The sequence below is a fragment of the Anabrus simplex genome, chromosome X (assembly GCF_040414725.1).
Source record: "Anabrus simplex isolate iqAnaSimp1 chromosome X, ASM4041472v1, whole genome shotgun sequence".
Lineage (NCBI taxonomy): Eukaryota > Metazoa > Arthropoda > Insecta > Orthoptera > Tettigoniidae > Anabrus > Anabrus simplex.
Genome location: NC_090279.1, coordinates 158,861,742 through 159,005,920, shown reverse-complemented (window position 1 = coordinate 159,005,920; position 144,179 = coordinate 158,861,742). Strand labels below are relative to the sequence as shown.

General features: G+C 39.7%; 1 protein-coding gene across 1 annotated transcript; it reads right to left on the bottom strand.

Annotated features, from left to right (window-relative positions):
* Positions 1–44,899: 44,899 nt before the first annotated feature.
* LOC136885993 (zinc finger protein 93) lies at positions 44,900–130,550 on the bottom strand. The gene is made up of 9 exons (XM_067158703.2): positions 130,182–130,550; positions 117,917–117,979; positions 112,520–112,584; positions 112,278–112,430; positions 104,498–104,557; positions 104,338–104,417; positions 90,683–90,735; positions 65,841–66,492; positions 44,900–46,003 (listed from the first exon to the last, which is right to left on the bottom strand). Exons 1-9 carry the CDS (start codon positions 130,186–130,188, stop codon positions 45,088–45,090), a joined length of 2,049 nt encoding a protein of 682 aa, XP_067014804.2. The 5' UTR covers positions 130,189–130,550; the 3' UTR covers positions 44,900–45,087.
* Between the last annotated feature and the right edge of the window lie 13,629 nt (positions 130,551–144,179).

Sequence of the window (144,179 nt, the reverse complement as noted above, 5' to 3'; positions counted from 1 at the left end):
AAAAGTAATAGGAAATTTCAAGAAGGGAGTTGAATTTTCTACACCAGGTAAACGCCGAAAGCGTGAACATCCAGTGACCGGCATAGACAGTTTTTCTAAGGAAGCGATAGCAAGGTTTATTTATGATAAATTACATAAAGGTAAGGTGACTTCATAAGGAATCTATTGCAACATTATTTATAGAAATTGGCACGCAGGTGAGATAAGCTCCCAGAAATGTTTTGTGCATGTATTGTCATACAGCTCTTTTGAGTCCCTTGTAACTCTCTTTTTTCTTCCCACAGGAGAAGTCGTAACTGTAAGAAAGGTTTTCGACCACATGAAAGCAAATTATGACACTTATTTGTACAAGGGCTCCGAAACATCATTAAGAAGAATTTTGAAGGCCATGGGGTTTGTGTGGAGTAAAGGTGATCCCTATGCGTATGTTAGAGAAAATGAAGACATTTGTTTTAAGAGATCCTGTTTTCTGAGGGAATACATGCGTAATAAGGACAGTGAGAAACCAAAACCTGTTGTTTTCTTGGATGAGACTTGGATTTTTATGAATGGTGAATATATATGTTATATATTACATTTTATATTTAAAAAATCTTGGAATAATTTATCTTCATCAGGTGTCTTTGGTTTCAATTGTGCATTTGTCTTTCAGGGTCACCCACATACTCCTGGAATAAACCACACAAATCTGGACATGATGTTCAAGGAGTAATTCGTCGACCTGTGTCTGAGGGAGGAAGACTGGTTATTGTTCATGCTGGAACGAAGGATGGCTTTGTACCTGGTATGTTCTTAATTTATTTTACTTCATTTTATTGTAGTGAGGTGATCTCTCTTTACATAGTTATGAGGGTATTTAGGGTTTGTAGTACGGATGCAGGGGGGGGCACATAAGTCTCTGATAAGACCCCAACTTAAGTACAGTTCCTGTGTATGAGACCCTCACTGGGATTACTTGGTTTGAGAATTGGAAAAGTTCAAAAGACAGAAGCACGATTTGTTGTGGGTGATTTCTGACAAAAGAGTAGCGTTACAAAAATTTTGTCGGGTTTGGGCTGGGAAGACTTGGGTGAAAGGAGACAAGTTGCTGGACTAAGTGGTATATTCCGAGCTGTCGGTGGATAGGTGGTGTGGAATGACATTGGTAGACGAATACGTTTCAGTGGTATTTTAAAAGTAGGTAAGATCACAGTACAGTGCTAAAGTTGATGAAAAGTGGGGCAAATATTTGTTTTTTTTTAAGAAGGGAGTTAGGGATTGGAATAATTTACCAAGGGAGATGTTCAATAAATTTCCAAATTCTTTGCAATTATTGAAGAAAATACTAGGCCTATCCCTGAAACTACATCTTCTGTCCTAAGTGCAGATCAGTGGTGACTGATTGATTGAAATTGACTGGCACTAGGTCGGAAGTGGCATTATAACTTACCGCTCATTGAGCTCTGTACGTGGTTTTTGATTTTGACTTCTGCACTGTTATTAAAAAGACTTGCAGGTATTCACTTTAGGCCAATGATTAACCTTAGAGAGGTATTTCAATCAAAACTTACTCAGTGTATTTTCATATAATATTACTGGATATTTGTATCAGTAAATTACTTGTATTGTAGGCCTATTTATTATGTTTATTCTGCATTCGACAATCTCCACCTGAATCAGTGCTTGATACCTGACTGTTGAACACCTTCCAAGCTTCTTATTTCTTACTGCCTGATATAGGTTCAGTGTTCGCAGCAATTACATTTATTCTAAGGTATTGAAATGGGTGTTTATACTTATATCTTTTATGCAAGTGATCGTGGACTTCTAATCCAGATATAGGCCTACTAATGGAGATACATTCATGAGAGATGTTACGATAAAGTAGTGTAAGTAGTAATTAATTGACTTCATCATCAGGTGACTTTGCTACACAGTAGTTGGTTTTACTTAAAATCAGACAGCCTTTTGTATCATTCAACAGAAATCACATTTTTTATTAATAGGCCTATACTTTTTTTAGAACAAATAACTTCATACTAAAACTTAAAATTCTTACAGGTGCTGATTTGATATTTGCTACAAACTTGAAGAGAAATCAGGATTACCATGGTGCTATGAACAGCGAGAAATTTCAGATGTGGGTGAAGACGCAATTAATCGTAGGATTAAGAAATATAGGACCCTGTGTTATTGTAATGGATAATGCACCATATCACTGTAAGCTTGTTGAGCATCAACCAACAACGAAATGGAGGAAGGATCAATTAGTGGTAATTATACTTAATTGAATATTTCCTTCTACTGAATGATGTTTAATGATGTTACAGAAATTAATTTTTATTTTTCCTTTAATTTACAGTCATGGTTAAGGCAGAATGGAGTTTCTCCACAAGAAAATGCCACAAAAGATGAGCTGCAAAGGTTGTGTAATATGAATCGAAGTCACTTAAAGAGGTACAGAAGCACGTAAACATAAGTTTAGATAATGTTGTTTACACTCGTGTATTTGACTTTCATGTATGCATAACAATATTTCTCTGTTTCTTTAAAACCAGGTACATTGTTGACGAGATGCTGCACAGTGAAGGCCATACTGTCTTACGACTTCCTCCATACCACTCATTTTTCAATGCCATCGAATTTGTATGGTCTGTGGCAAAACAGTATTATAACAAAACAGTGGCTTCAAGACCTGGTCACGGATTGGACAGAGCTACAGCTGTGTGGAAAGAATCTCTTGATCAGGTAGGCCAAGTGGAAATGTTATTTATTGGATATATGCAAGTGGAGTTTATAATATACTTGTCAGGTTGTGATACTTCAATATATTCTATAGGCGACAGCAGAGATGTGGAGAAATGAAGTAAAACACACAATAATAGTGAAATGTTGATGAAGACGACATACACCCAGCCCCCGTGCCAGAGAAATTAACCAACGGTGGTTCAAATTCCCCACCCTGTCGAGAATCAAACTCACACCCTGTGACCAAAGGCCAGCACGCTAACCATTTAGCCATGGGGCCAGACAATAATAGTGAAAAAGCATGTTCACTGCAGCTATTGTTGACAGGATATTTCTTCTCTTTAAAGAACAATGAGTACCACGAATTAATATCCTGTTTTGTTGATTCCTGTAAACTTTGTATGTACGGTTTTGGTTCGCCAGTTCCTAGCGTATCTACTGAATGAAAACTTTGTAGACCAATGGATTCAGTTTTATGTTTATTGCCTTCAGTCGTCACGACAGTTTTTTCAATGACAACAGTCGCTCAATTACAAATCCTGTCAAACCTAACCTAACCCTGCGACAATCAGTGGTTTTCGATGGATCACTACCTAACCGGTCATTATAATTTGTTTTCGGTGGATCACAACCAAACCTGTCCCTATCAGTGGTTTTCGGAAGAATACAGTGGTTTTGTCACAAGTCAATACAGACTCTTGAATCAATGTGTGAAAATGGGAAAGTGTAGAAAACCCTCTTCAGGAATGCCAATCTCTAAGTCCATAGTCTTTTCAGCGTTGTCACACAGCTGAAATTCACTTTAGAAGTAATTGTAAAAAGTCGTATATAGGCTCTACAGATACATAGTACATTACCAATTCCATCTCGATTGCTATGATACGCACACTGCATAGCGGTTTTGCTCTATAGATAAATCATATTATAGTGAAAAAAAATTTGTTTAAAAAAAATCTGTCTGGCATGAAGGTCCAGAAGGAAAATACTTTCATTGAATTCTTATTTATGTGCTCACCACCCTAGTAGGTTTAAATAAACCTTATAAATACGTTGTAAGACCCATTCTCGAATATGGATCTGCATGTTGGTTTAATAAATTCCCTAGAGAAAGTTCAAAGAAGAGCGATGCGTTTCGTAACTGGGAATAGAAGGAATACCATTAATTGGGAAAGTCTTGAATCTAGAAGAACTAGAGCTCGCCTGTGTGGTCTTTATAAGAGCTATACGGGAAGGGCTGCTTGGAGTTGTATTAGGAATAGGTTATAACCTCCCTCATTGTATCACTATTTGCAGCGATAGCCAGGAAGCGTTAAAAGCACTATGTGCAGTTAAAACAACATCAAAAATGGTATGGGAATGCCAAAGGATGTTAGATCAGCTGTGTGAATTTAGCTCAGTTACCCTATTACGGGTCCCTGGGCACACAGGTATCAGTGGAAATGAAGAAGCTGACAAACTAGCGAAACAAGGCTCAAAAGGTCCTTTTATAGGACCAGAGCCCTTCCTGGGAGTGTCACTCCGAAGCGTGAAACTGGTAATATCCCAGTGGACAAACCAGTCTCACTTAAGACATTTGGAAGAGGTTAACTATAGCAAGGCAGGCACGTGAACTTATCAAAGGGCCTAGCCAAAGTTATAAAAAGGTCCTGATAAATTTGAATAGGACCAGAATGCGAATGCGAATGGTAGTTGGACTGTTGACAGGCCACAATACCTTACAGAGACACCTACACATCATGAAAATCAGTCAGGATCCGATGTGTAGAAGATGCGGTAGGGAGGAGGAGACCTCCGCGCATGTGTTATGTCAGTGTGAGGCTCTTGCAAGCACTAGACATCGATACCTTGGCTCACATTTCGTGAGCCTGGAAGACATCAGGAATGCCAACATCCGGGCACTGGTATCCTTTATAGGAGCACTAGGTCTGGACTAGGCAAACCCGTTTAAGGGACACAAAGGGTCTTCACAGACCTACGTGTGGAGCCCTGCGAAGGCAGGGTTCACCCATTCTTTATCTATCTATCTATCTATCTAACCTCCCTCATACTTATCGAGAAATTATCATAAGCATAAAATTAGGGCCAGAAACCAGCATACGGATGTATTGGAAATAATTAAATTGTGTATGAAACTGTACATGATGCTGGATTTAGAATGACTAGTAGTATTTCTTGTAATATTTTTTTCCATGGAATTCCTTTTTGTACTTGAGTTGTTGTAGTTGTTGGGTAGTATGATTTAACTTTATTATCACTTGTAGTGTTAAGCTAGTAGTAAGTTCAATCTATAGTATTGTAATTTGTAGTGTTAAGTACTGGAAATACTTAAGTTGTGTGTGAATATGTATATAATGACACTGGATTTAGAAAGTTTAATTAGTAGTATTTCTTGCTTGTTGTAATGTTGTTGTTGTTGTTGTTGTAGGGTAATTACGGTTTAACTTCACTTTATTATCACTTATAATGTTAAGCTAGTAGTAAGGTCAACCTATAATATTGTAAGCCAAATTGTTAAGCACTGTAAATACTTAAGTTGTGTGTGAATTTGTATATGATGTTGCTCGATTTAGAATATTAAACTAGCAGTAATTCTTGTTATATTTTCCTTCCATATATCTGCTTCTTGTACTCTTGTTGTTTGTTTGTTTGTTTGTTTCTTTGTTGTAGTTGGGTAATTATGTTAACTTTATTATCACATTACTGTAAGTGACCGTTGCCACCGGGGTATTTCCCATTTGCAATTTATTAATAATAATAATAATAATAATGAGTGACAGAGGTTTAACGTAATTTGGAAGGAATGTTTTGCGTATGATAAATGAGTACCAGTTAACTATTGGGGGCAAAGGCGGTCATGCGTTGAGCTAACCACTCCACCCCACCCCACCAAGTGCCAACGTCATGGATAGTGGAAGCCTTCACCTTCCCCCTTTCCAATGGCTTTCATGGTTTGTACGGAGATGACTTTGCTTTTTGCTTTTTAAATATTAGTATTCATGTTTATTTTGTTTATTCATACCCCTGCTTTGTAATTCAGTGACCATGGAATGGCTCTAAATGTTGTAAATTATATTTATATTTACTTGTATTTATTTCCTTTTTCCTTATTGCACACGTTTGTTGTTGTTATTGTTATTACTACTACATATCGCTTAACATGTAAATAAACTAATATTTAATGCAGTAAATAATGCTTATCTCTTCGGATTCATTTCTTCGTTGCGTATTCGTTTTGCTATGACAACATGACTTCTTTATGATATAAATAAATATAAAATAAAAGTATTTCTTCCCAAACATATTTGTTATACGTGCACCAATCAGAGAACCAACTAGGGAAGTACCTCTTACTAAGGTGCATAATGTTTTTGCATACATGTATAATTGAAGAATTGAAGATCCATATACAGGTAAGTGGGTCGCCCATGTGGTAGGCCTATTACGCGTCATAGGAAACTGAGTGAACTGGCTGTGCAGTTTGATCACATTGCTGTTAGCTTGGTTTCAGGAGATGGTGATGTATTCGAACCCCACAGTTGGCAGGTCTGAAGTTTTTTTTTGCCCGTCATTTTCATTTCAGGCTAGTGCTGTGTCTGTACGCTTATTTACATCTTAAATCCTAGCCCTCTTTCCTATCCAATTCTTGCATCACAACCTGTCTTCATGTGATTTAAGCCAATATATATGTAAAAATCTGGTAATGTTGTAAGCTTGAGATACACCAACTTGTAAGCTGAAAATATGTTTAAAATGCCAAATGCCGAAAACCGTAAAAGTTCTTAGTGGGATGTAAAGCTGTTAGCATTATTATTAAAAGGAAGGACATATGTCTTATGTGGTAAGTCCTTGAACTTGCAGAAACCGCAATGAATTATTCAATCTATATTCCCTCCCCCCTTTCTTTAAGAATGCAGTTATAGTAATGCATACATCAGAATCAGAATAAAGGCAGGAAATGTTTAACATTATTTTAAGCGAGTGAAGGAGAGAATGTATGACTAGCTCATGTTGGCGGATTCGAGTTCGGCGGTATTTGAAAGTGCTCAAATACTCCAGCCTCATGTCTAGATCTACTGGTACATAAAGAACTCTTGCGGGACGAAATACTGGCACCTCGGTGTATGTGAAAACGATAGAAGTAGATAGTAGAACTAATATTCAATTGTGCAGTGAGCTTGAAGCTGACCTAATTTCCGTTCACGTAGCTTGGCACATTAGTATTCCTATATGTTTCCTGATAACCGTGAAGATATAACCAGCCTGCAGGCTGAAAATATGCCCAATCTCTCTCCTTAGGCTACGGGTTACCGGTATTGAAGAGAGAAGGAAATGTTCGCGCAAAAGAAAGGGAAGTCATTGGACTTTCGAAAATCACACTGCAAAGACTTATTAAACAAATTGCATCGTTTAACACGCCCCTATTTTCAAGAATATGGTTATAGTACGCCTACTGCATATCAAAATAAAGACAGATATATGTAACATTAATTTGAGTGAGAAAGGGTGTTTATTTCCTAAATTTCTCATTGAGCGTGGAAACCGACTTAATTATGAATATCTTGATTTATTTCATCTTAACTTTTATCATTTACTAGGGTAGGGAAACATTTATTATCGGTGTTTACATTGAGGTTAGTTTGTTTGGTTATGTCTGGTGATTTTAATATGTAACCAGGCAGGTTGGCAGCAGTGATCAGCCATTACAAAATAGAGAAAAGAAGAGCATCGGGCGGCGATATTTACTTTCTGGGGTATTTCGTTACGTGGCTATTACTATAAGTATGAAGTTAGTAGATGTAAAGTGACACCACTGACACCATATTCTTCTAGTTTCTTTAACAATAGATCGTGGACTACACTATCAAAGCTTTGGATAAGTTTGAAAGTACTGAACTAACAAAATTATTGTGCTCAAGATTATTTAAAACATTATTAATAAAAGCTTGCTAGAGCAGTAACAGTTGACAAACCTTTCCTGAAATAATGATGAAAATTCCTAAGAAGAGAATGCTTCCCAAAAAATGAAAGAAGGTGATTTAAAATGATTTTCTCAAGGAGTTAACCTAAAGCAGAATTGGCCTGTAGTTGTTTATATCATCGGTTGTTTCTTTCTTATGAACAGGTCTCAAAATATGTTTCATTATATAATATGTATATAGTAGTGAACTCTTGTCCTCACCCGAAGTAGTGCAGCTCTTTTGTCAGGCATTCACCCAATGGAGGTGAGCTGCGTGTATCATTTCAACCACATATCAGCACTCCGGCCATTCTTATATTTCTGGCAGTGCCGGGAATCGAATTCGGGCCTCAAGGGCAGAAGCTAACGCTAACATTTAAGCTACGGAGGTGAACGCTCTATTGTAATGTATCGCAGGTTTCTTATGTTTGCATGTTTTCCTGTTACTAGGAATGTAGCTTAAATTGCTGGCCGTAATATTTATTGTAATAATGATTTTTAGACCTTAATCTATATGTAATTATTTACTTTTAACCGCCCACTCTTCTTTGATCAATGTATTTATTCCGGGCATTTTCCGTAGTCCAAAGAGGGAAAGAAGCGTGAGGGTTGAATGGCTGGACAATGCATAAAACAAGGTTTAAATTTTGATTTAAACTATCTACTGAAAATGCATTTATTTGTTCTTCTTATGGGATGACCTTTTCAAAAACAAATACAAACAAATAAACAAGAAGTAAAAGGAAGCTTAGTCATTTCACAGTAAGTGGAGCAGAACTCCCCTTTACATGCGAGACTTAGTGTAATAAAATAGTTTAAGTCATTGGCATTAAAGAGGATAGAGGGGCACTAGTCTTTACAACCTGAGTCCCCCAGCAGAGGGAATGTAGAACCTTATATAATTAAAAAAGCCGTTGCTTCTAATAAATCCATCGAGAGAAATCGAACCCTCAATTTAAGTTAAATGTCATACCAAGATAGGTCTTGAACCCTGACACGAATTTACAATTTTTCAAATTCCCTTAATGGGGCAGGAAATTTACATTAATATTTAGTGTTAAACACCTCTAACACTTAAAGCAGACATTATTTTTGCTCTTAAGAACTTGAGCAGCAATGACACTCGCTACCATTGTATAATACGGGAGCCACATCCGAAGAAACGATCGAAAGTTATAGAAAGTTTTACAGCAGCTGAAGCTCATACTACATGGTTATGAAAAGAGAAAAATAATACAAAGGTAGATTAGAAAGGCGCAGAACAAAATGAAACCGGAGATTGAAACTCACAAGCACTCCTAGGTTAAGACCAAAGAAAAAACCTAAGGGGCATAAGGCCCGATGACGCAGTGGATAAGCCATATTACTCGGTGACTAAGAAAGACGAAATTAAAGTCCGAAAGGAGGGAGAGAAATTTCGAAAAATGGAAACTTAGTCACCAGAAAATAAAGTGTAGGAGGGGAACGTGGCTACACACTGGTGTCCTTAAATTTTACAAAATCCCCATTAAAGATGGTTATATTACTTCAGACTACTGCCTAGAAAACTTGCATTTTAAACGAAGAGAAATCCCTACATTAAATTAAAATAAACGCTGGTCGACCTAATCGTGACTTGTTAAAAGGGGGCCACTGGAATCTTCTCTTTTGTCATATGTAGATCATTTTCACATTTCTAGATGAAAATTCTGCCTTTACCTCATGATGCCACCTTCTCACGTCTTCCCCCTAGCCTCAGCATCTCCCAAGGGAGACCTGCATAGTTACGTAGAACCCACAAAAATACGATGCACTTAGACACTTTTACTACAAATACTGTTACTGAAAGTTTTCATTCCGTCCCTGAAGGGGACGGTGGGCCTCCTAAGCGGTAACGCTGTCTCTAAGGTCAGGGAGGTGTGAAGGGGTGAAGGAGATGTTCGGAGAAGGTGAGAATGTTGGCGGTCGTGGCCTACACTAGGCCCAGTATTCGTCTTAGCGCAGGAGAATGGAAAATTACGGAAAACAATTCTCAGGACGGCCGACGGTGGGGACCAGCCGCTTTCCGTCTCCTGAAAGCAGAGCCGTCTAACCACGGACCAGCCGTGGCCACCTATAGGACGAAGCCCATACTGCACCCGCCGATGCCCTTAGCTCGTTTGAACATATTTTCATTCCCCACTTTGATGGGGTGGGGCGGGCCACCTAGAGGGTTACGCCCTCTCTCTGGCCAGGAGAGGTGACGGGGATAAGGAGAAGCGTTAGATGAAGGAGAGGGGTAAAGCTGGGGTGAAAAAGGGTGAAGCGGAGAATGGACCTTTGGCTAAGTAGTGCAGCGGAGATGAAACTTTATTCATAAGAGAGATAGCACAGAATATTAACAATACACAGTATAAGTATAAATAGAAGGATTTATAGGAGAGCTAAGGAGAAGATGGGAGGCTAGGATACGGTAGAATGAGAAGTGGACAAGGGAAGTAAGAAGAAGGTGAAGGAGGTCATGGAAAGGTGGAGGTATGGGAAAGTAAGGTAGCAGGGGTGAAACAGTAGATGATCGAAAGCGTAGACGAGGTGAAATAGGAGGAGGGTCAGGCCGGGGTCGACTGCGAGGTGTGTTAGGCCAGTGCAAAGGTTGTGGAGGAGAATGCGAAGGTTCCACACGATGATGGCGACCATAGATGTGAATTCCTCGATCGATGAGGCGCTGGACGTCGGCAGGAGTGGGCGGTTGTATCCGCACCAGGATGGTAGGGCCGTCAGAGTTGTAGATGCGGAAGGCGCGCTGTACAGGGAGACCTGCCTGGCGAAGGTTGTGCACAATGACGGCAGGCGCTACGCTGGGGTCTACACCTCGGATGACACACCTACAGGCAGATGGTGATGATGGCGAAGGTTGACGTACCATGTTCCCTGAAGAAGCGGTGGAAAGTCCCTCGGCATATGGCGGTGAAGATGTAGTGGGAATTGATGGAGCAGTGGTGGAAGGGATGGGGAGAGAAGTCATCGAGGGTGGAAAAGGATGGGATATATTCGGAGTAGTAATAGGAAAGGTAGCAAAGGTATGAGCGACAGTAGTGGTTGTGGTAGTAGTGGAAACAGATGTTGTACAAGGAGTGGTAATAGAGGTGGGAGCCGATACGGTGGTGTTGATAGTAGGAGTGGGAGGGCAGGAAGACGCATGTAATGGGGTGAGGAATACGGAGCGTGCGTTCTGACAGCACTCGCTGCAATTTCTTCATCTGCTTCTGTCTCAGCTTGGATGTGAGGCGGCGTAGGAACCACGGTGTGGAGGGAACGATTGATGAGAGCTCCAGTGTCCTGGACGGAGAGACAGGAGACGCTGATTTGTAATAGAGCAGGACCTCTGGTACTGGAGCAGTGCCATGGTAAAGGCGTTGAACAAAATAAACACCGGTCGTGCGAAGGTCATGGGCAATGTCTTCTTCCGGGATGGTGGGATCAACTTCACAGGCGACACAGGAAAACAACATTGCTATGGAAGGCCGTCCACCAACTTGGGGCCAGACTATTTCGTTGGACCCGGCGATGTGCGAAATTAAATTCAGGAGAGGTGATGGGAGAGCGTAGTCCACGTAAATAGAGACTTCAACAAAAAGCCCCCTTAGCTCAATAACTTTCGGTATACATAGAGTTTCTGGCTGATAGTTCTATAACAAAGATGCAATGAGCAGTTTGATTGGTGGACACTAGCATTAGAAAACTGAATCTAATTGGTTTATAAACCTTGGAACAACAGTGATAACTCCAAGATAAGAAATAAACAATTGAAGTGTGATCTGTTATCAAATCTCCAAACATAAATATCCTCGATACGTTAGTAACAGCACACTACAAAATCAATAGGGGAGATTTCTTTTGAAAATAGTTAAAATCCCTGGATCTGGTAGCTGATCTGTCTCTGGTAGATTACACTACAGTCACAAGAAATAGCGAGAATTCAACCTCAAAATCAGCTTAACTATTGTTACAATATGCATTTTTCTTTCTTAGGTACCCTAAATTAAGCCTGCTGGCTGTAAAATATATTATGATAATTTTATCATATAGTATGTTTTTGATTCTCTTGCAACTGTTCATAATATATGAAACCCGAGTTCTTATAGATGACAAAATAGATACCTTATCGCTATTTCACAATTCGAAGGTTATAGGAACACTGTTAATTACATGTAATCCAATGCAAATGAAACCGATTTTGACAGCTTTGGGGAACGTCCACGTTTAGTCCCAAAATGGCGGCTCCGTGCTACTCAACATTCGTGTCCTGACCTATGTATATAGACCAACGAGCTAGAATAACATAGAGAGGCGGAAGCGCTGCCTGGGTGAACCTAATAGAACGAACGTCCGCCATGTTTCCTGTTGTCACACAACCAAGGGGGCATGGCCTTTAAATGACGAAAAGTGTAGAAAATGCGCATTTTAGAATCGCTGGGGGAGAATTAAAGTCCGTTGCCGAAAGCTTGAAGCATGAAAGCGAATACCGCCACTTCATCATATTTCAGGACGAGGCCAACATCACGATCAGTCGATTGTAGGGTAGTTCGAAATCATCGCACAGTGACATACGAATAGGCCTCGAAATCGGAACAAGAGCGTTACCCTGCCTGGCTGTTGTGGTTAAGCGTAGATTAGAATAAAAACGATGGACATAAATATTTATGACAGGAAACCTTAAAATCATAGGGACCTATAATATGTTACAACCTCATTCTGTTAATATTTTTAAAATTATTGCATCCTCATGAGTACTGTGTTCCTTTCTTAATCTGTTTACCCTCCCGGGTTGGTTTTTCCCACGGACTCAGCGACGGATCCCACCTCTACCACCTCAAGGACAGTGTTCTGGAGCGTGAGACATTGGGTCGGGGGATACAACTGTGAGGGAGGGCTGCACCTGCTATGCTGAACAGGGGCCTTGTGGGGGGGAGAAGGAAGCGGCCGTAGCCTTAAGTTAGGTACCATCCCGGCATTTGCCTGGAGGAGAAGTGGGAAACCACGGAAAATCACTTCGAGGATGGCTGAGGTGGGAGTCGAACCCACTTCTACTCAGTTGACCTCCCCAGGCTGATAGAATCCCGTTACAGCCATCGTGCCCCTTTTCAAATTTCGTGGCGGAGCTGGGAATCGAACCTGGGCTTCCAGGGGTGGCAGCTGCTCACTTCCATTATGAAGTGTGGCGTAGTTTTAAAAACCAAGGCAACAGACATCTACAATAAAGGCTGTATACATTTCAAAAAAGCAGTAAAATGCTGTATTTATCATACTTGGTGTACGTTTGAACGAAATAAGTAATTGTTTGTGGTTACGTTTTCTTGGTGGTGGGCGTTCCATTTCCTTTATTTGTAAATGTGAATGAACATTAAATAGGGCTAGAAATATACAGAGCATAAGCAACTGAATTGAGTGGGATACCATTTATCTCTTTTCGCCCTCACAACGCATTGTTCAGTTAATTCCTTGTTCTTTAAACGAAATCTGAAACAAAATTCGACAAATAGTTACCGTGGCTATCCGTACTTTCGCTAAGTAAACAATAAAATGGATTTAATTACAAACAAAAATTACAAAAAGGAATCTCGGCTATCATTCAGTAATACTTACTTAAAGTACGATATATCCTTGGTTTTATTACTCCGATTAGTACAACCATACGCTGAGCTTACGGCTGGCATTCTTGAAAGCGAGAATCTATCTTTTCACTTCTTAAAACTTAGGGAATTAAATTGGCAAGCACGATCGCCCTGTCACCTCAACATATGCTCTCGCGCCAATTCGCTTTGTTTTGACAACCGTTAACATGGCTGCACCTTATCAACTTGCTTCAAGCAGGGAGCGCTGATGTCAGGTATACAGCCCCTCTATGTTATTCTAGCTCGTTGATATAGACCTTGACTGCCTTAGAACATGGCATCCGCCATCTGGTGACGGGACATAAAACTAGTCTATTTTCAATCCTCTTTGGCGCGTGCACGCACTAACTCATCACACATATACACGCAGGCACTCCGAGACCCAGTGGATGCAGGCACTTGCGAACCCATAGTTAGGTGAAAACCTGCCTATAACGTGCCGAAACGTAGTAAATGACAGTGTCTGTATTGTGATATTTTGTAAATATTAATGCAGGAAAAAAGTACCTTATAGAACGAAGTGATCTCTTGCATAAACCTGCCTAACGCGGAATGTTGTTTTCTTCGTGTCATGTTTATTAACATAACCTGAGTTACGCGGAGAGCGCAGTTGAATTTGCTTACGAATTTTTTAAATGGAGTTTTGTATGAAAACACTAGTGAAAAGCAAGATCAACAATCAAATAAAAATCTTGCTAACTATATAGGCCTACGATATTATTCACTTATTCACGTACATTACAAAACATTTATTGGAACTATGCAGTGAAAATTAAATCTGTATCAGTACTTTATATGGTATCCAAACTTGTGATCGTTTGAATTTTCAAGTCTCGAGTGTTATATTCGGCATGCCTTTCAAGCGCAACAGTCGAAATAGAACTCTCACACTGAAGCAGAGAATCCAAGTGATCGAAGAGCACGAGAAGAATAAACTGTCAGCCAAACAACTAACTCAAAAATTCAATGTGGGAAAGACCCAAATTTATAATATTTTAAATAACCGTGATAATATTAGAAATGAATGGTACAAGGGAACATGTGGACATCTCAAGCGCTTACGAAGATCGACGGAAAATGATGAGATAAATCGCACGGTATACGAGTGGTTCCTTCGTGCGAGTGCAGTGGGAATGCCCATCTCAGGTCCAATCATTCAGGCGGAAGCATTAGAGGTAGCGAAAGCTTTAGGTAAGACCGACTTTAAGGCTTCTAATGGATGGCTAGAAAGTTTCCGATCTCGCCATAACGTTTCTTTCAATCGTGTTGGTGGACACGATAATGCCGGAACCGGTACCAGTCATTTGCGGGCTGTGACGATATGGAAAAACGAAATAGATGTTCCATGTGAAGATTTGTCGACCGAGGCTGAAAACATTACTATTGACACGGAACTGGCTACAGCAGACGATGCCGGAGAAGATGCAGATGGACTACAAATGACTGAAAGGGATGAAGATCATATAATCGTGAGAAAGTTTGAAATAGTCGAGGAAGGGGAAGAAGAAAAACCAAAAGAATTGAAAATCTCTAGCTACAGTATGGCATTGTCAGTGATTAATGATTTGCAAGAATTTGCTGCTTCACAAAATCACTCTGAACTGTTGAATGTATTGCAGGATGCAAAGGATCTTGTAATACAAACTGTTGTCAAAAGTCCATGTTAGCAAATACCAGTACTGAAAACTTATGGGCACATATGTACTACCTTTGATTCACTTGTATAATATACTCCAAGTCTGACATTTTCTAAATATAATTTTGATGTCCTTTGTGCAAGACAAAAGGAGTAAAACATTTTCTCCAGAATGAAGTGTTCAAGCTTAAGTAGGCTTGCTTTCATATTTCTGGCAAGATTTCTAGTCGTGTCCCACAGTGAGTCCCATGTTTAGTAGGTTTTTGTTGCAGTTTTAATTCGGGACTAACAGCAGGAACGAGGAACACTCAGCCTCACGAATGAGACCAACTGAATGAGAAGCAGCAGTCTTTTTATAACGAAATCTAAACTTTACAGCCAAGGATGTTGATTCTTTTTTTTTTGTTTTCCTATTTGCTTTACGTCGCATCGACACAGATAAGTCTTATGGTGATGATGGGATAGGAAAGGCCTGGGAATTGGAAGGAAGTGGCCGTGGCCTTAATTAAGGTACAGCCCCAGCATTTGCCTGGTGCGAAAATGGGAAACCACGGAAAACCATCTTCAGGGCTGCCGACAGTGGGGCTCGAACCCACTATCTCCCGATTACTGGATACTGGCCGCATTTTAGCAACTGCAGCTATCGAGCTCGGTAAAGGATGTTGTCAAACTTTATTAGTTTATCCATGTCCGAAACATTAAACTAATTAAAAGAATGTTATTATTCATATCGTATGTGACAAAAGAACCGTCACTGAAATGTTATTTAATTGCCTTGGTACAGAATGTAATGTGTACACCACATAATGCACATTGTTCATAATGTTAATGAAGATTAGTGAATTTCTTGATGAACAAAGGTTGCTGTAAATACACAAAAAATTACATTACCTTCTCTCATAAGTCAGGAATATTTGTAGGTGAATAATCTCTCTTGAAAACTTATTCTTCTAACATGTCCCATATATAGGCATCTGGATCCATGAGATCTGGGGAGTAGGAAGTATACAGGCATGGAATTCCACAAGAAATTACGTATAATTTCCAAAGTGCCGTTGCAGAAGGTTAAGAGACTACCCCGCTGTGTTGGCTGTGCTGCACCCATTGTTGTTGGAGGAGTTAGTTTCTGGGATGACAGAAACAATACAACACAAGTAATTAAAAACAATCAAAGGTATTTACATTGACAATTGGTCTACAGTGAGAACTGATGGTAAAATGTGTTCCTGGCTCAAGGTATTTACAGGGGTGAGACAAGGCTGTAATCTTTCATCTTTGGTGTTCATGGTTTTCATCAGGGGTGCCCAAGATACGGCCCTTTGGCCGGACTCAGCCCGCGAGGGCATTTTATGTGGCTCCCTGGCTGAGTTTTTATAATATGCTTAAGTTTCAGTTTATGGTTCTCATAGATACTGAAAAGCATAGTTAGTAAGAACTTTTTTGCGATTTACGGAGAAAAGTCTCTGAATTATTCGTAGTTTTCTTCTTGAAGTGATGTTTCTTTCACTGGGGTGTCAAAGTTCTAAGGTGCATAATTATTCCCACATTAAAATTAGGTAAGTATTATACTTTATCCGTTCGTTTCTTGGAATGACAGCTGCAGACTTCCCCATAGAGTGAAAGACCTACTGCATTCCACGGGGGATTATATAGGTACAGTTATCTTGGGACATCCACAGGAAATGGCCAGTTTACAGCCAGAAATACTTTGGGAGGTTCATTGTGATTTACTACTTCAGTATGAAATAACATTCTTATGAAATACTGATATTTAAAGCCGTTTTAATAATTTATTTGTGAATGAAAATGTCCCTTTCCAAATGTAGAAAAGTGGACAGTGTACTGTGTCGTGAGGCGCAGACCTGTCATTATTTGGTAAGATTATTCCAAGTTACCGAGTATTGTTTACTTTTCTCAATTTCTTTTGTATTGCGTGTCAAGTTATTTTTTTATATTGTCGAATAGCCGTGTGAGAGGTTGGGTAATTGGTTGGTGGTTGAAGAATGGGTCACCTGTATTTGTGTGTGAGGGAAGGACGGGTGTTAAATAATAATGTGGCCCGGTTCATTTAGGAATCTGCCATTCGGCCTGCCTGCAAATTAAGTTGAGCACCACTGGTTTACATGGATCATCTACTGAAAGGTATAAAGTGGCAGGGAGGAATCAGTGAGGTGAAAGTGTAGTAAGCAGTTTGGCCTATGCAAAAGAATCACACTAGCCTAACACACTGAAGGTTTTTAGCAAAGTAAGAATGGGAAAGGGCTAGGATTGGGACGGAAGCGGCCATGGCCTTAATTAAGGTACAGCCCCAGCATTTGCCTGCTGCAAAAATGGGAAACTACTGAAAACCATGTTAAGGGCAGTCAATGGTGGGAATCAATCCCACCATCTCCTCAATGTAATCTCACAGTTACATGATCCTAACCGCATGGCCAACTCGGTCAGTAACCTGCAATTTAATAACTTGAAAATTGAAAAGAGGTGCAGCAAGTATAATATGAAAATTACATCTCCAAGACTGAAGTGATGTCAACAGGGAAGAAATGAAAATCCACAGCCTATTTCCAGTCATTCGACTGGGTCAGGAATGGAATGAATCAAGCCACCATCTAGCGGCGAGGATAGGAAATGTGCCGGCTGCCGAAGCCTGTCGCACTCCTCTGGAGCAATGAGAAATGACTGATAGAAATGTTAATGGAGAGTGTTTCTCGAATGAAATATGAGAGGGAAAACTGGAATACCCGGAGGAAAACCTGTCCTGCCTCTGCTTTGTCCAGCACAAATCTCACATGGAGTGACTGGGATTTGAACCATGGTATCCAGCGATGAAAGGCCAGCGCGCTGCTGCCTGAGCCATGGAGGCTTTCAACAGGGAAGAAACGTAAGAAAAATTAATATCAGGTTGCAACACAAAACTGGAACAGATAGATCATTTCAAGTATTTAGGATGTGTATTCTCCCAAGATGGTAGTACAGTAAGCAAAATTGAAGCAAGGGGCAGCAACGTTTATGCAGTAAGCTAGCAGTTGCAATAAGCAGTATTTTCTAAGAAAGAAGACGGTTGCCGGTCAAAACTATCTTTACACTGGTCTGCTTTCAGACCGAATTTGCTTTGCAGGAGTGAAAGCTGGGTGGATTATGGATATATTATTCATAAGTTAGAATTAACAGACATAAAAGTAGCAAAAATGATCATTGGTACAAATTGGTGGGAACAATGGCAGAAGGGTACTTGTAATGAGGAGATAAAGGCAAATTAGAAATTAAGTTGATGGATTAAGCAGAACACATAAACCAGCTTTGGTGATTGAGTTACATGTCATTTAATTAATAAGTCAATTAATATAGCATAGAAAAATTTTTGTTTCCTTTACGTTGCACCGACACAGATAGGTCTTATGGCAACGATCATAGAAACATCAACTTAATTGAATTGAATAGGTGGACCTTCCCTACCTTTGATTGTAATCAGTTTGTCAATGTGGATCTAGATTGAAACTTGTTGTTTACGATTGGTTTACATGACGTTTTTGTAATTTCATGCCAATTGGCTGCTTGCTCGTCAATTTTGACAGTTCCGTTTTACTGTAGGCCTACTAGATGGCAGAGTAAACCGCATCTCTCTTGGGCGTCTATGGCTGAGTTTTAATTAATTTTGTCTGATGAACACCAAATTTGTCACCATAGATCTTTTACATGCCGACATCATGCGCCAAGAAGTATCGAATCGACTAATGATGATGTGATTGTAATCTCATGTACTATTATTAGGTGATGTCCAACGCTTGAAAAAAAAAACAAAGGTAAAGGTAAAAGATGAAGAAGGCTCATAAATGGTGCAAAAGTGAAAGACCTCAAAAAACGAATACCATCAGGGTTAGAGGAGAACAAGAGATATAATGGAAACCTTGCCTTACTTGGCTAGTGACCCTTTGATCTTCACTTAATGCTCATTATTTGAGAGGCGACTTGTGGGGGAAAAAAGGAAAGATGTTTAAATTTCATGACGACAAACCTTCTTTGCCATGACTATGGGGCCTGTTCAAAAAGTAACCAAACTTTGAAAACAACCCTTTAGAGAGTTTACCTAGAGTGGTGGTGGTGATTATTGTTTAAACAGGAAGCACAACTAGGCAACCATCCTCTACATAACACTAATGAGAGAGGAAAAAATGGAAGAGATCCAACAATTCAAAAAATGAAGGTATCGGCCAAAGGAGACCAAGGCCACAAAAGGCGTGAAAATGAAAGACTCCCTAAGCTTCGAGTGCTCTAATACCGCCAGTTGAAAAAGAACAAGAGTTGACCAAGGAAGGTCAGATAGGATAGATCAAAGTGAGGAGCCTGGCACAAGTAAGTGGAAGCAATACCAGGACTCAGCTGAGGGCCCTGTGGTCGCCAAACCACGCTCCCAAGTTAAGAGCCCCTGGGACCTCATTTAGTCGCCTCTTACAACAGGCAGGGGATACTTTGGGTGTTATTTTACCGCCCCCACCCACAGGAGGGGGAGGGGCGGCTTACCTACAGCATAGTTAACTTTCTCTCCTTCAAGGAATCCCCTGTTTTTTTGAATACAACACTCCTAACATCATTTCCAGTAATGGGAGCGGTTCTAGTAGCTAGTTTGGGTGATGGTCTGCAGTTCTGCCCGTGATTTTATTTTGATCTCTTCAATTGACTGAAATTGTCATTCTTTTAGTGTGAAATTGAGTTTGGGGAATAGAAAGAAGTCTTTTTGGAGAAATCAGGTGAGTAGAGTGGATGCGTAAGCACAGTTGTCTTCGTGTTAAAAAAAAATTCAAGAGGGGGTGAATTAGGCTTCAGCATAAATTCAAGCCTGAAGATTTGTAAGGACACATGATTCATTGATTCTGGAGTCATATGATGAATAACAATAACAAATTTTTCAACCCATTGGTCATGTCAATGAAATGAAAATCCACAGCCTGTTACGTCATTGGACCGGGTCAGGAATGGAATGAATGAAGCCCCCATCTAGCGGCGAGGACAGGAAAAGTGCCGGCTGCTGAAGCCTGTCGCACTCCTCTGGGGCAACGATAAATTACTGATAGATGAAATGTTAATGGAGTGTTGCTGGAATGAAAGATGACAAAAACTTTTCCTTCCTCTGCTTTGTACAGCACAAATCTCACATGGAGTGACCAGAATTTGAACCACGGTATCCAGCGGTGAGAGGCCGGTGCACTGCCGCCTGAGCCACGGAGGCTACGGTTATGTCAATAAAGATAGATATTTGTTTAGCCAATGAGAATAGGGACAGCTATGTTGACAAGTGTTAATGGTAAAAGAATTCAGGTTAAATCATACCTATATTGCAGAACAGTTTACCTTCAGTCAAAAGGTTTAAAAAAAAAAAAAAAAAAAATACAGGTTAAATTTGAAGGCAAGTATTACAAAATTATGAAAAGTAATGATACTACAGTCATTGTGGATGAATGTTTGTACTTGTATAAACTTCATTTCATGGAACAATCCTTCACGGTGTCCCGAGATCATACCAAAAATTGTCAACAGACATTTTGGACACCGTGACCATGAAGAAGTAAAATTATTGTAAAATGATGACCTTGTGACTGGTATCAAAATTTTAGACTGGAGAATTAGGAGCACTTGTGATGTCTGCATGAAAGGAAATGAAAATGGAAATCCACAGCCTGTTCCCAGTCATTCGACCAGGTCAGGAATGGAAAGAATCTAGCCGTGAGGATAGGAAATGTGCCGGCTGCCGAAGCCTGTCACACTCCTCTGGGGCAATGAAATGAAATTATATTGGAGAGTGTTGTTGGAATGAAAGATGACAGGGAAAACTGAAGTACCCGGAGAAAAACCTGTCCCGCCTCCGCTTTGTTCAGCACGAATCTCACATGGAGTGACTGGGATTTGAACCACGCGACCCAGTTGTGAGAGGCCGGCATACAGCCGCCTGAGCCACAGAAGATGATGCAAGAAGTTTTACCAAAGAAGTCTGAAAGCAGAACAAAATCACCGCTGGATTCGATACAAACGGTCTTGTGTGGACTACTGCAGACATATACACCAAGCAGAAACAGGTGTATTATAAAAATGATTGAAGATTACACTCGTCACACAGACATTTTTCTTTTAGAGCACAAAAGAGAGTGCTATATAGAAAAGAATAAGACATATTATGGTATAAAATTGAAGATTTTGAGGTGATACTGAGGAAGAGTGTACACAGATTCAGCATTGCAGGAATGCTTCAAACAAGAAGGAATTCATGACCACATACTCATCATAGCTAAATGGGGTAGCTAAGAGAAAAAATAGATCACTAATGGAAATGGCACAACACTTGCTATTCAGCATCATCATCGTTGACCGTCTTCAGTTGCCCGGGTATGGTGTACGAGCCCCCTCCATCTTTGTCTATGAACCACTGTTCTCTCATAATCTTCTCCCAATCTTGTCCTCTCTCCTCAACACCTTTCTTCACCAGATCTGTCCCTTTTTCTCTGGGTCTGCCCACTGGTCTTTACCTTTTACTTCTCTTTCATATTCTCTTCTTGCAGTCCTGCTTGCACTCATCCTTCTTACATGGCCAAACCTCTTCAGTCTTGCTTTATGAATCCTCTGTAGCAGGGAGTCCCCTATTACCACCTCCTCTCGGATTTTTTCATTCCTGAACTTGTCCTTCCTGGTCTTCTGTATCTTCATTTCTGCAGCTTGGAGTTTTGAGTTGTCTCGTTAACGTGGTAGTCAATACCAAATAAACATCGGGGAGAAGCTGTACACACCGCAAATTTCTTACAGAATTGTCTGCCAAACAATCCAGTTGAAAAGATACCATTTGATCTGTGGTTTTCAAAAAACTAGACCTAAGTCGCTTAGCGATTTTTGGTAGTACAGAAATTCCAAAGGAACCAAGAAGAAAACTGGGCTGGAAGGCTCAGGAACTCAAGTTTGTAAGATATGAAAGTGATTTGAAGGGTTACTGATTCCTGAATCAGAAAACTGACGGAATCATCATAAGCAGGGATGCAATTTTTCGCCAAAAAATATAGCAGTACGGTATATAATAATTCGCTAGGAGATATGGACAGTAAGGAAGAAAGTTTTGACATTTCTCAAAATGCAAATAAAGTTAACCTCAAGAGTAAAGACAACTTACACGAAAAATTTGAGGACGCGAAGGACTTCGAAGTTTAGGTATTATTTTAACCATAATCATTGGATTTCCTTGGGCCCATATTGACTTCAAACTAATCTATGAGTGATAACTTTAAACTTTAGTACACCTAGTCAATACTTATTACAATTTTTTATTGTTGGCTAAATGCTGTACAAGTTTTGGGAACTTATTTGTTTTCTTCCTCAGCAGCTGTATAATCTACCAAGCATTTCTACGACTTGTAAATATCACTATTTGCCTTACAAGTAAATTACAAATTATTTTTCATTCTAAATGAAATATTATAAACTAAGTCTAAGAAACAAAATTATTATGTCAATTTAAATAAAAATTATTGCAAGTTGTTATATGGCCTTGTGTTTCTACTTTTAGTCTCAATAAAATAACAAATCTATCATTTATCTACTTCAAAAAATTGTTGTCTAAAAACAAGTGGTCTTGTAAAATTGAGGCATCCAGTCTTATTGATGTGTCTGTAAATGTTTATCTCTGCAATACCAATACCAAATAAACATCGGGGAGAGATCTTTTACAAACTTTCTTGACTTGAGTATGTTGTTTGTCTCTTATGTATAACTGTATTTGACCTTGACCTCTGACTGAAACCCTTGGAGCCATGCGAGCCAACTGAATGTAAACCTTGTCTTTTGAACATTATGGCTCTCACAGTTGCTATTTAATAGTGTATTATATACTGTGTCTTTGTCTGCTTGCCTATCAATTCAAAACATAATGTAATCAAATTTTAAGCTGACTTATGTTTCATAATGACATAGACTAGCAGTAAAAAACAAGTATTGGAAGGCAGGATTTTCCATTCAACCTAACCTTAGTTGAGACAAGGTTTACGCTCAGCTGGCTCACATGACTCAAGAGTTTCATTTTTTGCTAGTGGCTTTACGTTGCACCAACACAGATAGGTCTTACGGCGATGATGGGATAGGAAAGGCCTAGGAGTTGCAAGGAAGCAGCCGTGGCCTTAATTAAGGCACAGCCCCAGCATTTGCCAGGTGTGAAAATGGGAAACCATGGAAAACCATCTTCAGGGCTGCCGACAGTGAGATTCAAACCCACTATCTCCCGGATGCAAGCTCACAGCCACGTGCCCCTAACCGCACGACTAAAACTCAATACAAATTAGGGACAATGGAGTCACCTTTCTCTTTATATAACACTTTGAGTGATGCGTTCTCCATCTTTCTGGTATGGTGCCTAGAGCAAGTCACTGATTCAGCAGACTGGTTGTCACATCTTTCAGAATGTACCTACAATATCATTATTATTATTATTATTACTATTATTGCAGGAAGCTAGGAAGGAGAATATTCACATGCACACCCACCCACCCACACACTGTCTCTCTCTTCAATTGTCTTCTTCTTTCGTTATAGCCTCCATAGGACCACGGATAGCCCTTTCCTCCCAGAACCTCTTTGTTCTCCCTTTGAGATATTCAGTACCTCCCGTCTCCCCTACTGATGTTTCTCTATCCTGTCTTCGTACCCTCTCCTGCCATTAAGCTCCGGCATATTAGTGTGGTACTTATTTCCCCAGTTCTCCTTGCTTTCTACCTTTATCCCCATCTCAGTCTAGTCCTTTCAGAATTTGACAACTTGCGTGGTTCAAGTCTTTCCTCTCATTTTGCCCGTGTCTCCCCTAATCTCATGGTCTTTCTGTCTGTGCCCATTCTAATCACCTGTCCAGTAAACATTGCCCTTTTGAGTTTGATTTCTTCTGAGATAGTTCTCATGTTTCGCTCCCATCGTTCACCTTCTCCTTTTTGGTTCCAGTATCTTCTGCAAGATTTTTCTCTCTTCTTTCCTCAGTTGTTCTGCCCCATATCTTCCTAGCATTGTAATGTAAAATGAAACTTAAAGGTTTCCATACTATTTATTGTAACCTTAAAAAAGTTACATATATTTGATGAAACTAGTTTCGGTCTTGCTAGAGACCATCACTTAAAATCAATAAAGTTAAGGCAAGATATGAATTATAGATAAAATTTATGAAGCAAGCACGTGTTGTTGAAATTGAGTGCAAGACAAGTAAGGATTTGGATGTTAAAGACTCATCACAATCACACGTCTTGTGTAAGTTCTCAGTTTTCTTCCAATCTGAAGAATGCACTTCATAGAAGACCAGGTGAAACACTTAAATTACTAGCACTGGAAGATTCTTCTTGAATTCAGTTTAACTGAACCAAGTGTGAACAGAATAATTATTCTTTTTTTAAGGTTACAATAAATACTGCAGTATTGAATAGGTGGAAATGGAAACCTTTAGCTTTTGTTTTACATTATATTGCTCTCAATACGGAATAATATGAAATTTATTACGTATGATTCCTAGCATTGTCTCGGCTGCATATAGAAACATGTTTCTCATTGTTGCCTCGCAGTGTGTGATCTTTGCGTCTGTTGATATGCTCTTATTGTACATGTCTCTGGTTGCAATGCAGGCCATCCTCATCCACTTCAGGCTCTCTTTTATCATCTTGTTGCTCCTGTTCCTTCCTGTTAAGTATACTTAAAACTTGTCTCCCTTTTACACGATGCTCTCCGGTATTGCCCAGATCCAGGGGAGTTCAGTGTCTTTGTCTTGTAGGCGATCTTTTGTCCTATCCTTTGGGCTATCTTGGTCAGGTAAACTGTACAATTATAAATAAGGAAAAATAATATTGCTAAATGTGTCGGTGAGTAGGTAAGAGAACGGGGGAAAGAAAGACTGCTGGAAGTATCTGAGCACATGAATGAGTGATAGAATGTCTTCTTCTGGTGGTGCCATCTCCCAATGAAGGGGAGGAATTTTTCCTAATTTGTGTTCCTCGTATCAAAGTTGCTGTATTGTGGATATCAAACCACTGTCAGAGGTTCCATACCCAGAATAATATTTCCCATGTATGTTTCCCTTCTATCTTTTCTTGTATGATAGGTTGTGTTGGGCTGTATTTGTAATTTCAGAAGATGTGGCCAATAGGGCCGGATTTTTATGTGATATTAAAGAGCGAAATATGTACATAAAAATGTAATAAATATCAGTGAAATATGTAATATTCATAAAATATTTACAAAAATGTTCATATATACATTTTATTATATGGCTATGATTATATATATATAATGAGAGTTTTGTCTCTACATTTCTCAGAATTTAAAAAGAATGGTATTTCTGTATGGGCCTTGTCTACAGTAACAAGGAAATACACTTTTAAATTTTCCATCCTCTCTGTCGTCTGTCTGTATCTACGCACATCACGAGAAAATGGCTGAAGAGAATTTAATGAAAATTATTATCTAAAGTCGAGGAATGAGGCACTACACTCTAGTCTATAAATATTTTATTCACACTGAGTGAAATAGTAGTTTTAGGGAAAGGTCTAAAATTTAATTCTCAAATATCTATGATATTTGCGGGTCCTATCAATAAATACTACATATTGCAAGTAAAGAACTTCATTCCAGTTCCATTATTGACTTTAAATGTCTAAGATAAAATTCCAAAAGAATTTAATTGCATTACGCCCTTCCCCGCGTCCAGGATGGGTTACATAAAATCAACTTCATGGTCCGTATCACACTTTAACATTCACAATTTTTTTTCTTTTTTTTTTTTTTTTTTTTTTTTTTTTTTTTAAGGACACTTTCTCTCGAAGCATTGATAATTTGTCAATATATGAATTTTTCATCTAAACAGTGTTAAGTTTCCAGTTATTCAGCAAAATCTTGCTTTAAATCAGTTGAAATTATCTATTCATTCAAATTCATATCTCAAAATAACCTTCCTATTCACATTAAAGTAATCATTAAATCTAGGGGCTGATTGACCTTCGATGTTAGGCCCCTTAAAACAACATGCATCATCATCATCATCATCACCATCACCAACTCTAGCATAGTATTTATAACCTATACTGGGTCTCAAGATGGCTTGACGACATAAAGCTGTTAGCTGGAACACGCTGGTTCCAAGTGGCTCAACACCGAAGACGATGGAAGCATATATCATTGATGGGATAGGAAGAGAGTAGACATGGGAAGGAAGCAAGCGTGGCCTTAAGTTAGGTACCATTCCGGCATTTACCTGAAGAAGTGAGAAACCATGGAAAACCACTTCAAGGATAGCTGAGTTGGAATCGAACCCCCTCTACTCAGTTGTCAACCCGAGGCCGAGTGGACCCCATTCCAGTCCTCATACCACTTTTCAAATTTCGTGGCAGAACCAGGAATCGAACCCGGGCCTTCAGGGGTGGCAGCTAATCACTACACCACAGAGGCAGACTAATACTTTTTTTTTTGCTTTACGTCGCACTGACACAGATAGGTCTTATGGCGACAATGGGATAGGAAAGGGCTAGGAAGTGGAAGGAAGCAGCCGTGACCTTAATTAAGGTATAGCCCCGGCATTTGCCTGGTGTGAAAATAGGAAACCACAGAAAACCATCTTCAGGGCTACCATACCGGCTATGATAACCAGGGGCGATTTCTCCGAGCATGCTACGCTTGCTGCGCAAGCGCAATAGTTTTCTAAAGCAGGCGAGTTAAAAAAATTACAATATGTACCGTATCTGTAATAGATCTGCATTATACAAATCGCATGTTGCATTTATCTTGGCGAGTTCAGCGAGGCTTGCTCGTATCTTAGGAGCTTCAGCGGAGCTGTCGACACAGCGAGAAATGTATGCGCGCGCAGGTTTCTTCTCTCCAAGGCCGGTTGCAAGCTGTCACGTTTGTAATGTGTAGTTGGAAGCTCTGGTCTGAGAGCTACAGATCTAGTGTGTTGTGTCAGTGAGTAGTGTACTGTAAGTTCCTGATCATCTATTCTGAATGATTTGACGTGCTGCAATGGGTTCCGAACCGTGCATTATTGACAGCTTGTTATCAAATCTATTTTCTCGGAGGACTATCCAAGAGAAAACGGACATTAATAAGAATGGTAGGCCCTGTCCGGCGCATAGTTTTGTAAAGAGAAGCCGCAGAGTAGAGTTTGTTTTCAAGTAGGAAGAACTAATAAATAGTTGCAGTTTTTCTGTGTACATAGTTTGACGTTTACTTCTTTAAATTTTATAATCACTGGCTTGTCATGATTTGTTAATAATTATAAAATTTGTCTGATTGTTATTCTTTTGGCCATTCTTGAAGGTGTGACGTAACCAGTTTGAATGCATGATTAAAATGTTCATGTGATTTAACGATTTTTGGGTTTATGAATTTTATTCATTCAGAACTATGCATGTCCCACCCCACCAACTTTCACGAATGGAAGAGCAAGCCTGACTTTCATGACCAGCATTCGCCCCTGATGATAACAGAGATATTAATGAATTATTTTTTTTGTTGCTAAGTCCATATCAACACCGAACCACAAGAAAATTAGTTAACAGAATTTAATGAAAATCAGTATGTGTGTGTGTTGTGTGTATGTTGGGTATTCAGCCCGAAGGCTGGTTTGGTCCTCAACAGGTTCACCATTAGCTGTCATAGATGGCCTAGGTGTCACTGAAGAAGCGTAATGGGAAAATGAGGAGTGAGGTAGTTTCCCGTTGCTTTCCTCACTGAAGCAGAATTTGCTATTGCACATCAGTCTGCCAAGCCCATTGAAATGCGTACACCAACCGACCCTATGAGCGACATTTTCACACCATTCATAGCAGGGACTGGCTGCATAAGGAATGGCATTACTAGCGTCACTCATACCTCAGCCACTTTCATATTGTCAAAGCAAACTATAAGACTGAGACAGGTCAATGAAAGTAATAATTTTATTCTAGTCCATACCAGAAGGCATAGTGCACTGTAAACACTACATCTTGCCAGCAAAGGCCTAATTAGTATATAAAGTCAGGGAATTAGGCACTGCCGCCTAGGCTATAAATAATTTTATTCATACTGGACGAAATGGTAGTTTAGGGGGAAGGTGCCTAAACTTTAATTTTTCAATACCTTTATTACTGGTCCTATCGAAAAGTACAACATAACCAAAGTTATAGAGAATACAATTTCTTATCATTTAAGTCTGATACATTTTTACCATTCTGATTTAGAATTCATGAATTTAGACTTTTGTTTTGTCCATATCAGAACCAAGCATTCTTAACATGTAAATATTGTTCAATCGTGTTAACTGTTGCAGGTTTTTGTCACGATTGTCTTAAGGTGTAAAACTGCGTAGTCATCTGTCCATATCGATAAGGATAACTGTGAAGATTATAATAAATAAGAAAAAATAGTAAAGGAACAATCGCTTGAAAAGGGAAACATGAAAGAAGGAAGGACTCCCTTTATATTATATGCCCTAATATCACAGATTTGAAAAAAAAAACTAAATGGGCAGGCCTACAACATCGAAAGCCCATAAAAATGATTAAAAAACCAAATATGAAATAGATCACTGTTGTGATGTGATTTGTCTCTTCTGCTGCCACTCATCTCCGATAGATGGAATTACTGTTGTGTCCAAAGTAAAATAGTACTCCTGAAGATTGGCCTCCGTGCTGGTGATATTGTAGGGAGCTATGGTCTTGGTGAACGAAACGCAAGGGGAGACAGATTGGTGCAGTTTTGCACAGAACATGAAGTTTTCGTTTCTAATACCTTTTTCAAACTTCACCCTAGGAGGCTATACACATGGACTTCACCTGCAGATAATGAAGAAAAGACTGTCAGAAATCAGATCGATTTTATTTTAGTGAAACAAGAGCTGAAGAAATTCGTGAAATCAGTAAAAACCTATCCTGGTGCCGACATTAACAGTGACTACAACCCAGTAATAATGGACTTTAAAATGAAACGCTTTAGAAACGCTACAGGGTGTGCTAAAATATTAAGACACATAGACATCAGAAAATTGGCCAGTTCTGATGTCAGAACTAGTGTTGGTGCTGCTCTGGAAGAAAAGATGGAAGCAATAAAAGAGTCTTAACATATAGAAGTAGAATCCACATGGAACTCTATAAGAGATAGCATAACTCAAGTCCAGGAAAATAACACAGGATACGTCAACAGCAGCAAAAAGCAAAACTGGATGACTGATGAAATCCTGGAGCTTATGAATGAAAGGAGGAAATATAAAGATAAAGACCCCGTTAAATACAAAAATCTACACAAAGAGATACGTAGAAAATGCAGAGAAGCAAAGGAATCCTGGATGTCTGACAAATGCAAGGAAATCGAGAAACTTCAGGAGAAGCATGATCACTTTAACCTATATAAAAAGGTGAAAGAGCTGAGTGGTCTACAAAAGAAGCGATGCGGACAAATATTAAGGAACACAAACAATGAGATTATTTTAGGAGTTGAAGAAAAACTTAAAAGATGGAAGGAATGCGTCGAATCTCTCTTCAATGATGACAGAGATGATCCTCCCCCACTTGACGAAAGAATCAATGAAGCCAGTCCTGAAATAACAAAGAGTGAAGTATTGAATGCCATTAAACTTCAGAAGAATGGTAAAGCCACTGGTTCAGACAGAATTTACGCCGAAGTTGTTAAAGTTATAGCTGAACAGGACTCAACCAGCCTCAGTCTACTAACATCGTTGTTCAACATCATCTATACATCAGGAAAGATATCTTCTGACTGGCTGAGATCAACTTTGATACCAATACCGAAGAAGCAGAACTCCTTCCAGTGTGATGATTACCGTATGATTAGTTTGATGTCCCATGTCCTCAAAATATTTCTGCGAATCATACACACCCGGATTTATAAGAAATGTGAATCTTATATGGATCAGACCCAGTTTGGCTTCTGAAATGGGGTTGGCACATGTGAAGCACTCTTCTCCTTAAATGTACTAGTACAGAGGTGCAGGGACATGAATGTCAATGTATATACTTGTTTTATTGACTACAAAAAAGCCTTCGACTGTGTGAAACATGAAAAGATGATAGAGATATTAAGATCGACTGGTATTGACCAATGCGATTTACGCATTATCAGCACACTGTACTGGAATCAAACCGCAGATGTCAAAATCGACCAAAGAACATCAGAAGCGACTACAATCAGAAAAGGTGTTCATCAGGGTTGTGTGCTGTCACCTCTCTTATTCAACATTTATTCTGAGGCAATATTTAAGGAGGTGTTGTTGGAGGAAAACAGCGGGATAGTTATAAATGGACAGGCAATTAACAATATCAGGTACGCAGATGATACTGTTGTCATAGCAAATAAATTACCTGTGCTCCAACGCATGATAGACAAATTAGTCCAGCCAGTGAAGAGTTTGGCCTGTTTGTCAACGCTTCCAAGACCAAAGTTGTAGTCTTCTCTAAAAGAAAAATTCCAGCAACCCTGTCAATAAACGGCAGTAAGATTGAACAAGTATCCTCCTTCAAATACTTGGGTACTGTGCTAGATGAGGAATGTGATTCCAAGAGAGAGATAAAATCTAGAATAGAACAGGCCAGGAGGCAATTTTTTAGCATGAAACAGCTATTTACAAAATCAGACCTAAGTGTGCAATTAAGAATGCGAATGATTCGGTGCTATGTATTCTCCATTTTTCTCTTTGGATGTGAAAGCTGGACCCTTGACTAAAATCTAGAAAAAAGAATTGATGCTTTTGAAATGTATCTATATTGCCGCCTACTCCAAATACCATGGGTGCTGAAAATTTCAAATGATGAAGTCCTTCATCACATGAAGAAACAGAAAGAACTCTTACTTACTGTTAAAAAAAAAAAAAAAAACCAATATCTAGGGCACATTATGAGAGGCGAGAAGGTAAAATACAGGGGAAAAGGTCTGTTGGCAGGAGGAAGAATTCATGGCTGAAGGACATCCGAAGATGGCACAACTGCACTTCAGAAGATGCTTTCCATGCTGCAACATCACGTCCAGAGCTGGCTATGTGGACCGCCAACCTCCGCTAGGAGAAGGCGCCTCAAGAAGAAAAAGAATATTGGCAGAAAGTAGCTGGGGAGTTACATAACTTTGCACATGCTATGTGGTTGTCCCGTGAACGACGGGACAATAAAATTGTTTTAAATACCTCCATATTTTATGCAAATTCATCGTAGTTGCTTTAGATAACAATTTACATAGTCTACTGTTTTCTAATTTGGACCATATTAATCAAATTAAAGGCATAATCAAAATACTCAGATATTAAAAATAATAATATGCAGTGTAAATCCTGGAGTATATTACACAATGTAGCTAATTTCCTGTTTTCCTCATGTCCTGAAAATGAAACAAATATATGTTACTGTTTGTTTGTCCAACCCTTGTCCTTGTCCCGTTTCTGTACAGTGGCGGGTTTTTATAACCGGATGCCCTTCCTGATGTCAACCCCATCACAGGAGTTAAATGAGATGAAATGAATGACATGATATACGATAGTAGGAAGGGAGAGCGTGAAACCTGGTGCCAGCACATAGCCTACTCCTGTCGAATAGCACCAAGGGGTCTGCTCAAGGCTTAACGTCGCCATCCGACGGACGAATCACTATCAACAACATCATATGCCCTCACTCCATATGAGCATTGTTGAGGGTTTGGAATTTAATCCAGACTTTTGGCACGCAATCTAGTGATTAGAAATTGTACACCACCACCTTCTCCTACCCTGTCTGGTTCCATGGCTAAATGGTTAGCACGCTGGCCTTTGGTTGCAGGGGTCCTGGGTTCGACTCCCTGCAGGGTCGGGAATTTTAACTATAATTGGTTAACATTGTTGGCACTGGGGCTGCGTGTATGTGTCATTTTCATCATCATTTCATCCTCATCACGACACACAGGTTGCCTACGGGCGACAAATCAAAAGACCTGCATCTGGCGAGCCGAACTTGTCCTCGGACACTCCTGTCACTAAAAGCCATACGCCATTTCCATTTCATTTCCCCTACCCTGCCAGCCAACATTCTAATGGTGAATTTTTTTTTTTTTGACCAACGGGACTCGAACCCACTACCACAGTGTCAGACCGTTTAGACTTCAACGCTTTAACGGTCATGGCCACCAAGCAGACAAATAAATGTTACTAAATAAAGTTAATCTATCTTTGAACCCCTATTAATTAACACAAATAGTAAGGTTACTTTTTTATCGTGATATGCAGTGTGTCACTGAATACTTCTCCATGTTTTCCTTTGTGATTCTTTGGCGTTGATCCGATAAAATTCTCTTGTAGGCTGTGAAGGACCATTCAACATTGCAGAAAGTCACTGGTGCATATTTCAAAAGAGAAAACTAGCCGGGTGAAATATCTTTTGGGGACTCTTGTTCTTTGCCAGTAATGATCTTGCGAGCAGATTATGAGAAAGGATTAGTGCTGTTGTAAGAAAATAAGGCACTCGCACCCACTGTATTTCACAGACAAAGGGTTATACATCCCAATTCTTAAAGAATTTTAAAGCCAACTTTAGGAATTGAAATTTATTCTACACGAGATGAAATTTGCCAATTAGTTTACCTTTTTTTTTTTTTAAATGCTATTTGTTCGGGGCATTGACCTAGAAAGATATTTTGCCCCTACTTGCACCATATGTGAGGAACCTGTGTGTATTTCGTAAATGGCGGAAGTGTAAAGTGTTGAATGTGAGGAAAGGAACATTAAGGACGACGCAAATACCCAGTCCCCAGGCCAGGGATATTAATCATTTACAATCAAAAAACCCTGACCCGGCTGGGAATCGAACCCAGGGCCGTCGGGTGACAGGTGGACGTGTTGCCAGACAATTTGTTTACTACAGTCTGAAAATTAAACGAGCTGACACAATTTTTAATTTTTTGCTGTAATTACTTGGATATGTACAAAAATGTTACATTTTTAACATATGTAAAAATATGCATTATTACTAAGAATAAGTGAAATGAAACACAGGTATAACCATATCAGAACCACAATTTTCCAATATTTTCAGTTGTCTACAAGTAACTTATGATGAAAATAGGCTTCTTTCCTGGGTTTTAAAGGATTAAGTGAGTGGAACTGGTTGAGAGAATGAAGGAGTAGTGAAAAATTATGCACACACATTTTTTAAAAAACTTTTTTTATTAAACAATGTAAATACTATATATATCATCTCATTTTACTGATACTAATGATAAACACAGTGACAAGCTAGTGTGGGTAGGAAGAGTAACAGAAAAGAAAGACAAGGACCAACATGAAAATGCAGGACTGGGACAATCTCAAATCTTTACACAATGCTGTTAGCATAAACAGCACTCCCTTCCACTCCTCTCAATCAGAGTTATTCTACAGAAGCGATGGCCAAGATCTGTGCCCCAGGAATGCCATCACATCTGTCCAGTGTTTGGACTATCCTGATGAAATGTGCAAGAGGGAAGACTGTTTGTGGGTAAATCAGACTGAGGAAGCAAAGTCCAAAAGCCTCTTGCAATCAAACATAATACACACCTAAAATAACATTATGTATTTTATTTAATAAAAACGCTTAGGAAACAGGCATATTCATTCTTTTCACAAAAAAAAATAACTCTGAGAGCTGAGATGGGACGTGCGTTGGTTTATTTATATTTGTGTAAGGCTTCAACTGCGCATACTCAAAAGGTACGTCCGAAATCCAATGGCGCAACTCAGATAACATTGGAATTCAGTAAACAGGGCAGTCGATGTTCACAAATTAACATAAATAGCAGAAACATTGCACAGCACCACAAGTGAACAGAGATTGAATTGCATGTGGATGGCAAGCAGCCTTGACAAGACAATGACACCCCCAGGTTAGAACTCCCTAGTATCCCCTGGACAATAGCAACAATACAGATCTGTTCATCCTGCTCCTTGACAGAATTGTCAGCATAATCACCTTCAGTTCAGAGGGTCCTGATTAGATTCCCAGTTGGGTCGGAGATTTTAACCTTAAATGGTTAATTCACCTGGCTTGGGGGCTGGGTGTTTATACTGTCCCCAGCATCCCTGCAACTCAAACACTACAATAACACACAGATTCCCATACACAAAAAAAGCCACCCACCCTCAACAAGGGCTGCACCAGGCTAACAACAGCCACAATAAATTACCAAAATGAGTTGCCATTTCATACAATGTCCCTGGTTTTTGTGAATGTTTTAAGAGGAAGTACAACTAGGCAACCATCCTCTATATAAAACACTAATCAGAGAGGAAAAAATGGAAGGGATCCGACACTTCAAAAAATGAAGGTATCGACCAAAGAAAGATAAAGGCCACTAAGGGCATGAAAAGGAAAGACTCCGTAGGCCTTGATACCTAATACCGTCGGGGTTAGAAAAGAACAAGAGTTGACCGAGGGAGGTCGGATAGGATAGGTGAAAGTGAGGAGCCTGGCACAAGTGGAAGCAATGCCAGGACTCAGCTAAGGACCCCGTGGTCACCAACCCACGTTCAGAACCCCTTTTAGTTACCTCTTACAACAGGCAGGGTATACCATGGGAGTTATTGGTTTCTGTGAACATAGCATCCTTCACACCACAAAGTGTGCTGGAAATGGTGTTCATCTGCGCAGTGAAAGCGTAGGTTAGCTTGCAGTTTGGTTGCACAAAACATATCCTTGGGTATGCCTGCTACTTCTCTTGATATGCATCTCTTCAGATCAGCGCATGTACGAACGTTTCCCTGATAAACCTGTCTTTCAGAAACAGTTTTATGATATCAATAAAAAGTTCCATCTTTGCAATAATCAAAAAGTTTAATCTTTAGAACAAAGTTAAAGGAACATGTTTTGTCCCTCTTGGGGACATCTTCAGCCTTGCAAAGAACAAAAGTTAAATGGTAAAGATAAAAGCATATTTGAAATGTTATTACAATACATATGTCTTCAATAAACTTAAATCTGTAAGGTCTATTCAATGTTGAATCTTTGTGTGCCATTTAACAACAAAGTGGCAACATGCAATCGAAAATCCATTTGAAGAGCTTAGTCATTAATCAAGGTATAAAAAGGCTTATGATTGTCAATGCAAATAAGTTATAATGAGACAATAACTTTGTACAATCTTGATTTTCCTGCTACTAGTAGAATACACTCCATTGATAGGTTGATAAAATTAAAAATGGTGTACGGTGGAACTATTCTACTATAAATAGTACCAGGAAAATGATCCACGTCACTCCCCCGCCCCCTTTACGGCCATTAAATGCAGCCCATTAAACTCGGGTCAAGGAAGAATATTTTAAGAACAACCATACCACTAGTTGATGCGTCAGAAAAACGAAAGCATGAACTGTGGCAACAGCAAGTACATAATCCATCCCTCAGTTTAAAGGAAGAACCTTCTGCAGGTTTTCGCCTTCCGCATCCTGTCTGGAAGACCCTCAATCGACTGCGGACAGTTGCTTCAAAGTGCAAGTCTAACCTAGTTAAGTGGGGTTACGTACAAGGAGACATGACCTGTGATTGTGGACTACTACAGGATGAAGAATACCTTCTGGTTTCTCAGCATTTACCATCACTCTGCACAAAGGAAGATGTTTTGCTGGCCAATGATAAAGCTGTCCTTGTAGCCGAATATTGGAAAAACATTATTTAGCAGTGTGTCTGGATTCGGAAAAAAGTAAATACCAAGAAAATCATAACTCTACAAGAAGTTATTGTCTCCTTATAACCTATTTGCATCAACAATCAGAAGCACAAAGATTCAACATCGAATAGGCCTTACAGATTTAAGTTTATTGTTGAAGACATATGTATTGTAATAACATTTCAAATATGCTTTTATCTTTGCCATTTAACTTTTGTTCTTTACAAGGCTGAAGATGTCCCCAAAAAGAACAAAACATATTCTTTTGAATTTGTTTCAAAGATTAAACTTCTTGAGAATTGTGAAGGTGGAACTTTTTATTAATAATATCATAAAACTGTTCAAAGTTGACAATACAGGCTAAATACGATTTATATTACATGTAATTGTCTTTCAGGTACGGTGAACCATACAAAGTTTAATTGTAACCACCCAATTTATAGAAAGAATAGAATAGAACAGAATAAACACAGCGAGAGGTGAATAGCTCCCTTTGTGGATCCCAAGATCGTGTGTTCAAACCCAGCAGAGGCAGTCAGGTTTTTTGAAGGGCAATTCATGTCATATGTTAGCACATGAAAGATAGCTCGTTGACACATTTGGTCTTATCCGACAAAAACCCTTCCCAGCATCAACTGCTTATAAGTGTCATCCAAGTTCGTGTGTTCATTACAGATTGCGTCAACCACTTATAAGCGTCAGAAGTTTACAGGTACTTGTCACATCTATTGGCCTTATTTTGCAATAAAGTACTACATTTTTATTTCCATGGAATATCGTATTCCATGTAGAATTCATGTGACTGTGCACACATTTTCCGTGTCTTGTGTTCGGCAGTTGAAGCAATAAAGCTTCCGCGCTAAAAGCCCCGAGTGTAAACAAACAAAGTAATTTAGCAATGATATTAAGCAAATGCTCTTGCTTTGCGATGGAAGTAAAGACGAAAGTGAGAATTATTCTTCTGAATCGAGTGACGAATTCCACGATGACAGACACGAATGTGAAGAAATTGAAGACATTCAGACTGACTGGGTTACATTTGGAGGGCTGTGCAACAGATTCAATTTTACCGAAGGTAGTGGGATTCAAACTAACTTTAGGGATAATGCTAAACCATTGACAATATTTGAACATTTTCTTAGCGCTGAAAAATTTTCTGAAAAAAAAAAAAAAAAAAAGAGCAACATGTAGAAAATTAATGCTCAGTTAAGGGGTTAATCAAACCTCAGCTATAGATTGCCCAACAGATCTGTTCATCTGCTGTCTGGTAGAGTTCAACAGACGTCAATATTGATACACAGGTAACCTAAATGGTAGCATATCGAAGTGCCTACAAATGGTAGCCAAGGCCATAACATGATGATGATGATGATGATGATGATGATGATAATAATAATCATCATCAGTTTTCCACTCCAGTTGCCCGGGTGTGGTTTACGAGCACTCTCCACTTCTGTCTGTCCATGTACCACTCATCTCTCAAGATGACATCCCAGCTGATTCCTCTTGTTCCTATGTCCTCTTTCATTTGGTCCAGCCACCTCTTCCTAGGTCTTCCTACCGGTCGTTTTCCGGCCACGACTGTGCGTAGCCATTGTTTTGCTGTCCTTCCATCGTCCATTCGTTTGACATGGCCAAACCATTTCAAACGGGCCCTTATCACTTTTTCATTCAGGGATGGGTACACACCAGCTTCCTCCCTTATTCTTTCATTCCTTACCCTGTCCCTTTTTGTCTTCTGTAACCATAGTTCGTAGGAACTTCATTTCTGCGGCTTGTAGTTTGCTTGTTGTTGTGCAGGTTTCTAGGCCATATGTTATTATGGGGGTGAAGTATGATTGGAATAGACTCTGCTTTGATCTTAAGGGAACTTGTTCGTTCCAGAGGAGGTTCCGAACTTGATGGTAAAACTGAGCTGATTTTTGAATGCGGTTGTTAATCTCATGCTGTATTCTGTTATCACTTGAAATGATGCACCCAAGATATTTATATTGGTCTACTGCTTCCAGCTGTGTACCTTCCAGCATTATTTTTCCTTTCTTCTTCTGCCTGTTGACAGACACAGTAACAGTTTTCGATTTATTTATTGTTAATCCGTGTGCTTTCAAATGTTCATTCCAGGTGTTCAGCCTCTCTTGGACTTCCTTCTCTGTATTTCCCCAAATTACTACATCATCTGCAAATGCAAATGCATTGATGTTCATATTGTTCTTCTGCTTAATTTCTTTCATGACTTCATCCATGACAGTGATAAAAAGTAATGGTGAAAGGGTACTGCCTTGTTGCACATGTGGCCTCTGGAGAGGCCTCGTGTAGGGCTTTTGCGTTGACGCCATATAGGTGACCTGCGCATCTATGACAATGGGGTCCTACTCATGATCAATTGTAATGAAGACGGCTCCAGCAACCAGCCCACGAGCCATTGGAATTAAACAACGAAGGTTAAAATCCCCGACCCGACCTGGAATCAAAACCATTTAGCCATAGAGCTGGCCTAAACTCGTGTCCTCATCCCAAGGTAGTGCAGCTCTTTTCAGGCACATCCCCAATGGAGATGAGCTGCATGTACCATTTTAAACATATACCAGCCCTCCTTGCCATCTTAAATTTCTGGCATTTCCAGGAATCGAACCAGAATCCCCAAGGACAGCAGCTATGGGAGGCCGACCATAGCACGATGATGGTGATTATTATTATCAATACGTTAATTAAACCTTTCTTCTTATAATATTCTTCCTACACCAAGACACAAGATCTGTTAAGATGGCAAATCAATGAGTGTCAATGCCTGTCCTCATAAAGCTGGGAGGTAGGATCAATTGATTGATCAATCAGTCAATCACCGCTGATCTGCATTTAGGGCAGTCGTCCAGGTGGTAGATTCCCTATCTGTTGTTTACCTAGGCTTTTCTTAAAATAAATGCAAAGAATTTGGAAATTTATTCAATGTCTCCTTTGGTAAATCATTCCAATCCCTGACTTTTCTTCCTATTAACAGATGGAATGAAAACCTACAACCTGCTTTCCAGTCTCTGACCGGGTCACGGATGTAATGAATGAATCACATATAGGCTATTAGTACAATGGGGTCGCCATTTCCAAAGTGATTTATTAATTACTGATAAATGCTATGAAATGATAATGGAGAGTGTTGCTGGAATGAATGATGACAGGGAAAGCCGGAGTACCCGGAGAAAAATCTGTCCTGCCTCCGCTTTGTCCAGCACAAATCTCACATGGAGTGATGAGAATTTGAACCACGGCATCCAGCGGTGAGAGGCTGACGCGGTGCCGTCTGAGCCACAGAGGCTCTACCTATTAACAGATATTTGTCCCAATTTGTTCTCTTGAATTCCAACTTTATCTTCATATTGTGATCTTTCCTACTTTTAGAAACACCAAACCAAACCCCATGGCACAACAGCCCTGAAAGGCCATGGCCTACCAAGCGACCGCTGCTCAGTACGAAGGCCTGCAGATTACGAGGTATCGTGTAGTCAACATGACAAATCCTCTTAACCAGTATCCTTGGCTTTCTAGACTGGGGCGGCCATCCCTCCGCCAGACAGCTTCTCAATAGGATCAAAAATATTTTTTTTGAAAAGGATTTCAGCACCAACATAAACATATAGGTAGCATTATAGTACTAGTCCGCCTCCGTGGTGTAGTGGTTAATGTGATTAGCTGCCACTCCCGGAGGCCTGGTTTTGATTCCCGGCTCTGCCATGAAAGTTGAAAACAAATAGTACGAGGGCTGGAACGGGGTCTACTCAGCCTCGGGAGGTCAACTGAGTAGAGGGGTTTCGAATCCCACCTCAGCCATCCTCGAAGTGGTTTTTCGTATTTTCCCACTTCTCCTCCAGGCACCTAAGGCCACAGCCGTTTCCTTCCCTCTTCCTTGTCTATCCCTTCCGATCCTCCCATCCTCCAACAAAGCCCCTGTTGAGCATAGCAGGTGAGGCCGCCTGGGCGAGGTAATGGCCCTCCTCACCAGTTGGATCACCATACCCAATGTCTCACGTTCCAGGACACTGCCCTTAAAGCTGTAGAGGTAAAATCCCTCGCTGAGTCCGAGAGAAAACCAACCCTGAAGGATAAACTGATTAAGAAAGAAAGAAAGAAGGAAGGAAAGAAAGAAAGAAAGATCATAGTACTATAGGGCTATAATCTATCATTCCCAAATATATATATATATATATTTATGTTTGGGACAGCTGGCCTACCCACTTCTGGGGCCCATGAAAGAGAAACATTAAATATCTCTGTGGAGGGAAAAGTTAAACATGATAAAGATAAATATGACTTCATCTAATTTTCACAAGTCGGGCTGAGTGGTTCAGACGGTTGAGGTGCTGGCCTTCTGACCCCAACTTGGCAGATTCGATCCTGATTCAGTCCAGTGGTAGTTGAAGGTGCTCAAATAAGTCAGCCTCGTGTCGGCAGATTTACTGGCACGCAAAAGAACTCCTGCAGGACTAAATTCCTGCACATCGGCGTCTCCGAAAACCGTAGAAGTAGTTAGCAGGGCGTAAAGCCAATAAATTACATTTGGCTTTTAACAAGCTGAGCATATTAGGCGAGAAAAGTGTCCTGATGACATTTTAGTCGTTCAATACAGGAATGTCTTTGGGTGCTGTGACTTTTACTTTTTTTTTGCTATTTGCTTTACGTCACACCGTCACATATAGGTCTTGTGGCGACGATGGGACAGGAAAGGCCTAGGAATGGGAACGAAGTGGCCAAGGCCTTAGGTACAGCCTCAGCATTTGCCTGGTGTGAAAATGGTAAACCATGGAAAACCACCTTCAGGGCTGCCGGCAGTGGGGTTCGAAACCCACTACCTCCCGGATGCGAGCTCACAGCTGCGCACTCCTAACCGCACGGCCAACTCGCCCGGTATTTTTACCCTTCGGTTTATTGACTTGGCTTGTATACCCTAAAACTTAGGCTAAGTTGGATAATATTTTAAACACCAACATCACTATTTTCACCTGTGTGCAATTATGTTATTTACCGTATTTCATTAATATTATGATAATTATTATAATTGAGCATTGTTAACTTATAAGACCCCAACAGACAAGCAATGGTTTTGTGTAGAGTTATACATTTGTTAAATTCATGTTGTTTCCTTTCATGATGTACATGCCTATTCTTTGTTATATTATAGAGTATTTAGATATAGCCTAAATTTCTTTACAATTAAGCTCTTCAATAAAGACATAAATAACTGTCGCATGCCAAGATAAATTGGTAGAATTAGAGCTGTCAAAATGGTTCATAACCCCTTTGATTTATCATCTTGACATGGATCACCCAAAACATAGGTTAGGTTTGGAGAATACTTTAATAATCAGCATTAAGTAATGCACTGTTTATTACTTTCATATTCCAAGATGTAATTGAAGCATTTAAATAAAGCATCATACATTAAAATTTAAAGTTTACCACCAGAACAGCTGACATGGAAAAGTGATTGAAAATTCAAACAAATTCATCTTATGTTAAAATCTTCAAATAATAAAATGTAGACTTTTCTGATATATCACCAGCATTTCTCCGGCTCGCCAAAATCCATTTCTCCCTAGTTTTAGCGTCTTTGGAACATTTATAAACAATTTGTTTGGGATGGTATACGATGTGCTATTGCACATCGGAACTCTACACCATTTATAAGTTTTCTGCCTCATTGTCTGCGCAGGATTCATTTCAAGTCTAAAATATACCACTAAGATTATTATCCAATGTATAGACCTCGAATTTAACTATACCAGACACTAACATAAAGTAGAAATACGCGAAGTGTATCCTGCTTCTCACAGCACACTACTGTGTGTTATTTCGTCTGCTAATTCAGTCAACCTGTACAATGACGTCAGACCAAAGAGATCGCGTACTTGCGTCACGTGACAGTTTCGTACATTGATTTAGATTTTTATCATGTTTGGAGTTATTATTTGTACATTCTGATCACATTTTTTAATTCTGCATGAAATTTTGAATCAGATTAGCATATTTTTAATTAAAACTCCAGATCATGCATGTTCCCTACTGGAATCACGCAGGTTGAGTGGACCTCGAACCAGCTCTCAGATACAGGTAAATATCCCTGACCTGACTGGGAATCGAACCTGGGGTCTCCAGGTAAGGGTCAGGCACATAACCACTACACCATGGGGCTGGCTTTAAAAACACCACTCAAACTTATTCGTCTACTAATGTCATTCCACGCAATCTCTCCACTGACAGCTCAGAACATGCCACTTAGTCGAGCATCTTGTCTCCTTGCTCCCAAGTCTTCCCAGCCCAAACTTTGTAACATTTTCGTAACTCTAGTCTTTTATTACAAGTAATATGCGACATGTGTAGCCCGTATTGTCAACTTTGAACAGTTTGAAAATATTAACATTAAAAGTTCCACTGCCGTGCGGTTAGGGGCGCAGCTGTGAGTTTGCATCCGGGAGATACTTGGTTCGAACCCCACTGTCAGCAGCCCTGAAGATAGTTTTCCGTGGTTTCCCATTTTCACACCAGGCAAATGCTGGGGCTGTACCTTAATTAAGGCCACGGCTGCTTCTTTCCCATTCCTAGGCCCTTCCTATCCCATCATCGCCATATGACCTATCTGTGTCGGTGCGACATAAAGCATATAGAAAAAAAAATTCCATCTTGACAATACTTGCAAAAGTTTTAATTATTAAAGCGAAGTTATATTTATATGTTTCGTCCCTCTTGGGGACCTCCTCACCCTAGTGAAAAACGAAGGTTAAATAGATGTAATTGGTCTGTTACTGGAAATTATAAATTTTCCAGCTAACTCATTTTTATTTGCCTGCGCTTCATCTGGTGTGCCAATTTGGGGTCATCAGTTGGTGGCCTCCACTACATGCACTAGCCATGCGTCTTGGTAGGTGTGCTAGTTATCAACTGATGGGCCCAAACTGGCACAAAACTGGGGCGAAACACAGGCAACCAAGAATGAGTTAGCTGGAAAATTTATAATCTCCAACAACAGATCAATTACAAGGGTAAGCCCAAAAATAAGGTCTCCTATTTTTTTATAAATACAGAACTCCCACCCTATAGTCCCGACTTGGCACCCAGTGACTATCACTTGTTCCCTAAGATGAAAGAACATTTGGCTGGAAAGTGATTCAGCACTGACGACGAGGTGAAAGATGAGGTTCACAACTTCCTGAACAGCATGGCAGTGAGCTGGTATGACATGGGCATACAAAAACTGTCACAGCGTCTACACAAATGCATCAACCAAAATTGTGATTATGTAGAAAAATAGCTAAATGTTCAAACTCTAAAATGATCCAAAACATTGTAGAAATAAACAGGTCTTTGTATTTATAAAAAAAATAGGAGTCCTAATTTTTGGGATTACCTTTGTATATTGGAATTATGAATTTAACCATTCGGGACAAATATTTCAAGTTCACTATGGGAATTGAAATCTATATTAATTGTATGAAGATGCTGAGATTATCTCTGTCCTTTTATATTTTCATGTTTGTCCATCTCTCTTCTTTCTATTGCTCCCTCTTCCCACACTGACCTGTAATTGTGCTTATCATATTACATACTCCTTATTGTCAGCCTTTTGTTCCTTTCCATTCCCTATATTAATCCATTCAATTCCTTTTCTGCTTTTGTGCTTGTCCTGGGTTCCTAGTCGTTTACCGCCAGCATTTATCTTTTCATTCGACTCATTGGCTGAATGGTCAGCATTGAGGCATCTGGTTCAGAGGGTCCCGGGTTCGATTCTCGGCTGGGTTGGGGATTTTAAACACATCGGATTAATTCTTTTGTCTTGGGGACTGGATGTTTGTCCCAACACTTTCCTCTTTATATTCAGACAACACGCCACACTACCAACCACCACAGAAACACGCATTAGTGATCACATCCTTCCATATAGGGTTAGCGCCAAGAAGGGCATCTGGCCACAAAAGAGGGACAAATCCACATGTGCAATGCAGTACACACCCACGACCCCACCGATGTGGGAAATGTGGTACAAGAAGAAGATTTATATTTTCCCATGTTTTCTTCTTATCCTACACTTGCCCCATTAAGACTGATTATATAGTGGGTTTGTCTCATCGCTTGGCCGGCAGGTGTACCCAGCTTGTCTGCCTCCCGTTGCCTCATCACTTCCCATTACACAGTGCAGCGACAGCACGGGACTGCCCGAACTTCGCAGTTCAGGTCCATGCTTAGAACGTGTATTAAGCGTTGATCTGTCCCTGCAACTGTTCTTGAGTTGTGAAGTGTTACTTTGGGGTATAATTCTCATAATGCTTCCGCACGTGTACACGGTAGAGGGAAGGTATTTATGTACGATAATTACGTGAAAACAGAGTCTTGCAGGGAAGTCGTCAGACGATTTGTAACACAATTTCCAGGTGTACGCCCTGCACATAGAGAGACCGTGAGGAAACACGTAAACTGAGAGAAACTGGTTCTTTACTCGATAAGAAGCTAAGTGTTAAAGAATGTATACTCAATGAGGATAAAGTCAATGAAATCGCAGAAAGATTAGAACGTACGCCTACAAAATCCCTAAGACGATTTGGACAAGAAGCCAGAGTTTCGAAGAGCTCAACATGGCGGGCTACGAAAATGTTAAAATTGAAACTGACGAACTGAAAGAACGTATCCGGAGAGAAATAGCCTCAAATACGGAAGACAAACTTATGCGTGCGAATCGGAGTTTCCTAAGACAATGCCAGAAATGTGTGGATGCAGGAGAAGAACATTTCCAACATCTCCTGTCATGAGGTACGAGCTTATTTTCTTAATTACTAATTTCCTTAATTCTTATTTTCTTAATTTTAATTGTTATCTCATGTCAAGCAAGGATAAAATGAGTTAAGTGCTGTTCTTGTTGCAGACCAGGGAGTGATGAGTTAACAGGAGGCAGATAAGCTGGGCGCGCCTCTCGGCCAACAGATGAGAGAAACTCACTGTATGTCTTGATGGCCTGTGGTTTGAATCCCGCCCTCCTGATGAAGCTGGGAACCAGAAATGAGCTTGTCAGAGGCTGGGAATTGGAACCGATGAAGAGCAGTGAAGATAGCAATTTGGAATTTCATATTTGTCCTTGCCTTATATTTCTCTCCCACCAGGCTGAGTGGCTCAAACGGTTGAGGAGCTGGCCTCCTGACCCTAACTTGGCAGGTTCAATCCTGGCTCAGTCCGGTGGTATATGAAGGTGCTCAAATACGCCAGCCTCGTGTCGGTAGATTTACTGGCACGTAAAAGAACTACTGTGGGACTAAATTCCAGCACCTCGGTTTCTCCGAAAACTGTAAAAGCAGTTAGTGGGACGTAAAGCAAATAACATTATTATTATTTTTCTTCCCACACTGATCTATCATTTTATCTGTTTATCCTATAGTATGTTCATGTTCTTCTATACATACCTTGAGTTTTCACTCATTCCTTCCTTCCTTCCCATTACTTACAGTAAGAATTAATTTGATTCAGGAAGTGTTATTAGCCAGACACTCTTGCCAGTGCACTAACTTAGTATGCCTTATTAACTGACTTTCTTCCACAAAGCTCTTGTCGCAAATTGTACAACTAAATGGTCTCTCCGAAACATGTGATCTACTGTGCACTTTCAACATACTGCTGGTAGGATACTTCTTGAAGCAGACTTCACACTTGTACGGCCTGGCTTTGCTGTGTTTGTTCTTGGTGTGGGACGTGAGGGCTCCATTGGTGGAAAACTGCAGGTTGCAAATCGAGCAGCTGTACGGCTTCTCTCCCGAGTGCGAACGGAGGTGGATGATGAGGGCGTACTTGGTCATGAAGGCCTTGGAACACGACGAGCAGGCAAAAGGACGTTCCCCGGTGTGCGATCGAATGTGTTTCACGAGCGTCGGCTGGCGTTTGAAGGTCATACCGCACCAATCGCAGCTGTGAGGACGCTCACCCGTGTGTATGCGCGTGTGCAGAGTGAGGGCAGAGTTGTTCCTGAAGCGTTTATCACAGACGAGGCAGTGAAATGGCAGTTCTTCGCTGTGAGTCTTCACGTGTTTATTGAGTCCGTATTTAGATCGGAACGAGCTGCCGCAGATCGTGCACTTGTGAGGTCGTTCTCCTGTGTGCGAGAATGTGTGTTTGTCCAGTGTTGCCTTCATCTTGAAGGAAAGTCCGCACACGGAACAAGAGAACGGCCGTTCCGAAGTGTGAGTCTGAAGATGTGTCCTGAGGGTGCCGCTCATTTTAAAACACTTCCCGCAGACTGTGCACTGAAAGGGTCTGCTGGATTCGTGGACCAGTAAGTGCGACTTGAGTACCGTAGAGGATATGAACTGTCGGTCGCATTTGGGACATGCATACGGGGTTTCTCCAGTGTGTGTCCTCATGTGCAGCTTCAAACTGCGCCTAAACCTGCAACATATAATTATGTACATTACTTTCAATATCTCAATGAATATTCATAATTACAAAGAATGGGTACCTTCCACCTAATCAATACTTTATTATATCTTGTTACAATACAATACCGGTTTCGACCTTCACAGAGGTCATCCTCAGCTGGTCATTAGATCTAAAGTTAACTTAACATATAATTTAAAAACATTACTAAATCTAATGAAGAATGTCACATGTGTGAGTGATGATATTAAAATATACGATGATATTACGTGTCCTCTGGTTTAAAAAACAAGCGTCGATGTTTATGTGGCATGTATTTGCTATTTAAAATTCTGGTGTACTGTTCATGGGTAACACATAATTTGTTAAAATACAATTTCTGCAACTTAAAATGTTCATAGTACTCTTGAGGTACACTTTGGAGTTTAATTAATGTTGATAAATCGTTGCATACATTCACAGATATGTTTGTAGCAAGCATTCTAGAATATTCAATGATGTGAATTGTTCATCTTGTGCATTCATACATTCATTCAACATCTCAACTGTATGAAAGCACAAGATGAACAATTCACATCAATGAATATTCTAGAATGCTTGGTACAAACATATCTGTGAACATATGCAATGCTTTACCAACATTATATGACTCCAAAGTGTACCTCAAGAATACTGTGAACATTTAAGTTATAGAATATTGTATTTTAACGTATTGTGTGTTACTAGCTTTCATCACATCCATTTCTTTGAATATTCTAGAATGCTTGGTACAAACATACCCATGAACGTATGCAACGATTTATCAACATTAATTAAACTCCAAAGTGTACCTCAAGAATACTATGAAATTTTTTAAGTTGTAGAAATTGTATTTTAACAAATTATGTATTACTCACGAGCAGTACACCAGAATTTTAAGTAGCATATACATGTCACATAAACATCGACGCTTGTTTTTTTAAACTAGAGGACACGTAATATCACTGTATATTTTAATATCATCACTCACATCATATGACATTCTTCATTAGATTTAGTAATGTTTTTAAATTATGTGTTAAGTTAACTTTAGATCTAATGACCAGCTGAGGATGACTCTGTGAAGGTCGAAACCGGTACTGTATAGTAACAAGATGTAATAAAGTATTGATTAGGTGGAAGGTACCCATTCTTTGTAATTGTGAATACCAAGTATAAATACGGACATGAAACTGATAGATTATAATCTCAATGAATACTCAAAAGTAAAAGAATATAACCTTGGGTGAGAATTTTATTGAAAGTATTATCATTTATATGAGGGACAGTCAATAAGTATTTGCAATTTTGCTCTAATTGCCTTCAGGTTGGCTCTATGACATTGTGTGCTCACCAGCCACTAGATGGCACCGTTGTATATGTCTGTGGTAGGTTTCAGCATTATCAGATCAGTACAGCTTGCGCTATTGCAATGTAAAGATGGGTGCACCCCTCTCTGTTTGCATCAAGGAAGAACAGCGTTCCGTAACTCGTTTTTTGTGGTCTGAGGATGTACCAGGAGCGGAAATTCATAGAAGACTTTCAGCACAATACGGGGACAATGTTTTACCACAGCGGACTATTCTATTCCATGCTCTAATGTTTGGTCTCTGACTTGAACCCATGTTTCATCTCCAGTGATGATCTCTATCAGAAACGTTTCACCTTCACTAGCATGATGGTCCAGTAGGTGCTGACAGATTCTCACACGACTGTGCTTTTGGTCTTCATTTAGTTGTTTTGGAACTCATCTCAAACAGATTTGTGAAAGTTAAGCCTATTATGCATGATTTTATATGAAGAACCATGGCGCATATGGTTTGCCACGTCATCAACAGTCACTCGTCTGTTATTCAGGATCATATCACGCACTTGTTCAATATTAGCATCAGTTACGGCTACAGATGGACGTCCGGATCTTTCCTTATCCTTCACACTCATGCAACCCCTTTTGAACTGTTCAATCCACTGGTAAACACTTCGCTGTGGCAAAACATTGTCCCCGTATTGTGTTGAAAGTCTTCTATGAATTTCTGCTCATGGTGCACCCTCAGACCAAAAATACCAGATTACGGAACGCTGTTTTCCCTTGGTGCAAACAGAGAGTTGTGCGGCCATCTTTACGTTGCAACAGTGCAAGCTGTACTGATCTGATAACATTGAAATTTACCACAGATGTAGACAACGGTGACATCTGTACTGATCTGATAACGTTGAAATTTACCACAGATGTAGACAACGGTGACATCTAGTGGCTGGCGAGCACATAGAGCCAACCTAAAGACAATTAGAGCAAAATTGAAGATACTTATGGACTTGCCTACATACCTTATGACAATCCTGAAAAAGCACAAGAGCTGATTGGTGGGATAGAAGGCTGATCAAGGATTTATACTTAAATCAGAGAAGAATAGGAAGCAGGATGAGTGAAGAGATTGGATTGGGAAGAGGTGTTTAGACAATGGCTGCTGTTTGTCTCCAGTTCATCTCAACATGTGGGAAGTAAACAGTGGGTTGGTGGTGGCAGATAGTACATCCCAAAACAACGCAAAAAGTCTCTATGATCATATGGCCCACAGTCGACTGTTTATGAGTTATAGACTTTCCAACTTTGTACAGGAAGTATGTGCTATGATTGATTCTTGAGAAAGCTGGATGTCCAGGGAAGTTTTGTTAACTTCCTATCCCAGTTCCACGATGGCATGAAGGTCCGAGTTCAACATGATAGCAGCTTCACAGACCAGTTCTAAGTTATAAGGCGTGATCAAAATGTTTCTAGCAGACATGCAACGTAGCGCGACTCTGATGCGGATACATAAGCATGGACGTATAGGCAAAGGGACTAGTGTGGTAGTCGTGTCGTGCTGAGGTGCGTGCATTAAATGCGGCAACGTGAACTATGGCGATGTTATTGCCAAATGCGACCAAACAGGACCAATGTGCTGTTACTGTTCTTGGCTGCTGAAGGACAAACACCTGTCGACATCCATCAGAGAATGAAGACTGTGTATGGGGCAGCATGTCTGTCGATCACCACTGTGGAATGCTGCATCAAGTTCTGTGCGGGTCGTGTTTCAACACAGGACGCCGGTCGATCTGGGAGGCCAGCCTCATCAATTATGGAGCACAAACAGTGGGCGCTGAGTCCTGACGTCTTCCCATGCAATTATAACACCTTTGGTCCCCTAAAAAATGCCTCGAAGGGTCGATGCTTCCTGTCAGGCGAGGATGTGCAGCGGGCAGTTACGGACACGGTGTTTTATGATACGGGGATTTTCAACCTGGTGCATTGGTGGAATGAGCGCCTCAAAGCTCACGGCCATTTTGCCTGACTGGCATTCTGATTCAGGGCTGTATGGCCATCAAACGGAAACATTCTGATCGCACCTTATACTAGTGGTGTCAAGCAGGGATGAGATGAGATGGTTCTGAATATTAGGTCTGACAAAATCATCTTTGAGATCTCCCCCCTTAAAGCAAAGTATAAAGTCCGCCAAGTATGTATACTCAAGGTTCTCTATGCCGGCGATGTATGCCTCATGGCTGTTAAAATGGAATATTTACAGTAATATCTTGACGAACTAGACATTTCATGTCGTAGTCCGGCTCCATGGCTAAATGGTTGGTGTGCTGGCCTTTGGTCACAGAGGTCCTGGATTTGATTCCCGGCAGAGTTGGGAATTTTAACCATCATTGGTTAATTTCGCTGGCATGGGGTATGGGAGTATGTGTTGTTTTCATCATCTTTTCATCCTCATCTAACGCACAGGTCACCTATGGCCGTCAAATCAAAAGACCCGCACCTGGCGAGCCGAACATGTCCTCGGACACTCACGGCACTAAAAGCCATACGACATTTCATTTTCATGTCGTAAATTTGGCTCAGTGGTCAGTATGCCTAAGATCCAGGTATTGAAACAACCCTGCTAGAGGAACACGACACTCCTCTACAACTAGATGGAAAGCAACTTGAAGAGGTGCCATATTGTTGTTACCTGGAAAGTATAATTCGCAGTGATAACTGGCTCGAAACTAAGATTGCTGCACTCAAAAGGTTACGCTACGAAGGAAAAAGGTAGAGAGGCAAAAAATATATATTTTTACATATGATGAAAGGAGTGACAGTGATGTCCCCATATAAAAAAAGTCTTTAAAAATAACTCTGGAAACAGGCTGTGCAGTCTAATGAAACCATACCATAAGTTGCAATGGGAATTTAACATTGGCGACTTAAGTATAGATTCTTAAATGAAGTTCCTGCATTGTCTTCCTGTATCAAAATATGAAATAACCAGCTTGTGCATTACAGACACAATTACAGACATTTACTGGGCTGGGTATTATTATTATTATTATTTTGCCAGTGGCTTTACTTCACACCGACACAGATAGGTCTTATGGCGACGATGGGATAGGAAAGGCCTTGGAGTTGGAAGGAAGCGGCTGTGGCCTTAATTATGGTACAGCCCCAGCATTTGCCTGGTGTGAAAATGAGAAACCACAGAAAACCATCTTCAGGGCTGCCGACAGTGGGGTTCGAACCCACTATCTTCCGAATGCAAGCTCACAGCTGCGCGCCCTGAACAGCACGGCCAACTCGCCCAGTGGCTGGGTATTTTATAATAGGCAATTTTAACTATGGAGCCTGGTCATAGTGCTGTGATTGTTTTTCTTCATTCATGTGGAGAGTTATATCAGGTTTAAATGATGAAGAAATATCGATTTCTTTTCTGCCAGTGGGTCATACAAAAAAATTTCAGACTGGACTTTTGGTCTCGTGAAAAGGACGTACCTCTTCTCTGACAGATATTGCCTCAGTTATTGAAGATAGTACTCCTCAGTCAAAACTTAACAAAGCTGTGATCATCGGAAAAGAAACTGGTGAGCTGTTAGTAAATACAAGTAGGAATAAACAGTTTCACCTATTCAATACTTTTATTACATAAGAATTACATTAATTCAGTTTGGGACTAGATTCAGTCTCTGAAAATTATCCTCAGCTGAATATTATAATTAGACAAGTCTATAAACATTGCTAAAAATGTGTGTACAAATTAAAATTAACAATGCTAGAATGTATTGTCAGATATTAACATATAAAACATCTTTGGGTTGAAACATTTAAAAAATGACACTCCTGAACATATGGTACAAAATCACATAATAAAAATTAAGCCTAAAACATGTTCATATTATTCAAGTGGAGTGAAAAGTTCATTTCAAATCTAATGAGATGTCAAAAGTTATACTTCTTGAGGTTATCACTTAACAATTTTTTTTTTTTTTTTTTGCTTTACATCGCACCGACACAGATAGATCTTATGGTGACAATGGGATAGGAAAGGCCTAGGAATGGGAAGGAAGTTTTATGCCATTTGCTTTACGTCGCACCGACACAGATAGGTCTCATGGCGATGATGGGACAGGAAAAGGCTAGGAGTGGGAAGGAAGCGGCCGTGGCCTTAATTAAGGTACAGCCCCGGCATTTGCCTGGTGTGAAAATGGGAAACCACGGAAAAGCATCTTCAGGGCTGCCGACAGTGGGGTTCGAACCCACTATCTCCCGGATCCAAGCTCACAGCTGCGCACCCCTAACCACACGGCCAACTTGCTCGGTCACTTAATAATTAACAATACCAAAGAACATCATCAGAAAGATTGACTTGTATAGGAGATTTGATGTGAAGCATTTGAAATGACATTTCTGAACATACGATACAGGTTCACGTAACAAATATTGAATCTTGATGCATGTTCATGTTGTCCAATGGAGTGAAAAGTTTGTCGCAGTTTTATCAAAATAATAAAGGTTGTGCTTCCTGGAGCTTTCAGTTATAAGATTAAAATAACGGCACACACATGGTTCGTCTTAAAAGTGAAAGAGATAAGTTGTGCATGATAAAAAAAATTAATCGCATATATACTCCTATAATGACACAGTGGACAACTGTACTGTGTAGAGCGCAAATGAATATGACCGTTAGTCGTGGTGCTTCCCAAATGCCCCCCGCTAATGACCCCACATGGTTTCTGTTAGTGATTAGTTAGCTTCTGGTTTACCAGAAAGCACCGTTAGCGAGAGGGTTAGGTTATCAAAGCTGATTAGTTTCATGTTCAGTATTGGTGACAGACGACTATAGCACATGTTTTGATTCCACTTAATCAATACGAATTAATTATACAAACTATTGTATTATACAACACTAGTACCTACATCAAAAAATTATCTAACCCTCACAATTCAAACCCAACCCCTCCACACGCCACACATAGCTTCAGGCGCGTTAGATAGCATACAGTAGGACTCCAATGCTGTACTAAGACCCACAAGTACAAGAGATAGCAAGTTAAATGCTTGATCCTTCTCACCATTACACACATTCATTACTAATTTATTTCTCTATATATCCACAGACACCTGCAGTTTCACCGTTACCACTTGACAGACCTTGTGTCGGATCCACATTGCTACATGTTCCCTCTGATCTTCACGATCTAGCATCAGATAGAGATTCCCTTAGCACTCATATTGCACATAATATACAACAAACTAAGACATTATCTACAACAGACTAGCTGAACCTAGGATCACTGGCAACCGGCACATCAAAACCTATTTGTTCTACAAATCACAACATAACAATATGTCATTTACGATCTTATAAGAATGACTTCAAATATTTTAAAATTTAAGTTTGTTTCATGCAAGTTCATTTTATCTTACGCTAGTGTGTAATCATTCTGATTCTCAGATAATATGTTAGGAAGACCTATAAAACAATGTGCTATCTTTAAAATTTTGATCATTAGAAAATGTTTTAGTACGTACACGGCTGGTGTTTTAGCAATTTGAATCTCAGATATGTTTTGGATATGTTACTATGATTACAGTTGGCCAACAGAAATGTTTTAGAATGTATATAACATCATGTTATATGTATTTTTATATTGGATTTAAGTTTATGTTAAATGGCTGATAACAACTCAACTGTCAGGTCGAAACTAGTTCTATGTGTATAATAAAATAGATTGCAAAATAAATTGGTACTGATAGGTGGAACCAAAAGGGGCTTCTGGGACATTTTCAACCTTTGTAAGTGTAATTTGTACTCAGTTGTATTTCTTTTAGTAAATACATTGATCAGTACTGAAAAGGTGGACTCCCATCAATTTTTTAATTATTTTAAGATAATAAAGGCTTTTGGAGATGTAATGATGGGAAAGTGATACGACGGGGAAGGTAGCGGCTGTGGCCTTAATTAACGTACAGCCCCAGCATTTGCCTGGTGTGAAAATGGGAAACTACGGGAAAACCATCTTCAGGGCTGACGGCATTGGGATTCGAATCCACCATCTCCCGAATGCAAGTTCACAGATAGGCAACACTAACCACACGGCCAACTTGCTCAGTTAATACTAGAGTAGAATGCAGCCGGGAAGGCGGTTTGAAGAGGGTTGCGCAATAACATTTGCGCGCTTTGTAGTATGATGTGTTTTCTGCTGAGCCAATAGAATCATTTCAGTAAGAGGTGCCTGTTTGTTCGGGTCACGAGTGAATGTTTCGATCTTTATTTGTAAATTTCATAATCAACAAATTTAGGGAATTATTTGTGTGTGTAAGATGGATCCAGGAATAGCAAAAAGACAAGTATTGCATCGACAGGCGAGGGAAATAGTATTTAGAGTGTATTAGTATTCTGTAAGCATGCAGCAGCAAGTGTTCAGAGGCAGGGAAGGTGAGAAATGCGATGTTACCACGCCTCAAAAGAAGACAGCACTCGCATGTGGTATTGGCCTGCGAAGAGTACAGAGGATAAAACAAGCTACGGAAATAAAAACAAGAATAATGCACTGTTCAGGTCGCCAGGGAAGAACCCTAAGAGGAAGAAGCCAGTGACGGACCTCAATGATTTCAATAAAAATGTTCTGTGTACAACAATATTTGACATGTATTAAAATGGCGAATATCCTATGGCATTGAAACTGGCCTAGAAAATGAAGGCAGCAGTGGGATTTAAAGGCAGTAAAGATCCTATACTGTGGATTCTGAAAACATGGGTTTCTTCTTTAAGAAATGCAATGATGGGAGGAAATTCCAGATGGAAAGGATTGACATTGTTGCAGCTAGAATAACCTTCTTGAGAACAATTCATAAAACAAGAGAAGCCGGGAAGTCTTTAATATTCTATCTAGACAAGACGTGGGCGAATAAGAATCACACCAAAAGTACCTGTTGGAAAATGAGTGATGTTTCTGGAGGATTGAGGGTACCCATTGGTAAGGGGGGAAGCCTCATTGTGTGCTATGCCGGTTCATCTGCTACTGGATTCATCCCGCAGTGAAAATCAGCATTCCACTCAAAATCCAAGACAACAAATTAAGACTACCATAAAGATATGAACTATTCACTGTTCAAGAAATGGTTTGTGGAAAAATTGTTGCCTAACATATCACTCAATTCCACAATAGTAATGGACAATGCCAGTATTCATTCTTTTCAACTCGACCGAACTCCATGCACCAATACCCGGAAAGCTGATATACTGTCTTAGCTTTCAAGGTGCAATATTCCTCACACTTCTTCCCAGACAAGAGAAGAATTACACGCTGTGGTAAAATTATTTAAATCAAAGACAGTATCATATGAAAGAGACAGCATTGCCGAACAATATGGCCATCAAGTAGTTCGCCTCCCCGCTACCACTTCCATTATAATACAATTGAGCTAATTTGGGCCCAAATGAAATCATAATTTGCCGACAAAAAACAGCACTTTTAAAATTGCCGATGTTGAGAGACTGACCGACACATGAGGCTACTGCAAGCATATCAATTGAGGCATGGGAAAAATATGTACGGCACGCAGAGGAATTACAAGAGGAAGATCATGTACGAGAGATTCCTAGGGATGATGTAATGGACCCCTTCATTATCAATCTCCAAGATAGTGACGAAGAGAGCGGAAGTGAAGACGATGACGGAGATGACGATCTCTGATTTTAATTAAATGCTCAGGTAATTTTGTATTTATTAATTTAATTTGTTATGTTTTAATATTTACTGTTGTTTTCATTCTGTGTTTATTGTTAGCTTTTTTTCATATTTTCATATTATAAAATTAGGACTTTAAAGCTTCTCAATTTCAACATGGTAGATAAAGTTGTGTAGTTCACGCAAGTGTATTTAGTACATTAGTTTCGTAATTGCATATTCATTCATTTCTACACGGCTTGCGAACTTACCCGTGTTTTGCTTCTGATCCCCAAATTTGAACCCCCCCAATTCGGCCTGGTCAGTGATTTTGGGGAGTTTTCTATTTTTCCAGAAATCCTGGACGTATCATTTTCTCAACTTCCATTTACCTTCCTTAATATTTCAAAAATTTCCCTCAACACTTTCTCAGGGTTTGATGCTAAAAATTAATTTGGACTTACAGGAAACTTTTAAGCCCCCGAAAAATATACATCATCACTTTGGATTCCAATATATAAGTGAATGAAAAAATGTTTACACTTTCGTGCTGTTATGCCTCAATATTGCATGTACTGTATCTATATACATTTCTGCACTTGCCTTTCATTTCTCTCAACGTCTATTTACCTTCCTTAATATCTCGATAATTTCCCTCAACATTTTTTTTCTTTTTTTTGCTATTTGCTTTACGTCACTTTTTTTTTGCTAGGGGCTTTATGTCGCACCGACACAGATAGGTCTTATGGCGACGATGGGATAGGAAAGGCCTAGGAGTTGGAAGGAAGCGGCCGTGGCCTTAATTAAGGTACAGCCCCAGCATTTGCCTGGTGTGAAAATGGGAAACCACGGAAAACCATCTTCAGGGCTGCCGATAGTGGGATACGAACCTACTATCTCCCGGATGCAAGCTCACAGCCACGTGCCTCTACGCGCACGGCCAACTCACCCGGTGCTTTACGTCACACCGACACCGATAGGTCTTATGGCGACGATGGGACAGAAAAGGCCTAGGGATAGGAAGGAAGCGGCCGTGGTCTCTTAATTAAGGTACAGCCCCAGCATTTGCTTGGTGTGAAAATGGGAAACCACGGAAAACCATCTTCAGGGTTGCCGACAGTGGGATTCGAACCCACTATCTCCCGGATGCGAGCTCACAGCTGCGCAAACCTAACTGCATGGCCAACTCGCCCGGTCCTCAACACTTTCTCGGGGTTTGATGTTAAAAATTAATTTGGACTTTCAGGAAACTTTTAAGCCCACAAAAATATAGGTCATTGCTTTGGAATTAAAGACATAACTGGATGAAAAAATGTTTACACTTTTGTGCTGTTATGAGTAGCCAAATTGGCATCACCGCACCTCATACTTCTGTCTCTCTTTGCACAGTCGAAGATACAAAACCACTTTCCTGGCTGCATTCTCTTCTAATTATTTCGAGTCCAGATTTTTATATATTCGTTTTCTTCTTTCAGTATTTCAGACTAATGACTGGTTTTACCCTGCGATGAGTCTTCTCCAACTGGGTCGTACGTTTTGCGTCTGCATCCTGAGTTCACAAGAAATGTCATCATGAATGTCTTTCTTAGTCTTCTCTGAGGAGGTTTCCCCTGGTATTTTGCCTTTCAAAATTTCCATCAACACATTACGATGACAAAGCCTATGTCCTATCCAACAAAGTTGTCTCTTCCTAATCTGATTCTACAGCTGTCTCTTCTCTTGGACAATGTTCAATACCTCAATGCTGGTCTTCTTCGCCACCCAACTTATCCACTGCAATTGACACCAACACCACATCTCAAAGGCTTCTAGCCTCTTAATATCAATCTTAGTTAACATCCAGGTCTCAGCACAATAGAGCACAACAGACCAAACACAAGATTTCATTATTCTTTAACATAAGGAGGTACATTATTAACATATGAAATATGCATATAAATATGTAACAAAAAGCCTCAAAATACGAACAAAATATGTAGGTACACAAGAACCTTGTTTATCCGGCCCTCATTAATCCAGATCTCCGGTTCATCTGGATCGAAAATAATAAAAATTTTATTTTTACTTGTACTGTATTTCTTTTACGGGGTCGATCTTCTAGAATGTTTTTTCCACCAAGGATAGTTAAGGACAGGAATTGGAAGTAAGTCGGTCGTGATCTATCAAATGTACCGTCCCGGCATTCATCTGGAATTAAGAATGGGAAACCGTGGTATCTTCTGAGTTCCTTGACACATTTGTACACATTCCCGGATGCTTGGACGTAGATGTGAACGACGTAAATGACTCGTTGAAAAATGACTCTAATTCAGGTTACGGCATAATGACAGATGAATAAATTATTGAATCTTGTTCCTCGGCAGGTAATGACGAGAGTGATGGTGAATTTGAAAATGAAACCGGCGCTCTATCAGAAGAAACAATGACTCATGGAGAGGCAACAAAGCAGCTGGACAAACTGATGCCCATTTAGAATCTCAGATTGAAAGAACACTGGCAGAACTGATGTTAGTAAAACGTCGTGATCGTGCTGTGCGCAAACGCTAAACATATGTAAAACAGAAAAGGATCCCATATTACTGTAGTACATAAAACAGAGTCGTAAATGTAAGAAAAATGTTCTTATATTTTTTGTACAATTGAAAAAAAGGTATTACTGTACAACTTATGTTAATGTATTATATAACATGCACCGTATTTGTTTTTTTAGTTTTTCCGGATTGTCTGGATTTTCGGTCCCACTTAATCCGGATAAACAAGGTTCATGCTTTTTACTGAACATGAAAGGTTAAAAAAAAAAGGCTAATTTTAAACAAGTTATAATATAATTGTGTCACATTCGATACTGGTGCAAAAGCTAATCAAGGTGCGAAGCACAGTTTGTTACAAGGTATTTCTCCATCAATATTTTCAGGAATCCAGCTGAAGTTAGATTTGATGTACGCTACATCACACGCAATGTTAGGATTCGTAATTTATAAGCTGTGTTAACAAGTTATAACTTGTACTGATTGGGAGGAACATCCACCAATCTTCTTTTTATTTACGTTAGGATTCTGTAAGTATTTTTGTGCATCCCTCACCAATATGGCTGGCTCAGGAGGGAAAGGGTCAACAACAGTCTTAACATCATGAGGGTGTTCATTGTAGAAATTAACTGCCTGTATCCAAGTTCCCCATTGTGTTAACATGGTCTTTGGGGAAGTGTCGCTTTTGATACTTGCTCCTGGTAAGTGCACACCCGTAGGGTTGCCTTCGCAAACACCTTCTTGATTGAAAGAACTCTGCGGTTCTGAAGCATTATCTGTGGCAAGATCTCCTCACCCCATCTTGAAATATTATAATTTGAAGCAACTGTTTTCCACGTGTTCTTATGTTATTCACCAGTACTTACTCATAAATATGCCACGAATTCCACAAGTTGTTCAAACCGAAAATGAAACTGAGCATACCATAAGAGAAGTTATTATGCTTATTTTGCAGATTTTATTTTCAATCAAATTTAACAAAATATAGATATTAATAGACATAATATAGGCTTTGGACTTGTGCCGTGTCAAGAAATTAAGGTGAAATTCTTTACGTTTCGCAGAGAACTTTGCTCTGTATCTTCAGAAAAAAATCTTGACTGTTCATGAGAAAGGCTTTCCTCAGCAATTGCCCTTGCTGGAGCCTCTGTAGATTTAGCAATATTTTCACTCCACTTAGCAGAAGTTCCTTCTATTTTAGGGGCTGTTAATTTTATTACCAGAACTATTAATATAGCCTACTTAAATCTAGAAGAACTAGAGCTCACCTGTGTGGCCTTTATAAGAGCTATACACGAAGGGCTGCCTGGAGTATTATTAGGAATAGGTTAGAACTTCCCTCATACTTATCGAGAAATGACCATAAGCATAAAATTAGGGCCAAAAACCAGTATACAGACGTGGGCAAGTTTTCCTTCGTAAACAGGACCATAAGAACGAGAAATACTATTAGTTTAACTTGCATCATCGTATAAAATTTCAAACACAACTTCCAGTACTTAACACTATGGCTTACAATACTATAGGTTGTAGTTGTAGGGAAAACTAGTAGTTAAGTTCAACCTATAGTACTGTAAGCTGTAGTGTTAAGTACTGGAAATACAACTTTCTCGTGAACAGTTAAGATTTTCCTCTGAAGACGCAGAGCAAAATTCTCTGCGAAACGTAAAGAATTTCACCTTATTTTCATAACACGGCATAAGCCCAAAAGCCTATATTATGTCTATAAGCACAGGTCGTGAAAGTATCAATGGCAACATATAAATATTAATGTCGCTACTTTATTCTTACCTTCCAAAACATCCTTAATCCTCGTTTTTTCAGAATATAGTAACGCTTTTTTAAGATGTTCATAAAAAGTAGTGTACTGGTACAAAATGATTTGAAATAGTTCTAAAAAGCCTGAGATTTTGGACACAATGTGTATCGTACATGAAGCGATGTTAACTGATAGTGTGAAGACAAATTGTAAAGCCTGTTGAACACCATCAAATTTTTTTCAAATACAAGACTTAATAGGAATTTGTAATACTTCACAAGTTTACTTGTCAAATTGCTTGCAATACTTGAGAAATCTTCAAAAGTTGCCAAGTCTTTGAGGGAATGACCAAAAAAACTAAAAACCAAACCCCATGGCACTACAGCCCTTAAAGGGCCTTGGCCTCCCAAGCAACTGCTGCCCAGCCCGAAGACCTGCAGATTACGAAGTGTCGTGTGGTCAGACTGGGGCCACGATCTCAGTGTCAGATAGCTCCTAATTCTAATCATGTAGGCTGAGTGGACCTTGAACCAGCCCTCAGGTCCAGATAAAAATCCCTGACCTGGCCGGGAATCGAACCCGAGGCCTCTGGGTAAGAGGCAGGCACGCTACCCCTACACCACGGGGCCGGCTGAGGGAATGACCAATGGAATTAAAGTATTAACAGTGCACGCTAAGCCAATAGGCACCCAGGGATTGCTGGGAACCATAACCTACACGTGTAAGAGATCTTTTCCAGTTGTTTCTTCATATCTGATAATATGCTGGTTCAGCAGAAAGATTTTTCTAGAAGAGCTCTAGGATAGGCTAGAATAAGGAAGTTTCTTACTGGTGAATGTAAGAGCCGCGAGTTTAAATCCCGTGCCCTAATTGGTTATCTCCTGATTGCCCTATTTTCGGCTTCTGGCGACTTGGCCAGAGCCAAGCTTGTTTCCATCGTCTTTGATTTGTGACCAGCGAAGGGAGCAGAAGTCCCCTCCGTCTGTCTTGTGATGGAACTACCGACCCTCCGAGGTGAGCACTGTTTGGTTCATGTTTTGGATTTTAACTTTGAAATGTAAATTCTTAATTTAATTATTTTTTGTGCACTGGAGTTTGTCCGGAGTGTGTTCCATTTGCCAATTTTTAACTTCAAATGACTTAGCCCTCGCAGCCAGTCATACCCCCCCTTGTTTTCAGAGGTAATCGCCTATTCTTGTTTTGAACATTCTTATCTAATGTAATGACACTTTGTTCTCACGTCTTTTAAGTAGTTTGTAACGTGTTTTTTCCCTGGGGATGCCTCCAGTAATTCTGTATAAATTTAACGTACATCAGTTTGAAGCTATGCTGCTGCTGCTAGAGGCTTTACGTCGCACCGACACAGATAGGTCTTATGGCGACGATGGGATAGGAAAGGCCTAGGAGTTGGAAGGATGCGGCCGTGGCCTTAATTAAGGTACAGCCCCAGCATTTGCCTGGTGTGAAAATGGGAAACCACGGAAAACCATTTTCAGGGCTGCCGATAGTGGGATTCGAACCTACTATCTCCCGGATGCAAGCTCACAGCCGCGCGCCTCTACACGCACGGCCAACTCGCCCGGTCTTGAAGCTATGCGCCTTTTACTGAAGTGTTTTAGGAAAGGCTGCAACCTAACTGGCCTCTGCGTTAAATTTTATTATTTTGCTGCTTTCTGTCATTAGTAAATGTTTCAACAGGACCCTTCCTTAATTTCATATTATAATTTTCACATTGATTTCAATTTTTTTAAATGTAAATACCCTGCCATCGTCTATAATTCAATAACTGGTTGTCACCATTTTTGGTAAACATTGTTTCAAGAAGAAATAAGGTACAAATGTTTTTCGTAACGGATGTGTGCCAGAACATACATTGTTATATGTTATTCAATTTGTTTTGTGCCTTAACTTGAACTAATGATCAGTAAATTGGAGTGTTCAGAAAGGGATCACCGTTAATCTTGTTTTCCTTGCAACAAACTACCTTTCACAGACCTTGAATGGTTCCCAGCCCGCTTCCCATCTCCTTTCTTTTAGTTGTCATGTTGGTTAAACTGGTATTTATTTCTCGACATTGTTTTTGATGTATTTATCGTGTGTGTGTGTTTTTTAACTTTATCAAAGCTCATGAAGTTTAAATTTTCTTTATTTTTATTATTATTACTATTATTTTTGATGTTGTGTAATCCGTTATGGTTACAATAACAACAAAAACTGCTTTGCCTTCATGGCGAGGGATGTTGCTAAGTATGACGATGATGATGATGCTTGTTATTTAAAGGGGCCTAACATCTAAGGTCAACGGCCCCTATTGCTAAATATAAGGCACATCACTGCCTATATTCAGTGGGATCCGTAGAGTACTACAATAAAATGAAGAAAACAGCAGCATATGAGGAGATTGCAAGAAAAATATCTCGCGGAAGTGGACAGCTTTTATGTTTATTACCGTATGGTAATCTATCGTCATCACTGACCGCTGCTCATTTCCAAGAATGAGTTTTTCTCCTAAATTCTTCTTAAACTCTGTTGACTCTGTGGAGATGTTGCTGACTGATTAAGCCAATCTTCACATGAAACGTGCGACCACACAGGCCACATCTAAAGATGAGTGGAGGATGTGGTTGGATCTGACATAGTTTCCGCTTTTTATAGGTTTCAATTTCTTGTCTGCGAAGTGCCTACTCAAACAGTGAGACACCTTCTGCAGCAGCTTTGCGCCAAAGAACATGGTTTTGTGCAGTTATTGCCCAAATGTTAGCATTTATGTTGGCGCTATTCATAGTCTTCTTAAGCTGGTCTTTATAACGTTTCAAAGGAGCACCTTGAGGTCTTTTGCCACGACCAATCTCACCGTAGAGAAGTTGTTTAGGCAGTCTGCTATCATTCATATGCTGGATGTGACCAACTAATTTGGAGTCTGTGGCAGTCCGTTGCAGGTTTGGAGCTTGCTACTGCCTGTCTCATACTACATGTGCTGCAGTGAAAGGCTCTGAAATCAGGCCTCCACCCTGAAAGTTGAGGTCCACCATAAAAAGTCATGCTTGTGCATTTTCTCCTGCTACTCCTACAAAGTCCAACGGCGATGGGATAACGATGGTGGAAGCAGATTTAGAGTATCCTATATGTAAACCCTAATCAGAAATGTTTGATTTATGAAGACTACTGCATATTGTCGTTGTTGTTGTTATTATTATTATTATTACCAAAGGTAAAGCAAGTGGAAAAGACGAATACAATGCTGATATAATTAAGGCAGCAGGAAGCATTGGACTACAGTGGCTATACAGAGCCCTCAATGCCATATGGAAGGATGAAAGGATACCTGAAGATTGGCAACAAGGAAGCATTGTACCACTGTTCAAAAAAGGAAATAAGAAGAAATGTGAATATTATAGAGGTATAACCCTATTATCACATGGGCTAAAAATAATGGAGAAAGTCATAGACAAAAGACTGAGGGGTATAATGGAGGAAGAACAATATGGCTTTAGACTGAATACATCAACAATAGACTTGATATTTACAGTGCGAACGATAATGGAAAAACATCTCGAAAGGAACAAGGAAATCATCTTCATATTTTTGGATTTGGAAAAAGGTTATGATACAGTTAAGAGAAAACATGTATGGGAATGCCTACTGAAAAGGAATGTACCAAAATCATAAATTAATAAGATAAAAATGTTGTATCATGAGAGTGTACAAGTGGGGAGTGGTGACACTGAAACATTTTATACAAAAAAAAGGTCTCAAGCAAGGAAGTGCACTGTCGCCATTATTGTTTATTATACTGATGGATGAAATCATAAAACGTGTAAAACAGAGTATCAATAGTGATGAAGTGAATGCTTTGGTATTTGCAGATGATGTGGTGATTTGGGGAAAGGGAGAAAAGGAAGTACAAAGGAGACTAGACATTTGGAATGAAAATCTGAAGGAGTTTGTAATGGTAATTAGTAAAAAGAAAACTGTAGTCATGCACTGTGGAAAAGAGAAGTCAAGTGAACATAGACGGAGAACGGTTAGAGAATGTAGAACAGTTTACATATCAGGGTAGCATTATTAATAAAGAAATGAAATCAACCCTGAAATTAATAACAGACTTCGTAAAGGCACAACATTTTATGAATCAAGTCAGAGAACTTTTATGGGATGACTAAAAACCCAAGAGAACATAATTAACATTATATAAAGAGTATTTCAACCAATTGTAACATACGGACTAGAAATGCTGGCAACTAACAAGTGACAAGATAGTAAGATCCAAGCAGTGGAAATGACATTTTTAAGAACACTGATTAAAAAGATAAGAAGAGATAGAATTCAAAATATTAAAATCAGAGAAGAGCTAAATATAGAACCATTTGTACAGAAGATACAGAAAGCAAGACTGAGATGGTTTGGACATGTAAAAAGAATGGGAAAGGAACGGGTAGCAAGAAAATTGGAAAGAGAAGTTAGGGAAGGAGATCAGTTGGAAGACCAAGAAGAAGGTGGATGGATCAGATTTGGAATGACATTAGAGAAGCTGGATTGGATGTGGCGGAAGTAATGGAGCAGGAAAAGTGGAAGGACAGAAAGGAGTGGAGGAGGCTTGTTAACCACACCCGAGTGACTGGAGTGGGACATTGATGATGATGATGATGATGATGATGATGATGATGATGATAATTATTATTATTATGAAATTCCTAACATGTTTTCATGTAATACAGATATGAATAACTGTTACACTGCTATTCAATTCATGTGAGTAAAGACAATATACATAACATAACATATGCAAATGATGTTATGGCAGTAAATACATTGCAAAAATCATGTTGATGGTAACCACATTAATCTTTTCTCCATGCAAATTATGCTTTATGGCAAGTTTCCCACTGCTAGTCCAAGAACCACAACTGCTGCTTACCTTTCCTCCATTTTAAAACAAAATGTTACAAAACCTTATCAAATCTTTTCAAAACTTGTCAAACCTTCAGCAATACTGAACAATTTTTGATGAGAATTGACAATTTTTCTTGTGAAGTATTGAATAAGAAAAATCTAATGGTGTACAACAGACATAAGGGTAATTCTTTTCTTGATAATGAGTAGCGTAACAATTAATGTAGCACACTGCTTCATTAATATCTATTTCACATCACGTGTCGATTATCCACGGTTTCTCTACCTCCAATTACCGCAGATGATCAAGAGTTTAAGTGTCCAACAAGGGAGCGCACTCTCACCACTGCCATTCATTACTGTCGTGGACAATATTCTTAAAAACCTGAAAAGAGAACGAGATGGATAACTACACACACACACACTGGTATTTGCTGACGATGTAGCAACCTGGGGAGAAACAGAGGTAAGAAGTACAAACTAGGCTAGTTGAATGGGTAGCAAATTTCAAACAGTATCAGATGAAAGTTAGAACAACAACTGTTGGACCGAAAATGAGTAGGAAAGATACTGGCTGCCACATAAAGCTTAAGGGTGAAAACATTGAACGTGTACAGGTATCCAAATACCACGGGAGTATGATTTCCAGCAAGGGTACTGCAGATAGAGACAGAGTGGCTAGCAAGTCCAACTTTTACAACCCTGTACGTTATATTTTCTTTTCTATTTTTTTTTTTTAATTTGCTTTACATCGCATCGACACATATAGATCTTATGGCAATGCTGGGATAGGAAAGGCCTGGGAATGGGAAGGAAGTGGCCATGGCCTTAATTAAGGTACAGCCCCAAACATTTGCTTGGTGTGAAAATGGGAAACCACAGAAAACCATCTTCAGGCTTGCCAACAGTGGGCTTCAAACCTACTATCTCCCGGATGCAAACTCACAGCTCAGCACCCGTAACTGCACAGCCAACTCATCCGGTGTAAGATATCTATTTTGGGATAATAAAGTGCCCATAAGAACCAAGATGACTCTGTATAAGTCATACTTTGTGCCCATTCTCACACACAGTTTAGAAACATGAACGCTGGAAGAGAGAGAAGTTAGTAAATTGCAAGCATGTGAAATGAAGTTTCTACGAACTACCCTTCAAAATACATGCAAGGACCATGTAAGGAATGATGACATCAGTATGGAACTGGACTCGATGGAAGACAAACTAAGGACTTTGAGACTAACATGGTATGGTTATGTAAAGCAAATGCCTAGCACAAGAACACCACGTGCACGCCTAGAAAGAAGGGCTGAAGGAAGAAAACCAGTGAGAAGACCTAAGAAGAGATGGCTGCACCAGCTGAGAGATGATGTGAAGAGAAGAGGAGGAAATTGGGAGTCAGTGGTGAGAGAGAAGGCACTTCTGGACAGACGACGACAGTGAAGACTCATCCAATACCACCCTACGCTGGAGGGGTTCTATGATGATGATGATGATGATGATGATGATGAATCAAGTGTCTACTGTATGTTTGTAAATTAAGATTTGGACAGAATCGTCATAAACTGCATGTTGGTACTACAAAGTGAGACAACCCTGATAGAAACTAGTTAAACACAATCCTATCAACATGCTGCAAGAGTCGCATGATACTGTTGATGATAAAAGAGTGAGGCAGACTTACCTATAGGTCTTGGTGCAAACCAAACACTTGTGCGGTCTCTCCCCAGTGTGAATAACGCTGTGGGACACCAGACCCTCTCGGTTGCGGAAGCTCTTGCCGCAGGTAGAGCAAAGGTACCGGCGATCGTTGCTGTGCAGGCGGAGATGTCTAGAACGCAGTTTTGAAGAACGGAAACGAAGTCCACACTGTTTACATGCATACGGACGGTCACCCGAGTGGATACGTACATGATCGGACAGGGTCCAGTTGGTCTTGAAGGACATCCCACAGGTTGCACAAAGGAACGGTCTCTCATTTGAGTGTGAACGCTCGTGCTGTGCCAATAATTGGGGAGTCCGAAAGTTTCGACTACACACCTTGCAAGGGTAAGAAACTCCATCCACATGAAACTTAAGATGTGTTTTGAGAACATAATTTGTCTTGAAGCACATGCCACAGAAGTTGCACGAGAAGGGTCGGATGGTCGAGTGAACAACCTTGTGACGATCCCGGTTTCTGGCAGTTCTGAAAGTTTTGTCACATTTCTTACAGGGGAACGGTCTCTCTGTTTTGTGCGTTCCCAGGTGAATCCGTAGGTACGTCTTGTTTGTAAATGTCTTTGGACATAGGACACACTTCAAAACTGGTGGAGGCTTAGTATATACAACGGCAACTGGAACAAGAAACAATGTTAACATACATGCTTTCCCTCTCACACAAAAATAAGATTTAAGATAATGTTTTTAACCCTAGAACTGCTTGATGTTTATCTGTTAAATGCTGGAGTATTTTTCCACAATGCACAGAATAAAAGTAAGGAGTGTCAGAATGCACATCGTAATCACAACTTAACCTTATCACACATCTATATAAAGCTGAAAGACTGATTTATACGTGGGTGGGTCAAATATAAACGAGCCTATTTTATTGTGTACTTGTAGAATGCCTGAGGGGTTTGATACTTTTAAGACGCATGTGGTGTAGGTTCGGGGAGGGGAGGGTAGCCTTGGGAGCTCGCCTTATTCACATGGTCAGTTGCCATCACGATGAGCGAGAGAGAGGTGCACCCTGCCGATGCACAATGTGTTGTAATAAAGATGTACGTCAATGCAGCTGAAATTCACTGTTGTTCGCTCACACAGTTTGGGGAAAGAACAAGTTCATGGACTCGAAAGAAACACTGGGGCAGCGAGTTCAGGAAAGGATGAGAAACGATGGCCAACCCACGCCCCTGCACCAGCATCACGCTCCAGAACATCTGAGCTATTAGTGAACTCACTGAAGCTGATTTCACAGTGCTTGGAATTTCTCAAGAAATTCTCATAAGCTACACGAGTGTCCAATCAATCATCCGGCAGGAGTTGAGCATGTGAAAAGTGTCGGCTCGTTGGATTCCACGGTTACTGAATATAGAACAGAAAACTGTCCGAGTCAAAGTTTCTCAAACACTTCTCACACGGTATGAAGAAGGTGATGCATTTTTTTGGAAAAAATCATCATATGTGATGAGACTCGGGTGCACCATTATAATCCCCCAATCAAAGAGAGCCAGTATGGACTGGACGAGGAGCGGCGAGCGGGCACCGGTGAAAGCCAGGACAAGATTGTCTGCAGAATTCTGGGACTCAAAAGGTGTCTTATTGGTTGATTTCCTTCAGACTATTAATGCTGCCTACTACTGCAACCTCCTCAGTCAAGTTCGAAGTGCCTTCCGGGCAAAAAGGCACTGTACCTCAATAAGAGGTGTGCTGATTATCCGCAACAATGCACGACCCCATATCGCAGCAGCAACACAACAAAAATTGGCCGAAATGGATTGGAAGGCCCTTCCACATGTGATTTTCACATGTTCGGCTGGCTTAAGGAAGATCTTGGTGAACGGCGCTTCACAATTAATGAGGAGGTATAAGATTTTACGTGCAAATGGCTGAACACCCGGTCTCAAACATTTTTTGAGAGTGGCATCATAAAACTGCCTAACCGTTGGAAGAAGTGCATACCGTATATAAGATGGGTGAATATGTAGAAAAATAAGAAAAATGTGTTTTTGAATTAATTTGTTTATTAAAAAAGGCCCGCTTATATTTGATCCACCTAAGTATAATTTTGATAATAATAAAGAAATCAGTGTCTTTATTTTCAACTAATCAATAAAAGGATTTTTATAAAACCTTTTAATAACAAAGTATTGACTTCCCTGCACTAAAAAAGGATAATTTCACAATTTGTCTCAAAAACATGATACTCGCGAAGTTCAAAGTGCCTTTTTTTTTTATCACTCAACAACAAGTTTTCAATTATTTCTGTTCAATTTTTGTTAGTTACAGAAAAAATAACATGCGTTGCCTACCATTTTGCTCAATGCAATCTCAATGTCAGCATGAAAGTACTTCCACTTCTGCAGCCAAATATTGGCCTATGGTCATCATTAGTTTCTCAAAGGCTTTGAAACCAAAAAGACAAAACTATCCGGAACCAGCATGACTTGACATTAATGTCATCTAGTGATTTACAATAAACCTAAGTCTCTACCCGAGAAACAATCCGCAGTTCTAGGGTTAATTCCAGTTTCTACTACTTAGGAAATGAAACATCTAGTGTTTGAATGATCTAACAGAATGGCACAGAACTGTTAATCATTTATTTATTTGTTTATTTATTCAATGACTTATTTTATATGGCGTGGATCAGGCTATGAAGCCTGCTGTTCTGCCAAACCATCTTATATGTGCTACATTGTACAAACTACAGAGCCATAAGGTTTTTAATTACATATAATTAATTATGAAATTAAACTTAAATAATAGTTATAAAAGGTAAATTTTTTCGAGTTACTATAAAGAAACATTATATACTAATTTCTTAAGACTATCTACCATTTACAACATCTCGTTTTAAATGCATTTCTATTTAATACACGTTCTAAGTATGGACCTGTACCACGAAGTGCGGGCATTCCCGTGCTGTCGCTGTGCTGTGTAATGGGAAGTGACGAGTCAATGGGAGGCAGATAAGCTGGGTGCACCTGCCAGCCAACCGATGAGAGAAACTAAATATAGTGTGCCATTTCACCGTTCTATAGTTGCAGTATTAGGAATAAAAATGGCGTTCCAGCTATTAATGGATCAATATAAAAGCAATTAACAGCGGTACGAGCCAAAAAGATAATAATTTCAACCGGCAATCACGGAAAGAACCACTCTTAGAAGGCGGTGAGAAAGAATGACAAGAGCAGATTATTTAAACTGATTATTGAAAAAAGACTTCCATTAGAACAAAAACTCAATCCAGCACTGCATCGAAGAAAGGACGGAGTCGTGTAAAGAAACGAGTTTCTTATCAGATTCTATAATCAATTATTGAAGAAGAGATTAAATCCGCGACAGCCCGCTCAACGTCAGCTGTAGGCTGACATATATACGTGAAATTATAGACCAGCTATAAGGAAACGTCAAGTTGGTTCAGTACTACGTCACGGTTGGGCTCGGAAACATTATATTTTTTGCCCGATACTGCATAACGTGGAGAGAGCAGTATTCAACTGGATATAAAGTGCAATTCTAAAAGTACATAAAATTTACATCTGTTCGGCGAGCAAAGCAGTTGACAATAAGAGGACATTTAGAGCTGTTATAATCAAATTAGACGGCCCAGAACACATATATTCTTTCATCATTAGTACTACGAAACAGATTACAGCATGTATAAATCAACTAATGCCTTGTGTTATTCTGTCCCTGACGTAATGAAGACCACTATGATGTTCTAAGAGGCTGAGGCAGAGACTACTCCGGCTATGGTGGCGCTTCACGAGATTGATGACCCAGGAGGGTGGTAATCAGCTGAGAGGACGAGATGGACCCGATTACCTAAGCCGAACCATGGAGCGAGGCCTACCATTCCCGATGAACAACAGCGAGATGGGAGTCACTACCCAATAAGCAAAGTTAAGTCCCCTATGAGTCGTTTCGTAAGTAGAAACCTTTATTTCTTTTGGCTAAATGTGATAAGCTTTATGACATTGTGTGTGCGTAGTTAATATTCAAGTGTAGTTACAAGGAAGTAGGTATTCATCTGACGTTACCGTTAATCCCATACATAGGTGTAAAGTACCAGTAAATGCCGTTCGCAAGTTTATCAATATGGTGTTAGAGAAGTGATTGATATTTTTTTAAATCGTTGTCAGTGAAGTGTTAGAGTAGTAAGTGGAGGTTAATATACATGCATGATGGCTTTAACAAAATAGCAACCGTGGAGATCGTATTTAGGGAATGTTTACAACAAAATATAGTAGCACAGTTTAATGTTGTGATGTGCTGTTCTTTGATACTATGACAGTAATGATAATGGTTTTATATGTGTAGGTTATGGCACATATGCTGCGTATTTGATGAAACGAGTGCCTTGAGATGCACTAATATGAATGCTACGTGTTAATTGAAGTGATAAATGGTGAATGAAATAATGATATGAGTTGATAGTAGATTATGATGGTGATAGTTATTGTTATTTAGGAAGTTGGTCATAGTATTCTTCAAGAGATGATAGTATGTGTAAATTGCACATGCTAAGGTATATATTGAAACGTAATGTTTTCAATTGCTATTTTTTATTTCCTAATATATATAATATAGATTAGGATACGATCTCAATGCCATCGATATAGAATTAATTGAGTATGTAGGATCATCAGAAGAGCCGAGAGGCCAATAACGTCAATATTTAGGCCTTCACTGACATATCTATGATCGTTTTCATGTATTCTCACATACGGCAACTTAATTTATGGTTTTATGGGAGCAGTTTGACACATCACTGGTAACTTAGTCTTTCATATATGGACTTTAGATGAAGGTAGAGTCTTCTAATGTGTCAATTTTTCCACGTATGGTATTATTTGTTGGAGAGTTAGTTAAATACATTTGGCAATGCTATATTCAGTCAGATACGCACTTTAATTGAATTTCAACCATGAATTAAAATAATAATTAAATGATTTAGCCACATAAGCCTTACGATAGAATTAATTTGAGATTACTTACGACTTAAAGTGGACTTGAATTTGTTTATATGGAGGACAGTCAACATGAAATATGAAACATTATGAAAATTTGCAAACTTGAACTAGTGGAAATCCCTAAAGAACAAACATTATTTTCTCACACGATTTTCCTACTGTGCATGGACATTGATGTGAAGTTTTCAGCCAAGTGATATGCATTTCTCTAGTCACATGTGAATTTAAGTTCAAATGATAGAATTTTTGGTAATTTTGAGGAGCAATCCAGCTCAATAAGGAAAGATTCCAGATCTTAATTAATTAATTGACTAATTATTGGCTATCTTCACTGCGTTTTCATATTCTTAATTGAAACCACAATTTGAAATACTGTATATAGTAGGGAGTATAGTTTTGTTTTCACTTAAACCAATTGGATGCATCTGATTGTTACAACTATATTGAATAATTTTTCACTTGATTATATATAATTTAATTTTTTTTCTTTTCATTTAATTTTCACGGATATTACTTAATTACAATATAATTTTTCGACAGGCCAGGATTAGCTTATCGTTGAATGAGGCCTGATTTCCATTTATTTGTTAAAGGTTTTCCAAACCTGTTTTCTTTCAATGCAACATAATTACGGCACTTAGAGATGCTGATTGCGTTATGAAAACATCTACATTTGTATAAGATAATTTCTCACGATACTCTACGTGATTTTCAAATCATACTTAGACTAATTTGTCAATAAATGCTGAGTAGTGAAAATATGAAAATTCTTTTAATGCCTACTTAGAATAAGAGCTAGATATAAGCCTAGAATGACTCTATTTCTGATTGCGATTTCGATGATAACATGCACGAATTTCTTGAAATGCCATAACAACTTGGATCTTGCGATAAATTTCGGCAACATGCGAGTATGGTATCCGACTGATAGCATGTTGGAGACGTCCTTCTACGTAGGTTGAGATTTACCATAGGCCATCGGTGTACTTTCTCACACGGAACTCACAACCCAGTAATATCAGATAGATGGAATCGTCATTAAGAGCTAGTCTGGAACTCATGTATCCCCACCTGGACGCGGGAGCGGTGCAATAGGGATTTATATCTTCTGTAAGTACTGAATGGTGGAAAATATAAAACATTCTATTTAAAGGAATAATTATTTTCGCACTTAGCCTATACGCAGGAAGTTGCTCGAAGGAGCTCAAACTAATTTCTGTGATTTTCCAACCAAATTACAAAAAATCAACACGTAAACAGTTTAACACACATTCAAATTAAATAAATCACACTAATACAGGAAACTATGAGCATTTTAGAAATGAATATACCTTGTACATATTATTATTGGTAAAGCCAAAAAATTACTAAACTCTGAAAATAAATTTTTAAAAATAAATGATGGTTTTCAAAGACAGAAAGATCAGACATTATTGCGTCTTTCTACTTCACTCTTAGACCTGAAAGAAAGAACGTTTAATTCTGAGGGAAGGGCTGGGAACCTACCAAAGGCATGGACATGGCTTAGATAGCGGATTCCAAAATGAATCACCGTGATCCTTAGTTTTAAAAATATTATTTACAAGATAATTCTACATATACATTCCAAGTTATGACCTATAAGTTCAGTGATATACATAGGTTGTTCGTAGCAGTGTAAATTCAAATTACAAATCAGCTGTACATCTAGTTACCAGTGCAGTAGTACAATGCAATTTACAGGTTATCCAAAATCTAGCGTACCGTACCTAAAGTGATACAAAACTATGAGAGGCAAACCCCAAGGGAAATACTATTAAACTACAATATACATATTTTAGTGAAACAAACGGGAATGCCTCGGAAAACGAACAGGTAAGTCTAGCAGAAAAACTAAAGCATCATAAGTAACTAATTTGGTGAATCTAGGCGAGGTTAGGGCAGACTCCTGTATGAAAACCAAATCGGAACATTACGGAATTTTTAACAGGAACGGAATGCAAGAGTGCTTACCCGGGGAGTGTGCCATCCCGAAAACCGGAGGGACGTCATCCAGATAGGCTGCTCGCAGACAGATAACCGAGACCAACAGAATTCAGGATACAGAATACCTTTGAACACTACCTTGCTCACTATATATAGGAATTACTGGCCTTGGAGGCAACCAATCAGCGTGCACGTCTTCCCTATCGCCACCTAGACTCACCAATCACAACCTTACTTTAGATCGAGAACTCAGACTAACATTCTAGAATACGCATGATCGCGAAAGTCGTATTTTTCCAGAATAAACAGAACACACTTTCTAGAACACATACCAACAAAGTAACACACTCAGTACAAAAGTTATGCAACTTTCTAGATCTTTCCAGGAACTATAGACAGAATTCTACTATTTACAAATGCCTATGTTACAACATTATACAGTACAGGTTAGGTCATTAAATTATCTTATGCTCTACAAATAACAGTACAGGTTAGGTCATGATAAATGAAACAGTATATGGTACTTCGCCAATAAAGTCTTTAAAAAAATTACATTCCACTCATCCTACATAGTTCACTTGTAACAGTTTTCAAAGACAGAAAGATCAGACATTATTGCGTCTTTCTACTTCACTCTTAGACCTGAAAGAAAGAACGTTTAATTCTGAATAATTTGATATCAATATGATGTGTGTGTTGCAATTCACTCTTGAAGTATGGCGCAAAGTTATTCACTGTACATGTAACTGTCATTGATGTCAGGCCCTCGCAGTCTGATACACGGTGTGCAGCTGTGACTGGGTTACTTCCCACATAGCGGGAATAACTTTTGGCAAAAGAAGGTCATTATTACTGTCTGAATCATCTGAAAATTCAAGGATATCGGCCTCGTTCGGCCTTGAATATGGCCTAGCCATTACGATAAAAAGATGACGCAAGCATGTGCAACAACGGAGTAATGAAAAAGGAGTAAATTATAGTTTGCGAAGTACAGCATACCAGAGAAACGAAATAAACTCTAAACTAAACTGATAGCAAGATGAAATTGTTGTATTCATAAGCTAACCAAAACAGATCCATGCAATAACAACTTTGAATAACCACAACATAAACATTCACGGTCAACAGATTTCATTTGTCGAAATTAAAAATATTTTGTAGGGCTGATGGATATATCTGTAGAGTAAAACACAAATGCAATGCTTTAAGTTACTGTCACGATCAACTGTTACCATTTAACAGCCACGCGAATGACCAAAGTCCCTAAATAGGACAGAGCTGATGTATTGGCGCCGTAAGCTTTCTCGCCATAACATCTCACACCGATAGATCGGCACGCTGAGTACAAAAGGGTTAAAGTCAATATGGAAACAAACAAGATATACATCAATTGCATCCTTAACTGCCAGGTTTTAATGAAGCCCCTAACCTGGGGAAGAGATGCTGCCAGCTGGATTTCAATGGCATTTCTGTTTATATACAGTCAAATCGTCTAGAGTCAACTGCTTTTTTGGCATCCTTTTGTTGCTACTTCACAGAGAAACCGAACTACATTAAGAATAAAAATATTGTATGATTGCCCATACCTTGTGACATGTTTCCTGTAACTTTCATATTCTGAACTTTTGTGGTGACCAAGAAAAAAAAACCATTGTAAGATCATAAATATCAACTGTAATCCCTCAAGTGGGGCACCAAGATGACAGTATCACAATGGTTGTTCTACTAAACCTATAATCTGTCATTCTTCATACTTGCACTACTAAACCTAGGAACAAAGTTATGTGGGGGTAAAATATGTGCAAATTTCTTAATTTGCTTCATATCAACTTCCAAATATAAATTCCGACCCATTAGACAGAATCTTATGCCCCAAATAATGACATAATTGTGGTGGACTTACGACGATTAGGGCAGCAGCTGCATAGTGTAAGAAAATGTTTTGAAACATTACCGTATTTGGTATCATTACCATCGACTTAACATTCATTCAACAACTGTCGCCAGAAACATTTTGCACCAAAAGCACTGCACACTGCTGCTATGCAGGTGGTCAACTTTGTATTCGAATACAGTTTGACCAAGTGACATTTTTCAATATTAACAAAAGGAAAAATAAATAAATTTTTTAAAAAAATCTAAGATAACTGAACGTCAGGTTGGGAATAAAAAGCTGAAACAGGTAGATAATTTCAAGTATTTAGGATGTGTGTTCACCCGGGATGGTAGTATAGTACAAAGGTGCAGAAATTTTCTCTGAATCGAGGAGAAAGCCCCAAAGTTTTGCAGTCAGCAAGAATCCCACAAACCTGATAAGTTGTGCTGCATAGCGTTAACAGTGATATTACTTGTTTCTAAATATAAAATTTAAACTGTCCAGAAATTTTAATTTTTGAGCTATAGTAAGACTGTTAACTGTAAATGCTTGTGTCAGCTTTGTTTTATAAAACTCATATGATACCAATCATAGACAGTGATCTAATTCTTGCATGGTCGTTTGTCTCGGATGGCAGTATTTTGACTACACATGACTATGAAGTAGGCCAATTCCAGGTGTTGCGTGTATACGTTTGTACATTTTGTTTTAACGTATATATGAAACTTACCACCTAAACAAATTGAGATTTATGCATAATAACGTCTAGATGATACTTAATAACCACCACAAATTTCATTGTTATAAACCTGATGTATGCGATTTTATAAAATTTTAAACGTAGCAATTCGTGTTTACATGGGACAGACTTTTAACTTCAAATACCTTTACGTTTTTTCTCAATTCTGCGAATTTGGTAACTTATTAGTAGAGCTGGGATTTTTATGTAGTATCAAGTGGCATAATATGTACATAAATATGTAACAAAAATCACCAAAATATGTAGCAAAATAAGTAGAATGGGCAAAATATGTAATACCATATAATTAATATAAACTTACCATTTTGTCAGTTACAACACACTAAACAATGCTTTATATTACATTTTGTAGCACAGTGAACAATTAAGTTTTCTTCAATGTTCTTTGGAGTCATATGAATATATCACACACATACTCAGTAGAAACGTACTATTTTCAACATTCAAAGCATGCTTATTCCTTAAATTTTGTAGCACAGTGAACTGTTAAGTACTTTTGGATGTTCTCTGGGGTCATGGAAAGGCGTTTGTCACTTAGGATGTTCTTATATGCAGAGAAAGATCTTTTGATATCACATGATGTAACTGGGGAAAATTTTATGAGAGGAATTTTTGCTGGAGAAATGTCCTTGGGAGGATCAACGTCATCTCCATTTAGAATTCGGCACACACACTGTGAAATGTTGAATAACCAGGATTTCTCTTCAACACTTTTTGCAATTTACTCAACACACTTGCACCAGTTTCCCTATGCACAGCACTTAGTTTTTCAATAGCATCCTCTATGATGGCAATAGAATCTTGTAGTGGCAGTCCTGATGTTTCTAGATGTTTGATGCTTTCTGGAAGCCAGCATAAATTGCCCCTGATGTACATGATTGAGAAGACCACTTTGGAGTCACTAAAGGCAGTTTGTGATTCAGTAATAGATACAGCATTTTAAGGATCAAAAGAATCTACCACAGTCTTTATAGCATCTAGATGCTCACCAAAGAAGTTAACTGCTTTATCCATGTCCCCCACCTCGTTAACACTGGTTCCGGTGGCAGTGGTATCTCTGGCAATTGCTGTTTGTAAGATAGCACTCGTTGTGGAGCTTTTAGAAAAACCTTTTTTGTTGCTGAAATAAATCTATTCATTTGTGGAAGCTTAGCTCTAATAACTTCGGCAACACATTGCAGTCCATGAGCCAAGCATGTGAAATGGAGCATATTGGGATAAAACACCTTCAAACCAGTTGCAGCCTAGCATATATGCTGCGGCATCAGAATACATCACTAATACCTTTTCCTCCTTCATCTCGGTCGGCCACAGAGCTCTTAATCCATCATTCACAAATCTCTTAATAGTTGAGTGATTTGTATAGTCTAGCTCTTTACAGTAGATCAAACACGGTTTTGAGGCGATGTCAGGTTGTAGCTTCCCCACCACAAGATTTGCAATAAATCTACCCTTAGCATCTGTTCTTTCGTCAACAGCAATCCATATGAAAGAATTTCCTATATGCAGTCTTATGTTGTGCATTACCTCATCGTAGACTTGAAGATAATTCTTGCCTAGTGTTGATTGGTTAGGAACATGTTGCTTGCTGTATTTTTCCAGAAAAGATGTGAATTCAGACACTTCAAGTTTATACCATGGAATATTGGCTGCAATTATTACACTGCATAACTCTTTATAAAAAGGGTTACTTGAATATGAAGGCTACATCTGTATTAAAAGGATTTGTTTCTTTTGTAGACCTAACTGTTGGTTTTATCTATGCAGAGCAGTTCTTGCATATTGCTCAAGCTGGGATTTTATGAAACATGCAATATATTTGTTGCATGCTTCGAAAATCACTACTTTGCCAACAGTTGCAAGGGACTCGTCAACTGCAATCCATGATTTTAACTTTGAAGCCAGCGATGACGCTACTGGTGCCATATTGACTCCAGAGGAAACTGATGTTCATGAACTATGTTCTTCAGCTGTTCAAAAGAAACTAAAACCTAATTGAGATATTTAAAAGGAAGACAGCTCTAAGAATAGATTTGGAAATTCCTAAGTACATAACAAAGAGGTCACAGAAATGTGTTTAGAAAAACATTCCTGAAAACTCCAACATGAAAGTGCCCAATTGAGTGTGAAACTTCAATTCAGCAAATTATTTCATATCTGGACATTCAACGCGTACCGGTACGTAATATACAGTTTGAATGAAAGCTTGATCAGAAAAAAGTATAAAATAAAAAAACAATTTATGTTCATTCTGCTTCTGGTATAGACTCATCAAAATACCATTTCCCACGAGTAAAACGAGGCACTGGTAATTTTCTTTCAATTTCACTTTCATTCAAAAAACACTCGTCTTTCGTCGGTGGTTCACAAAACAGTTTAACTTCATCATTGCACTTGCGAAAATTGGTTACAAAATAAACATCACTTTCAGTTATGGTACAAACATAATACTTGGAATATTTCTAATTAAATGAAATAAGTTTCATAATGATAGATCCATATTGAACTGTGATTACAATAGAGTAAATTAATGTATTATTTGGGTCCACCTTTTCAATACAAAATGTAGATAATTTCAAGTATTTTGTATTGAAAAGGTGGACCCAAATAATACATTAATTTACTCTATTGGAATGTTTCTTTCCGCGGTATTTTCCAAGGACGAAGTCTCTCACTTCAAAAGTCGTATCACGGGGTGGATTTTCGTCATCTACTTCGATCCTGCAGTCTGGATGTGGAAAGTGTGTGGTAGTCATTTCTGAATAAATATTTTCTTGCCTGAACTATGTTATTTTTTTAATGGCTCCACATACTGAATATCATGTGTTCCTGGTACTGCACAAACATTGGGGAAGTGGATTTTCAGAAGGGGTTTATTCCTTTCAACATCTTCAGAAGGAACAAATATAACATTTGTGCTTGCTGAATTTCTTTTCGCTACTTCCACGACATCATGCACGCTTATAAGGTCTCTTTTTTGCAGGTAGAGCAACAGTCAAATTACGTTTTAGTGTTCCGCCAACACCACGTTTCCCATGACCAGACGCAAAAAAAATTCCAAGTTACATTCATTCCAAAAGTTTCCTTAAAAAAAACGTTAGGTTTGCGAACATGAACCTTTGCATGAACTGCCTCGCCACCCCGTCCAAGAAGATAAACACTATGGTGATTTCTGGTTGTTTTTCCTTGGCGTCTGTTAATACTGTGCTTAAAAATGAGTGCGTGGCATATTTGTCATGCACCATACAGTCAGACATAATCGCATATGAAGCAGGATTTCCTCCCGCAAACCACGCAACAGCAGTAAATATCATAATTTGTCGGCGATGCCAATAACAACTCTGAATTTCATCTTGAGGAAGAATAGTGAACTTCTCCGCGAAATCCACTTGCAAAACCATTGAATTTTCAGTCGTTTGTTTTTTCTGCGCTTCGAACATTTTGCTTTGCATTCTTTTAATAAATGTGTCTTTCGTAAACAAGGGACACGATTTTACTAGTTTATCAAAGCACTCTTGAACTGTGCCAGATTCTTGAATTCGAGATACGTGATTTTCATCATCACTATGCTACTGGTACCACTCTATTTCGTCTCCAGCATTCTCCTCTGTCAGTGAATATTTTAAAATATATTTAGAGCATTACGTTCACTATTCATACGATGTTCATCAGAGTCATCACACGCCGCAGAAAAAGTAAATTTACTAAATTTGCTAGGAATATTAAGTCCTTTAGAATCAATCAACAAATGGAAATTTTCATGTTGCTTGCCCAGGCATATATTTCTTAGAGTTTGATGTTGCAGAGAAATATACTTTGGTTGAAGTTCACAAAAAGCAGACCGACCGATTGCATGATGTGGGTATTCTTCTTTAAAAAGTTCATATGCCTCTTGCATTGTGGCGCACATGAATTGCTTCTGTTGTTTTAATTTTTGTCCAGAACTATCCTTTACGGAGATAAAATCTCTTGCTCGAGGAAATGGCCAAGTGATTGAGGAATTCAAGGACTTCTTGATTTGGAAGTAAAGACTTATTGCACTTGCTGGGGGTAGATGAACTTACACAAAATTTTACACTCAGATCAGAAACAACTTCCCATTTCTTCCGCGGACTCACTGGTAAAGCCTGCTTCAAACGCTTTACAGCTTTCCCCAATGTTTGTTTGCATTTATAAGCAGATGTTGGCGTACTCGGCTCTGCCATCAATGTAGATGGTTGTGTTGTTGGACTTGTAGTACAGGAAGTAACTGTTGATAAGCCGTGAAGTTTCTTCTGAACTCTGAATTTCTCGACCGATTCTCGTACCTGTTGACGGCGTACGCGTAACTGGGTAGGTGTCATCTTCCTTCCTCTCCTTGCATGCCTTTCCCTTTCCTTTCTTTTAAAATCCTCATCATTCTTCCTCTTCTCACAATATCATTTATAACGTTCCTTGTGAGTAAGTGGCATTACTATAAATAACCTCAGTTTGAACACCAACTGCTATTCTAAAACACGTCCTTTACATTTAACATAAGACATTTCATTTAATTTAACCGTATTGAACTGAGTTTACCAAAATTTATAAAATCTGAAAGGTTCCACCTATTCAATACAAAAACAATGTTGTCTGATTGTATTACATCAGAATCACTTTATTAGCAGTACTAGTTTTGATGTTTTGACAACACCATCATCAGCTGCGTTAAAGTAAAGAGAAACCGGCATTTAATATAAAATACATCTCAACATTATTTACACAACCTGCTCCTTTAGACATTATATTAAATTATAAATAAATAAATAAATAAATAAATAAATAAATAAATAAATAAATAAATAAATAAATAAATAAATAAATAAATAAATAAATAAAATTTACTTGTATTACTACCAGTTAACAAATTTATAGGTCAAAAACAGTTAAAAAACAAACAACATTATAAAGTTTTCCATCTTAGGGTACTGAGTTCGATCACATTTTTCAATTGGTGTTGCTAAATTACTATTTTACACCTTGTGCGTCATTTCAATGTCTCTGATCTTCAAGGTCAGAAATAACCATTAAGTTGAAAGGTATAGATCTATATTCAATTTTGTTGCTATTGAAATTAATGTTAAACTGTTTTTACATTAAAAACATATTACACCAATGAAAATTCGTTGTGTTGACATTCGTTTATGATAATACAATAAAATATGCCATCTTCTAAAACCAGGTGCCAGAGGCCGAATTGTTTTCTTATTATGCTTAGCTGTGTTGTAACCTCCTGTAATCTGATATGGTACACTGTAACAAGTATGTCATAAAGACTATGCTTCTCACTTCAATACTGGACACCTGCAAATGATGAAAACCCAAATTCAACAAAGGGAGACATATTACAAACACTGTCAAACTGTTGAGCTTACTTTTTGTAGAACTCACCTCAAACTCAGCGGCTGTTACACAACGAGTGGGGCCTGTTCTGTCATGTGCTTGACGCCGAGAAGCGTTGAGGAGGGGTAGTAGGGGTAGTAGGGGTAGCAGAAAGAGTCGCCTGTGGAGTGATAGCGAAGGAGGGGCCCGGAGGACATTGCGGACAAAAACAATAAAATGAAAAACTATTACGTAATGCACGAAGAACAGTAGTATTTCTTGGCAATTTTATATTTGTCAACAACTTAATCAAGAAATCAAATAAAACCCTAGGTTTTTCTGAAATTTCATTTAGATTAAGACTGGCATTGTAATATTGATCTAAGTGTATGAAACACGCCTCTGTAACGTCAAGCACAGGCTCCTTGTTAAGCGTCTCCATAATCTCAAGATCATGTTCTATGCCTTGTGTTTAAGGTCATGGACAGCTGAAAATCTGTTGTATTTCATAGCATTAAAATGTTCATTATATCTAATACTGAAACTACGTCCGGTTTGCCCTACATATCCGCAGCCACAATCATTGCATCTTAACTGATATACTCTTGACTTGGAGTAAGGATTAATACCATTAATTGCTGTTGCATTATGTAATACCTCTGTGCTTCTAATTATCCATTCTGAATGAGATCCTAATGTTACGCTTCTTAACGATATTAGTGATCTTAAAACATCTTTATTAAATTTCGAAACACCTTTTATTTCTGGTTTATCTTTGATCAAACTGGTGCAAGGGCGATGTTTAGACTTATTAATTATGCGTTCCTTGAAGTCCTCTTTAAATCCATTAGCCTTGGCCATTAACCGGATGATATTCAGTTCTTTGTTTAAATTGTGCTTAGACATTCGTACTTAAACGAACAATCTACCAGGCTATTGTAAGTCGCATATTTACGCAATTTTGGGTGCGATGAATCTTGCCCGATTGTGACAGCTGTCTGTGTACGCTTTCTATAATTGCCAAAAGAAAATGAGGAAGAGTGCCTATTAATCTTGAGGTCCAAATAATTAATTGACTTTTCTTTTTCGGATTCCAGAGTGAACTTTATATGTGTGTCTATTGTATTAAGATTATCGAGAGTGGTTACAGCGTCACTTACCCGCTCATCTAGTATCACGAACGTGTCATCCACATACCTAGACCAAAATAGTATATTCTTGAATTTGTCGTCATTAATTATTAATGTATCCTCTAAAAAAATCTAAATAGATTTCTGCCAGAATCCCTGAGGCCGGTGACCCCATTGCTAGGCCATCTTGTTTATAGATGATTCGGTCAAATACGAAATAGTTGTTTTTAATAAGCAATTTTAGGATACCCATAAACTCTTCAATTTCCAGAATACTCAAATGACTATATGTCTTCAGCTTCTTCTTGATAATGGGAAGTCATTTATTAGTCTTTATATTAGGAAACACATTAACAATATCGAAAGAATATATGGTGTGATGTGCTTGTAATCCAAATTTAACTCAATCAGTTCTAAGGAATTCTTTATAGATTTGTTAGCAGTAAATCTGTAATGCTGTTTAAGAAATTTCTGGATGTACTATGCCAATTTATAAAGAAGGCTGGGCCTATAATTTTAAATGGGCCTAATGGGGACACCGGCCTTGTGGATTTTTGACCGCACCATTGCGGTTGGAAGACCAGGACTCATATTAATTCATTTCTGTTTCTCAAGTTTAATAAAGAGAAATGAAGAATCCTTTAAAGTCTGTTTTAAATTTCTTTGAAGTGACTGCGTCGGGTCTTTCTTCATAACCGAAAAGGCGCCATATTAAAAAACTCTTGGTTTTTTAATGTAATCCGATTTTTGCATGACCACTGTTGCGGTGCCCTTGTCAGCCTTAGTAACAATAAGTTCTTCGTCTTTAATCTTCTTTTTTAGTTTCAATATATGCTTCCTGACCATAAGGGAATCCTTAGGGATGACAGAAGTTGTTTTATTATTATTAATGAAAATTTTATTAAGTTGTCTTTTTATGTCCATTCTAACTTCGTCTTGCATGTCATTTGGTAATTTCCCTCCTGCAACTTCTGCTTCTATGGCAAATTTAGTGGCTACTTTGGCTTGATTGAAATTCGGCCAGTTATGTTTACATCCTTTTTCTAGAATAAGTCTTTCGGTCTTGCCTCCTTTACAAGCGAGTGAGATGCAGAAACTGAATCCTCAGAGCAGCATATTATGTCACACAGTGATATAATGCATTCCTGTACACATGGCTCCATGCGACGGGGATCTCCCCTGCCGCCCACTCGCAAGAACGTCGTAAACACGCAATGTACTTTACTATCAGCTTCGTATGAATCCATTTGAAATTTTAAATGAATGACATAGCAGTTTGAAAGGGTGTACAGTATTGGCTTTGCATACCAAATTTTATTAAAATTGAGCCACACACTTTTCGTCTACAGAAACTTATATACCTTTTCCGTCGTGTGTTTACATGGCCTGCAGCAATAAATTTGTTGCCTTATTATACCTTATATAAACTGTTAATAACCTAAATAAGTACTTTACTACAAAGAGAGAGTGCATTAGAATTAACATTTACCATAATTATTTTGATACTTTTTCATCATAATAAACAGTAATTCCTAAAACATTGAGAAATATCAAATGAATTTAGACTGCACATAAAGGTTCAATTAACCACATAATTAAAAATTGAAAGACATCAATAAATGAATACATATCATAAAATTAATAAAATTTAATGTTTTATCTATCATAAAAACCAATTGTTGAGTTTTATTTTAAACTTTACTTTTTTTCCTTCTTGGGTTAACTATTCTCTGGAATCAGCCAGTAATTAGTTCTCATTTCTTCCACCAAAGGCTCTGCTGCTGTAACAGATGAGGGCCAAATGCGTTACGCACATCAACTATCCATTATCGTTAGAGCCAAGTCTCTCCTTCAACAATTCATCGATATATATCGATGGTCCTGTGCAGAGAAAAATAATTATCTTTGGTCTTGCATTTATCTTATTTTTGAGATGATCGTAGCATTTGTTCAGTGACATGACATCATATGTCACAGGGGTTTCGCTGCAGATTCACGAGTAGGAGAAGAAAAAAGTACTGAAAACAGGCTTTTCCAGGGGAGGGGGCGAAACTTAGGTGTCAGTAGCAAAAACTGAACCTCTGGTATAATATGTGAGACTGAATCAAGGTGCAGTACAGCTAATGCAGTGAGCTCGCAGTTACGATCAACAGTATTCTGTAAGAAAGAATTCAGTTCCCGGACGAAATTATCTTTACAACAGTCTATATTCAGACCAACTTTGCTTCATGGGAGTAAAAGCTGGGTGGACTCAGGATATCTTATTCGTAAGCTAGAAGTAACAGAAGTAGCGAGAATGATTGCTGGTACAAACAGGTGAGAACAATAGGAATGAACTCTATGGATGAAGCTGTGCCCACAAACTAGCTTCGGTGGTGGGGTCATGTGAGGCGAATGGAGGAGAATAGGTTACCTAGGAGAAAAATGGACTCTGTTATGGAGGGTAAGAGGGAGACCAAGTTAATGATGGTTAGACTCAAGTTTCTAATGGTTTAAAAGGTTTAGAACTAAACGAGGCCACATAACTAGTAACAAACAATAATAATGTTATTTGCTTTACGTCCCACTAACTACTCTTTTACGGTTTTCGGAGACGCTGAGGTGCCGGAACTTAGTCCCACAGGAGTTCTTTTACGTGCCAGTAAATCTGCCGACAGGAGGCTGACGTATTTGAGCACCTTCAAATAACACCGGACTGAGCCAGGATCGAACCTGCCAAGTTGGGGTCAGAAGGCCAACGCCTTAACCGTCTGAGGATTGTGGTTGAAAATAGTAAATTCACAGAGGCTTGCAGACTGAATGCTGAAAGGGGTAACAGTCTATAATGAAGATGTATGTAGTATTTATGTATACTGCCAGCCAAAAGTTTCGGGAGAAAACATATGTACCCGTACGAATATGTTTAATGATTGTTTAATGACAGATTATATTACTGTAACCAAGTTTCAAAAGTTGGCAGAAGTGTAACATGTCTCTAAGTAAGTTGGCACTGGGGATCGCACAGAAGGCCGTTCGAGGTCATGTGTTTGGTACTTGTCCCGCCACTCGTAGCTTGCTGTCTGTTGCGTCGACAAGTTATTGCTCAGTCAGTGCGCTCTGTGTGGTTTAATTAAGTGTTCTGTTACAACAGCTTGGTTTTTTATTGGAAGGGGAGTTGGTTCAGATCTGATCTTCAAAGAAACCATAAGTATTAAGTTATATTATAATGTAGTTATTATATTATTGCAGTCGGAAGTTGCATTAAGATTGTGACATTATCAGTATCAAATATAGCAAGATTTTTATATTTTCTTTGTAGATAATGGGCTGTGGAAAGACACCCAGCATAGAGTTATGCTCAGCAATTAATATTCTTCGAGGAGAAAAGTATACAACACGGGAAATCTAAAAAGCTCAAAATCCCCTGTTCAACGATTAGAGATACCATTTCACGCATGGATAAAACAGGGTCTAACGAAGACAGACATCGATCTGGAAAGCCTCCAGTGACTTCAAAAGCTGATGACAAGTATTGTTGTAGTCAGCAAACAGAATAGGAAAATGACGGCGCCTGAAATCCAAAATCAATTAAACACGCAGCTTGGGAGTCAAGTATCAGCGACCACAGTTAAGCGTTGCCTAAGAGCTGCTAATCTTTGTGGGTGAATTGCAACTTCTATGACATGGGAATATATATTTTTTTTTGCTATTTGCTTTACATCGCACCGACACAGATAGGTCTTATGGCGATGATGGGACAGGAAAGACCTAGGAATGGGAAGGAAGCAGCCGTGGCCTTATTTAATGTACAGCCCCAGCATTTGCCTGGTTTGAAAATGGGAAACCACGGAAAACTCTCTTCAGGGCTACCGGCAGTGGGGTTCTAACCCACTATCTCCCGGATGCGAGCTCACAGCTGTGCGCTCCTAACTGCCCGGCCAACTCGCCCGGTGACGTGGGAATAAACAGAAGAGATTGAAGTGTGCTAAAGTCCACAAAAACTGGACAACTGAGGACTGGAAAATGGTGCTGTAGACAGACGAGTCCAAGTTTGAAGTTTTGGGCAATGACGATGAGTTTATGTTCGTTGTTCACCATCAGGAAAAAGTGCATCCTGATTGTATAACACGTACAGTGAAACATGGAAGGAGCTCTGTGATAGTTTGGGCTTGTTTCACATTCAGTGGAGTTGGTACACTGCACCACATTCAACGAACACAGGATAAAAACGGCTAACATTCCATCTTATCTTGTTATGCTCTTCTGTCCAGACAGCAACCTACTGGACATGGGTTTATCCTTTAACAAGACAATCACCCCAAACCCACATCTTGTTATCGCACTAATTATCTGCAAAGCAAGTAAAACTCTGGGGAATTGTCTTTAATGGAATGGTCCCCCCAATCCCCAGACTGAAATCCAATTGAGCTGCTGTGGGAGGAGATGGATCGCCAAATCCGAGAAGAGTGTCCTTCCTCATCAGAAAAGGCGCGGTACATTCTGCAGAATGCCTGGTGAAGTACCATGTTTTCTCGCGTAATTAACGCACTCTTTTGACAAAAAATACAGGCGAAAACTTTGGATGCGTAAATTATTCGAGGAATTCTGATATTAAAAAAATTATTTATAATTATTTACATTTAAAAGATACATGAAATTTAATATACACGCAATTGGTTAAACTCATCTGCAGTTAATCGCCATTTGGCGTAAAATTCCGGCGTGAGATTCTTTCTGAAAAGTCAAATAGGGTACATCAGGTAAGTTGGACACATGGGTTTGAAGTACTGACACTGGAAAATATCCTTCCCGTTATGAGCTGACAATACGGCCCTAAGTAAAATGAACATGTACTAATAAAAGTACAATTCATGTAAGTATATAATAATGATATACTGCCAAAAACAGAAAACTGTCCAACACGAGAAGGGCCGGGCATCGAAGGAGGGACCCCTGCTACATTTCCCCAAACTGTTCGTATCCAATCTTGTACGAGTGAAGTGTCCATCCACCCCTTTTCTTGGATAAGAACCTGGATCCTTCGCGGAAAGTTTACTTTAAGCATGGTTTTTCATTTTAGAACAACGTAAGGTGCAAGCTTTCTGCCATCAACTGTTACAGCAAGCATTGCAGTACATCGTTCTTTTTCGCTTCTGGTAGCACGTGCGATAACACTCGATATCCCTTTATCAATTGTTCGACTTTGTGGCATACAGAAACTGATTGGCGTCTGACCTGTGATTCCTATTTGGGAGAGCAAATGTTCCTTCACTTTACGCTTCTCAATCACAAAGCGATGAAAATCAATTAGTTGAAATCATTCGGCATTTTGTGGCATAAAGTTGTTCTTCGTTGAAGAGAAAGTCCATTTTTCTTCATAAAAATTAATGAAGCCTCAGCTAACCTTCAAATTCGAGACATTGATTCCATGTGCAGCATCTATTTCTCGTCCTTTAAAATACAGCAGTTCGTGAGAAACAGCATATCCAGTGTTGCGTAACGAAATCGAAAATTTAAGCAGATCCTCCCTTACTTTCAGAAACTTGCCACTCTTTGGTCCGTGAAATGCTTTGTGAGACTTGTTGGTCGCTTGAAGTGCACTTCTCTGTAACCACGGTAACCGCAGTAGCGCACGTTGCATTCGGACAATGAATACTTGCGGCCCACTGCCCTATTCCCGTATGTTTCAGCGTAACTGATCACCACGAGTTTATATGATGCACTATTACTCGAATACTTGCTCACTGTGGACTAACAAACAATTCTGAAATCACAGAAAACACATGTCCCATACCCGAAACACTCGTAAAATACGTCTGTAAAAGACTGGAATAGAGCTGCGCTGATTCTCTCACTGAATTAGTGCAGTGGTATTTCCTACCAGCTGATAACAGCACACTGCCCGGTATTTGGAATGCCCGGTTTTGCAATAGGTAGGCTGCTACCTGAATACTTGACATCTTTATTTCGAAACACATCTGGAGCTGTTCGAAGAAGTGGGTGCATCAAATACGTGAACATTTCTTTTTCTCCACATTGGACCCAAAAAATTGGGATGCGTAAATTATGCAAGGGCATTAATTATGTGAGAAAATATGGTATAACTGCATCAGTGTTAGAAAAACTTGTTTCGAGAATGCCAAGAATAGTTAAAAGTGTACTAGCAGCAAAGAGGGGTTTCTCTGACGATAAGAGAGTTTGATATGTATATCATTTTCTTGTAAAATATTAGTTTTAGAATATATGTTTGTCAATTCCTTGCATAGGTATGATGTTTTCTTTTAATCTCAGTCCATTCTTTAACATTTCAATGCTTGTCCGGAAACTTTTGGCTGGCAGTGTATGTATGTATGTACGTTAAAAATGATTTTTGTTATAAGATGGTGTTAATCATAAAATTCTGGAAGTTTTTGTGTTGCAGTCAAGTTTAGCAAGGCCAAATTGGTAAAGTTAGAAACTACATTTTTATTGTCCTGATGAGCAAACGGACTGCTGCATCATCAAACTCACACGATGTGCTCAGTACTTCCATGGCAAATGGTAAGAGGAAGCCGTGTTAGATGACAGCGGCAGTTCACAAACAGTTGGATAACAATAACATGTGCAATAACAAAGTCTACATTGGGTCAACTCTAGGTGCTTTGACGTTACTTGTAATATTCAATGACCAACACTTGATCATGGATTTTTCTACACTAAACGTTTGATCATCTCAGAGCAGAGACACAAGTAAATATGATCTCTCTCATTTACTTTCTTCGAGGCACCCTTTATTTATTTTCCATCAACAGAATGTTCTCGGTATTGACAGGCCGAGTTCTGGCTGTAAAAACTCAAAGTCTCCCTCACACACAAAATATAGCGATGACTGAACTTGGACCAGAAATGAATAAAAATCTAATCTAATCCACCCCAGTTGTAATGCGCTCGACTGGCGAATGCCAAGGAACATAGCATTTAAACACGTAAAAGCATAATTTCTTGGAACATCATTAACCCATTCAAGTCACAATAAATGGCCACATTGTTGACTGTGGAATCAGATTTAATTTGCCCACCCGTAGTCGCCTTAAGATAATCTACAGAAAAACATGCATAAAATACAAACTAATGAAGATAATTCACTCAAATTTTGCGTTCATGCCATTGAAAGTTATGACTTACCCAAACTTCATTCCTTGAACGACTGCTGGCTGTGGTACAAATGTTTCATTTGAAATAATTTTAAAAAGAACAGATCCGTGTAATCGAAAAACATCACAAGTTCGGACGGTGGATGGACTCTAAATTTTTCGTATTTCTGAAACAACACTGTATCCACGAACTGGATATTTATATGAAATGAAAATCCACAGCCTGTTTCCAGTCATTCGACCGGGTCAGGAAAGGAATGAACAAAGCCCCCATCTAGCGGCAAGGATAGGAATTGTGCCAGCTGCCGAAGCCAGTCCTCTGGGGCAATGACTAATGAATGACAGATGAAATGAAATGATATTGGAGTGTGTTGCTGGAATGAAATATGACAGGGAAAACTGGAGTACCAAGAGAAAAACCTGCCCCACCTTCGCTTTGTCCAGCACAAATCTCACGTGGAGTGATCGGGATTTGAACCACGGAACCCAGCGGTGAGAGGCCGGTGCGCTGCCGCCTGAGCCATGGAGGCTCTTGGATATATATATCAGGATTATTGTCTTTATTCTCCAATTTCCACTCACTACAGCTCTTTTGTATCACCAGCTGCACACATTTAGAAGGACCTGCTGTGGTATTTTCATCCTCACTTTCTTCGACGCTCTTTGCACTTGAATAACTTTTACTGTTGGTATCACTACCCTCAAACTCCGATTCATTGTCCAAAATATCATTATTGCCATAAAAAACACTGTCTACAAGCGCTTTCAAACTCTCATCATCCTTACCGCAATGCAGGATCCTACTGCATAATGAGGGGGCGATGACCTTCGATGTTAGGCCCCTTTAAACAACGCGCATCATCATCATCATCATCATCACTGCATAATGAATACGGAATACCAATGAAAATAAACTGTTGTTCAACAATCCCATTGTCACACAGAAATGCAGACAGCATTGTTTACCAAGATGGTCCTGAGGTTCATTCAGCCTACACCAAAAATGAGTACCAGGTTAATTCCTGGGGGCAAAGGCAGCCGGGCGTAGAGCCAACCTCTCTACCCCATCAAGTGCCAAGGTTACAGATAGTGGAAGTTCTTACCTTCCACCCCTCCAAGGGCCTTTATGGCCTGTATGGAGATGACTTTTTTTTTACTTGTTTACCAAGAGTACATGCTTTTAGTTCCTACCAGTATTTATTGTGACAATTTTATTGCAAAAGGGAATCTAACATCATATGAAGATAAGCGAGACACTGCATCATTGCGAGCTGCCAAAACACCACATGCGACCACAGCTCGTCAAATGACGCAAATGGTTTAAAGTTATAAGAGAATTTATATGACCTCATTTGGTGTGAAATTTAATTCGAAGAAAGCATGCCGAGCTTCATTCTGTGGTAAGAATAACTATTTACTCACTATTTTGATATTTAGCAGATAAATGTTCCAATTTAGTACATACCAACACATAAGGACCACCATCATGTAACTGGCCTAGGCAATGAAATTAAAAATAGGCCTACATGTTCACCGAAAGTACCAGCTATAGGGTTGCCAGATTTGAGCCCAATCGGTCAAGTACCTTTCACATGAAAGATAAACAAACCAACATTCAGATTTATATATTAGTAAAGATTAGCTTAGTTCCAAAGTGTCTTACCTAGTCTTGAAATATCCCCTTGAACCTGAGTGCAGATTTCTGGACACTCTCTCCTAGAAAAACAAATAAAAGAAGAAAGTGATTTGTGAGTTTTGTTTTTCCCTGTGAGAATAAAATATTTACAACAAACTGGAAATTGTACCAAATGTATCAACAGAGAAATATTTATAATATTCTTCCTTAACAAATAAAAGAGATAAAGATCACCTGTGTGGCATACTCAGTTAGGTGCTAATTTTCTACACTCAAAGTTGTGGGATAAAATCCTGGCTGGCACAGTCAAATGGCATTTAACACTTCAACCACCATGTTCATCACATATACATGATGGGCAAAATAAAACTGGCCGGGAAAATATTTATAAGACTGGCGCAGAATTGACCCTTGTTAATGAACAGGAGAACTCCCCATCACAGGAAACGCTGGAAACTGTGACTTCGATGCACCAATTGGTTGCTGTCACATGTCTGCGCGATGGTCGCTTCCTTCCCTCTGCTAGCCCTTTCCTATCCCATCGTTGCCATAAGACCTATCAGCGCCGGTGCGACTTAAAGCAACTTGTAAAAAACGGAACACTTTATCGTTCCCGCCATGTGATGATAAGATTTTGAAAATGTAACATAGTTTCAATCTTTTATTGCATATCAGTCTACCAAGTAGCTATGTTAAGTTGCCATGCTGAGTGATTGGGTATAGCAAAATTCAAAATTGACACTTAAAATTAAGATACAGTGGCATGGAGAGTGGATGAAACAACGAACTGGAGGAGTAACGTACTGTAAGGTATTCCTAATACAAGTGTCACTCCCAGCCATAGTGTAGCAGGTATGGTTAAATTAAGGGAATGTGAAACTGATAGTTTGAATCGTATAAGGTAATTTTTTTTTTTTACATCGATATGAAGCTTCAGTGCTTATACACAGGCCAGTGTGCGCCACAAGCAAGCAGTAAAACACCACTGTTATTATTCTTGTGTGTTGCGCACACTGCACTGCCATACAGTCGGAATGAAGTAACTAGGTAACATACAGTGCGCTAGCCTTCCGAGTGAGAGGTGGCGACATCATCTTAGCTCCGATTAAGATGTTCCTTGTTCCATCATATGTGCATAAACATAAACAGCAAGGTCATTAAACGAACGAGAGTACCACTTACTATACGAGCAACAGTAAACCATTCTTAAATTCAAACCCTCATTCCTTTCACTATTAGAGAAGTCTTGCTCGTGAACAGACAAGATTTTCTTCTGAAGATGCGCGGAGCAAAGTTCTCTGTGAAACGTAAAGAATTTCACCTTGTTTTCTGACATGGCAAAAGCCCAAAAGCTTATTATTCCGTATACAATTACAGGCCGTGAAAATATCAGTCTACAACGATTAACAATGTGATCAAAAATAAGAAAGCATATCCCCGCCCCAGACTCGAACCTAGCACTGTAAGACTTGTGCACCACAGCACAAAACATGTTGATTACAGCTCGTGTCATAGTTTTAACACAGTTGTTTCATTTACATATCAGCACATTTAGAGAGCGCACTTGTGGTTACTATTATTTAACACCTTCGCTCCCATAGAGGAGTAAAGTCGTTTGACGCTCGTTTGGTGTAGCGTGCTCTGATATGCTTGTGTTTTCAGAGACCAGAGGAGTTCTACCTAGAAGTTTCCTTTCCTTCTGGAAGATGACACGAATGTCCTCTATCCTCGACACATTACAACTCTTTGCGTTCTTTTACTAATTATTTACAAGCCAAATTTTGGTGCTTCTCAAACTCATTGCAATTGCAAGCAACAAAGGTTGCAACGAGTAAATTTTGTAGTAAGAAAAACGATTCCAGAAGAATTATTTAATATTTTGCACAATAATGAAAGGTGATGATCTGGTAGCTTCAGATAGTGAAAGTGAGTGTATTATGTGCGCATTGAAAGCACTGGAAGGGTGAATAGTAAGCTGGACAGGAACATTGAGCGAGTTTCCTTACAACTGTCCATCGGCTTCAGTATTTGACATACATACGTGTACGTAGCAGGTAGCAGGTAGGGATCCTCCTTGGAGGCAGCCCTACCCAGGGAGTGGTGCCCCTGCCTATGTGAGTCCCAGAGCACAATGACCCGGTATGTAACATCTGGTAAGGGTCCCAGCTCAGGGTTACAAGCAAAGACCTCAACGGAATCTACAGCAGAGAAGACAGACTTTGGAACGGTGAAGATTGCGGAAGAGGCATCCCAGTACTGGGGGAGCTGTGATAAGCGGGCAACCAGCGGTTAATATTATGAAGGTGGGAATAATAGATGTTGTGACCCTGCCGAGAAAATTAGAGGGAATGATTTTATGGAGAAAGAGAATGTTGCAATGATGGGAGTGAATGAGGTCAAGTGGAGGGCAAAGCGAGTGAAGAAGATACACCCTATACTGGAGTGGAGGAGTGAAACAAAGAATGGAGTAGGAGTGATTGTTAACTAAATCCTGGATGAAAATATGGATAGGGTGGACTATGTTAGTAATAGAATAATCAGAGTACGACTGAGGAGGACGGAAGGAGGAGTGAAAGATTTCATCCAAGTTTATGCACCCCGAACTGGAAAGAGTGAGGAAAATATGGAAGAATTCTTGGAGACACTTGAGGAGGTAATCACCGATGTGGAAGTGATAGTCATGGGAGACCTCAATGTGCAGGTTGGAAAGGACAGAATTGGTAAAGAAGAAGTGAGTGGTCCATTTGGATATGGGGAAAGAAACAGTGAGGAAAATAAGTTGATTGATTTTTGTGGGAGAATGGAATCATTGTGATTAACACTTGGTTTAGAAAGAAGAATAGTAGAAAGATCCTAGGCATTTTATGGAGAACACAGAGTAGTGATAGCAAAATTGAAAAATACTGTAGATCAAATTGTGAGAGTAAAAGAAATAAGACAGAAGAAAATAAAAGTATGGAAATTAAAAGATAAAAAGATTTCACGAGGAATTAAAACAGCACATCCTTATACAGTATCAGACATAGAAAGTGTAGAAGAAGAATGGACTACATTTAAAAACACATTTGTACGCAGTGCAGAGAAGATTTGTGGCAGAACTTCAGCGAGAGCGAACGAAAAGGAGACAGCTTGATGGAACGAAGAGATGAACGAGGTTGTTAAACAAAAGAAGAAAGCATGGCATGAATGGAATAGAGATAGGAAAGGAGGAAGGAAGATCAAGTATCAGGAAATTAAAAGTAAGTGTAAAAAAGTGGTAAATGAGAAAAAGAAAAGATGTTGGGAACAATTCACACAAGTGACAAAAAAGGATGTAAATGGCGGAAAAAGGATGTATGGATTGCTAAAAAATAAGAGAAAGGAAAAAAATCTACACAAAACAAGTGAAGGAAGAGAGTGGAAATGCAATAACAGACCCAGAGGATATAAAGAATAGGTGGAAAGACCATTTTGATAAACTCCTGAATGTGAGAAATTATGCAGAAGAGAGTGTAGTGGTAAAAGGGGATGATCCAGAAATGGAGAGTGGTATTGCAATGGCAGAAGTAGAAATGACTGTTAAATAAATGGAAACAGGAAGAGCAGCAGTGATGGATGAAATCCGTGTGGAAATAATAATGGCAGCAGGATTTATTGGTCTAGATTGGTTATATAGGCTACTAAGGTGTACAGTGGAACCTCGATTATCCGTTCATTGAAGAAACGATTTCCCGGATCAACCCCGTCCAAAAATTTCAGTCCATCAACGCTAAATCCTCAATCAAGCTTTTTTCAATAAACTGTATCTCACGAAAGGACGGTTATGACATAGTTATGGATCTTGGCGTTAACGCCCCGTCATTGCGATAATTAGAGCAAGTACCGTACTGCAAAAGCGACCGGCAGTGAACTTACATAAGGGACCATCTTAGCATCGCATTTGGGTGGTGTTGTTTACAGAATCTCGGAAATCATAAAGCAGAGAGTGGCCACAACAATTGTAAGGAGACACAGCGCATTTTGGCAGCTCTACTTGAAGATGGAACGAGTTTCGTCAAACGTTCACACTTAGTCTATAAAACGACCACATTATGTCCAGGATTAGATGTTTATATTGTTACTTTTTACGATTGTATTGCCGGACAGGTTTTCGGCACTTTCCTCAGGACACTGTATAGTAACTGGGCTTTCAGGCAGGAATCGAAACTGCTCCTTTTTAACACAAATCTAGTAATTTAATATTATCGTACACGATTATGTTATCGAGACCAGAACAGATGCACCTTACATACAAAAAGCTATCGGAGGTCTTGAGATGGCCTATTACTGTTTTGTTCCTAATATACTGTAAGACTGGGAATTTTACGTTTTTGTGTTAAAATGTCAAAAACCGCAGTTCTTTTATTTGCTCACGTTACATTTAAATGGTTTGTATCATTTCCAACTCACGTGCTGCGAGTGTGCTTTCCAGCTGAGCTCAAGGACATGAAGAGCCGTAATTTCTGAAGTTTTGATGATATCTTTTTTCTCTTTCCAATTTTATTGGATTAGTGACGGGCAGAATTGAATATAAAGCATTCGATAACTTTTGAGAATCGATAATTACATTCGAAACCATGTTCTCAAGTTTAACAAAACCTTCAAAAGTCGATGTAGGCCTAACTAACGCAGGACAAGATTTCCAGAAACTGACTACGAACAGTATACCGAAGACCAGATTAGAATGGAAGATAAGAAAAGATGGGATTTCTCCATCATGTTGGGCGCTTTTGTATCTAATGTGCTTTATTTTATTAGATGAAAGAATTAAAAACTACTTGTGGTCAATTGTCGTTCGGCTTGGTGTTATTAGATTTTTTGAAGAATTTGGCCAATCAAAGTTGCTGAACTGAAAGAAGTTTTCACGGGAAATTGGCGAAGTTTCCCCTGTAAAATAGAATATAAAAGTATCGAGATTTTGAACTCGTGTACCGGTAATTGATGTTCGATGCCAGTTTCGCAGTCTAACTTTCCTGCCTCTCATCCGGAGGGCCCGGGTTCAATTCCCGGCCAGGTCAGGCATTTTTACCTGGATATATGGGCTGGTTCCAGGTCCACTCAGCCTACGTGATTACCTTTAATTGAGGAGCTATCTAATGGTGAGATGGTGAGCCTGGTCTAGAGAGCCAGGAATAACGGCGGAGAGGATTCGTCACAATGACCATGCGTCACCTCGTAATCTGCAGGCCTTCATGCTGAGCAGCGGTTGCTTGGCAGGCAAAGGCCCATTGGGGCTGTAGTTTAATTTGGTTTATGAGTGTTTGTAAGATTATAATTATACATATTTCATTTTTGTGATGTTAAGCCAAATTGTTGATGGTTTTCATTCATTCCCGGATTTTCCGTATTCCCATGTTGTACGTTTTATTTTCATGGTCCCTCCAAAAACGGAGAATTGAGGTTCCACTGTATATGGAGGAAAAATCAAGTACCTGATGATTGGTGTAAAGGTGTAATAACACCAGTATTTAAGAAAGGTGATAGGAAAGTATGCAACAATTATCGAGGAATTACACTGTTGTAATTGGAGAGAACGATAGAAAGGAGGATGAGAGGAAGGATGGAAAGAAATTTAGAAGAGCAGTATGGATTTCAACAGGGATTACTGATGGAAAAACAGTGTGAATAAGGAAAAGATCTGGTGATGGTATTCCTTGATCTAGAGAAGGCATACGATGGTGTTAGTAGAGAAAAGCTGTGGGAAACCCTGGAAAGTAAAGGATGTGGAAGGCAATCAAGAATGTATAAGAATTGTTTCAGTTGTGTCCAGACTCCTATGGGGAGAACAGATTGGTTTAGAAACCAAGCCGGACTAAGACAGGGAAGTGTATTGTCTCCACTTATGTTTATAATGGTTTTGAATGAAGTTCTAAAGGAAACAAAGGAAAGATATAGAGGGGATATGAAAATATTGTTTGCAGATGACATAATGATATGGGGAGTCAAAAACAGTGATGAGGCAGGTTGTTGAATACCTACTTCAAATATTTGGAAAGTGAAATAATACAAGATGAAAGGTTGGATAAGGAGATCAGCAGAAGGATACAAGCAGGAAGTACATTCTACCAGAATGTAAGGAACCTGGTGTGGAACAAAGAAGTTTGTATGAAATGTAAAGAGATAATGTACAAGATGTACTATACCCCTATATTAACCCTTACCCCTCGTCTGTCGGGTGAGGCCCGACAAAACAATATTCCTGTTCCAGTCGCATGTCACGCCTTGCCCGACATGACATTTTATCGCCCACCGTTCGTCTGCCGTCCCTTATCCGACAAAAGACACGATGCTATACTGTACTGCCATCTTTTGGTTCAGCGTGGAACTTTGTAGAATCCAGATACTATTTGACAGTCAGTCAAAAATCTATTATTTACATGGCAGTGTAGCCGTCAGCTGTCCACTCATGCACACGAAAGCTCGAGCGATAGTAAACTAACATGGTCGCTTGGCTTTCTATTCCGGGGCCGCTATCTCACCGTCAGATAGCTCCTCAATTGTAATCACGTAGGTTGAGTGGACCTCGAACCAGCCCTCAAGTCCCTGACCTGGCCAGGAATCAAACCCGGGGCCACCAGGTAAGAGGCAAGCATGCTACCCCTACACCACGGGGCCGGTGAATACAGATCATAAAGATAGACATTCACATTTAAAATATGAGTAGTAGAGACAACACAAAGAACTTTAATTCAAGGGGTAAGGGTTAATGTATGCATCAGAGAGTTGGACTTTGGCTGCAAGAAATGAGAGTAAAATTCAGGCCAGTGAGATGAAGTTCCTGAGGAATACGGTAGGGAAGATAAGGGCAGAAAAAGTAAGAAATGTTGAAATCAGAAAAGAGATAGGGGTAGGAAAACTGAAAGATAGGATGGCGAAGAATAAACTGAGATGATCTGGACATGTTATGAGGATGGAGGAGGGAAGGATACCAGTGTTCTCCCTAGGACCTTTTTAATGGGCGCACCACCCAGCTGGTTTTACAGACTGCCCGGCTAATATAACCTACCTAGTTACATAATATTAATACATATCTGAGTCACTGGGTGTTCCAAATTAACATGGAAATACTGTAAATTTAAATGATAAATAATTACTGTCATCATTATTGCATCAATTACAACAGAGATCACGGGCCGATTGCAGAAACGATGACTAGTTTTAAGCCTTAGACAACGTCTACCTAAACAATGTCTAAATCGATCACGATCTTCCATTGCATAAACAATGTTCAGTCGATGTTTAACTAGACATCGCTTCAAGTTTCAATTTTGGTTTGAAAATGGAGACAGAAGTATCTTTCATGCAACTCTTTGCTTGTCGCAACCAATGAAATTCGTCGGTGCGTGCGCCGAACGCCAGTCAGCTGTTTGTCTTCCCACACACTACTCAAATATGGCTAAGCACGAGCCCACAGATAAGAGTATCACTTTCGGTGGAAATTAAATCTCATCATAATATTATCGACACTAAAGCGACACGCCACCGTACGCGGAAGTGTAATCTACTCATAAATACGGTAGCTTCAACAAAGGGATGATGAAGCAATAGTGATGTGCAACCGAGTGTGTTGTACGGGCCATATAGATGTAGCTTGCATTCTGGAGATCGTAGGTTCGAAACGCATCATCGGCAGCAATGAAGATTGTTTTCCGTAATTTCCCTATTTTTACACCAGGCAAATACTAGGGCTGTTATTATGGCCACGGCTCCTCTTCCCTAGTCTTCTTTAAACAATAATCACCACCACTTGCCCAATAATCACCACCACTTGCCTTTTCCTATCTGATAGTTGCTGAAAACTTATACGATTATATATAGTGAAACTCGGTTAAGAAGTTCCCACATAAGAAGTTTTCTCGCCTAAGAAGTGTGATATTCTTGGTCCCTCAATCAGTTGCATTAAGATATATGTATATTTATCCCGCTTAAAGTGTTCTGTTGTAAATATATTTCCCAGTTAAACAGTTCAAATTTTAGAGCCCCTTGAGATAGAAAACGTCCGCTCAAAGCAGCTCATGGTTAGAACCCTCCAGTCCCCGTGCAAGTTGAACCTTGTGTTAGACCGTTTGCGCCTGTCGTGGAGCCTCTCCGGGCTTGCCAAGGCCATATGACGTCACGCTATGACAACACCATCACCAGATGCTCACTCTCACCTTGTGGAATCGAATCGAACCCATCAGTCGTAATTTCCACTCCACCGTTTACATCAAGCAGAATAGAATCGAGTGGGATTCTACACGCAAAACACAAAGCACACAATGGATGGTTTGATAAAACATTAATGCAGTAAGTTGCATGCTGCAACAGGGTGAAGTAATTAATCGAGGTGGCATCAACATTAATTAAAAACCGAAAAATGTATTTGTCCACAACACAGCAGCTTCTTATGCATTACCGTACTGTTTGTTAGGAATACATGAACGACAACCGTAGGGAATGCCACTTACAAAATTGTTCACGGTAAATACTGTACATTCCAAGCCATGTCAATTATCGTACTGACATACCGTACTGTATATGAACTCCAACATGATAATATGATTCTGAAATAAGGTCAAAGATAATTGCGAAATAAAGTACCATATAGGCCTAATCTACCACAAAATTGAATATTTTAACCTGTTTGATTTTTCATTCCCTTGCTTATTTCCTTCCCGACATTCTCTCTTACGTTGTTGTTGCAATAATGCTTATGGGTCTTGTCATAGAGGAAATTACGTTTTGGAACTAAACTGTTAAGATTTTCCGTGTCCATTATTAGTTAGGTGAATAAACTAATACGAAACAAAGAAACATCCCGACTCTATGCAGGAAACAGCCGACTTGCCAGTTGATACATATTATGCCGCCAAACAGCCGGCCGAACGATCCCGATCGTCTACGAAGTTGAACAAATGTTAACCAGCTGGGTGCTGGTGAGAGGGGGCCTGATACACGCACTCAGAGGCATTGCGATACCACGTGTTGGCATAAAATTGAAAGTTATTTTTACCTTTATACGAGCTCAACATTGTATTATCGCGTCACTCGTAATTATTACATCGCATTATTAGAACGTAGCACAAGGATGAGGAGACATGAAATAAAATTCTCGCGGAGAAAGAAACTGTTTACGTTTAGATGTGCTAGTGTTGCTACTGCGCCTTTATCTTCTTCTTCTTCTTTTCTAGCCTGTTTCAATCCACTGCTGGATATAGGCCTCTTCCATGTGCTTCCATCGTCTTCGGTCTTGAGCCACTTGGAACCAGCGTGTTCCAGCCAACAGCTTTATGTCGTCGAGCCATCTCTTCTGGGGTCTTCCAATGCCTCTCTTGTGTTCCCATGGTCTCCAGTGAACAATCCTATAGGTCCACCTGTTGTAGTCTTGTCGAGCTACATGTCCTACCCATTGCCATTTCAATCTTGCTATTCTCTCTACGATGTCTGTTACATTAGTTCTTCTCCTGATGTCCTCTGAACGGATCTTATCCCTAAGGCTAATCCCTAGCATTTGTCGCTCCATGGCTCATTGTGTTCGCTGAAGCTTGCGAGCACTTTCCTTCGTCAGAGTCATCGTTTCCAGACCGTAAGTAGTAACTGGAAGCACGCACGTATTATAAACCTTGGTCTTCAGGTTAATTGGAACATCCTTGTTGGTGAGGATGAATCTTAGTTTTCGGAATGCAGTCCAACTCATACCTATTCTGCGAGGAATTTCTGCACGTTGGTTGTCTTTTCCAAGTTTTATCTTGTGTCCAATACTCTCCTATGCACTCATTTCTGCAACTTCGAACCTGCCTTTCTTTTCTTCATTGCCTTTAGCATGAAGAGGATTAAAGCAGGGAAATAAACTCAATATCGGCTTGTCCATGCGGTACTTGCGAAACAGCCAGAAACTACGCCCGTAGTTGTGACAACTAGTAGGAATGCAGGGGCGATATAGGCCTATGAATAGGTTCTAAGAATCTCTAAGAATTTGACGATGTCCTGTCTGCTGCCGTTAACTTGAAGCAGATGTCGGTGGGGGGTGTGTAAACTAAGGTGGTTTATGGAAGGTTCAGTCAGTGTGCATCAGAACACATGGAAGGCAATGTGGGAAATGGAGAGGTTTAGAGTTCTTTTTTTTTTTCTTTGCAAGTTGCTTTACGTCGCACCGACACAGATAGGTCTTACAGTGACAATGGGACAGGAAAGGGTTAGGAATGGGAAGGAAACGTCCATGGCCTTAATTAAGGTACAACCCCAGCATTTGCCTTGTGTGAAAATGGGAAACCACAGAAAACCATCTTCAGGGCTGTCGACAGTGGGATTCAAACCCAATATCTCCCGAATACTGAATACTGGCTGCACTTAAGCGACTGCAGCTATCCAGCTCGGTGGTTTGTAGTTCAAGAAAGCAGTAAAAACCTAAAAACAGTCAACCCTGGACAATTTCTTTTCCAAGTAGGAGCCTAGATTTTTGTGTTTAGAAATGTATTTAATGTCTAATGCAGTATGGAATTTACATAATGTACGGTCACCATCTACTGTTTTAATGTTCTTAGTATTTCTTTTATCTCTTGTGCAAGGTTTTATATAATATGTTCCCTTCTCCTATCAAGAATTTTTATAATACAGTATGTTCAATTACAGTATTTTACTTTATCTCTAAAAATACATGTCATGATAATCTAATACTGTATTTATATTGTGGCTTTCTTTTAGCAGCACTTATATATCGGCCTATTTCGGTATTGTTCACAAACAAGGAAATCTGTTGGCTGTGTGTTTCACATGTATGTCAAAGTACAGAATAAGTTTTCGGGCATTAGCCCTTTTAAGAAGTTTCCTGCTTAAGAAGCTTTTTTTTTTTTTTTTTTTGTGGTCCCATGAAAAACTTACGAGAGTTTCACATATATAAAAACCCCATGCAACCTACTTTTTAGTTTTCACTATTATGTGTGTTTACTTGGCAGTAAATATAAGTGAATCTCTCCCGGTTGATGTATGTGACAGCCCTCTGACGATCAGGACACGTAATTCTGATATGTATGTAGTCAAAGTGACCTATAATTCCATGGAAAATACCTCATGTATATAATATATCGGTTGCCAAGAATTGTATTCAAGTTGACAGTTACCGGACTGTCCCTTTGTCAGTCTCAAGAAACAAGTCTCTTGAAAAGCGAATCCTTATTTCAAGATCTCCCCGTACATGTCAAGTGCATTGCTGTGATTTAGCAGCGGGTGACCCACAGAGAGGCCGTTGGACTAACCTTTCTTCCCGGAATCGTCTCGACATGATCATACAAATTACATGTTTCATGGTACATAACCTCTGATTGTGATTCACTCTTCTCATTGGAGGTTAAACAGTGCTCTTGGCAGTGTTTAAACATGACCGGTTGAACATCGGTTTTGGACAGTGTCTAAAGGCGGCCACACACGTTACGGTATAACTGTGCAATTTAACTGCAACGATGAACTGCGCAGTAAAACTGAAAGTCCTATAGCCTCCACATGGTACAGATAACTGCGTCGATCGACAGTACTCATCAGACATTTATCAAAGCAATATGTCATTGACGGACAATGATGACGTACTGGTGGTGTTGGGCCTATGTGTGTGTAATGAAAAAGCAAAAGAAGACATGCAGCGTGTGGTCTAAAGATTGGCTACTACAGAGAAAGCAAAATTCACACGTAAATTTATTAAATTACTTACGCTTTGTACCACAGAATAACAGCACGTTAGTCCTGTTTGGTCCGGTTCCATGGCTAAATGGTTAGCGTGCTGGCCTTTGGTCAGAGGGGTCCCGGGCTCAATTCCCGGCAGGGCGTAACATTGGAAATACAACTGTCACATGGAAATTTAAAGGATATTGCAGAATTTCCTTTAAGCATCTTATATTTCAGGAAAAAGACTCCAAAACCGCTGCAGATAATACATTACAGTTATCGGTTTCGCACAGTTATACAGTAACATGTAGCCGCCTTAACGTTGATTTTATGAGAAAATTATTCTTAGCATTACATGTAGTATGTGTTGTTCATATAAGAAGTCCAATAGATGAAAGTACCACAAATGCGGAGTGTATATCTCGTCAGTGCCTGACCCCGTTATTTTAGATTGTTTAACTTTGTTCAACTCTTTTTTGTAAGAACTTTTAAGGTTATTAATCATTTTTACAACTACGTCTCTGTTGGCTTTGCAGTCAATTAATTTATATTTTTCAATCAACTTACTGTAGGCGGCGTCTTTTCTGTTCCGATTGTGATCATCTTTACACTTTGTCTGCCAGAGACCAGATTCATTTGTATGGCATTCAATGAAAGCTTCTAAATGCTCATGATATCCGCTTTGGTCTTCCTGAGACATGTTGTGATAACTTGTAGCGCGCACTATCTTAACGAGTGACTCACTTGAACTGAGCAATCGGCAGTCGCCACGGTCCACATGTTGCGATAAAACTGTGCAAACGCAATCGCCACAGTTTTATTGGTTAGAAAAATGAACTTGCTCCAATGAACTGTGTAAGCAGAAATAACTGCAACGATTTACCATCCACACATGAGATAAGTCTCCGCAGTTTGGTTGGTGCAGTTAAATCGCACAGTTATACAGTAACGTGTGTAGCCGCCTTAAGTGATAAATAACGTCTCTGCAATGTGGCAGCCATTCTTAGGCATTGTTTAACCATAGACATCATCTAAATAGCGTTTCTGCAATCGGCCCCAAATGTTTAGATTGACTACCACGCAGTGTCGTGCACAAGCGGGGGTCTGGATTAACGTGGAATCGCAAGCGAGCCCTCTATTCAACATAATGTCACAAATCCGTATAGCAGTCCACATGTCCACAGCAACTGAGTGGTAAGCCTAAGTCTGCTATTACATGATTTGGAATGAGCAATAGAACACTAGAATTTCAAAATACTCTGTTATATCTTGTTCATGATAATAACACTAAAATAGTTCAATTTTGCAGTTAATGTTTACCTGTCTGATTGCATTGTTAATGCCCTGAGGGGAATGAATGGACATTCTTTTCATATTGAAGTTTTACGTAGTATTTTCCCCACCCAGCTACTCATTCCTGCCACCCGGCTGACAAAAATTCCTGGGGAGAGCACTGGATACCAAAACAAGAGTTGGAGGCTAAGATAGAAGGAAAGAGGGAGGCCCAGAGCAAGATGGATGAACTCTGTCAAGAATAGTATATTTAAAAAAAGACTGGACTGGAATATAATTACTGAAGAGGAGTGGTGGAAGGAGATGCAATGGTGGAGAAGTGCCATCAACACCCAAACCTCGCAAGAGCTGGACAAGGGGAAATGAAAATTATGACAAATATGACATATTTTGATTTACAACTTGATGAGTCAACTTTACTAGGGAATGAATCTACGCTTTTAAGGTTATGTTCCTCAAAAATCAACCTAAATGTAACTTTTAATAGTAATGTGGGGGCAGGGTTTCATTATGTATGTATTATGCACACAAAAAACGTACTTGTGAGAAATGTATAATCAGGATTTTCCCACATTCTGTAAAAGTTTTACTTTTGTACGACCAACTCGAATTATACATAACCTCGATTTTACTCGGGCTCTAACATATATTAAACACCAATAGCTGGGGATGATTATGTATTGCAGTATATTTCAGATGACTAGCAATTCGACATACGGTGGAGCACAACTCACCTCTCCTCAGTGACGAGATCATCTACGAGATTGATGCCATCTTCTTCTACAGAACACTCGTCCTTCACCTCAACCTCCTCCTATAATATGAGATCAACAGTTAGTGTATGTCTTCTACCCGAGATGGTACACTCGGAGACAGAGAATGAGAGTACACTACCTCCGCCTCATCTTCCGTCGGCTCAGTCTTGACTGGTACTCCAGGCATGAACACCAAGTTCTGACAAAAAGAGAAAAGAACTGTTACCTCTACATACATACATACATACATACATACATACATACATACATATACTGTATTTTCATTATAGACAGTTATGCCTTTCAACGTACAGACTATAAGCTTCTGTCAATTTACTAATCACTGCCACAATGCTCTATTTGTAACTAGTTATGTGGCCTTGTTTAGTTCTATACCTCTTATCCTTAAATCGTTAGAAACTGAACCTAACCATCGTCATCTTGGTCTCCCTCTACTCCTCTTACCCTCCATAACAGAGTTCATTATTCTCTTACTGTAGGTAACCTATCCTTCTCAATACGCCTCACATTACCTCGCCACCAAAGCTGGTTTATGCGTACAGCTTCATCTATCCATTCCAAGTGCCCTCCTACCACTGTTCCCACCCGTTTGTACCAGCAATCGTTCTCGCTACTTGCACGTCTGTTACTTCTAGTTTAGCTTTGTATCTCCAATCTGACAATCAATTCTCTTGGATTTCTTACCTACTGACATCAACTTAAGTCTTCGAAAGGCTAATTTTCATACCATACTCACTGTACCTATTTTCAAGTTCCAAGATATTAGACTGCAGGCTTTCAGCACAATTTGCCATTAAGACTAAGTTGTCAGGATAGGCCAGACTGCTTACTACATTTCTACCTAAATGAATCACTACCTGTCACTTGATAGCTTTCAGCAGATGATCCATGTGAACTATGAACAACAAAGGTGAAAGATTACAGCCTTGTCTAAACCCTGTAATTATCTTGAACCAAGAACTCATACTACCATCCATTTTCACTGCAGCCCAAATGTCCACACAAACTGCCTTTGATTGATTCTAATAATCTACCCTTAATCCCATAGTCCCCCAGTACTTCCAATATTCATTAGCTAAATTATGGTACGATTAGGAAATGATTAATCAATACAATAGTATTTTTCCTAAAAATTACAGCCAAGAAATGATGTATTTTGGTTCCTCCACAACATTTTTTTAAATAAACTCAGTAAAAGTTATAACAGATACTTGTGGCTTTCTTACTTGGTTTAACATGCTTTTCACATTATAGCAATGCAGCAAATATTACCGTCATGTATTCCTATCAGTAATATATCATTCAAAAACTTTTTTTTTGCTAGGGGTTTTACGTCGCACCGACACAGATAGGTCTTATGGCGACAATGGGATAGGAAAGGCCTAGGAGTTGGAAGGAAGCGGCCGTGGCCTTAATTAAGGTACAGCCCCAGCATTTGCCTGGTATGAAAATTGGAAACCACGGAAAACCATCTTCAGGGCTACCGATAGTGGGATTCGAACCTACTATCTCCCGGATGCAAGCTCACAGCCGCGCGCCTCTACGCGCACGGCCAACTCGCCCGGTCATTCAAAAAACTATCTGAGGCAGTCAGATTATTCAGCTCGGTTTGTTAAGCTATGTTTTCTAATTTATTCTCTCTCTATGACTGCTGATTTAACTTCCACCACTGTCAAACTTTAAAAAAGAAAAAACTTGGTTTTGTTTGTGAAAGTCTTGGAAAAACCTGCAAACAGGTCTAAAGGAGTAAATAATTGCAGTAGTTCTATAGTTTACCAGATGTATGCATACATTTTTCCAGTCTTTGTGGTAAAGAAAACACGTAATTTTCAAGGGAAATTCATTTCTTTGTTTATTTAAAATACTGGCCATCGACTTCTACACACTTCGCCCATCCTTCAGCTAAGTTATGATTACCATGCCCGAAACACTGCTTGTCTTTTGCGGCAAACTATACGTTGAGCCATTCTGCAACTTCCTTGAAATTGCCGAAATAGTGCTCTGCGAGCACGTGCCCCACTGATGCAAAGAGGTGATAGTCAGATGGCGCCAGGTCGGGGAAGTAAGGCGGGTGGGAAGGATGTCCCATCCAACCAATTTCTCTGTGTCTTTCACTGGTTTTGCTGTGTGAGGCGCCGCATTGTCGTGTAACAAAATCTCTTTGCCATGTCTTCTGGCCCATTCCGGTCATCTTTCGATCAATGCGCGATTTGTTGGCGAAAGCATTCTGCATTAATGGATTCGCCTGCAATTGCTCGTCTTTGCACTTTTGTGGTCTACCAGAGTGCGCACTGTCTTTCACACTGAAATCACCACGTTTAAAATGCCGAAACCATGTCTCACATGTTCTAATCGATGGAGCGTGTTCACCATATGTTCCTACCAGCAAACAATGACTTTCCACATCCTTTTTCTTTTGATTAAATAAGGAAAGCAATGTGTGCCGCAAATGTTCCTCTCCAAGCACAAATGTTGACATGATCACTGAACGATACAACACACATGCAAGTGTTTGGCGGACTCAACTTATGTGTGTTAGTAGGTTAATGTCAGGAGAACAAACTGACGTATGTGTCAAATACGTACGCTGCGTACTGTTCGCTGCCGATATCTCTTAGTGAAACCGGAAGAGACTTTATGCATACACCTGGTAAAAAAGAACTCCTCCACCCAAAGCATTGATCCCTTTAGAGAGTCAGGTTATTTACCACCGCCCAACATCGGGCACTGAGTCGGTAGTTTTTCGGTCCACTTCATCCCATACCAGGCAATCCTGGCTCTTAATATTACTACTCCACTGTACACTAATCAACTTAAATAGAGAGTTTCCAGAAATTCTGCCAAGCCGTTTTCCCGTGATGTTGCTATTTGTTTTACGTCGCGCCGACAGATACGTCTTGTGGCGACGATGGGATAGGAAAGGCCTAGGAAGTGGAAGGAAGCGGCCGTGGCCTTAATTAAGGTACAGCCCTGGCATTTGCCTGGTGTGAAAATGGGAAACCACGGAAAACCATCTTCAGGGCTGCCGACAGTGGGGCTCGAACCCACGATCTCCCGATTACTGGATACTGGCCGCACTTAAGCGACTGCAGCTATCGAGCTCGGTCCGTGATGTTGGGACAAGAATTGAACTGAATCCACTTTTGATTTTCATACCTAATCCCAGATGAAATGAAATCGCATATGGCTTTTAGTGCCGGGAGTGTCCGAGGACAAGTTCAGCTCGCCAGATGCAGGTCCTTTGATTTGTCTCCCATAGGCGACCTGCGCTTCGCAATGAGGATGAAATGATGATGAAGATGACACATACACCCAGCCCCCGTGTCAGCAAAATTAACCAATTATGGTTAAATTTCTCGACCCTGCCGGCAATTGAACCCGGGGCCCCTGTGACCAAAGGCCAGCATACTAACCATTTAGCCATGGAGGCCGACTCTAATCCTAGATAAAAATGATGTATGAAGCAAAAATTTGAAGTGTACAGATAAAACTATAATTTTATTTACAGATAATTTGTAGTTAAGGGAAGACAAATAGAGTTGAGAAAAGCTTCAAATATTTGAGGAGTATACTTGCAGAAGATTGGAAGATAAATGAAGAAATTGGAAAGAGAATCCAAAAGCCAATGGGTTTTACCCATGTGTGAGAGGTATAGTGTGGAATTGGGACGTCCCAGAGAAATGCAAGTACTTGATGAATTACACGCCAGTTTTGACATACGCGGTGCACACTTGGACCAGAACAGAGCGTGATGAAAGCAGAATCCAAGCAGCTGAGATGAAATTCCTTAGAGGAATAACTGGGAAGACACAAAGGGATAAATTCAGAAACACAGAAATATGAGAGAGAGCTGAATTCCCTAAACTGCAAGACAAGACAGAGACCAGTAAGCTGAAATAGTATGGACACATGATGAGAATGAAAGATGATAAAATTCTAAAGTGAGTATTTACAGAGAAAATAATAAAAGGAAGACAACGGGAAAGGCCCAGGAAGAGGTGGATGGATACAATGAAGGAGAGTATAGAGAAGAGAGGAGTGAAAGTAGAAGAAATATTGGAGAAGATAGAAAACTGTGGAGGTCCTTGATTCACAACCTGACTCAGAAGACTGGGAATGGGAAATGAACAAGATGAAGCAGATAATTTGTAGCTAATTACAACTGCGCTCTTTTACTGACAAACTGTAGGCAGATAAACATTGAAAGAGTCATTGATGAAACGGTTCATCAGAACGTGCGTAACTTTTTATTTCCACATTCCAGCTGTTTGACGCACTGTCATTTGAAAGTCATTTTTAAATTATTTTACGCCCACATAGGAGCCCTTTAATCAATCCAAATAAAACACTGAAGTCTTAAGAGTATTAGCTACAAATCTGGCTTATGTTTCTTATTCTGCTCCCAGAACTTTTTCATTCTTTCCGACCTGGCTGCCCTTTCTTCATCAGTTATGGTGTACTGTTTGCGTGTAAAAGTTTTTAGTTTAAGTCTCAAGTCTCTGTTTCTCAGGATCCTCTTCTCTTCTTGGTCTTCAAATTCCTGCATTATCAAACCTAACTCATATAAATCAACTTGAACTTTGAACCAATATTTCTTGGTTTTACTTTTCCAAAAGTAGTTGAAAAGATGTTTCAGTAACCTGGTTTCTGGTAGTCTTGATATGTGGCAGAAGAATGCAACCCTCCTTTTCTGCACATGTCTATTTTTAACACAGTTTCCTGGTATATAACTTCATTAGGTAATAATCGTCATTGTCCATCTACTTGCTATTTTTTGTTTACAGTTGTTGTAAGGATTTTTTTTTTCTGTCTTCTGTAACTTATCTGTTGTTGATTTGGTGTTCAAACTGAATAGTGTTTCACTAGCATAGGTTGCTTCAGGTTTAATAACGGAATTGTAGTGTTTGAATTTTGCATTTATCAAGAGAAATTTCTTCTTGTAGGTTGGCCAAGTGATATGTTGTGCTTGTTTCGATTTATTTGTTCTATTTTCTACTGATACTTTCTCGTTTAAGTTCCAAGTAGTAATCTCCCCAAGATACTTGAATTTATTTACAATCTCAATTTGTTTGTTATTATTCAGTGTGATAGTTGGTGTTTCAACCTTGAAGGACGGCATCATTTGAGTTTTTTCAAATGAGATTTGTAGTCTGACTTTTGCTGCTATTTTTTTAGAGTTCTTCAATTCGGTGTTTAGCCTCTTCCACATTATTTGCATGCAGCGCAAAGTCATCTGCAAATGCCAGGCAAATTAGTTTGATATTTTTGCCAATCTTGATGTTTGGTTGGCATTTCTTAGTCCACTGTCTTTTAATAGTCTATAGAATCACTTTACAAAAGAAAATATTTATAAAATCCTCCTATCGATACAATTCAAGTCATCTGTTAGATGAAGCAAAGTCTATACATGTTTCAGCCTAATCTCAAGGCCATCTTCAGTAGTAAAACAATTATTACATAATATACAAACAAATTAAAAAACGTAATGATGTGAAGTGACAGTGATCATGATAAGTGAGTTAAAAACACATTGAGGTGCAAAGTCCTCTCGTCTAATAGATCTTGCTGGCTGTTAAATAAAACATTATGCTGAGGAGTGTAGCATAATGTTTTAGTTGGTGTAGCATAATGTTTTATTTAACAGCCAGCAAGATCTATTAGATGAGAGGACTTTGCACCTCAATGTGTTTTTAACTCACTTATCATGATCACTGTCACTTCACATCATTACGTTTTTTAATTTGTTTGTATATTATGTAATAATTGTTTTACTACTGAAGATGGCCTTGAGATTAGGCTGAAACATGTATAGACTTTGCTTCATCTAACAGATGACTTGAATTGTATTGATAGGAGGATTTTATAAATATTTTCTTTTGTAAAGTGATAACCGTCAATACGGAATGAGATTCATAACTTGCAATAGTCTATAGAATGTTTCACTTTACATTTACCATCTCTATGGTGAAAGTACATGTGTATGTGTATAAAATGTAACCTAATGCAGGGGCATGCTTTTTAATGCAAATTTTTAAACAATTTTCTTTTTTTACATGGAAGCTTGTACCTTAAACTACTTCTCAGCGTAAGTTCCAAGCATACTAAGGCACTTAAGTCGTGAAACCTGCTTCTGATTTCAGTCCTCATAGAAATCTGCCGCCTGATGTGCCAGCCATTGCAGCACAGTCGTGTTTAGGTTATCATCATCATCATCATCATCATCTTCACATTGCTGACCTTCTAGATGCCTTTTCAAGTGCAGGAACAAGTGGTATTCACTAGGCGCTAAGTCAGGACTATACGAAGGACGATCAAATTGTTCCCAACCAAATGAAGCGATGAGGTCTCGAGTTTGATTAGCCATGCGAGGTCGTGCATTATCATGAAGCAAAAGATTCCCCCTTGCGAGCACGCCAAGCCGGTTGTTTTGGATTTCACGACGGAGTTTACATAAGGTCTCACAATAAGCCTCAGCATTTAATGTGTCATCCTGGTGAAAAAAAACCACAAGCAACACACCCTGCCTCTCCAGAAACACAGTGGACCACAGACAGCTGTAATTCGGTCTGCAGTTCGTTGCCACCAGTGTTGTTTAGAATCTGCTGGTGGTCATTTTCAACATATAACATTACTCTCTTTCTCATTGCCAAAAATTGTACCTGCAAGTCAAATTTGTCAGAAGATACGGACTATCAAACAGTCAATACATTTTTTTGGACCCCTCTGTATACTGCTCAAGGAAAATCAGAAAGTCAAAGCACTGCCTACACGCCTGGTTTTGTACACCTCCATCAGCATCCCTGGTACCCAGCGAGAGCACAATTTCCAATAATCTAAGTGTCCTGCCACAATTTTATAAAGAACACTCCTTGAAATTCATTTGTTATTTGCTTTACGTCGCACCAACACAGATAGGTCTTATGGCAATGATGGGACAGGAAAGGAATAGGAAGGAAGTGGCTGTGGCCTTAATTAAGGTACAACCGCAGCATTTACCTGGTGTGTAAACCATGGAAAACTATCTTCAGGGCTGCCGACAATGGGATTCGAACCCACTATCTCCCTGATGCGAGCTCACAGCTGCGCGCCCCTAACCGCATGGCCAACTCGCCCGGTCCTTGAAATTCAGCCAACTCATAACTTTAATAACAAGATATGAATTTCATTATGATCCATACTGACAAACATTCAGAATTATAAGAATTTGTATTGAATAGTTAGACCTTCCTTCAATTCTTATAACTGTTCATAACTTAGTGACAAAATCGTAAAGCGTCTGTTTTCTCAAACCTTTGCAACAACTTTCTGCACCAAGTCTTCAGTAATAATGGATGGTCACCCACTATGCTTCTCACTGTGGACATTAGTATGGCCTTCTTTAAAAGGTTTAACCCATTTTCTTACCATTCCTTCGCTCATAGTGCGTTCTCCTTACATTTCACTAATCTGCCAATGAATTTTAAAGGCTTTCACTTAGCGTGCATACGCCAAATGATGATTGGAGCGCTGCAGCAGCCATATTTAAAAACAGTACTTACTTAAAAATACATGCTTCACATTAGGTTTATGGAACAAACAGGAGGAAAGAGAATGTGTTAAATTGACTTAGGACCTTGATATAGAATGAGGCAAAGTTGTGTGAAATAACTCAGCACACGGGTGTTTATGCATTTGGAAATACACAGCTAGCCAATAAATCTAAACTTTCAGCCAATCACTTTTCACATCAAAAGTATACAAGTTTGGAAAAAAAAAAAAGAAAAAAAAACCTCTTACATTTCACCAGCATGGAATTTGCTTTGTAATTTCCACGATGAAATGAGATACAACTGCTATCAATAAAGATATCCCACCTTAATACAATTACACGCAATATATAGAGTATGCGTTTGCCTTACTGTTGGTGCGGCAATGTCAGAATCCAACTGAAATCTATCAGGTAATTCATCTTCTCCAATCTTGACTAGGACATTTTCCTTCACACTTGCACAAGGATTACGGACACGTGAATATGTCCGCAAGGCATTCCAGGGTCTTGTCGTGGCTGGCACCTGCAATATAATATGATGAACATTAGGTATTTAAAACAGTAGTACAAATCTTAAATTCTGTATAATCACACTGGTTACTGAAAACTTACATTTGTATTACTTCTCCCATAAGTCCGTATAACTCTGTTGTCGTATACTTCATCGCAGTCCTCAGCTGTAAAACAACCAAGTATAGGTACTTGAGCAAAACTTAAGTACATACAAGAGTTTGGTTAGGTTGGCACATAAAAAATAGGGGAAAGGTGCTATGACTTTTTGTTAATAATATGATACATTATAGACCTATGATAGTATGTATACAAACCAGACTTGGTGTGTAAATTAATTTTGGTTAATAAATAAAACTTTTTACAAACTGTCAAATTGTGTTTAATTATCCTCGTATTCAATACATAATATACATCTACTGTAGTTAAAAAAATGTGCTTTCAATTAGACATGTTTCAACACAAACATAGGGTCATCCTCAGTCAAATACATTATAATAATCTAAAAACATTAGACACACAATTGTATACAGTGCTTCTTAAAAACACTTTTCATTAAAAACCATGATGAAATTCAAATGTGAGGTGACAGTCATTATGAAAGTGTTTGTGCTGGAGGTCTTTTTGCCCTTGATGCAGCTCAAATATATCTGTACACTGTTGACTCTTAAGTATTGTGTTAAGTCAAAGGCTAACATTATATGAGTTGCTAGTGAAGTTGAACCATCTGATTCATAATGTTACGTGACACGCTTGACCTTCCCTTCGAATGGAGAGATGGACTCCGCAGTCAGCAAACTTTTTTTTTTGCTACTTGCTTTACGTCGCACCGACACAGATAGGTCTTATGGCGACAATGGGATAAGGAAGGACTAGGAGTGGGAAGGAAGCAACCATGGCCTTAATTAAGGTACAGCCCCAGCATTTGCCTGGTGTGAAAATGGGAATCCACGGAAAACCATCTTCAAGGCTGCCGACAGTGGGGTTCAAACCTACTATCACCCAAATACTGGATACTGGCCTCACTTAAGCGACTGCAGCTATCGAGCTCGGTGAGCAAACTCTTACAGCGCTATGCGGCTAAATACAAAACTATTGCTCCCTCGGTAAATAGACTCCTGTGTTATTTTGTGCCCATGCCTTCAACTGTTTACGGTTGGTAGTTCACGTGCCTCGTCGTACAACGCTCTGTGCTCATTGTTTTGTGAATCAGATGATAAGGAATTATTCCACAAATACAAAGAGGGGCACTCAAAAATGACCACATAAAGCTTTTTACACTCTCTTAGATATTACAGCATTGAATGGTTTCACACTATTTATGCTGAATTTCCTGAACTGGAACAAAGAAACTCTAATAAGCGAAGAATAAACTTATGAGAACTGGCTGCTCAACTCATCAAACCCTGCATTGAGAAGAGTGCTCAAAATACCAAAGGACTGTGGAAGTTAGTGATATTTGGCTGTAAAATAAATCAGACAGCAAGAGCTAAGAAAGCTGACGGTGGAAGAGAGCGTTGCAATCTTTGCACCAAGAAATGTCATTCCAAAGGGCAAAAGTACAACAAAGTCAACAAAACTACCATAATTTGTTCTGGTAGCAAGAAATTCAAATGCAGAAAACAATTGTATATTCCAAGTGTGCTGAAGATAGTGAGTGGTGAGTGAGATGAATAATTTTTCTGAACTTCTTTTTCCATTATATAGAAAAATTGTATATTTTTGTTAGCAACTGTTGTTAATTAAGTTCTATTACTGTCCATTGAGGTTTAAAATATACGTATATGTTGATTACAGAGCAATATAAATCACACAAAATGAATTCAGTCTGGTGGTCACAAAATACATCCCTGTTAGTAGCTTGCAATTTGAAAATAGCATAGTATTGTTAGAGTTAACCTGTCATGGTGTTTATTCTAATAGGTATTTGGATTTTGCTATAGTAGAAGACTTTATATAAGGGGTAGTCAAATGAAAACCGAACGCCTGCCATAACACACATTCCAAGGGAAAGGTGGCAACACTGTTGTTACGTATTGATACTGCCATCACTGTGGTAATTAATTTCGTGTGGCTATTTTTGGCCGGGTGCAGCCCTTCTAAGGCAGACCCTCCGATGAGGGTTGGCGGCATCTGCCATGTGTAAGTAACTGCGTGTTATTGTGGTGGAGGATAGTGTTATGTGTGGTGTGTGAGTTGCAGTGATGTTGGGGACAGCACAAACACCCAGCCCCCGAGCCATTGGAATTAACCAATGAAGGTTAAAATCCCCGACCCGGCCGGGAATCGAACCCGGGACCCTCTGAACCGAAGGCCAGTACGCTGACCATTCAGCCAACGAGTCGGACATCACTGTGGTAGGAGAGCCGCATAGTGAAAACTCATAGGTGCATGCAGTTGTTGGGTTATATCTTTGTTGAAGCGCGGACTGGTCTAGTGTGTTCGTTCAGCTGTAGAAATGGAGGCAAGCAAAGTAGAGCGGAGAAGTGTGGTTTGTTTTCTGATGGCTGAGGGTGCTGGAGCATGCGAAATTCATCGTCGCATGTCTGCTGTGTATGGCAAGCACTGCATGTCCATGACGAGTATGCGCGAGTGGCACAGGAGATTCCGAGAAGGGCGCACCCCACTACAAGACGATGCGCGCCCAGGACAGGCCCATCGAGCCATAAATGAAATAGCGTATGGCTTATAGTACGAGGAGTGTCCGAGGACAAGTTCGGCTTGCCAGGTGCAGGTCTTTAGAATTGACGCCCGTAGGCGAGCTGTACATTGTGATGAGGATGAAATGATGATGAAGACAACATATACACCCAGCACCCGTGCCAGCGAAATTAACCAATTACGGTTAAAATTCCCGACCCTGCCAGGAATCGAACCAGGGACCCCTGTAACCAAAGGCCAGCACGCTAACCATTTAGCCATGGAGTCAGACCATCGAGCCATATTCCTGATATGATAGGGTGGATTGATATCTTTATCCGGGAAAACCAACGAATCACGGAGGAAGAAATTCGTGTTCAGATTGGCATTAGCCATAGCTCCGTGTATGGCATTATCAAACATCACTTCCACTTCCGCAAAATTTGTGCGCACTGGGTTCCGCATCAACTGACAGAGGGGCAAAAGACTGACAGAATGGCATCATGTCCGAGTCATCTGCAGCGGTACTGCGGGGAAGAGTTTGTGTTTCTGTACCGTATTGTCACAGGGGACAAAAAGTCATGCCACAATTTTGAGCCCGAGAGCGAACTGCAAAGCCAACAATGGAAACATCGCAATTCTCCCCTCCCAAAGAAATCCAAAGCTGTTCACACAAGTTCCGGTTAAGTCATGATGACCTTCCTTTTTCACTCCTAGGGCCCCCTGCTTGTCAACTTCCTCAAGCGTGGAACCACGATAAATGCGCAGCACTATGAAGACACTCTGCAGAAACTACGACGCGCCTTTAAGTCAAAACACCTTTGAATGCTGTCAGACGGAATCATCCTGTTGCATGATAACGCTTGCCCCCAGACTTCCAATCTGGCGAAGGCTACACTTCAGCGACTTGGTTGGGACACATTTCAACATCCTCCATACAGCCAGGATCTTTCACGTTGTGATTTTCACATTTTTGGCGACCTGAAGAAAGACATTCGAGGATGTTAGTTTCATTCGGACGAGGAAGTGCAAGAGTGGGCAGTTTTGGATCCGTCGGCGACCTACACCTTCTATAAAACTGGAATTGATTGTCTCATCTCTCAGTGGGATACATACAAGGGTTGGAGCAAAAGTCATGGCAACTATTTTTTTTTTCCTTGAAGATACCAGTCCGGTTGAAAAATGAGACATATACAGACAAAAGGACAAGGTGTTAACTACATATGTGGACAATGAATAGCACTGAAATATCGTAACACACTAATTTATTACAGTAGTATACAAGACAATATGGCCTTCCCGGTGCAAAAGAATGACAACACAGTACACATAAAGTTGACTTGACAAACCTGGGCCTAAAGACCCTCAAAGTAGTCCCCGGCTACTGACACCACACGCTGCCAACGATGTGGGAGGTGCTGAATACCATCTGCCTCAGCATTTGCCACACCATGTGTTAATCGGGTCACCTGTTGGCGCACAGCATTAGCAATGTCCTCTCGTGTTGCAAACAACCTACCATGTACTGGTTCCTTAATCTTTCGAATGAGATCAGTCACAGGGCGAAATGTCAGGAGAGTACGGTGGGTGCTCCAATTCTTCCCATCACCAACGTCGCAGTAGCTGCCCTACACACTCTGCTTTATGTGGTTTTGATTTGTCATGCAGGATTATTGCACTGTCCACAAGATCCGGACGTTTCTCCCGAACACCACGTCGCACCTGTCACACCAGGAAGTCCCTGTAGTACTGTGTGGTCGCTGTCCTGCCATGTGAAACAAAGTGGCAAACAATGACACCCCTGACGTCATACGTGACGATCACCATCAATTTGACTGGCGAAGGATTCTGACGGACCTTCTGCCTCCTTGGTGACCCAGCATGTCGCCACTCCGCGGACTGACGTTTCAGTTCTGGTTCTTATATCCTGGCCCAAAATTCATCGATGGCGATTATTCGTGACAAGAACTAATCGCCGTCCTGTTGCCAGCGTGCAAGGTGGTCGGAGCATATTGCATAGCACATCCACCTTTGAACTTTCGTCAGTGCATGCAGTACCCACCGTGATGCGATTTTGCGCAACTGCAGCTCATTATGCAATATCCTGTGGACGGTGCGTTTCTCGATGCCACTTGCCCTCTCTAACTCCAGTAGCGTCCATCATCTGTCTTCATCCAGGAGCTGCTCGATGACGGTCCACGTAGTTCCGCACACTGACAGGTCGTCCCGAACGTTGCTCATCACTGGCTGATACACGTCCTTGCTGAAACTTTCCTACCCACCGTGCTACTGTACAGTATGGTAGGGCATTATTTCCAAGGGCTTCCACTAATTCACTGTGACATTCCATTGCATTTCTCCCTTGGAGAACAGCTATTTTGATGTAAGCGTGCTGCTCAACACGGGTTACTTCCATCTCGCACGACACTCACCAACTGACTGATTTCACAGCCCTCGCTGTGCTACTACCAGCTATCACAGAGCCATCTGTTGTTCTGCATACACACTATGCCTGCAGAACTTCCACATGACACATATACGTTTGTGATCCGTTCACATATCTACTAGAAAAAAAAAATAGTTGCCATGACTTTTGCCCCAATCCTCGTATATTAACACTTTTGGTAATTTTGAATAAAACCATTCCACGGTCACGTTGTAACGGGTGTTAAGATTTCATCTGACTGCCCTTAATGTTGACTCTTAACCTCCGTTACAAATAACTGGGTTAATGTAATATTTGCAAGGAAATACTAACCTAAACTATTTAGATTGTAAACTTCTGACCAGATACACTTTGCACAACAGCAGCAACAGGAATAAATTGTGAGAAAGACATGCAGTACACGAGTATATTACCTGGAAAGTTGCTTGAAGAACTCGGAGTTTGCAGCAGATTTCTGCTTGGAGATGCAAGTGTTTCTGAAAACAACATGTAACATGTTTAGATTGATGCTTCCACAGCTCGTAATTGTAGATGTGATGATAAGCTTTTCGGCTTCTGTGAAATTCTTTATGTTTCCCAGAGAAATTTACTCCACGTCTTCAGAAGAAAATATCGACTGCTCACGAAGAAGACTTCCCCAATAAGGAAGGTTTGAATTTAAGAATGCTTTACCATTGGTGTATAGTAAGTTGTACTCCCACCGAGCAAGTGGCCGTGTGGTTAGGGTCACACAGCTGTCAGCTTGCATTCGGGAGATAGTGGGTTCGAACCCCACTGTCAGTAGCCCCGAATATGGTTTTCCGTGATTTCCCATTTCCACACCTTAAGTGAGGCCACAGCCGCTTCCTTCCCAATCCTAGCCCTCTCCTACCCCACCGTCGCCATAAGACCAATCTCTGCCTTACAACGTAAAGCAAATTGAAAAAAAAAAAAAACGCACTCTCATTCGTCACCAGATGGCTCATTGTAAGCTGGCCTTCCAAGTGGGAGCTGATGACACCATCTAGGCTCCAATTAAGATGTTCCTTGTTACACTGTATGTACATTACAAAGTAACAGCAAGGTCATCAAATGAATTAGGGATAAATGTGGTGGGTGAAATAACTAGGGGACAAAATCAAACCTTCAGTCTCCCTCGTGAACAGTAATTTTCTTCTGAAGATGCGGAGCAAAGTTTTCTGTGAAACGTAAAGAATTTCACCTTGTTTTCTTGATATGGCAGAAGCCCAAAAGCTTATTAGCATGTCTATAACATGTTTAATAATTACTTCAAAAGGTTCTGATTTAGCTAAGTGTAAATACTATCAGTATCTATAGAAACTGTTTGAACGTGTTGAGGTAGTTGTCGTCATAACACTACTGATGGCAAGTCACCTTCCCTATCACTAACTCTGTTTTTCTCCGCCCATCGTGCTGATGGACGATGGTTTTACATGGCTGAAAATACAACAAATGCACAGTGCAATAACTGCAGAGTGGACAAAATTACTGTCAGGCTTAACATCTCCTAATGACCCCAGATGGTAACTGTTAGTGACATGTTAGATTCTGGTTCATCAGAAGTTCTTTTAGAGAAAGGGTTACGTTAGAGTTTGGTTAGGTTGTGCAGCGACCTTAACACTTATTCTTGTCTGTGTCAAAATTATACAATAATGCTGACATTCCCATGCTTCGCTACGGAATGAGCAGGTCGCAGACAGCCGTGAACACTCCTCTGCCGTATTCCGTTAAGTTTGCACACTGCTCGTTCCAATCGGCGCCTCAGAGTAGGGATTAAATAGCTGGAATACTATGATGAACCAGAGTGTTACTTACCAATAGTTATCAGAAAATTTATGAACCAGAAGAATGGGGTACTAAAAATAAATAATAATGTTATTTGTTTTACGTCCCACTAACTACTTTTTAAGGTCTTCGGAGACGCCGAGGTGCCGGAATTTAGTCCCGCCGGAGTTCTTTTATGTGCCAGTAAATCTACCGACACGGGGCTGTCGTATTTGAGCACCTTCAAATACCACCGGACTGAGCCAGGATCGAACCTGCCAAGTTGGGGTTAGAAGGCCAGCGCCTTAACCGTCTGAGCCACTCAGCCCAGCGGGGTACTAAAAAGAAAAACAAGTTATTGAACTCCCCAGATACTTGCCACCAATATTCAGTCATGCTGTTTTACTCAAGACGCAGTAGTAATCCCATCTATCGGAGATGAGTGGCAGTAGAAGAGACAAAGCACATCACAACAAACAATGGTCAATGAAATGTTATTGTTGATCAATCTCATGGGCTTTCGATATTGTAGGCGTTCACATTTAGTTTTCTTCCGACTCTGTGATATTACGGCATCTAATGTAAAGGGAGTCTGACCTTCTTTCAAGACTCCCTCTTGTTTTATTCTTCAAGCGGTCGTTACTCTTCACGAGATTAGTTATGTAGTATTTGAAGATGCTTGTTGTTTAATGGGGCCTAACATAGAGGTCATCGGCCCCTAATGGTACGAAATCAGGCAAAATGTAATGACAATTTAAAAGTCCAAAATCATCCACTGACCAGAATTCAAAACATGATGATGATGAATGAATGAATGGATGGATATGAATGTACAACAATCAGTGAATCCGACCCGCAATGCCCTACATTCCCAGAAACAACAAATAAACAATAGTATTACTGACCAAGGTACCGCTTCTAAAGCACAATACTGAATTGATGATGCTTGTAGTCTAAAGGGGTCCAAAATCCAGGTTGCAGGCCCCTCATAATGGTACTTATCGCTAGGAAAGTAGAACCGTGGTATATGTCATGTTGCGGTACTAATCAAAAGTAGCGTAGACTCACAATCGCTCATATAGTGGTACTAATCACAGGTACTGTAAAACCCAGCTGGAAGCACACACTGTCGCTACTAATCACAAACCTATTGTGTACCTAACATTACTACGTACAAGTAACATCGACTCATGGTGTTTCTTGCGTGATGGTACTAATTGCAAGTAGTCTCATGGTTCTAATTTGATCATCCCTTGGTCTCCCCTTTTAGTCGCCTTTTATGACAGACAGGGGATACCGAGGGTGTATTCTTCACCTGCGTCCCCCACCCACAGGGGGTTGTGTGTTTGGTCTGTGAGAGCTATTTTATTTCGCTCAAGTCTGCCGGTTAGGACCCCCCCCCATCCGTCACCTGGGACACGCCACGTGGGATTTATCACCTCTCCCCCTGCTACGCCGGCGTAGTAGGTTCATGGAGTTATGTAGTATTTATCAATAGAACCACTAACATAGATATTTGAGAATTAAATTTTAAGCCTTCCCCCAAACTACTATTTCACTCAGCATGAATAAAATGATTTACAGCCTAGATTGTAGTGGCTCAATCTCTGACTTATATGCCAATTTACATCAAATATTCTCTTCAGCCATTTTCTCACGATGCACGTACATACATACATACATGCATACATACGGACAGATAGAAAGACAGACAGAAACGACGGAAAATTAAAAAGTGCATTTCCTTGTTACTGTGGACATGCCCAATATAGAAATATTCTTTTTAAATTCTGAGCAATGCACAGACAAAACTCTTATATTATATTATTTTATATGTATATAGATAATCGCAAGATATGAATTTCATTACTTTATGATCCATATTGGCAAATATTCACAAGTATGGCAATGTCCACCTATGAATTACAAATTAATATTTGATGTAAATTATATTTACATTACATACATCACGGGACTGGTTTAGACTCTCTAAGGGTCATCATCCTCAGCCATTATAACTAAAACTGACAATTTATATACAGTAGTAAGAATATAAAGGCAAGATATGGAGGGGATATGAAAAATATTGTTGTTTGCGGATAACATAGTGATCTGGGGAGTCAACAGTACAAAAGTGCAAATCTAACTAGAGGCTTTAAATGACAATATTGAGAAATATGGTATCAAATCAGTGTGGAGAAGAGCAACACAGTGGTGATGGCAAGAGGAGAAAGAAAAGGAATAGTATCAGGGGACAAAACCTTGAGGTTGTTGAATGCTTCAAATATTTGGGAAGTGAAATAATGCAAAATGCAAGGTTGGATAAAGAAATCAGCAGAATGGTGAATTTTTTCTACAATTGTTTTACGTTGCACCGACACAGATAGGTCCTATGGCGACGGTGGGATAGGAAAGGCCTAGGACTGGGAAGAAAGCAGCCGTGGCCTTAATTAAGGTACAACTCCATCATTTGCTGGTGTGAAAATGGGAAACCATGGAAAACCATCTTCAGGGCTGCCGACAGTGGGGCTCGAATCCACTATCTCCCAGATGCAAGCTCACAGCTGAGCGCCCCTAACCGCACGGTCAACTCGCCCGGTCAGAAGGGTGCAAGTGACAAATATGTTCTACCAGAATGTAAGGAACCTGGTGTGGAACAGAGAAGTTCCTACGAAATGTAAATAGATAATATACAAGATGTACTATACCCTTATATTAACAAACGCATCAGAGAGTTGGACACTGACAGCAAGAAATGAGAGTACAATTCAGGCCAGTGAGATGAAGTTCCTGACAAGTATGGTAGGGGGGACAAGGATAGACAGAGTAAGAAATGTTGAGGTGAGAAAAAAGACAGGGATAAAAAAAACTGAGTGATAGGATGGAGGAGAATAAATTGAGATGGTCCGGACATGTTATGAGGATGGAGGAGGGAAGGGTACCAAAACAAGAGTTGGAGGCTAAGATAGAGAGAAAGAGGGCAAGAGAGAGGCCCAGAATAAGATAGACTCTGTCAAGAACAGTATAAGAAAAAGAAGACTGGACTGGAATACAATTACTGAAGATGGGTGGTGGAAGGAGAGGCAACAGTGGAGAAGTGCCATCAACACTCCAAGCTGGCAGGAGCTGGATAAGGGAAAATGAAAATGATGATGATTAGGAATATAACCTGTATGCCTAAAATGAACACTTTACTCACATTGAATAGGTGGACATTCCTTTAATTATTATAACATGTGTATAAGATAAAAATGTGATGTTCTTGGGATTTAAAACAAAGTTTTGGTGGCTGTTACAGAAACCCATAACCTGGTTGCAGGAAAAAAAAAAAAAAGTTGTTGGTTTTATGGTTTTCAGAGAAGCTGAGGTGCAAGAGTGAGAACAGGAGATGAGTTGAGTGAAGAAATTGAATTAAGAAGAGGTGTAAGACAGGGCTGCTCTTTATCACCGACACTGTTCAACATCTATCTTGAAGAAATAATCAATGAAAGTTTTAATGGAAATAGTGGAGTTTGTGTTGGAGGTAGGAGAGTAGAATGTGATTTGCAGATGATATGGTTGTGATGGGAGAAAGCGAACGTGAAATGATACAAATATTAGATAAACTCAACATGAAACTAGAAGAATATGGAATGAGAATTAATAAGAAGAAGACCAAAAGTATGATAATTGGAGGAAAAGGTAGAAGTTGTCATATTAGTATAGGAGGAGAAGAAATAGAGCAAGTCAGTAACTTCAAGTATTTGGGAAGTATGATCAGAGATGATATGTATTGCACAACAGAAATTAAGAAAAGAATTGCCATAGCAAAAGAAGGCTTTAGGAAAAAATCAAAATTATTTTGTGGACAACTAAACAAAGATTTGAGGAAAAGACTTGCTAAGTGTTACATTTGGAGCATAGCGCTATATGGCGCAGAGACTTGGACATTGAGAAAGAAAGATGAGAGAAGATTGGAGGCACTAGAAATGTGGGTATGGAGGAGAATAGAACGAGTGAAATGGGAAGACCGGGTAAGGAATGAAGAGGTATTACGAAGAGTTGGAGAAGAACGAAGTATGTTACAAACCATTAGAAGGAGAAAAATGAACTGGATCGGACATTGTTTGAGGAGGGACTGTTTACTGAAAGAAGGAATAGAAGGAATGGTGAAAGGCAAACGAGGAAAAGGAAGGAAAAAATATCAAATGTTGGACAATATACAAGGAAATAAATATTCGGACATGAAAAACTTGGCGCAGGACAAGCAACAGTGGAAGAGGTTCATTCCATGACAAGACCTGCCATAAGGCAGAATACCTAGATAGATATAGAGGTGCAGGAATTTTGTCCCTCAGGAGTTCTTTTAACATTCCAGTAGATCTACAGACATGGGCTGAGATATTTGAGTATCTGCAAATACCACCGGACTGAGCCAGGATTGAACCTGCCAGCCTGGACTCAGAAAGTCAGAATCTTAACTGTCTGAGCCACTCAGTCCAGACAAAAAAATCATTCTTGCAGCATAACTTAAGTTACATCCAGCAACTTACAACATGTTATAGGTATAGACAAAGCCTTTGAAAACTTAACAGTACTGTTATGCAATCCAAAAATACCAATATATTAAGGACAGAAAGCAGAATTAAGAGAGAGATAGATATATTCATTGCCAATGCTAGAGGACCCCTGCCCCTCACATGCCCCTAGAAAAATATTTACTTCTATAGCAAGATATCAGAAATAGTGCGATATTTTCCATGCATTCTGAGAAGACCCACTGCCATTGGCTGAAATTTATTAAATATGGCATCACGCCCAGAATTCAACACAGATTTCATTACGAATGATTACTGAACATTTCCCGTCAGGTCAATGGTCAGATATGATACAGTGCCCCCACTCTTCAGGGGCCATACTCCTTTTGAAAGACTGTATGCTAGCATTCCTGACTTGTTAGACCAATGGATTTTGTCACATACACAAACCAATAATAATAATTGAATCATGCAGTCAAGAAACTTATTCGTTCCTCTTGTACCTTGCGGTGTCGGGAGACCACCAGGCTTTCTTGTCTTGTGTCATCTGTTGAGCTTCCCTCCATTGGATACCTCTGGTTTCTAGGCTGGACTTGATGTTATCTTTCCACTTAATATGCAGTCGTCCTCTCCCTCTAGGTCCTTCACTCCAGGCTTCCCACCCTCTGCGTAGCAATCATATTTCAGATATCCTCATCACACGTCCAAACCAACGTAATTAAGCTCCTTCTATGGTGACTTTCAACGGTGTTACCCCCAAGGTCTTCCTAATAGTGCAGTTCCTAATATGGCCTCTCCTTGTCTTGTGATCTATTCTCCTCAGATATCTCATTTCAACTGCCTATAGCCTGCTTTGGTGTTTTGTGCCAAGTGCCCATGATTCACAGCTGTATGTGAGTAGTGGTAAGTATACTGACTTGTATACTCTAAGTTTGGTCCTCTTACTCACTTCTACCTTCATGACAAAGCTGCGAGGGAGAGATAGTGTCCTGAAGAGGCAATTCTATTGTTAAGATCATCATCAATCCTCCCATCTTCACTCACGGCGGACCCCAGGTATTTGGACATTCTTACCTGTTCCAAATCTATGTCATCGACCTTGATTTTTATCCCTTTCCTTTCTTGTGACAGCCATTACTTTTGTCTTGCCTGGGCTTATGACCATGCCCCTCTTTTTCATTTCTCAATTCTAAATATTTTGACTGTACTTAAGATCCCTGGGGGATTTTGCTAAAATCGCAATATCAACTATGAATACCAGCTGTGTAATGTATACAGGTTTCAATTTGCAGTTTCCCAATTTAAATTTCTTAACCTGTTCTTTACAGCTTTACATGATTTCATTTACAGGATTATGAACAAGTAAGATGACAATATGTCTCCCTGTCACACTCCACCTGTTGTGATGAATGCTTCAGATGAACAGTTGGATGCCTGTACCTGGTTTCTGATTTATTGGTAAAAACTTTTAATTGCTCGCAACAGGGAAGGACCCACTTTTCGTTTCCTCAAAATTTTCCACAATACCTTCCATGGTAACTCATCGAATGCTTTGACCATATCTAGGAAGCAAACATAAGTGTCTCAATTGTGCTCCACGTTCTTTTCGCATATCTGTCGAATAGTGAAGATCAAATTCTGGGTGCTTCTTCCTCCAATTGACTTCTCAGTCTGATTTCCACAATTCTCAAATAGATTTTCCCTGGTATACTAAGCAGTGATGATTTTCACACAGCCTACTGTCTCCCTTTTGGGATATTGGAATGACTGTGGCTGATTCCTGGACCGCATCCGAGTTAGCCCAGATAAGTGCAACCTTGAATTGTAGCCATTCCTACGCACATGTGGTTTATTTTTGTCAAAAAATATGTGCGACAGAGATGAGGGTAATACCCTATGAATGCTTCTACCTGCTTCTGCTCACCAGAAACCACATGGCCTTGGAGATTTTCCCTTCCAAAGCATTTTTTAATTCCGTTTCTGAACGAAGGCTAGTGCTGGCCAAGCTAGCTGCGCAGTTGGTTTGTGATTGCATAAGCGTGTATAGTCACGTTCTGAAGTGTAAACAAGGCGCTTAGGGACAATATATATAAGTGTTGACGAAAATGCCGACATCCTATTCAATGACGACTCAGGTGATGAACTAATTCCTGAAATACGTGAAAGTGACAGTAATGACAGTAAGGAAGATTCTCATGGACATGTGACAGAAAGCACAGTACCTGAAGGTGTAACATTAGCTACCACACCTTCCAGAGACACTAGAGGACTTCTTTAAGGCATGTGCAAAATTTTGTTTCCATATCTTGTTTAGTTTAGAACTTATTGCAAAAATAATTTGTTGTTGTTTGCTGTGCCACTAACAGCTGGAATAACTGGGCCAGCCATTTAAATAGACCACTCAGATGATGGGCGTGAATGTGTTAATTAAGGCCACAGCCGCTTTCTTCCCAATCCTAACACTTTCCTAACCTTGCATCACAGTAAACCTTTGGTTTGTTAATGCGACGTTAATCCACCATTAAAAAAAAAGTTTTCTACAGCAAAAATTGTTGTTTTCCTTACATGGTAGTATGTCGGTGTACACATATTATATATATACTATGTATCTATATACACACATAACCACACACTCCCATTCACCGCATAGTGCCATTGATTGCCAAGGCTAGGGAAGTAGAGAGAGAGATTAGCAGGTGGAAGGGTTTCCTTGTAAGTCAAAATCAGCCATTTTCATTTTATTTAACCAAGCCCTATTGTTTGGTAAAGGAAGGAACTAATTTAGCTTGCAGGAGAAACAGTGTATGCACATCATGCATATTGTGAAGAAACGCACTAAGACATAGTTCCTTTCCTTGACACCTACAATGGATGATTTAGTTCCGCATCAGCAGAAACATTGACCAAGAATACTCCTCCTGCTGGAACGATTTCATTTGCTCCTTCTTCGTTTAAAGAATACAGATACAGTGCAGATAAACCAGGATTTCTTGTAGCACTTCCTTTTATAAACAGTATTGAGTAACCCACATTTCATCTTGGGAAAGGTAATTTTTGCACATTTTCCTTGCAATCAATGGCAGCATCCAAGCGGAAAGAGTTCCAATAAAATCGGAGAAGATTGAGAACTTAAAAAAAACTGTTGAAATATCTTGCAGTTGTAGGCTAGATGCTTTAACATTTTATTCTGTCATTATGTCACAGCTAGTCAATACTCATTATGTAAACGATCCTATATGTGAGAACTACTTACAATCTTCTATTGAACAGTGAGGTAGTTATACCATTCGGCAGTTTATGTGGGTATTTGTCAACTATTACAAACATCCATACTCTTAGCTTAGTAGTCTCACTTGATGCTTCCGAGTTTTAATTACTGTGCTGATGGGGTGAAATTCTTTTTGGGGATCATTGTAGTACCTAGGTGTTAATATAAGAAAAGACCTTTCATTGAAGTAATCACATAAATATGATTGTTAATAAAGAGTACAGAGCTCTGCACATGGTTATGAGGGTATTTAGGGGTTGTAGTAAGGATGTAAAGGAGAGGACATATAAGTCTCTGGTAAGACCCCAACTAGAGTATGGTTCCAATGTATGGGACCCTCACCAGGATTACCTGATTCAAGAACTGCAAAAAATCCAAAGAAAAGCAGCTCGATTTATTCTAGGTGATTTCCGACAAAAGAGTAGCGTTACAAAAATGTTGCAAAGTTTGGGCTGGGAAGACTTGGGAGAAAGGAGACGAGCTGCTCAATAACGTGATATATTCCGAACTGTCAGTGGAGAGATGGCGTGGGAGGACATCAGTAGATGAATAAATTTGAGTGGTATCTTTAAAAGTAGGAAAGATCACAATATGAAGATAAAGTTGGAATTCAAGAGGACAAATTGGGGCAAATATTCGTTTATAGGAAGGGGAGTTAGGGATTGGAATAACTTACCAAGGGAAATGTTCAATAATTTTCCAATTTCTTTGCGATCATTTATGAAAAGGCTAGGAAAACAACAGACAGGGAATCTGCCACCTGGGCGACTGCCCTAAATGCAGATCAGCAGTGATTTTTGATATGATTCCAATTTTTTATCTTTATCCATGTGATAAACTGTAAACAGTTCTTATGTATTGTATTATGCTATGTTTAACATATACCAAGAGTTGGTATAGTTAGTATGAGAAATTTCTTCCCACCCGTCAAAACTGTTATAGATTTATTGGATAAGGGAACTAAGTCCAACAAGTTTAAACAGTCATAACATTTATTCCTGTTATCACTGTTTCATACCTATCACTGACAAAATATAATATAAAAAAAGAGAATTATTCATTGAAGCGTGCCAAAGTAAAATAAGTTTTTTTTTTTTTGCTAGGGGCTTTACGTCGCACCGACACAGATAGGTCTTATGGCGACGATGGGATAGGAAAGGCCTAGGAGTTGGAAGGAAGCGGCCGTGGCCTTAATTAAGGTACAGCCCCAGCATTTGCCTGGTGTGAAAATGGGAAACCACTGAAAACCATCTTCAGGGCTGCCGATAGTGGGATTCGAACCTACTATCTCCCGGATGCAAGCTCACAGCCGCACGCCTCTATGCGCACGGCCAACTCGCCCGGTAAAATAAGTTTTTCTTGCTCTCCTGAATACCCATTTTTTACTTAGCTCCTTTCTCTATTCCACAATTCAATTAATATACACATACCTTAATTAACAGTTGGCAAATGTGTGAGTAAGTCACTAGGAAGAAGAGAACACTGTCTACCAGTCTTGGCTGAGGGAACCAGTATATACATTCGCCCACACATTTCCCAGAAACTGCAAAACATTCACTGAATCTACTAGCCCACTCAAAGGCAAAGTTTGCTATGGTGAAGCCCACAAACAACACAGGTTTTAACATTAAATTATCCACTTGAAAACCGTAATGATACAGAAAATAATCATGAATGAATAGAGTTGGAGAAATACTGGGTTAAGAAACACTTAGGCCTATTTTATACTAGAATCCTATGTACACATGTATATGTCACCAATCATTCACATCTATTAAAAGGGAGAATAGATAATTCTACATGACAAAAGACACATTAGCCAACAAATTCATCACGATCATCCACATTTGCATATACACAAGTATACAACAGTGGATATTTAACCTTGTAGAGATTTTAGCATTACTGAGTTGGTTGTCGGTACGGTACTGGTCATGTAGTTGTAAATTTGCATTCAGGAGATGGTAGGTTCAAACCCTACCACCAGCAGCCCCAGAAGATGGTCTTCCGTTGTTCCCCATTTTCACTCCAGACAGATTTTGAAGCTATGACTGTTCCTGTTGCCAGAACCCTGCCTGAGTTAATAAGTTACTGTGACATTAGATCAAGGGGGGGGGAAAAAAAAAAAAAAATGTTTGGCACACTCTATATATATGTGAACAGTAACGCTGGGACAAGAAATGTAGGAGAAGTGGACTTATTTACAGTAGTCGCGACATATGCCTGAAATGGAAAACAAAAGAATAGGCTGACCCTATTTTGACTTCCCCAAACCGGAATACTGACTGAATCACGAACTGTGAAGTGCCATAACAAGATTCTGATCATAAACTGTGCACAAAACTGCATTACCACAAACAACGTGACGAATGTGTACGTAAATTGTGCAACAATGTGTGTGAACGGTATCACTTTACCATAAGTTATGTACAAAGAGGGGACAAAGAAGTTGTTCCATCACCTTATACATATGTTTGTGCATTCTTCTTAATAATCAACATTTAATTTCAAATTGATTGTCATCAAAATAATAAATTTAAGCAAGTTCTTCCACAGAAAACAAACTAAATAGGATTACTGATAACTTATAAAAACATTTTAAGCCATCAGGGCTGTGGCACTGTATGAAGGTATTTAGAATTAGGTGTCTTTTAAATGTTTCTTTTTTATTATAGAATTAAACAGCTCGCCTTCACAAATTGTTGCCTCCATAATACCTCAATACTACAGGTATATTTCTCCAAATTCGCTGTTGAGAACATTCCTTATAGTCACTGGGTAGTGCCAAAAACATAGACACAGTGAACGAAAGTACGACTTAGACATTCATACATATCCTATATTACGTTTTCTCGGGACAATTCGAAAACTGGCCGGGACAGGATCTCCACACAGGAATCGTCACATTAAAACCGAGACGGAGGAGCAGCTTACCGGATACCGTCTTCAAGGACTGCCGATAGGAGGATTCTAGCCTAAAATTTCCAGGTACAGTACTGGAGGATGTACACCTACATCACCGTACAGTACGCTAAGCCAATTAGCTCCGTATAATAGGATGGAAAAGCAAGAAGTAATCAAGTCTACATTTCCAAAGACGTAAGAAAATGACCATATTACAATAATCACCTGCCATTGACTCCCAATACAATCAATCCAGGCAGTGACTCTTCCTGCCAGTACTACGAAGTAGTGTTAATTTAGAAACATGTTAGATTGGGTGGTTCCAGCCACTTCCTTTCAAAAAGGTGAATTGCTTGTTTTCACAATGTATTTCAATAAACTTCGAAATAAGTAATATTTTGAAAAGCACGAGCAAGAAATTAAACTAAACTTAAAACAAATTTCGAAGGATCAAACATTAAGTCAATGCAATTACACTTTCTGATCGAATAAGATTATGTTAATTGAGGAAAACTTCCGCAGCGATGCACAAAAAGAACCAAGATATTATTTATCATATTTTGTGGTTATGTTTAAAGTTCTTCTTCTTCTTCTTCTTCTCCTTCTTGAATGATGAGACTGGACCACTGCCTGCTCCGGGGATGAAACCTTGGTGAAACTCTGCCATACCGTTGCCTACGAGATATACAAGGCCGGGAAATGGACCGATAGAAATGCGGGTCGCAAGTAGTTTTACGAACGTCCGCTAGAGGTCTCGACATCGTGCTATGCTGCTCGCGCGAAATGCATTCACTTAATAGTACATGTTGGTTTTTAAAGACGTAAAAATCTACAAATAATGAAGTTTGGACCACCTAAAAGTGATTTCGAGTGATTGGATGTAAAGTAAAGCACATTTAAGTGGTATTTGGAATTATTTTAGGCGAAGTCACGTGTAATAAATAATAAAAGTAATACATTAAAAATGACTTACCATTATCACTGCTCGTGTCACTCACAATTTTAAGATCTTCCAACTTAAAGGCTTTGTCCTGAAGTTCTTTTCCAAGTCATGAGCATCTGTAATTGTATGAGCTTCATTGTCGATTATTGGTTTTAAAAGTTTTGTAATGAGAGTTGCAGTCAGTACTTTCTGATCACACTCGTCACATTTGAATGCCTCAATGAACTTTGGAACAACAAAGACGTTAAGTTTTAAATCTAAATTCGTACTTCCCAGATAACGTAATGGGTGACCCGTAAAATTCAACATATTTTTCAGGAAGTAAACAAAAAAATTTTGAGGGGTAGCGTAATGCTCCACGATCTTTCATCCTAATGAGGCGCATCAATGGAGTGTCAGTAGTGGCCGAGTTGGAATTTTCTTCCGCAACTGGAACAAGATAACCACATATCATGGCCAAGGAAGACAACTCCAGAGTGACAGGTTTTTCTGAAAAGGCATGGTGTCATACTTAATATCAATAGCATCTAAGATAATATAAAACTACTACGCGAGTTGGTCATGCGGTTAGGAGCGCGCAGCTGTGACCTTGCATCCGGGAGATAGTGGGTTCGAATCCCACTGTCGGCAGCCCTGAAGATGGTTTTCCGTGGTTTCCCATTTTCACACCAGGCAAATGCTGGGGCTGTAACTTAATTAAGGCCACGGCTGCTTCCTTCCCACTCCTAGCCCTTTCCTCTCCCATCTGTGTCGGTGCGACGTAAAACCAATAGCAAAAAAAATCAGATATTTTAGGCCTATTAAAAATAGTACATATATTCGCGAATGATTAGCTAGCTTACCTTCGAGCGTCTCATCCAGAAATGTTGCTGATCAGGATTACGATTATAGCGTACTCTGGCCTAGATAGCTATTTCATCTATGACAAGGGATCCTAACGTTTCCTCCACGCATGTCAAATTCATGGCTTCGTAATGAAGATTTTCTTTAATGAGGTGGTGGTGGTGGTGGTGGTGGTGGTGGTGGTGGTGGTGGTGGTGGTGGTTATTGTTTTAAGAGGAAGTACAACTCGGCAACCATCCTCTGAAAAATGAAAACCTACAATCTGTTTTACAGTCATTGACGGGGTCAGAGATGAAATGAATGAATCGTACAGGCTATTAGTACGATGGGGTCGCCACTCCCAGAGTGATTTATTAACGATTGATAGATGCTATGAAATGAGACTGGAGAGAGTTGCTGGAATGAATGATGACAGGGAAAACCGGAGTACCCGGAGAAAAAAATGTCCCGCCTTCGCTTTGTCCAGCACAAATCTCACATGGAACGACCGGGATTTGAACCACGGTATCCAGCGATGAGAGGCCGACGCGCTGCCGTTTGAGCCACGGAGGCTCTGCAACCATCCTCTATATAACACTAATCTGAGGAAAAAGAATGAACGGACCCGATACTTCGAAAAATGAAGATATCAGCCAAAGGAAGACAAGGGACACGTGAAAATGAGACTCCCTAGACCTGGGGAACCTAATACCGTCGGGGTCGGTAAAAAAAAGAGTTAACCAAGATAAGTCGGATAGGATAGATGAAAGTGAGGAGCCTAATACAAGTTAGTAGAAGCAATGACAGGACTCAGCTAGGGGCTCCGTGATCGCTAATCCACGCTCCAAAGTTCAGAGCCCCTGGGGCCCCTTTTAGTCGCCTCTTACGACAGGCTGGGGATACCGTGGGTGTTATTCTACCGCCCCCACCCACAGGGGATCTTTAATGAGGGATGTTATTCTAGTTTTTTCCATTCAAAAAGCCAACATAGGCCTAATTCTTAAGTGTATTTTGATGCGGTAGTCGAAGGCAGTGAAGTGTGCTAATGAATCTGAAGTCTCAATATTTAAAATGTAAATTACAGACTCTGGATGACGTCCCAGGCGACCAAAGCGAACCTAATTCCCCCGCCCCCCGGTCTGGATGTAGCAATTATCCACTTCTCCTTTAAAACTGGATCGGCTGGAAATGATTGAAAACTCAAATTGTTCTCTCTCTCTCTCTTTTTTTTTTTTTTTTTTTTGACGAATTGGACTTACAGTACGATATACTATATTTTATAGTGCATATAAAATTTACTTGGAGTTCATTTGAACACTAACAGTAAGTGAAATCTATAAGTAAACGTATAAAAAACACCTTTCTGTATATGTTAATACACTACAGCACATGCAAACTATAGCAAGATGTCGAGACATCTGGTGGCGGTACTGCGAACCTGGTTGGGGACGGTTTTTATGCTCAAAACTAGCGCACACTTCCCGGCCTTGTATATCTCGTAGGCAACGGCCATACACACAGAGACATGTCTGAAGAGACAGGTTTGCGCAGACTTACCTCCGACTAGGTCTGCGCGTGTATGGGGCCCTTAATAGGGCTTTTGGTTCCTATCTGTAGCTAGCTTCAGGTAGTTTCAGTCTCTTTTTCTAGATGGCGCTGGAGGTCATTCATAACGTGTAAATAGTTATATACACGTTCTGTAGATGGCCCGGAAGTAAGCATGAAATGAGCGTTGTTAATAATTAAAGGCAGTTTGTCCCGAAGTGAAGTATTTAAAGTATGACAAGTCTAACCTCAATCAGTTGGCACTTCTCACAAATTAATTAGTTATAAAACGTCAAGCATTGTGGAGATAATATCAAATACAGTAGAGACAATACACGACACTTACGGATTTCGCCTTGCTAAAATGGGAGACAATTCGACGGTGGCGCTCCTAGTGACTTGACCTGAACAAATCGCGCTAAATTCAAATATCAATGGAAATGTATATACGGAAATGGATAAATAAATTACGTCTAAAAAGACAGTGGTATTGAGATATTAACTTCGAAGTTGCTAAAGCAATTCTGGATAAATGAATGAAGAATTATTTAAAAGGTTATTATTCAAAGACTGAAATTAGACATATAAACAAGGTGTGAAATGGACTGCTGTGAAATGGCTTGATCTTTCATTTATGCATTACTTTTTTTTAGCTTTAGCATACCTGCCTGAAATCTTACGGTTAGATTTATCTTTTTTCCTCATTTAAAATCAATGTATCATCACATTAAGACATTTGTCAATAAAAATATCGGCACATTCCTTACACATATGATGCAATGAATTAACATTTAATAGCTGGACAATTTTCCTCTTAACATGAAGCCTACTAACAGAAAGAAAATCTATAAAATCCCGGCTTTAATCTGAGAAGAGGGATAAAAGAAAGAAAAGTTTGAAAATGTTGTCGATAGTGATGCTTTGAGGAATATTTACGTACAATTAGAGTAAAAATGTAACATACCCTTGGCTGTATAGTCGAGGATTTTTAAAGTCGCTGGCCTGGAAATGATCTGAACAGATCTTATAATTCTTATACAAGCGTAACGTCCCTTCTTTCTTGTACACTTTATCCAAACCGCTTCTGTGACATTTCAAAACCCACAGATCACACCTACAACAACACATCGGTATTGAAGGTTAACTGCTGCACTATACAATAAAATATGCGTATTATATTTTAAGCCCGTTAAAACATGGGTCGAGCAGGTCAGAAGATTATGAAGTACTATAAAAATCTCTGTCACTGGAAGAATATATATGCAAACACAATATTACTTACATGTTCTTGTCACGAGGGAACCTGAAGAACGAGCGCGCATTTACCCCTATTTCGTAATTACTGCAGCCAAACACAGCACATACCTTTCCCCTCATGTTGAGAGGAGATATCAAGGAATGACACACGCTACTATTTAATTATGTCAACTCACTGAAAACGCATAAATAACACCAAAAACTTCACACAAAAATACACGTGCTCTTATGAGAGAATCAGTACCGTTCAGGTCTATCCGCTAGAGTGAGCTCCAATAGCTGTCCCTCGATATCTCGCTCAGTGTCGTGTATTGTCTCTACTGTATTTGATAATATTGCTGAATTGCATCGATTCGACTTTACCCAATCGATTAACCTTGTTCGAACTTATATCGATTTTAATCGATAGTTACCATGATGCTACCGAATTTGTGTTGTTTGAATTCGAAGAGCTCATGTGCTTGTGATGTAAATCTTAGTTCCTTGTGCTTGTTTATTTGAAATATATCTTCGCCAGTCCTGCTGAAATCCTGTATTTCCTGTTTGAGTACACATCAGGGGCTGAAAGCTGAATGGTTCTATTAATGTAGTTCTATATATTTCCTGTCTCAGTGCATTTAATTCTGTTATTTTTATTTTCATGTGGTACTTGGATATTGATGTGATACCCCATTGTCTTGCATATGGTGTGCTCTGTTGTCTTGCTTTCGAAGGGATTTCTTATTTGTTATAATATCAGCTTTGTGTTAATGTGTCAATCATTCATTTGAAGTTAAAGCTGCTTTGAGGTGTGTGGTTATGTTCTCAGTAGCAAAGTATGCCATACGAACTAGGGGTATCAGATCATTATTTACAACGTAATAAGTACTTGGAAATAAAAATATATGAATTACAATGTATTGGGCATGGAAGTAGTAGAACTGCATTATTATCGCCGTTTGGGGGAGGGTGAGGAGCGAGGGGCTGGGAAAGGAGGGGGGAAGGAGCCGTAAGCATACCCGGATGTGCGTCACTGCGCCGGATGTTAAATCTCCGCGCTATCTGTTGATAGTAATACTAAGGTATTGCACCAGGGAGTGCGCTATCTCGGAAAAGAGACTAAAACTACTAGCGCCAAGTGGCTTGGAACCGAAATTTATCATTGAGTTTCATCTCTATTCTATTCTATCCTCTTTGGTCTGCTCGATCTGCATCCGATGGCTGCTTATACTGCCTGCTCATTTACATTTTTTACATGGCACAAAATTAAACACTCCGTTTACAAATACCCACAGCAGGTAGCAGCACCAACCGGCTCCTGAACTGTCGGAATGAAATAGCGGGAAATAGGGTAGTACTGTACTTATTTTAAGTGAAAATGGTGTACTGCTGCGTGCCTTTCCGCAAATCAAAGAAAGGGAAACCAGAATGCCGTGGTATTTCATTCCATGACACGGGCCTTTTCAGGAGATCCAGCTGAAGCCATGTTTAGTTTTATAAGAATGGGAGGAGGGTGCAATGACATGACTGACTCCCGGGCTGCTCAGAATTCCATAAAGAGAATTCTGAAATCCGGTATTTTAATGTCCACTAATGGTGCTAACGTTATCCACAGGCAAAATTCAAAATCTTCTGCCTCAGTATCCTCTCCCGGACTTGACGAAACAGAACCAGTGATGCCCGCTGAGTACCGGTATGTACTTTTTTTTTGCTATGGCTTTACGTCGCTTCGACACAGATAGGTCTTATGGCGACGATGGGGCAGGAAGGGCCTAGGAGTGGGAAGGAAGCGACCGTGGCATTGATTGAGGTACAGCCCCAGCATTTGCCTGGTGTGAAAATGGGATACCACGGAAAACCATCTTCAGGCCTGCCTACAGTGGGGCTCGAACTTTCTATCTACTGGATACTGGCCGCACTTAAGCGACTGCAGCTATCGAGCTCGGTGAGTATGTACTTGATTTACTGGAAGATGTTCGTGAGCCCCCTGAGTCAGTGTGTGTCACTTTGAAAACTGCTTCCCAGGCATTATTGTGTGGTTATTTAGTGTGTGTAATCGAAAAAAAAACAGAATGCAGCACGTGATTGAATAACGTTTCCAGCTCAATTAATGCATCCCCATTGACGAACTTAATCAGACAGTCTGATAGAGGAAGCGTTTGCTGTCCCCAGCAACGATTTATTGGCCTAATTATGGGGCTACAGAAATTTGTTGAGGTGGTTCTACCGTACTGCAAGAAATCTGCAAGTCTGCTCCAGAATATAAAAAGCTATGTTCTACCCTCTCTGTGCCAATGTAAGATATTAACATGTTTTAGTAACAATAAGCACCAGGTCAGAAACTGTGGTGCTGAAACCTCTACTTAGTAATGTACGGAAGTACCATACAGACAAAGTTTCCAGGTTTCTTTGTTCGTCGAAACCTCTTTTTCGAAAAGTCCTCAAGCTATTACTCTCTAGAGCACCACTTTATGCGTACATTTCTTTAATTTTTCTGTTACTTTCAGATTTTAAATTTTGTTTGTATGCTTATCTAGCTGTATTTACGCGATAACTGGATACGACTGGTACTGCTATCTAGCGGCAGATTGTTTGTAATTCGTATTACACGTTTGAATATGGAATGAGCAGGCAGTATAAGCAGCCATCGGATGCAGATCGAGCAGGCAGTGGGTTGGACTCTTGTCTTGTCTTGTCTTGTCTAGGTTATTTAATGGGCTTCGCTTGGGAGCGGTATACCCAGCCACGTATCTTAAAAACAAGCTAAAAGATAGAGGATGCGGAAACTTTAATGCTAAGGGTACGTTTGAGTGGAGAAAGAACCTACAAAACCTACACACAGGAAAACAAAACACAGAGACACAAGGTACTAGGCTTCACGCCAACGCGACCGATACTTGGCGACTTCTACAAATCACGTACAGACCGGGTCAACACATAAGGAGTAGGGGAAGGGGCATAAACTACAGGAATATTTTGTTGTCAAAAAGGAAATTGGAAAGAGCAGCTACCGAAGATGGAGTGGGATCTAATATCCAACACGTCAATTTCGTGGGTAACGCGAATTGTTTTCGAAAACAAGGTTGTAACCATTTACGCCTGCTGACTTCTAATAACGAACACTGAAATAAAATATGATTAATCGTAGAAACCGACGTACGACAAGTGCATAGATTAGACTCTACCAATTTCATGCGAAATAAGTAATCCGGCGTACACATTTGGTTAAGTCGCATACGAATAATAGTAGTAATCTGACGTGGAGTATAGGGGTGTTTCAGAAACCACGGAGAGCACGGGACAGTCGGAAGTATAGAATACAAGTGGCGACCTATACGACACGCGGGATCACTCCATTCAGTCTGCCAAAGCAGGCGTATGTGTGAAAGACAACTACTCCAAAATTCCATGAACGGCAACATCAAATGATACACCACTCCCTGACCGTGCGCGACTGCCTGAGATAAGCGGTCCGCCAATTCGTTACCCGCTAGGTTTGAATGACCCGGAATCCAGATTAAGGTAACTCTTTTGTCTCGTAGATGAAGATCGAAACATATTTTACGAATATTTTGAACGTACCAATGTGAGCGGGACCTAGGATTATGTATAGCGCGTAGTACACTCAATGAGTCAGAAGCAATAAATGCTGCAGTTAGCTGGGAATATTTAAAGTACAGTAGAGCTTGACGGATAGCAAACGCTTCTGCCATAAATATAGAAGACTCCTGAGGAATGACAAATGGTTTAGAAATGTTTAAATCCGGGGAGCAGAAAGCCGCCCCCACCCCAGGGGGGTGGGAAATTTTGCAAACATCAGTATAGAAGATTGGAGCGAATGAATGAACATCTGGAGACTGACTCCGATGGAGATATTTTCTAGCACTTTGTGTCCAGGCCGGGCCAACAATAGGGTCACTAGCAGGCGTATCATATCAGGAACGTGATAGTTAGCCTGGAAAGGAATAATGTAATGCCCTGGGGACGGGCTACGCAAGACAGACGTACGAAAAGAACTAAATTGATGATAGGCCCATGCTAACGCTGGGTATCGGTGTAGCGGGGTACATTTCTCTTGAAAGAATCGAACTAGTAAATCTAATTTAGGTAGCAGAGGGTGAGAGTTTAAAGAGAACTTCCGTAGCAGAAGATTGGTGGTGATAATTTTTCTCCTCAAAGTCAATGGAAATTCCGCCGCCTCAACTAGAGTTGCATTGTTTGGTGATGCTGGTAATACTCCTAAACACATTTTAATAAACTGGACCTGAATCGAATCTAATTGGTAAGATTTTGCTTAGCCGCCATGTCGAGAAACCCCGAGCCATACTCCAATGAGGAACGAATAATATTACGATATAAGAGAAGTAACGTAGCGGGATCAGCTCCCAAAGACCGCTGTCGTAATGCAAAAAATAGTGTTTTTTTGGGCAGTAGCTTGCCCACCAGGGGCCTATTCCACAAAAGTATGGTCTTGTACATTACAAGTTACTAGTGTGGGTTCTTGTAATGTATGGAGTTGTACATTTCTGTTCCACAAAAGATTGAATGTCTCTTGTATATTACCAGTGAATTGTTACAAGTTTTACAAGTGACGACATATCAATAAACATACTACGTCATAACATGAATCAGCTGTTCATCTTCGTATTCCGTTCATTAAATTAGGTTATGTGTGTCTCATTTATCGTAATATCGTATTTTAAGGTAAGTTATGCGGCAAACATTCAAAGAACTCTAATATTTTTGTGAATTTCGTAATGCTACAATGTTATTTTTCAGTTTGTTTCTTTGATGATAGGAAATTCTGTTCTGTTCTTCCGCGATCCTCGCATGCTCGCTTGTGTTCCGCGATAGTCTGTCATATTAGGCAGCAGATGCCGCTAGTAACGATATTCGGCGCCAAACTTAATTATTACGAAATTGCAAACTCTGCAAGAATTGTAAAAATGGTGTCAAGAGAAACAAAGTTATTCCTTTTGAAGGAAATAGAAAGAAGAAAAGATATTCTTTTCGGCGCATTCAGTGAGAGTCTCAAAAAACAAGACAAAGTAAATGCCTGGATGGAAATATTTGACTTGGGAAAAGCTCATGGAGCTTTTGAGGGGAAAAGTTGGATGTACGTAAGAGATATATTCTGGCCTAATTTCAAGAAGGTGACACTAGTAAGTACGTTTTTATTTAAATTCTTCAATTAGGTTTATTTTAATTTAGTTTAATCACAATTTTAATTAGGGTAATTATATTAACATTTACTACATAACAGTTCTTTTTTGTAGGCAAAGATTGATAATCAAAGGCAGACTGGCACAGGTGGTGGAAAACATGCCAAATTGACTGATATTGACAATAAAGTTTTGGACATTCTTGGAAAAAATTCACCGTCCGTTGACAGCCTCAGTGTCCCAGAATCTTACGATGAATCACCCTCAACAGCTGTTGTAGATATCTCCACCCCAACATTTTCCTGCAGTGAACAGAGGCAACCAAGGAAAACAGTTAGTAAGAGTCATGAAGAAAGCATGGCAGAAAAGAAAAGGAGGAAGATTGATTTGCAGATAGATTTCTTCACCCTAAAAAACAGAAAATTAGCCCTTGAAGTGCTAGCAATGGAAAAGCAATTTTGCGTTCAGCCATCTGACACAGTAAAAAAATATTATCCTGAATTATCTGTGGACAGTGTTGTAGTTTTAGAAGAAGGTTGTGAAGTAGTGATTGATTAAAATAGCAATACTAAGTAATAGGTTAAAAGTTAGGTCTTTAATGTCTTAGATTAATTTTTTGCATTTTTTAACAATATCATAATATAACTTGAAGTGTATTGTTTCAATATAGTATTTAGTACTTAATAGTTTTTAATAAATTGGATATACAGATGAATTATCACTTTCACTGAAAAGTGTTAATTAGCTGATCTCTTCTGTAAGCTACAGCTGGTTCGGCAAGTACTTCACCTTCATCTTCTGGCTCAGGTAAGTCATCCACAATGTTGTTTTCCTGCAGGTCTATTGCATTGATTTGTAACTCCCCATGAGAAATGTTACATAGTGTTACACAGCATTTGAAAATGTTAGCTGCAAAAACGGGATGTACTTGCAAATGGTTAAGACAGGGAAATTTCTCTTTGAGAATACCAATAGCATTTTCAATTAATCTTCTTGTACTCTTATGGGCTCTGTTAAACCTCTGCACTCTGAGTTCATCTAAATCGATCAGTTTAGGTGTAATAAGCCAATCCTTCAAAGGATAAGCAGAATCGCCAAGCAATACTGACTGCGGAAAGGGTCTCCAACCTTGCTCCATCATTCGAAAGAGATTGCTGTTTCGAAGGACATGAGCATCATGGACGCTACCTGGCCAATTTGCGCTGGCATAATAGAACTTCATATCTGGCCCACATACAAGCATACAGTTAATAGAATGCTTTCCATACCGATCAACATACTGCTCTTCATGAACATGGGGTGCATCAATGTTCACCAAAGTTCCATCTACACAGCCCACAACTTGAGGCATTTGAGCTATATTGTAGAAGTCTTGCACTATTTGCTCAGTATTTTCAGGCCACCGAACAATTTGAGGAAATTTTATATAATTTATTGCAGCTACCACAGAATGTATTGACCTACAGACTGAAGATTTTGCCATCCCATGCATATCTGCAATACCATGGTACTGACCACCATTTCCTAGCCAATGTAGTGTTGTTAGTAACTGTTGTTTAGCAGAGAGAGATTTATTTCTGTTTGTATGATGTTCTAACCTATGCCCAATATCCATCAAAAGTTCTTCCACTTGTATTGTGCATAACCTAAAACGCTCATTGTATTCAAATACAGTCTTAAACTGGAAGTTTATTCTTTCTCTATACAGACGGTAGTTTTCATTTTCATCTCCATCACTATCACTACTGCTAGACCACATATTTATCAAATTGTATGTAAAATAAGTATATTTAAATAGCACTAGTAGGTTTATTTATTATTGTCCTTTCACTGGTAGAGAATACTTCCCAATTCACTAGTAAGTTACAAGTACTAGTACTTTTGTGGAACATACCTATAAAAATTCACTGGTAATTTGTAAGTATGGAGTAGTAAAGTACAACTGTAGAAAATTCTTTTGTGGAACAGAAACTCTGGTATTTATACAAGTTACTAGAGAATTTACTTGTAATGTACAAGACCATACTTTTGTGGAACAGGCCCCAGGTAGTTAACCTGGGCGTGCCAAAGTAGTTTTCGGTCAAGGTAAATACCTAGGTATTTAGTAGAAAGGACTATTGGAATCGTGACACCTTGGAATCGAATTGGTGGGTGAGCCGTACGCCGAGCCCCGGAGAAAATCACCGCACGGCATTTATCTAAGGATACCTCAAAATTATGCGCCAGAAGCCAAGGACCAAATTATTTAAGGGTAATATTTAATGCCGAATAACTGACGTCAAGTGATGGAAGGCTGAAATAGATTACCAGATCGTCGGCAAATTGGATCATCCGGGCCCTGCGCGTAATATTTTTGTCTAGGGACATGGAATATATTGTAAATAAAATAGGACTTAGAATATCCCCCTGAGGGAGCCCGGTAGAAGTCGTACGTGCTGGTATTTGTGAGAAATGTTTCAGTTGAAGGGATCGATGTAGCAGCATGTTCAATAGCAAGTTAATGAAGTGTGGAGGAAATTTATATTTGAGCAATTTTTGGCCAAGTAGGTGAAGATCCACATGATCATAAGCTCCACGGATATTTAAAAAAAAATGGCCAGCAACGGTTCCTTCCGACATCGTGCCAAAACGATATCGGTGACCAAAAGGTTAATAGCATCCAATGCAGAACGTTCTGGAAGGAAGGCGAATTGAAATTTTGGCCACAAATTGTAAAAATCGAGAGACCATTTAAGGCGTTCTAGAAGGATTTTTTGAAAAATTTGCTCAGGCATTGCCCCAAATAAATTCCCCTGTAACTGTCAGGTAGCACAGGGTTCCTACCCGGTTTCAACAAAGGTACGAGGTAAAATACGATCCAGGTGTCAGGGGTTCGAGCCGATTCGAGGCAATGATTGAAAATCGTTAATAAATGCTGACGAGCAGACAGGGGAAGTTGCTGTAATAGGGAGTACGAGATCTCATCCTGGCCTGGTGTCGAATTATGTGATGATTGGATGACCAATTTTAATTCTTGATTATCAATGGGGTTCGTGAGCGATGCAAATTGGTTGCAACCACCGGGAACAGTGAATTTAAATTGTGGGATCACAAAATCCGGCGTGAGTTGATGGAAAAATTGTTCCAAGGCCTCCATATTGTATTGGGTCTTAGATGGAGTATTAAAGAAACGGTTTGATAGTCCTGCAATTGCTCGCCATAGTTTTTTAGACGGCGATTGTCGATTGAGCGAGGCAATGAAAGTTTTCCAAGCTAGGCGACGTTTCTCATTGAATACCTTGGTGGATTGCGCAACAAGTAATTTATAATGTAAAAACGAATGTAGTGTGCCCAAACGTCGAAAGGAACGCAGTGCCGTTTTCCGACTCGAGATTAAATCTGCACAATCCGCGTCCCACCAGCGTACATAAGTAATGGATTTGGGCCGGAAATGTGGTTGTAGCGGGTGGAAGAGATTTAAATATTCAGTCATAGTTTTAAAAAAATGTATAAGACATCTGCTGATCGTTTAAATACGAAAATTTGTTGTTAAAAACTGTTGAAAGTGGGAAGTATTGAAATGGCGCATTCGTCTACTCAATTTGACAGGGCGAAGTGAAGCAGGCATGCTATCAGCCAATCCAATTAAGATAGGAAAATGGTCACTGGCGTGCGTGTCCTGTATGACCTCCCAATCCATGCGGTATGCCAAAGTACTTGAACATAGAGTTAAATCAACCGCACTCTTATTTGTTAGTGGGGCAGAAACCCTAGTAGGGGTGCCATCATTCAAAATACGTAAATGGTGTAAAGACGCTATTTTAGCTATTTTATTGCCTTTGGGGCACGAAACTTCGCATCCCTAACTTTGGTGGTGCCCGTTGAAGTCGCCCCCTATGATAAAGGGTTGGGGGAGCTGCGAAAAAAAGGTAGATCAGTTATCGTATGTACCTTGGATACGTGGGGGACAATGTCTAGAAATAAAATATATGCTTTTTACGACTATCGCAACAACCTGTGTATCGGGTATGCTATATGGTAAGACTACCGGTGAAAATTGTAAGGAGTTTGACACTAAAATACAAGCTCCGTCATAACCAAAATTGTCATGACGCAGACATGTACACTGACTGACAGAGCAAATGCAACACCAAGAAGGAGTGTTTCGAAAGGGATGAAAGTTGGGAAAAACAGAGACGGCACGGACGAATAATTGATGTTTATTTCAAACCGATACGAAGGTTACACAATGCGCACGGCATCGACTCATTAGGATGTAGGACCACCGCGAGCGGCGATGCACGCAGAATCACGTCGCGGTACAGGGTCAATAAGAGTGCGGATGGTGTCCTGAGGGATGGTTCTCCATTCTCTGTCAACCATTTGCCACAGTTGGTCGTCCGTACGAGGCTGGAGCAGAGTTTGCAACCGGCGTCCAATGAGATCCCACACGTGTTCGATTGGTGAGAGATCCGGAGAGTACGCTGGCCACGGAAGCATCTGTACACCTCGTAGAGCCTGTTGGGAGATGCGAGC

What these genes read in the sequence shown, in the direction of transcription:
- LOC136885993 (XM_067158703.2), bottom strand. An exon ending in CGACGGAAGATGAGGCGGAG is followed by an intron (nt 104,418 to 104,497) that starts GTAGTGTACTCT and finishes CTCATATTATAG; the next exon opens with GAGGAGGTTGAGGTGAAGGA. An exon ending in GTTTGCACCAAGACCTATAG is followed by an intron (nt 46,004 to 65,840) that starts GTAAGTCTGCCT and finishes TATATGTTGCAG; the next exon opens with GTTTAGGCGCAGTTTGAAGC.